We start from the raw sequence: 144,179 nt of genomic DNA, 5'->3' as shown, positions 1-144,179 counted from the left end.
AATCCTTTCCTCCCAGCTCACCCTCTCTAGCCCTCATGCCAAGCCAACTCCAGCACTGCCAACCACCTTCTCGGTTATCCGACCCATGAAGCGTGTGTCAGTTGAGGCTTTTGCCGCCACTTTCTCACCCCTTCATCCCCCTCTGGCTGACTCACACCCTGACACATCCCTTTCCATGCTCCACTCTGCTATATTTGTTACTCTCAATGTTCTTGCCCCTGTCATGAGGATCCACTTGAAGCCCAAAGCCAAGTGCAACTCCTGGTATGACTCAGACCTCTTCACCCTCAAATGCAAGTGCAGGGTGGCTGCGAGGAAATGGCATGTTTCTGGTACATCCTCTGACAAACAGGCCTGCAGCCTGCTCCAAGGGCAATACCGACTCTCTGTCCGCACCAAGAAGACAGCTCACATCCAAGCCCGCGTCTATGCGGCATCTAACAACTCGGCCAAACTCTTTAAAATCTGCAAGGAACTGGCCAATCCTGCTGCAGTCTCTACCTCTCCTTTCCCCTCCCATGCCCTCTGCACGACTCTGGCTTCTCATTTCATCTCTAAAACTCAGGACGTCCTGTCCTCTCTCTCTTCCTCTGCCCCCATTAGCCTACTCCCTGCTCTTCCTCTGGCCCTTCTTCAGCCACCTCTCCTCCTTCCTTCTCTGCCTTTCCCCTGTGCTCTCCAGACAAGGTTTATCGAGAAGTCCGATCTATGAAAGTCTCATCAAATCAGGTTCATCCCTGTTCCTCCAAAACTATCGAGGACCACATTGACTCCCTGCCTCCTGCTCTCCTCGACTTCTGCAACCACTCCTTCACAACTTTAGTCTTCCCGTCCCCCTGAAGCACTCCCTTGTGAACCCTCTTCTTAAGAAACCCTCTGCTGACCCATCCTACCTGGCTAACTATCGCCCAATCTCCATCACTCCTTTCCTGGGCAAACTCTTGCAAAAGCTGGCCATCTCAGAGCTTAATCTTCATACTGAATCTGTTTGTTGTCTTCATGACCATCAGTCTAGCTTCAGAGCTGCCAGAAGCACAGAAACTGCTCTCCTGAACATCTGTGAATACCTGCTCCCCAATCTTGATTCCAACACCCCCTGTGTCCTCATCTTACTTGATCTCTCTTCTGCCTTTGACACGATCAACCATGCCATACTGCTCAACCATCTCTGTGATAACCTGGGTATCACTGGTCAGGCCCTGGTGTGGCTGATTTTTTTCCTCTCTGATCGACCCTCCCTGGTCCAACTTGGGTCCTTCCTCTCCTCTATCTCTATCTCTACCTGTGGTGTTCCCCAGGGGTCTGACCTCTCTCCCTGGCTGTTCAAGCAATACCTGACACTTCTTGTCCAACGCATTGCTGCTCTCTGCCCCAACTTTCAGTGCTATGCGGATGACACTCAGCTCATTTTCAGGCTACCTTCAGCCACGTCTTCTCCTTCTCTCATCTCTGACTTTCTGTCTGCTATCCAGGAGTGGTGTGCCACCAATGATCTCTGCCTTAATGCCAGTAAGACTGAGATTCTCCTCATCGGCACACCTGCTCCCTCCTTTCCTGTTACTCTCTGGCTGGCCTCTCTTGACCCTCTTCCTGCTCCCTCCTGCAAGGCTAAAAACCTTGGGGTCATCTTCAACTCAACACTCTCCTTCTCTCCTCACATCTCTGACGTCTCTAAAAAGTCACACTAACAGCTGCACTTCCTCAGAGGTATTCTTCCTTTTCTCTCCTTCCACCAGAAGCTCACTGTCTCCAGAGCTCTAGTTCTTTCTAGGCTGGACTATTGTAACAGCCTCTTTCTAAATATTCCTGCCTTTACTCTCTGCCCTCCGCAACTCATCCACAACAGGACTGTGTGACTTGTCTTTGGCCTCAAGCCCAGGGATCGTATATCTCCAGGACTGAAATCTCTGCACTGGCTCTCAGTGGCTGCGAGGATTAAGTTCAAAAACCTCTGCATTGTCCACAAGGCAATCTGGGGCCTGGGCCTCAATACCTTCAACTCTCTCTTCCGAAATATCTTCCTTTCAAGCTCTTTGCTCATCCGCCTCCAACTCCCTCAGGGTCAGTTGCTTCTCCAAGCAATGAGGTGGTGGTAAATCTCTCTCTTCGGCTGGGGCCTCCCTCTAGAACAGCCTCCCTGCCCCCCTGAAACTTGAGAACCATCTCCGGTTCCGGAAGCACCTCAAAACCTTCCTCTTTGCTTCTGTTTCTCTCCTCCTCTCCCCCCTGCTGAACTCTTGGCTGAAACTGAAACTGCACTGGTTACCTGGACACCCTCTGATCTCTGGTCCAGGTCCCCTCCCCCACCAGTTGCACACCTGCACTGCCTCCCTGGCAACCCCTGCACTTGGGACTGTTTTCTGTACCCCTACAGTCCCCTACCAGCACTTGACACCTGATGTCTGCACTTACCCCTGCACTTGCCACCATCTGGCTGCACTTTTACTTATTACTTTTATGTATTCTATTTGTTTTTCCCATGTACTGCACTGTCCCCTTCCCCTTAGTCCCCTTCACTGAATGACACCTGACCTAGTAAGATCGCTGTCTCTGTCATCCCTCCGTTCCCCCTCCCTTGCCTCGTCACACCATGAAACACTTGTCTATAGGTGCATTATAAATGCCATATCATATCATATCATATCATATCATTTGTGAATGGCTGGCCAGTGCCTGGCAGAGGGTATGGGGACTAGAGAGCTGAAAGGGTGCATGCTGGCCGTTCCTTGGAGTGCAGTCACTGGGTTAATCAGGATCACTGCAACAGCATGAGACATTGTATGTCACCATCCATAGTAACACATCATGCATACTGCACATATGTTCAAAAAGGCCATCACCCCATTGCTACCTGCACATGTCATCCTGTTGTTATCAAGTCAACCATGTCAGTTCACACCACTGTGCATGGCTGCATCTTCAGTACCACACTCATTATTCCCTTGAGAGGGCAACAGCACATCTCCCAAGGTCAGAAAAAAACAGTCCATCTCGGACAGGGAAAAAAACAACTCATGCCTCTATCTTTGACAAGGGTATGAAAAAAAAGACAAATGTGTCCATCCCGATAAAGGGGACGAAAAAACTAAAAATCAGACTACACTGGTCAGGTTCAAAATAAAAAATAATGTCCATCCTCGACTCAGGGTAAAAGAATGTCCACCATGGAGAAGGGTATGGGGGGGGGGGTACTTGTTCATATCCACATGAGTGGACCAGAAACATCAACAACAAAATAATACAAACGTATCTTAAAACCCTCCATAGGCTCATGGACATCACAATATAAACATATGATTGAACAGGGCTACTCTGGATCTAATATACACCCATTCGACTTCTCTTTTAGCAGGTTATATTCAATTTATATTCAATTTATTTCATACAGTACACTCATAGGGAAGTCCACATTCATGTTTCCAATAACAAGCAATAACATAAACATTGTAACACAGGTATGCAAAGTGCAGTACATTACATGCGTGATACATTTTGATTATAATATAGAGTACTCATTCAAATCTCTATCCTCTATCATTATACAGGGGCTAGCTAAATCTAATAGCCTAATTCAGTAGGCTATTGTAGTAGTGTACATGTAACACTAGTTATATTCCTGGCTTGTTATCAACACATCAGTGTTTCGTCTCTGGAGTTAGTTGAGACGGCATTCATCAGGACGGAAAAGTGTTTTTTGAATCCCCTTAGAGAGGGTTCCTGTGTTCATTATCTGTGGTCTAAATGTAAGCATTTAAAAATTATATTTAAAAGGGTGTATGACTGGATGTATTTATCTATCAATGAATGTTGAAAATTTCTTTTAAATCCCACAATGTGACACGTACCGTGCTGACATGGATGCATGCACCAGCACCCCAAAGATTGTGAGGTCATGACGCATTTCATCCCGAATGGTCTACAAATAATAAACTAAACTAAACAAAGTCTGGATGTACTCTCACTGGTGACACATAAAGTTGCTGGGGCAGTGTCTGTCTCAAGAAAGCTATCTCCTCATGAAGGTGTGTCCTTGTGGCTGACAGTTCATTGTGCAGTGACGCCCTCAGACTCCCCATCTCATGGCGATTGGATCTACAGAATGCCAACATCTCACACAGAAGGGCTTCTATATGTGCCTTGGTATTTGCATTCAGGGACTAGTGCAGACACTTCAGATCAGCCCATCAGCCCTTGATGTTGGCCTCCATGCCCAGTCTCTGGGAACGGCTTGAGGTCTACGTGTTTTGCTGTCTTTGTGCATCCTGGTACACTACTGTAGACATGTTCTTGGCCAGGCGATCCATGCCCTCTGCAATACGACTCAACACATCACCATGCCGGATGGCGGCATGCAACATTTGCTGCTCTCACAGTGTCTCTCCAGTGGGGCCCACAGCCGTGTGATGCAAGTGACCAGGCCCATTGCTGTGGGCCCCTGTTGTTGGCGGCAGGTCTGCCACCCTCCATTGGACATCAACCCCAGAACCTGACAGCAACTCATGGTAGGGAGGTCTTGCAGCCATAACCACAGCGGACATGGGGCTTACCACTGACGGGCCATGTGAAGCCTGCTGCCCTGCCACAGACGCAATGGCTCCATCTGATCTGCCCTTTGGGGCACTCACCTTCTCCCTCAGTAAGTCGTATACCTCTGGTTCTGCATCCGAATCAGCAGAGTCAGAGGCGTCAGAAGAGGCAGGAGCACGACTGATGATCTCCTGTAGCACCTATGCATTTTCATGGTGAAGGACACCACTACCTCCACTGGTGGTCTGCATACCAGTTCATCTTCCTCTTCTTCTTCCTCTGTGTTTGCTGCATCATCACGTGCATATGGACAGAGAACGACATTTTGAGTCATTTGTTTCCTGACAAACATGCACATGTACATCAAAGTGCAGATAGACATAAATTGGCAGGACACTCATACATCTGACATCATGACTTGGCAAACTGTGTGCTGTAAGGCAAGGAAGTGTTGGGGGCAGATCTTTATCTTCGGCTGGGACCTCCTTATGGAACAGCCTCTATGCCTCTCTCAAACTTCAGCAGAACCATCTCTGGTTCCGGAAGCAACTCAAGACCTTCCTCTTCGCTTCTGCTTTCTCTCTTCCTCTCCCCTGCTGATGAAATCGACTGCTCCACGCACTGGTCACCTGGCTACCCTCCGAACTTGGGCCCAGGCTCCTGAATGTCCAGTTGCACTTCACACTGCCGCCCAGCTCACTTAGCACTTGTGGTCTGTATCTGCAACCCTACAGTCTATTCTCTCTGCACTTATGAGCCACCCATTGGCTGCACGTTTTCAGTTACCTGGACCCCCGCCCCTCGGCACTTCTCCCCTTCCACTTCCCTACACTTGTGCAATCTGAATGACACAGGGCCTAGTAAGATCGCTGTTTTGTCCTCGCTATGTTTCCCCCTCCTTGTCTTGTCGCACCTAGAAACACTTGGGTAAAGGCACGTTATAAATGCCATATCATATATCTTATCATTTGCTGACATGCCGCACCCCTCCACCTCTTGACCTGTCCATGCCGTTAGTGGACACATGGACATACAAAAGGGACATACACAATGATTGAATGGTCATGCAACAAGCATTTCATCACATTACCCAGGGACAAGTACTGCACATGGGGCATTGCAATGCTGAAGGCCAGCATATGGCATCAGTTAGCCGGACAAATCCACAGGTACTACCAAGATTGAAATATGACAGATAATACATGATTAAGCATGTGTACTTGATAACCATTTCATGTCAAATCACACATGTAGACTGGTCATCCATTACTCTTCATTGCTACATATGCCGCATTCCTGAGATGGCAAACATTGATGTCAATGCCAAAGTGCTCTCCTGGATGCATTGGGACATGGCCTACATGCATTCCCTCACCATCGGCATCCTCACCATCCACCCAACATGCCAACCACTGCCACATTTTGCCTAAATGTGGCTCTGCACTCTGATCAGGGCAGCACAGTCCATTGCATCATTGTGCACAGCATATTACATGTAAAATTAATGACGTGAAATGTGTTCAGCAATGATGTGTGTGCTGGCCAATTCACAACCCTCTCAGTGAAGGCCTTCCTGTGCTTTGCCAAATTGTGACTATACATATGACCGTTACTGTATGGTGTGTCACATCAATGACGACACAAGGTGTAGCAGCACCCGATGTGTGGATTAACGTGGCTGTGAGTCCCCTGATGTATGCCTAGCACAATTCATGGATATGCATTGTCAAATTACATTGTGTATGATGACAGTGCCATTCACATGACATGGTCATATGAAGTGTCAGGTGAACACTGGAAATGAATTAGTGAATGACAGTCATTGACTGTCTCTTTGTTTGACACTGTCATGTAACGGCCGCTGTCATCTCACCCATTGTGAAGAGGCACTTCACACTGTGTGTGTTTGGGGGTCACTATATTCGTCTTTGCCCTATGTGACCGTACAACTCGGTTGTCCCTCGTGCCAGCTTTATGCCACTTGTACATTCAATAGTGCACTGGGAATGTTGACATATGCATCTCCTACGAGAGTGCCATACTGAACCTACACTCAGTCACATGGATCAATTAGAGAATTATCATTAAATTCTATACTTCACTGTACAAACCCCCCTTGCCACACCACCACAACATGGTATTCACTGGCTGCAGGCCAGCACTGAGTAGAGCGGCACCTGAGTGGACCTAGGTGGTGCTACTTTACCTGTCTGCCTCTGACCACGTCCATGTCCAGGTGCCAGGTCATCTGTGTGCTGAGGCACACAACATCCTCCTGGAGCTGGAGCAGATGTGTCCTCACCATGTCCCCGTCTACATCCATTCCCTTTCCCTTTTGGGATCTTTTCACTCATGATGAAGATGTCATGGATGAATGATGATGCATGGCATGCACACCAATATATTGTTCTGGGCAATATTCTGAAGGGAACAGTCTATGTGATGTCCTCCATAGATGCATTGTCCAGCAAGTCTCCAATGTACCCAAAAGGAAAAATATGCCGTACGCAAAATGCAGAGACACCACAACTACAAAAATGTAATACGCGACACCCAGAAATCTTCCCAAAGGTGAAAAAAGTGGTACGTGATACACAAAGGCACCCCAACTACAAACATTCTGTACGCCATACCGAAAAGCTTCCCAAACGACAAACAAGTGGTACGCGATACACAGTGGCACCCTGAAACAAACAATTGCTTTGGTGACACACTGTAGGCCTCAAAATTGACAAAAATACATGTGCTATGTGAAAAGACAACCCACAAAAATAAAACTGCATACACGTTACATGAAGGAAACAGCTTGCAAAGCACCCCCAAATGCATGTATGCGATATTCGTCCAACTTCATAACTTTGCATGCATAACCAAAGGGCGCATCACACCCCTTAAATATCACTGTCATTGCTGTGAGCCATGCAGGCCCGCTGAGTGCAGCCAATGTCACGCAACCTATGCATTAAGGGCCTTTACTCTGTTTTCAGCTGCCTCCGAAGCTAGACATGGAAGACATCCCTTCTTCTGCCTCTGTGCCAATTCTACTGACTCCTGCTGCCCTGTGCTGGCTCCCACCGTGCCATCTACTGTGGCATGCCCAGAGTTAGTGCCTGCTGCCCACCTGAACTGCATTGGGAGTGCCGGTTGACTTGCCATTGGCTGTCTCCTGTGTCTGGCCCTGTGACCACCTCATCTGCATGTCGGACTCCCACCTCTCCATTCCACCACCATTGCTACACAGCCCATTTCTCATACCTATTTTCCCACCAATGCCTACATCTGGTGTTGCCATGTCTGGGCCATTTTCATCTTCACCAAGAGGAATGCCCAAGGAAGTGAGGGATAGGACTGCCAACTATAACCCCAGAGAAGTTGGCATACTGTTGGATCTGGTCCTGGAGAACTATCATGCCCTCTTCAACCAAGCATTGGAGTCGGGGACTGAAGAATGCAAGTAGATTTGAGTGAACATCACAGATGCCATCAACGTGGAGTGGATGGCAGTCCATTGCCCCAAGAGCATGCAAAAGCGATGGGAAGACCACAAGTACAGGACCCACACCAAGGCATTGCAAGCCCTGGAGGCTGGTGCCACCATGGAGATGCACCATGGGGCTAAGTTGAAGTTTTCCACCAACATGTGTGTTCTGGCGAGGTTCTACCCAGAGCTATATCATCAGATCTGCAATTGGACATGGCATCTTGGTACTGCTGGTGAGAAGTCATGTGGTGAACTGCTCTACAGTGCATGTGTGTTATGCATTGACCTGAATGATTGTAGTTACTCTCTTATGCATGTTATGTAATGTTATGTTATGTTATGTTATGTTATGATATGTTGTGTTATGTTATGTTAATAGAACTTCTAGAGCACACGTACACCCGGAGGCATCTTGGAGCTGAGGAGGCAAGGCAAAACGGAGCGCAGCTAGAAAAGCAAGGTTTTTAATCTCCAACGAAAGGCGAGGTGATCAGAAATGTCACGCAGAGGAATGGGAAGGTCCTTCCCCGATCTCGTGGCAGCGACTGAGAAAGTACAGCCACCCTTACGGGCCATCTTGAACTGAGGTACAACCACCCGCCAGGTGGTTGGAGAGCAAAGGGTACGGGTGGGTTGGTAGGGAGCGAATTTTATTTGCATATATTCTGCTCCAGATTCATGAAAGGCCCTGTGTACTATACACATTGACTTAAACAAGATGTGCTGAGCAACAGCGAGCCAATTAAGTTGTCTCAGTAAGGGAATCATATGGGCTCCAAAAGGTGGGCGGATGATGGACCAAGCTGCAGCGTTTTGAAGCAGCTGCAGCTGACCAATCAGGTAGGCAGGTTGCGCCAGGTAAAGTGAGTTGCAGTAGTCCAGGACGCTCAGGACCAGCCGGTGCCTGACTGGCAGAGGGAATAAAAGGGAGAACTTTCCGGAGAACCCTAAGTTTAAAATGACCTGATTTGCAAACTTCTCTGACATGCTCGTCCATGGTCATAGTGTCCGAGAAGCGCACTCCTAGGTTCCTAACTGATGGAATGGGTATAGGGGGAGGGCCCAGTGAAGGGGGCCAGAAATCAGCCATCCAGAACACATGAGGGGTAGAAGTACCCACAACCAGGACTTCAGTTTTTGGGCCGTTTAGCTTGAGCCAGTTCAGCATCATCCATAATCCCAGTTCCTCCAGAAACTTTTTTAGCCTGTAAACTGTTTCAGGTTTTGTAAGGTCCAGACGTGTCAGTCTAGAAATCTAATTTGAGACCGCAAACACATTTTGGTGGCCGTGGGCCAACCATCTCATGCACGAAACGACAGAATATAGGTTTTCGAGTTTTCCAATGAACGACCATTTTGATGTAACAAGAATCGCCATTTTGTTTTCTAACCATTGCTCATTGCTTTCTCTTCCTATTGCTTCACAGTATTTTTTCCGCTTAGACTGCTCGACTGTGGAACATTGTTGTCTGTATATGAAAAGGACAAGGCTGCAGGGCAGAGAGGATAACAAGAGTTTTGCTGAAACACAAACGTAGGCAGCGCCAGGAAGAATGACCGGCTCCCTCCTTAATGTAGCCTTGAAGCAGAGTCGCAGGGCATTTAATCATTTCACAGCTGCCAGCCAGTCTCGTTATATGGTAGAATATGTTAGAATAATACCGCTAAAGGCTTTAATTATGCTTTTCTAACAGCCCCCCTTTGCTGAGCCCGCTAAGAGCATGTCGGCTCCCAGGACACGAATAGCACCTGATAGATAGCAAGGTCCATCCAGAATGCAACTCCCCCCTGTATGTAGTTTGCTTCCAAGAACAGAAGCGTCGTGTTCTATTCAATAACCGAAAGATGCCTACGCACTCACAAATTGCAAATTGTTTCTAGAATAGATGTTTGAAGGTGTCATAGTGGTCGGAGATGTCCATCATCACACCAAGTTCAAAGAAACCCAATGAAGAGGGGTGTTATACATGTCATAGCTGATGTCATAGCTGTCATAGCTGATTGTTTGATATGCATTTTGTATATATGTAACTGATGTACGTAATTCACTCTCTTGCGTCCCTCGAGGTCTAGAGATACACGTCGCGGGGCGTGAGACCGAGTTGGCCAACTGAGACTTTTGCTTTGCAATAAAACCCTAGCTTTGGGAATACAACCTCGTGTCTGGCGTCTCTATCCTGTGTGGTGACCTGCCTGGTTTCCATAGACGTCAGGGGCCCCTTTCAAGATGGCGCCCAAATAGGGACCCTCCCCCACTTGTTCCTTTGCGTAACGTTGTAATTGAGAAAGGCAGAGAATGGCGAGGACGGGACAATCGAGCCAGGATCAAGCGATGTTTGGGGTGCCCTGTAAAAGTGATGAGAGACTCCTTTGCAGATCTGCACACATCTGATCCCTGATTGACGTGCCTCGCTAGAGAACAAGGAGGCGAGGGTCCCAAAACGAGGCGGAAGCCAAGAAACGCAGACACAACGTCCTTTGGTGCGGCAGTATACAGACGACTTGATTTATCAGGTGAGTCATTCCCCGATTTAAAGCATCCTGATATTGGTTGAGAGTTAACTTTGCAAAATCAAACGCCCTAGGTAAGGTTGATTAACCAAGGGGAAGGTTGAAACATGCCTGGGGTATTGTCCACCTTAGCAGGGTTTTTCTGCTGTGGTAGACAATCTTTGGAAAATGGCCAAATTGTACCACCTGGGGGAAAACCGGCGTATGAGATGTATGTGAAGTATGGAGTGGGTGCGATAATATTCTGTGAGACTTGGCATAGGCAAACCAGAAAGCAACAAGACCATCAGTGGCCGATTAATGGTAGTTTTGAGATGGCAAGGATAGATAACTTGGAAAGGGTATTGATAAGAAAGAAAGCACGTCCTGCAGCATTTGAGACTATTAAAGACTGGAGAAAGGAAGCAATGCTCCGATTTAAAAGCAGAGCAAAGCATGCGCCCAGGCATAAATCAAAAGGTGAGGTAGCGGAAGAAAAAGAAGAGGAGGAGTGGACTGAGAGTCTAAGAAGGGCAGGCAGGCGTGACCAGTTGAATATAGAAAAGATATACCCACAACGAGAATTACACAGAGCAGATGAATTGATAGAAAATATATTGACCCATACAAAACAAGGCCCAAGATCAGAAGTAAGACCAGATACGTCAGTAGCTATTGCCCAGACCCGCCTGTAGCTCAAGCTCCCCCTCCGGTAGCTCAAGCCCTCCCACAGCCACAGACCGCATGCGTAACACTTCCTACTAGCCAACCAGGCCCACAACCGACACTCGCTGTTCCCATTGTCCCATCCGCACCTCCCGCCTTAGACACAGACTCGGTACCGTCCGTTCCTCCCGGGGTTGAAGTTGAAACCACAGGGGCAAGAGGCGGGACTGACCAACGGCAGTGCACGAGGGTAACCCGCAGCGCAATCAGCAAAGAAAGGAAGGTGGAATTGCAGCAACAGGCAGAGATGTATATAGACAGGAATGATGGGACGGCAACATAGGCTTCGATATATGACTTTCGCAGAAGCAACGAAAGACAGGTAGTGTTGAAATGCATGGGTGAATATTTGGTGGAGAGATGGAAACAGCTAATTGGGAAATTACCACCGCAGCGATTGTTAGATTTGAATGCATTAGCACGCTGTAGGGAGAGGGATGGAGAAGTGAGAGAACATGTGTATAGACTTCTTGAGTTTAGAGATGAATTAGATAATGATTATGTCGAAATGTTTACTGCACCTGCCAAAATGTTTACTACACCTACGTACAGGAGTAGGGATATCGGGAGACCTGGGAAGGGGAAAAAGGTGTCGCATAATAAATGGCAGCAGTTACCATCGTCGTGGCAGAAGGAGATGGTGAACGAATTATCGTTGCTAAAACAGGTATGGGCAGACTTGAAGGAATGTCTAATTAGAACACAGGTACTATTGCAGCAAGTAACAGGACATGATAGAGGGCGAGGGAACGCACAAGTAAGGAGTAGTTCGAATATGCATGGGGGAACAGTGGGGCCGAATCATTGTGCATATTGTAAAGAGGAAGGGCATTGGCGAGCGCAGTGCCCGCATCTACAGAATCGAAATGGGTCTGGTCAGAGGAGACAGCATAGAGGACACCCAGGAGCGAATGGACCAAATAGAAATAGTATGCAGCAGCATCATAATAACGGAGGTAATCAAAACCAAGGCCAAAACCAAAATGCCCCAAACCAGAGTCAGGGACAGCAAGATCAACAATATGGAAATCAGAGTGGGGGAAATAGAGGGAAGAGTGGAAATGTTTTCGATACACAGCCAAACACGTATTACAGTAATAGTAATGATTACACATCGGACTATGTGTTATTTCCCCAATGGGACAGCCCAGGACAGGGGTTGGAACCAGTGTCTATTCCCGTGAATCAGAGAAGACCCTACATAGAAATGAGAGTCGGGAATGAGGAACACCGCTTTCTTGTAGCTACAGGAGCACAGAAGTGTTCAATAGACCATCACTTGGCTCCGAATATACCACTGTCAGGGCAAAAGAATATTTCCGTAGGGTTCGCAGGTACACCAGTCATAAACCCAGTGTCCAAACCAGTCCCAGTTACCATAGGACCATTTACCGAACATTGTCCTTTCCTTCTAACAGAAAATTGTGGAGAAAATTTGTTGGGATTAAATTTGTTGAAAAAAACTAGGTTCTGTTATACATTGCACGGCAGACGGAGTGTTTCTAACGATATGGCCACATGATGCCCCTGTGTCAGGATTCATGTCCGAAGCGTTACCAGGGGAACTAAGTAAAGTTCCAACAAGTATATGGCCAATGCATGACAACGATATGGGATGTTTAAAGATAGAGCCAGTAAAGATTATTTTAAAAGAAGATGTTACCCTACCGCGAATACCCCAATAAAAAATTTCGGTTGAAGGTGAGAAAGGATTGAAGAGTATTGTTACTGATTTGGTGAAATTAGGGGTAATAGAGGAAATCACAGGCAGTACATGTAACAGCCCGATCCTTCCGGTTTATAAAAAAGGAGGTAATGAGGTACCATACCGTTTCATAATCTACATGCATTGAATAAGGTAGTTCATCCGCAATTTCCTCTAGTTCCAGACGTCACTACAATATTGACAATGATACCTGTTTCAGCAGAATATTTTAGTGTAATAGATCTGAAGATCGCATTCTTTAGTATTCCAGTGGACAAGGACAGTAGATACTTGTTTGCGTTCACATTAGGAGGACGATCATTTACATATACGCGGATTCCACAAGGTTATATGGAAAGTCCAAGTATTTACAGTAGGGCATTAAAAGAACAACTAGACATGTTGGAATTACCCGTGGGTTGTGTACTTTTGCAATACCTAGACAATTTATTGCTAGCTGCAGACACAGAGGAGATTTGTAAAGAAAGCACTGTATTACTACTGTCACACCTAGCGGCACATGGCCATAAAGCTAGTTTGAAGAAATTTCAGTATAATCGAAAGGAGGTAGCTTATTTGGGCTACCTACTTTTGAAAGGAGGGAGAAGACTAACGCCAGAATGCATAGAAAGTATTTCTTGTATGCCTATTCCAAAGACACAAAAAGGAGTCAGAGCCATAATAGGCATGGCTTCATATTGCCGACAATGGATTGGTAATTTCGCGTTGATTGTGAAACCATTAGTGAATTTTACTAGAAAAGATGCGGTTATGCCTTTGCAGTGGAATGAGGAATGTCAGAGAGCATTTGATGGATTGAAAACTGCATTATGCTCGGCTCCAGTTTTGGGTACGCCGAACTATAAGAACATTTTCAGACTATTTGTGTGTGAAAGTGAAGGATGTGCATTGGCGGTTTTGACACAGGAACAAGGTGGAAGAAATAGGCCGTGCAGCTATTTTTCTTCTGTGTTGGACCCTGTAGCGCGTGCACTACCACGATGTTTGCGATCTGTCGCGGTGGCTGCTGCGTCAGTGAAACAAACGGAAGGGATGGTATTGGGGCGCACTTTAATTCTGATGGTGCCACATGCCATAGACGTTCTATTAAATAGAACACAGACGCAACACCTCACCTCTGCTAGATTGACAAGATATGAGATTACCTTGTTCGTGCCCCATATCCAAATTATGAGGTGTAGCGCTTTGAATCCTGCAGAATTAATGCCATTAACCATAAAAGAAATTTGGAAGAATGAATCACCCCCCCACGATTGCTTAATGGTCACTGAGGAAGAAACCAAGGGGGGAGTTGATTTAAGTGATGTTACACAGAAAGAGCCGGATGGAGAATTATTTTGTGACGGCTCATGTTTTAAATTACCAGATGGCACGACAACTGCCGCATACGCTATCACTACCCTAGAGAGTGTTGTAGAAAGTAAAAGAATCCCCTATGATTCAGCACAAGCCGCGGAAATAATAGCGGTAACCAGAGCCTGCAAGATTTCTGAAAATTTGAATGTGAATATATATACTGATAGTCAGTACACGTTTGGAGTGGTTCATAACTTTGGACGACTCTGGGCTGAGAGAGGGTTTCTGACATCACATGGTGCCAGAATTCAACATGGCCCTTTGATTGTACGATTGTTGTCTGCACTCACGTTTCCAAAGTGCCTAGCAGTAGTGAAATGCGAGGCACATAAAAAAGTAACATGCAAAATAGGAGAGGGAAACGCGTTTGCAGACAGGATTGCGAAACAAACTGCCACTGATTTGAATACCAAGATGATGACGGTTCAGACAGAGGAAGTACCCTGTATGATAGAAGATGGAGTTGCGACTGTCAAAGAAATGCAGGCCGAGGCTACGGCCGATGAAATACAGGGATGGGCAGAGGGATCTGCTGAGTTGGATTTGGAGGGTTGTTGGTTGGACAAGGGAACTAGAAACTGGATGCTGCCAAATTCATATGTGACCGCAATGGTCACAATGGCCCACAGCCCTACGCACATCTGTGCCAAGAAAATGATACAGCACCTTTCTACAGTATGGCAGAATGCAAACATAAAAAAGAATGCAGAGAGGTTGGTGCAGAACTGTATTATGTGTTTACAGCACAATGTAGGAAAGGGAACAGTGACACCAACAGGCAGTTTTGGCCCACCCTCCATGCCGTTTGAGGTAGATCATTTTGATTTCATAGAGATGGAAAGGTGCCAAAACTTAAAATACATCTTGGTGGTAATCTGTGCATTCAGTAAGTGGGTGGAGGCATATCCTTTAAAAGACTGCACAGCGATGACTACGGCAAAAGTAATGTTGAAGGAGTATTTTTCCAGATTTGGCTTGCCCCGTGTCCTATGGTCCGATAATGGACCACATTTTGTGGGAGCAGTGGTGTTACAGATATGTGCAGGTCTCCAGATTGATAAGAGATTCCATAGTTCAAGGCATCCGAGTTCTGCCGGTCTTGTGGAGAGGCACAACAGGATTCTTAAATCAAAGATTAGCAAGATGTGTGCAGGAAGCAAGTTGAGTTGGGTGGATGCATTACCAATAGCACTATTATGCATGCGTACATCTGTACAGGCTAAAACTGGGCTCTCCCCATATGAGATCATAATGGGGAGGCCGGCAAATGTATGGTGCGCACCTCAGCCAAAACGACTCAGTGAGATAGAACATCCTGTGCTTAGTACTTATTGTGGCCTTTTAATGCAGAAATTGCGTTTGATTCATCAGCAGGTGCAGGAGGCATTACCCGTGCGATATACCGGTCCGGGGCACGCGCTGGAGCCAGGAGACTGGGTGCTGCTAAAAAACTTCGAAAGAAAGTCATCATTAGCACCCAGGTGGCACGGGACTTATCAAGTACTCTTAGCGACGCAGACGGCAATACGGGTGGATGGAAGGAAGTCGTGGATCCATGCCACCCATGCCAAAAAGATTCCAACTGCACTGAAAGTCTTGCCTGACACTGATGACCGGAAAGAGACAGCGGTCCCAGAAACGAAAGAAACTGTTGCCAGTGTGCAGCCACCTGATCTGCCAAAATGAGAAGTGTAACTCGAAACAAAGCCTGAGACGATTGCCAAAGGGGGGAAGGGCAAAGAGTGCCCCAACGTTGCCCAGCAGAATCGACATCACTGCTGACCGATGTGAAATCTGCCTTGCAGATACCAGCAAAACCAAATCGTGTACCCCTTTGGCGCCCACCAGCACTTGCCAGCACGCCAAAAACCGGATCTGCATCATTGGCGCGGCGCACACCAGCACCTGCAGTAGCGCCACAGGCTGACTTCAAGCCTGAATCTGAAAGTGCACCGGCACTGTTCACGGATCATACGATACCAGGAGCAAGGCGATACAACCTGCGGCCTCGGAAGACAAAGTGATCCGCAGTCTTTTTCTTTTGGTGTTTATGTCAACCTCTGGTTCAGCTCACTGACGGAGAAGGAACCAGTGGTGTAGAGGAGAGAAGCGTGGGAATTGTGCAAGTCGGGCAATTCAAGACTCGCGGCTCCTCGGTGCGATAATAAAAGTACATGTGTCCGGAACCAGAGCGGACAAGCTGGGCGCACATGGTACTATGACAAGTGAGATAATTGATTAACAGTACATGTGTCCGGTACCAGAGCGGACAAGCTGGGCGCACATGATACTGAGGCGATAACTGATCAAAGGTCCTCTGAGCAGTATAAGAAGGGACAAGTGATCTCTCCTAAAAACGAATAATCGAATCCAGGCTAAAAAGGACAGGCAAAACTAAATTGTGAGAATTCCATTGAACTTATAGACATCAGAGCAAGCGCGACGAAGAGAGATATCCACAACGAACTGTGATAAGGAAGAAGAAGGACGACGAGAAACATGCCGGGACTGGTTCCAGCCTCCTCCTGCACTACATCCGCTGAGAATGAGTCAGTTATAAAGACTATAAATTTAAGAAAAACGCATGGTAAAACAAATTGTATGCTGACACTAACGATAATAATGTGCTTTATGAGTGTGGTAGCACCAATATCGACAGCCCTAATATTATGGTGGGTAGAAACAATGCACCCATTAGAAATGTTTTTACCAATAATGAATATATCCACTACTGAAAGCCCGGTTCAGGTGATCACTTATACCCTACCCCCAATGGAAGAAAAACACAGGGGAGGTTTTGGAAATAACACCTTACTTCTGATAATGAGCATGACACGTGCAATCCTGAAGAAAACAAACGGCTGGGTATGTGCCCATTTACCGCAGCATGCCGGGAAAGGAATAGGGTGGTATGTGCAGCCATTACCATTAAGTTCTGCATGTAGTGCATCTTTAGGTGCAATGTTCTATGGGAAGTGGAATGAGAGTAATACGGGTCAATTAGACAGAACCAACATGAATGAGTTTGAGGAGATAATAATGAAGCCCGTGGGTTGTTCCATTTTCCATAAAGCACAAGTAATAGCCCCAGAGCCCACGAGGAAAAGCACACGAAAGGTAACACGACAAAATAGACAAGATAGATTGTCCCCGCCAGAAAAAACATCTGTGATGACGTTTCGTGTAAGAACAGAAGGGAACAAAGATGTGATTCCCCCATTTTACACAGTGAATTATAGCCCAAGAACTGTCCCTTTTTGCCTAAAAAGAAAGGATCTTTCTCAGTCAGAACATATACTGGTTGTATGAATACAGTGGTACTAAAATGGGAAATAGAACCAGTATACGTAGGTGAACCAGTTTATCTTATATGTGGAGAGAAAGCATACCCTTGGTTGCCCAGAAACTGGGGAGGTACATGTTACCTCGGGCTATTGTTCCCAGGAGTATTCCTCTTGGAAACAGCAGCCATGGCCAAACTATCCAGAACTAGAGTCAAAAGGACTGACGAAGGTGTTTTAATAGCAACTGATGTAGCGTAATCATTAATTCCATTTTTAGGACAGAGAGTGAATATTATTATATTATAGATATATTATATTATAGATATATTATTTAACATGACGTTGGAAGAAAGAGGAATTAGGTTAATGATGCTGCAAAATAGAATGGCTCTCGATGTAATCCTGGTTGATCGTGGGGGAATTTGCAAAATAGTGGGATCAGCATGTTGCGTTTATGTCGATGACTATTCCCCCACGATCTTTGAAGCAATAAAGAAAATGCACGTTCTAAGCTCTGAACTCCCCACGAGAGAAGGGAGCTGGGAAATAGGATTTTGGTTTTGGGGAATACTACGATCTTGGGGATGGAAGCTGATCTCAATACTAGTAGTGGTGTTCGGAATATTCCTAACGTGCTATTGTTGTATACATTGTTTACCGATAGTTTGTGCAGAGGTAACTGAGGGATGTACGGAAAGATGCATGAAAATGATAACAAAGAAAAAACAACTTCATGATCGAACTAGCCCAGACCCAAATGAGATGAGAGTAATGAAAGAGTTGATGGCAATAGATATTAATGAAGATAATGACATCCACGATAGTATGCGAGACTCAGACATAAGTGCTTCAGATTCATCATCACTAGAGGAGGTTTCAATAAATAGATGAGACGTTTGGCATACGGCCAAAGGAGGGTTTGTCAGTCTCAGAAATATAATTTGAGACCGCAAACGCATTTTGGTGGCCGTGGGCCAACCGTCTCATGCACGATTCGACAGAATATAGGTTTTCGAGTTTTCCAATGAACAACCATTTTGATGTAACAAGAATCATCATTTTGTTTTCTAACCATTGCTCATTGCTTTCTGTTCCTATTGCTTCGCAGTATATTTTCTGCTTAGACTGCTCGACTGTGGAACATTGTTGTCTGTATATGAAAAGAACAAGGCCACAGGGCCGAGAGGATAACAAGAGTTTCGCTGAAACACAAACGTAGGCAGCGCCAGGAAGAATGCCCGGCTCCCTCCTTAATGTAGCCTTGAAGCAGAGCCGCAGGGCATTTAATCATTTCACAGCTGCCAGCCAGTCTCGTTATATGGTAGAATATGTTAGAATAATACAGCTAAAGGCTTGAATTATGCTTTTCTAATGGCCCCCCTTTGCTGAGCCCGTTAAGAGCATGTCGGCTCCCAGCACACAAATAGCACCTGATAGATAGCAAGGTCTGGAAAGCAACTCCCCCTTGTATGTAGTTCGCTTCCAAGAACTGAAGCGTTGTGTTCTATTCAATAACCGAAAGATGCCTACGCACTCACAAATTGCAAATTGTTACTAGAATAGATGTTTGAAGGTGTCATAGTGGTCGGAGATGTCCATCATCACACCAAGTACAAAGAAACCCAATGAAGAGGGGTGTTATACATGTCATAGCTGATGTCATAGCTGTCATAGCTGATTGTTTGATATGCATTTTGTATATATGTAACTGATGTACGTAATTCACTCTCTTGCGTCCCTCGAGGTCTAGAGATACACGTCGCGGGGCGTGAGACCGAGTTGGCCAACTGAGACTTTTGCTTTGCAATAAAACCCTAGCTTTGGGAATAGAACCTTGTGTCTGGCGTCTCTATCGTGTGTGGTGACCCGACTTGTTTCCATAGACGTCAGGGTGCCCTAGGGGCCCCTTTCAGACGGACCACTATCTGGGTATTATCAGCGTATGAATAGAAGCGGAACCCATGAGATTCAATAGGAGACAGTAGATATCTTATGTAGATGTTGAGCAGAATAGGGGAAAGCGCCGAGAACTGAGGGACACCACACGAGAGAGAGAGAGACAGGGGCAGAGCAGAAAGGAGGAAGCAAAACTGACTGAGAGCGATTAGTGAGAAAAGCAATGAACCATTTGAGGACTTGGCCAGAAATTCTGGCTTCGGAGAGCCGTGAGATTAGAAGAGAATGATCGACGGTGTAGAATGCAGCCAACAGGTCTAAAAGCAGGACTGCTCCGACACCGCCCTGATCAACAAGATGCATAAGGTCATCCATCACTGAATTAAGAATGGATTTGGTACCTCTGCCAGACCGAAAGCCAGATTGAAAAGAATCAAGAAACTATGTAGATTCCAGAAATGTTGATAGTAATGGCGATACTTGTGCCCCCAAAACCTTCATCAGGAAAGGCAGGAGTGAAATGGGGAGATAGTTGGCCCTCACTTCAGGGTCGAGAGAAGGCTTCTTTAGCAAAGGGATCACTAAAGCATGTTTAAGTGAGTCCAGGATCACTCCTGTGGTGAATGTTTAATTTATCCACAGCAGCATGCTGCCCCCTGACAATGCTTGCTATGTGTGATGTCTGACATCTGGTAATTGGATATGCGCTGGTATGTGCAATGTTTGTAGTTGTATAGTTGAGCCAACCGTGCACATACAATGTCACTTGATGGATAGACATGTTTGGACAGTAAGGGTGCCAGATAACAGTGTTGTACCCATGTGAGGGGCATGCATGATGGACATCATATTGTGTGAACCATTACAAAGTGTGGCAATCCAACCTTAACATATGGGGCCTCATTACGAGTATGGAGGCAGCCATGCCCTTAATAAGGGCATGGCTGCCTCCATACTGGATTCCAGTACCGGGTTCTGTGAATGAGGAATTACCGAGTCATTCCAACCTTGGAGGACCCAGTAATTCTTCATGCACAAAACCAATCCCCATTCCCATATGAGCCCCCATAGGGCTCAATGGGCATGGGGATGGAGCTAACAACGGGCCCGCTAATAACAGGCCCGTTATTAGCTCATTGGTCCCCTCGCGGGACCCCGAAAGGTCATCTGGTTTTACCAGATGTCTGTTCCGGGTCCCGCTAGGGGACCTTGTAATCAGGCATCCCGTAATGAATGGTGCCGGTCCCGTACCGGCACCCTTCATTACGGGAGCGCAAGCCTCATTATGAGCCCCATGGAGGTGACACATGCGTATGGATGTTGATGGTGTCATGTTGTAGAATTGAGCTTTTGAGGACATTGATATGATCAGTCATACGATTGCATGTGTAGTCAGAGTTGACATGTGATCATGCCATGTGTATTTGTTTCGGGCTACAGCATACTCACATGTGCCTCTGAAATGTGTGCATTTATGTGTTGCAAGCTTACAGGCTTTCAGGAATGCACATTGGTGATGTAATTGTGTGGGCAGATGCCTAAGCTTGTGTTCTCATGGGTTTGCTGTGCATAATGCAATCATGAGTGTCTACTGAGATCCACCATTCCACTTGGTGTCTCGCCACCAATGTGTACTCAGCAGTAACCCGGTCCACCTGTGCTTCCATGCATTCCGCGTTTGGGCAACCTACCAGTTGACTTCCTGACAACCCCTGTACCCTTGTGCCATGACTCCCGTGGGAACGCAGGAGTTTGAAGCTGGGTCACCTTGGCATTGCAATTGTGCCATGTCATATTTCTTGGTATGTGTCTCTGGACCGCCGTCTCTGTCCTGTGTTTACATGTCAATGTGTTGTGACTGTGTTCATCATTGACCCTGGAGTGGTCTTTCTTTTTCTATGGGAATTGCATGTGTGTGTGTGTGTGGCTGTTTCTGGTTGACCCATTGTGGCTTTATGGCATTGTGAGTGTTGTGTATGCCACACATGCTTTGACACTGTAGATTGATGTCAGTGTTCTATATCTTCTTTCCCACAGTTGGTGCAGCTGTAGAAGAGGGTGGAAGCGATGCCGTGGAGCATGTTTGCAGGGACCGAGCCACCAGACCAAGGCACAGACCCCAGCCATTCCCCTGTGACAGCTCCTCTTCAGGGAGTGATGTGGCTGAGGGAATGCCTGGACCATCGGGCATGGCTCCTGAGGGTAAATCCCAGGAACTGAAGGAGGCAGGGACTCCTCAGCAGCAGTGGGACATGGTGATGCTACACAGGGGCCCTCCATGGGGGAAGACACCCTGAAGTCATCCAGGTTGATGGAAATGGAGGAGGTGTCCATTGCAGCCCAGCCCATGGTGTCGGGAGGGGGTGTTGAGGAGGGAGTGCATGCTGTAAGCCTGTCCCAGGGGTATGAGGTTGTGCAGGCCACGTTGAATGTGCCTGCACAAAATCCTATGCCTGGGCCATCGGATGCAGCAGTGCCCACCATGCGGGATGACTCCACCCAGACCAGGATCCCATGCCAGCTGATGTATCCATCGGGGTCATGTACTGGTCCTGCTAGCTAGTCCCATGAGGTGTACCGTAGTCATATATGATGATGTAAAGGGTACTCGTAGTATGCGTATGCATCATCACAATGAGCTGTGCCGCCTCATGGCCTTGTTGCCAACAGCAGTGTTCAATGGTGGGCTCTGTGGGCTATTCACTGTTGCAGCATGGCCCCCTGTGCACCAGTCTCATCACCAATGCCCGTCTGGTGGAGCTAATGTCCCTGTTCGAGGTGGAAGTCCATTCAAGGTCATATGAGGTGTACCCTGTGCCTACCCAGGTACTGACACAGCCACAGACAGTGGAGGGTCATCAGGCATCTTGCAGCAGTGCGGGTGCCATAAGCCCTCAACAACAGCCATCAGGTCAGAGGGCATACTGACACAGCTTGCACTCTGCATGGCAGCAGCAGATGGCAACTATGAGGAGGCAGACTGTGACAGGGCATTCCACCTCAAGGAGGCATGTGGCACCTATGAGGTAGGAGGACAATAGGGGGTCCATGCAGGCTTTGTCTTCTGTGTTCAAGCGATACCAGAGGCAGCTGGTAGCAGAGAGGTAGCAGGCAGGGGAGGCTTAAGTGATGGTGGCCAGGGCTGAGGCGGTGCTGTAGCCGGTGCAGGCATGGGCTGCCATCCTGGAGGCAACTTGCAGGACAGCAGAGGAGGGGGAACCACAGATGGTGGCCACCGTGTAAGTCCCCCAGGCTGCAAAGGAGGCCTGTCTGAGGGAGGAGGATGTTGACTGTGTCGCAGCCCTGGTGGAACGGTTGTCAGAGATGAGTGACTAGCCCACTGCCTTTGTAAATCATTTTTTGGATTAAGTTTAATTTGTCACTTTTTATTTTAATGTTCTTCCTTGGACTTTGAAGACATTCCTTCCCTTTTTTCATGTATATAATTCTATTTCAAGAGAGGTTTCCCATCTCTTCATTTTATTAGGATTAGGTTTCACTTGACAATTTGTATTTGTTTTTCTTCCCCAGACTTTGAAGGCATTCCTTCCCTTTTTTATGAATATAGTTAAATTTCAATACAGGTTTTCCATTGCATCATTACAGGCGTTGTGCAGTCTATTTCTCTGTCTATGCATTTGATTTTTTAATGCATCTCTGCATTGTAGGTCATGTGTATTGTGTCCTTACGGTGTGTGTCATGTTGATTCTGTGATGCTTGCTGGTGGTGGCGTGCACATGTGCCTGACATGTTGGGTGTGGCCATCAGACAGCCTGAGGGTGCACTGGATGAATTTCATTTTCCATTCCATGTGCAGCGGCACTGCGTGTTTTGTGTCAGTGTGTCAGTGTGGACGCTTCAGTTGTGTGTGTGAGACACTGTACATACGGGTATGGTTGTGGTGATGTTTGGATGTCTTATGATGTTTTTGTTGATTCTTATTGGGGATGGATTGCCACCTGTTCATGTGTACTTCAATGCGTCTGATATGTTTCCGTTGTGTGTAGTATCTGGTATCATCTGTATCGCCTCATTTGATAACTGGAGGTGGTTTTTCTTTTGCATTGCTTTCCTTTCGCGTCCACTGTTGATCAGGTGTCCGCTTAGTGCATGCTTGGAATTGTGTATGTGCCCACACTCTATTCACTGTAGTGTGTATTTGGCATTGTGGGTGCTGGGGTGGGAAATGCCCTCACTGTGGATGAGATGCCTGAACACTTCACTTGTGCATTTGACGATTCATTGCTGTGTGACAGGGACTTTGACACCCCTACCACCCGGGCTACTTTTGCACTGGCTGTAATGCGCCCAGTCATTCTCTGTGGATATGCCCAATCTATGATTCTGGCTACTTATGTCCTCCACAGGCGTTCACATGCTGTGCTTTGAGGCCCTTGCAATGACACATGGTCAATATGCACATGCCATTTTGCATTGCAGTCACATGTCACATGTACATGGTGTGGCCACAGTGTAGGTGGTGCAACAGTGTGCTGTCCAGTTGAGGTGCTGCAGAAGCGGGTCTGCCAGGGAATGACAGGAGATGCTCCAGTCCTGGATTCAACAACAGTGCTACCAGTTGATTGTGTTGGGGATGGACATGTGGCATGTCTGCTTCATGGTCTAAGCAGACCACAGAGGTTGAGGTAGGTTGAGGCTTCACATTGGACGGGTAGGGAGGTAGACTGTCAGGGTGCTTCCTGGGGTAGTGGCGGAGGTGAGGGGGGCTGGTGGCTGGTCTTGAGATTTGAGGGGGCTGCCTGGGATAGTGACAGAGGTGGGGGGGCTGGTGGGTGGTGTCAGCACTTGGGGGGCTGCAGGGGTATTGGCAGAGTTGATTGGGGCTGGTGGGCGGTGTCAAGACTTGAGGGGGCTTCCTGGGGTATTGGCAGAGGTGAGGGGGGATGTTGGGTGGTGCCATGGCTGCCTGTGGTACTGCCAGAGGTGATGGGGGCTGGTGGGCGATGTCATGGCTGCCTGGGCTATTGGCAGAAGTGATGGGGGCCGGTGAGTGATGTCAGGGCTGTCTGGGCTATAGGCGGATGTGATGGGGGCTGGTGGGTGGTGTCAGGACTTGAGGTGACTGCCTTTTCTATAAATCGGGCCAAGAGTATTGCCCAACACCACATGGCGGCTCCCAACCAAAAAACACACCTACGCTCAATGAATGGTGTCACCGAACTGAAGCTGCCAACAGCACGTCACAGCTCCCTTGCTCCTTTTTTCCCACTCACTACTACTAATTACCCACCTCCCTCCTTGCCTTGCTTATCAGCCAGGGTGACAAGAAACAAGACAGGTGGCAACAGTGCACGAAATAAGAACCTTTAACATAACATAACAGACAAAGAAATCCAAGAGGACCCTGCCAAAGCACAGAGAGGAAGCATTGCAGGCACGCCGCCTCTAGCACAGCCAGACGCAGAGCCGCCAGTGTGGGTTCCACTGGGAGGCATGAGTGCTCCCTAACCCCTCCGAACAAGGGTTTGCCAAAGATCTTCGTGTCAGATCGATAAACAAATCGCGATAGGAATCAGCCTGAGTTGCAGCATTACAGACACACGTCCCTGCTTGATCTCGAGAGCGCATTGATCGCAAGGACGGCGGAATTAAAGTTTTAATTACTCTGCAGTATGCATATTTCACTGCGCTATCTGCTCCGCGCAGCACCGTCCTGTTAGCTAAACTGGCCTTGAAATACAGTTCTCTTCCGGACGCAAAATGGGCGGGAAAAGGAGATAATTTACATCATGAAATGCCGAGGAGCATCTTTGAAAAGGCTATAACGCTTCCTTCAAGAACAGAATGTTTTCAAATGCCCTTCAGTTGCAGTCTTAAAATACTATTTTTAATAGGGCTTTTAGAAGTTTCCGGATGAAGGCCGTTGCTCATAGCCAAGAACTCGGCTTCAATTATACATTTTAACGGGAAAAGCAAAAGCAAGGAAGACTTCCAACAATCCTTTTAGAGTTTGAAACAAGAATAGTGAGAAAACAAGCATTTCTGTTTGGATTCACAGTGGCTACGCCCACCCTTTTAACGACCCGAAGACCTCAAAGAGGCCTGCGGTGGTCCCTTTCTTTTTTGACTTAGTGCAAGCTAGTTTTTGACTCCATACCACACCATGCTCAATTTCGATACTCCTTTCCTCAGAATGCAGTCCTCCAAGCCTTCAACTCCCATCAGCCACAGCCTGCAGCCTGCATAGTCGGTGGGGAAGGATCCTGGGCATTGCAGTCCTCAACATCTGGAGGAGTAGCGAAGGATCCTGGGAGCGGCAGTCCTCAACATCTGGAGGGTCCACATAATTTGTTTTTGATTTAAAAAAAATATATATCTTCTGTGTTCTCTCGCTCAACATCAGTCTGTCCCTCTTGCTCATGTGTGGCGGAGTGTCTGGAACACCACTCCGTTGAAACCAAATTGTCAACATTGTAACCAGTATATTCAATTCCTTACTCATATTGTTACATTATTTCCAAGTTATGAATCTCTTTGCTATTGACCTTCATTTTTCAGTTTTAACTCTGTATTTCTTGACTCGGTTCTCCATTTATTGGAGAATTCCAAAGCCATTCTTCGTCCTCTCACAGAGGTTCACCTCTTTGGACGACTTCAGTTGCTCCAGTTTCTGTATTACTTGATGTAAATCCCTTTGCACCATCATCTCATTGACTTTCCTTGTGTAGAAAAGTTCTGGATTTTCATTTATTTATTTAATTGTTTTTTTATAACGTGTCTATGTACCCGAGTTCGGTTTCTAAGTGCGGATCTGGGATTCAAACCACTCTTGCTCTGCACGAGCGCATTGCCCCTGTGCTATCTTCCATTCACCTCTGTTGCTTCTTTTCTCTTTCTCTGTAATATATCACTTTACCTAGTTTTGACCCATCCTCTACTCTAGGAATATTGATCCATTCTGTCTGAGATTTCCCCTATCCTAATGTGCAGTATCTCAACCTGGTTCTAAATATCCACAGTCATGGCTTCAACTTGCAAGTTAGTCCCAGGATTCTCTCCACACATTAGGTTCAAGTGCTTCTCAAGACTAACAGCACTTCTTAAGTTCAAGTGTTTTCTGGGTTCTCGATAACTCCTGGGTTCACGTTCTTCTCAGGGTTCCCTTAGGTTCAATGGCTTGCGATGACGTCTTAGATTCAACTGGTTTCCACGACTCTGGGCACCTCCTAGGTTCAAGTGTTTCTCAAGCTTTTCAGCACCTCTTACGTCCAAGTGTCTCTTGGTGTAGGTGCTAGTTAGTACCGATGAAATGAAATTGGTCCATAGGCTCTGAGTACCGCTTATGTTCAAATGCCCTGAGGATAGGTTTCACTTCTTATGCCAAAGGTTATCTCAGGGCCGCCATCTTCTTTTTGTTTAATCAGGGTTCACATCACATTCTACATTCAAGTCGCCCTTAGTTTAAGTGCTACTCATTACCTCTAAAATGTTTTATAGTCTCGATTTACACATTTGATCATGACTTCCTAGACAACTACAATTGGTTCATTATATGAATACATGTATGAATAGATGTCATGATTAAAAGACAAGACACAGGAATGAGGCAATGGATAAAAGCAAGCCTACTTTCTTTAAACAAAAAATCAGGTATCACCCTTATTAGTCTTTCAATACAATACAAAGTTTTTGATTGGGCAATTTAAAGCCTTGGAAAGAAAAAGAAAATACAGACTTAGACAGATGACCCCTTCACGTTGGCAGTTTGTCAATGGCAAGATCCTTTGACCCTGGGATCTAACATGGCATGGTTCTGCCCTGGCATCCAGCGGTCCTTTGGACCTTCCTTTTGTGATACTCTTGTTTTCTGCTAAGCCTTTTTGCAGCCGACCTTCTGCGAGCACACATAGAGGCTGGTTGTGACTTGCCCACTAGACAGAAGTGGGTTTTACTGTATTTGGGAGATGTGGCCTGATGATGGATAGCAATCTATCCGAAATGCATTGGCCATGATAGCTGGTCTTCTCTGCCACATCATGGTACTTCGACATGTGTGATTGGACATAAAATGACACCGCATTTGGCTTTTTACCAAGCACACAGGCGTTTGTGGTGGCTTTGTTGCGCCTCTGTTGTGAGCACGCAGCATTGAAGCTAGTTTCCCGTAAACACCTCTTGTAGTCCGTATTGAGCCAACAGTGCCTATTGGGTGGCTGCCGTGCTCCTCACACCTCTATTATTGTCAATGACCATTACAGAACCTTTATCAATTAATTGGGCGGTGCCCACTCCTCCGTCTTGTTTCAGGTTCTGCACATTTCCCTGGACACCTTCCCTATAATAAAGAAGGACCCTTCACAGGCTATTGGGTAGCCCACCTGTCGCATGGAAGGTTGAATGGCAAGTCATTTGGAGTCTGTACAGACGCATTGCTTGAAATTTTGCATTTTAAAGATGTAAGTAACCGGGCACTGGAGGAGCTTATCGAAGGATCTGACTTTTATAATTATAAATGGTTATTTACAATGCGCTTAATACCCAGAGGTTTCAAAGCGCGGACCTGGGTATCAACCCTGTGTTGCTCTGCGTTGTCTTGTTTCCAGGACTCGTGAATCAACCCTGTGTTTCTCCGCGTTGTCTTGTTTCCAGGACTCGAGGATCGAACCCGTGTTGCTCCGCATTGTATTGCTTCCAAGGTGAGCACGTTGCCCCTGAGCTATCCTGCCGGCTCGACCCTCATTTCTTTGTTTGTCCGTTGTGTGTGATTAGGTTTATCCCATCTACGACATGATGCAAAATATTGGCGTCATCAATGTAGACTTTGCCTACTTGTCTCTCTTGATAACTCTTTTCCCTGTAGGATTTGGAATCATGGAGAATTTTGAGAACCATTGTGGAGTGCAGTGCACCTCTCGACTGCACTTTGATGACATTTTCTCTATTTATTTTCTTTTTTTAAATGTATTGTTATTATAGTTTTATATGTAAGCAATTACAAGAGCAGAGCCCTCAACTTGAGAAACCCGATTTAAACAGAAGTACACAAAACTTTATTAACAGCATCGGTCCTGATTCATTGAATATGTTGCACAGTGCAAAGTAATTTCACTGGTGTAAAGTCACTTTGCACGACAAAAAGACACTTTGCAATGTTCCATGCATCAGGGTTTTTGTTGGCAGTGCAAAGTCACGTTGCACCAGTGAAAAGTACTTTGCACCGTGCAAAATATGCCATGAATCAGACCCTAAGTGTCGCATTTTCGAGTGATGAAGAAGGTGGAACAACTTGGCATTAATGGTGCACACGTGTTTTAATGCCTCCTTCATCACTTGCACCGATCTTGCCACACCTAATGATCTGCACGAGGGAGACCCTGGCAGAGATGCTCAGAATTCCTTTGGAACCTGCCATCTTTTGCTCCTGCTTCTACTTGCAGGTTCTAGAGGAATCCATGAAAATGTCTTTCACAAAGAACCTAAATGGCGGGAGCCATCTTACACCTTTGTATTATGCTGAGGAAAAATGCACGCCAATGCGTATTTTATCCACCTGCACAAATGTTGTGTATTCCATTGGAAACCAGCTGCACGCCTCCTGCCATTAGTGCACTGTCACGTTCCCCGGTCGTGGCATTGGCCTGGACGTTGGCCGACCTAGCCAGAGGCCGAGTGGCAGTTGCCATGGCGGCTCAGTCAGCGTCACTGCTGAACTACAAATATGCAATGCACACATGACGTCACCTTGAGCGCGGAACACTGCACATGTTATGTTATGTATGTACTTGTTACGCGCCGAAAGCCCACAGGCATCAGGGCGCGTAATATCCTTGCATGAGCATGCAGCGCAACCAGACCGCAAAGTTCAGAAACTTGCAGCCCGCTATTCTTTTTCTAAACCAACAGCAAACTGGTGTTGGGCCCTTCTCAACAGGGAGCAATCCTGTCTCTGCATCAGTGAGCAGGGTTGCCTTCCTCATTTGTCTCTTCAGACCCCTGGCCTGGTGGATTGTCTCTCGTGGATTCCCCTCTTTGGGTTTGGTTCTGATTTCTTGTCTGCCTGTCCCCCGTTGGGCTTTTGCTGGATGTTTTGACAGACTCTGAAATGCTTTTTGATCTAAAGACTTGGTTTATATCTGCAAGTAAGTTCTTTCCAGAGGAAGTATATCCCAGCCACTATAGACCCACTCTTAGATTGTGTCCTTCGGTTCTACATCCTCATGTTGACTGGTTCCGGCTCCCTGTGAACTTTGATTGTTGCAACCATCTAGGCTTATTCGGCTGGCGGTTATATGGTCCATGGACTTTTGACTTTCTCGGGTAGGAGGTATCGTACCCTTCATAGATTCGTCAACTTCTGCCAAAAGAAGTTGGGGTTCAGATACCCTGTGCACAGTGAACCCTTTTTATCTGTGTCTTTTTATGCAGGGTGGTATTCCTCTCACCTTTTCAGCTGAGCCGTTTGCACCCCTGTTCTGTCTTACCAAAGGAGGCGATACGCTCAGGAGGAAAGTCACCCTCATAACAGCAGACCCCGAAATTGAGGTAGATGAACCTTGCCCGACCCTTACATGTACATGGTGGGAGGCATGTATGATATTTGCCTGACATGAAGAAGACATGCACAGTGTCCTAGGGCACACTGGGTTTGCATGCATGCTTCCACCTTGTTGTGCAAACAGAATTACGAGGCGGGGCCTGCATGCACAGAATCATGCACGGATGCAGTAACCCCATGTATCAGGCCTGGAGGATAGCTCAGGGGCAATGCGCTTGTCTTCGAAGCAAGACAACGCATGGTCTCATGCTTAGAAACTGGTCTCTATTAAGTGTGTTATAAAAGAAAAAATGTAATTTTACAGGGATACCAGAAATGAGGTCCTTAAATAGGAGGAAAACCAGATGAAGCTGATTGCATGTCATTTATTTATTTATTTATTTATTTAGCTTTTGTAGTGCGCGCCAAACCCGTAGGTATCTGGGCACTGGAAAGCCGGTAATACACATTACAGGGTTACCACAGGCAACCATACAAAACAATGGTTTAGCATAGATAATATTACACATATTTACAGACCTAAGATATTTACATATACGTGTTTTCTTTTGTTCATAATCAGTAATATTTGCATGTGCAACTTTATTAACATAAGTAATAAGCAAATGATACAGCGCAGATATATTCACATGAGCAGGTTGTGTAGGATAAGACTGTGATCATGAAAGCACAGAGGCTACACATTGGAGGTGAGGAACCAGGCTTTAAGTGTTCTGCGGAATGAAGGGTGGGACGAGTAAGATCTCATGTGTAGAGATAGGGTGTTCCAGCCTTTGGCTGCCCCAACTGGGAAGCTGGTGTCTCAAGTGAATAAGCCTGTGTATTTGAAAGAGTATTTGCAAATCATTTGCTAGCCAGGACAGTCCTTGTTAACAGTTATCCTGCACTGTGTTTTCCCCCCAACAGAAATGTCCATGGGGTAGATATGGCTGTCCTTATCTCTAGTTTGCATGGGTGAAGTTGGAGACCAGGCAACGTGCGGAAGGCCCCACATGACTAGTTTCTGTTCAAGCCCTAACGTACTTGTGGTCTAAAGGGACTGGAGAGTTTTGAACAGTTTGTAGATTGTATGCATGTAAACCTGTGTACCAATACATATTTGTGCAAGGCTCTAAGTGAGACAGTGGGCCTCATTATGAGTATGGAGGTAGCCATGCCGCTAAAAGCCTCCCCCATACCGGGTACTGGGTACCAGGTCCGGGTCCCAGGAATAGGGAATTACCAGGCCATGCCAACTTTGGCGGGCCCGGTAATTCACCATTTTCGGGACCCGGACCCGGTACATACCCATTCCCATTTGAACCCATATAGGGCTCAATGGGAATGGGGAGGATGCTACCAATGGGCACGTTAATGACGGGCCCATTGTTAGCAACCTGGTCTGCTGCGGGTCCCGCTAAGGACGCCTGGTCTGACCAGACGTCCTTAGCGGGACCCGCGAGCAGACGTCATAATGAGGCGGTAGAGGGATAATGACGCCGGCAGCTCTACCAGCACCGTTATCCCTCTACCGTACTCATTGTAATGAGGCCTAGTGATTGTGCACAATATACAGTGTTTTATACAAAGCTGATTTGAAAAATACAAGGCACCGGTAAGTGCCACAGCTGGCAAGTCATGCCTGATAGAGCTCATGTTTCACTATGTATACAGAATGATAGGATGGGTGAGTGCAATGACAGGGAAGTGAAAAGGGGTGCTGATAAAGTCAATACAGGTAGAAAGGGATAGGGATGGGGAGGGTGCCGACTTGCCTCCGGAAAGGAGGTTCACCTTTATCAGCTCTACCTGGGCAGTCCAAAACATCTCAATCTCATTTTGCAATTGATGCAGAGTAAATCAGCCTGTCTCCTCTTATCTCTCAAAACTCATGACCCCCTCAAACCAGCCCTGAAGACTCCAGCGTTGCACAGGCATTCTCTGGAAGAAAGCATTGACTTCAAATCCCGCTGATTTATGCCTCTGGGTTGTTTGTGTGCGCTTTATAAATGAAATAAATAAATAAATACATACATAAATAAATAAATAAGAAACACTCCAGCGCAAGCAGCTACCTAAGTATTTCACCAATCAAATTAAGAGCCCGTCCCTCACAGTCTTGATCTTCATTTACTGTTACAAAACAATCACCTTGGACTTTAAGGAAAGACCATCTGGCACAACATTCTATTATGGGGGCAACGCCTGCAGGCAGTAATCTGAAGTTTGATGTGATGCGCCTGGACAGTACATTGAAATAGCCCAAACAATGCATTACTTTGAGTGATACAAGGCCTGAACAGGGGCAGGACAGCGTCAGAGACCTGTAACTGAAGGGTTTATGCAACACCCATCTCAGCTATCTTTCTCAAGTATTCAAACATTACTAATTAATTTCACTTTCTTAAAAGGAGGGATCTATCTAGAGGGATCTTTCGAGAGGAACCTATCTAGCAATTGACAGAGAACATCATGGGAGTTTTGCAGACAATTGTTAGACCGCCTTCTCTTGAACATGGCCCCAACATTTTCGGTGTCCCTCCATACTCAATGTGTACATCATGCTACTATCACACAGTGTGAACGCACAGTGCAATGGTAAAACTATTGTCATCGACTTTTGAAATATTGGCCAATGAGATTCACAATTTTCTCCATTACAAGACTCCTTGCCTTGGAAGTTCTCTGTTGAATCTAACACTGATAACAGTAAACCAGGGATCTGCAACCTTTGGCTCTCCTGATGCTTTGGACTATGAATCCCACCAAACCCTATCCAGCATAGTCAATGATGAGGGATCATGGGAGTTACATGATATGATATGATATGGCATTTATAATGCGCCTATACACAGGTCTTACAAGGCACAACGAGGCAAGGGAGCTTACTAGGCCAGGTGTCCTTGAGATTGCACAAGTGCAGGGGAAGGGGGAGGGGAAAGTGCAAGCAGAAAGGGGAGAGGGCAGTGTAGTATATAGGATAGCAGTAAGATAAATAAGACAATGATACTAGTGCGGCCAGCTGGTGGCAAGTGCAAGGGTAAGTGCAGACATCAGGTGTCAATTGCTGGTAGGGGGCTGTAGGGATAAGAAACAATCCACGAGTGCAAGGGTTGCTAGGGGGGCAATTTGCTGTGCAACTGACGTCGAGGGGACCTGGGCCTGAGATCAGAGGGTAGCCAGTTAACCAGTGAAGTTTCAGACAGGTCATAGTCCAAAACATCTGGAGAGCCCCAAGTTGCAGATCCCAGTAGAATATGATAGAGCAGCCCAGGATGACCGGGGCTGCTTACCATCTGCTTATGCTCAGGGCCAGTAAATCGCACGCATCCATCTAGTTTGGCCTAGTCTCACAGATGCGCGGAGATCGCCCGTTTATTTGATCCCAAGTGTATGACCGCGTAAGCTCAAGTGTCTGAGTGCTTGAATGTGTGTGTCTGTGGTTGTCATTAATCTTAGGCCCAACATGAGGTGAGGTGAGGGACCTCGGGTTGATTTGTTTCTTCTTTCCTACGGCTGATAGTCTTAAAAGGAAACTAACACCACCTTTCCACTCTCTCTCCGCTGGGGCACAAGATGGAAACCATGTTGGCCATGTGTAAGGTTCTGTCAAAGCCTAGTGCATGGTGAATTATTGATGCTTATCTGTCCTTCTATATAACTCTTAGTTTTGGCATTAGATTTGTTAGGACATTCGCCTCGGAAAAGTTCAAAGCCATGGGAGCTGGGTGTCGATGATCTCCTCCGCTGAGGTTTTTTTTTTTTTTTAAATGCCTCGGTTTTATTTTGTATTTTGTTACTTTTGTTTTCAGGTCTGCAAACAGTGAAAACAGAGAAACAGTGCTAGACCACACGCTTCTAGGCAATACTCAGTCTGATATTATGCATGCTTAGCGCTGAAATTAGCCTTATAGCCTGGTTGGCGAGGGATGTACCTCAGCCTATGCAATAGCATTTGCGAGGGTCAGGGAATACTTACATGGATACAACTTTGAAGGTTTGTAATGATTGGCTTTTCAGTGCTGTTTTTTATTTCACTTTCTCCAAAGTATCTCACTTTTTAACTACCATAGAACTAAAAAATAAAAAACAAACACATTTTTCATTGAAATGTATGCTATGGCTTAGGCCACCATCTTCAATTCATTTCCTTTGAATTTCAGGCTGGGTTTGTTAGACAACAACTCCCTTTCTACTTGCCTTGCTTGGCACATCAATGTGTGTGTGCCACCTAGAAGGCAAAGGCTGTGCTAACGACGTTAAGAGTTCGACATATCCTCTCTTGTATCATTCGTTGCATAATCCATAGTTGCCTCAGTATTTGGTTATTTGCCTTCCTTTACCTGCTGGGGTCAAAGGTTATGGAGGGCTTGGTGCATCAAGTATCCCCATGGCTTTATTATCAAGAGGATATGCCGCAGCCTGTGCACCAACCCTTTAATATTCAATGATATCGGTCCACATATCAAAGTGTATCTGGATGCATGTCTTTATATCGAAATGTTTTATGAAGAACGCACTCATAACGAAACATTTATAACGAAAAATATAACACAGTTATTTATTTATTTGTTTTTGCAAACTCCCATTTCCCACCTCTAAAAACACACCCCAACCATTTCCCCACAAGATTGAACCATTTACCCCACCCCGAAGTGCATTCTTCATAAAATATTTCATTATAAAAGATTCGATATATGTTCATTCTTTATAACATTATCGTTATAAAGACTGCATACCAGTGTATCCGTTTAGAGCCCCTGGAGATCCAATGCCATATTTTAGTTCCCGCTCCACATAAAGTTTGCCTGTCCTTTTTATTGATATTGATGTTTTATTTTTATCGCTCTCGTACACAAGTGTTTCAGACCGCGACAAGGCAAGGGACGGGAACAGGGGAGAACAAAACAACGATCTTACTAGGCCCAGTGACATTGAGAACCCGCAAGTGCACGGGAGAGGCGGAGGGGAAAAGTGCATGGAAGGGGTGAGAAGTGAAAAGTGTGAAGCAAAGGAGAAACAGATACATAATAAATAAATAAATAAATAAATAAATAAATAAATAAATAAATACAAAAATAAACTGCTGAATAGATTAAATGAATAATAAAGGCAACAAACAGTGGTCTTGCAGCCAGCGATTGGCAAGTGCTATGGTTTAAGGCAGCAGACAGAGTAGGTCTCATAAGTGCAGGAAGAAAAAGGAGAGGGTTGTTTGGGTACAGATACAGACCCCAGTGCAAGGGGTGACCCGAAGGCAATGCAGGAGAATGACAGGGTGAGCAGGTAACTGGGCCCGGAGGACAGAGGGTGGCCAGGTACACGGTGCCAAGAGAGAACAGATCTGCAGGGGAGAGGGGGAGGGGAAAAGTGCATGGAAGGGGTGAGAAGTGAAAAGTGTGAAGCAAAGGAGAAACAGATACATAATAAATAAATAAATAAATAAATAAATAAATAAATAAATACAAAAATAAACTGCTGAATAGATTAAATGAATAATAAAGGCAACAAACAGTGGTCTTGCAGCCAGCGATTGGCAAGTGCTATGGTTTAAGGCAGCAGACAGAGTAGGTCTCATAAGTGCAGGAAGAAAAAGGAGAGGGTTGTTTGGGTACAGATACAGACCCCAGTGCAAGGGGTGACCCGAAGGCAATGCAGGAGAATGACAGGGTGAGCAGGTAACTGGGCCCGGAGGACAGAGGGTGGCCAGGTACACGGTGCCAAGAGAGAACAGATCTGCAGGGGAGAGGGGGAGTGTAGGCAGAAGAAAAGAGGAAGGTCTTGAGGTGCTTCCAGAACCAGAGATGGTTCTCCTCAGGTTTTAGAGTGGCAGGGAGGCTGTTCCAGAGGGAGGCCCCAGCCGAAGACAGAGATCTACCCCCAGCTCATTTCTTTGAAAAATGACTGACCCAAAGGGAGTTAGAGGTAGAGGAGCGAAGAGGTCGAGAGGGGAGGTATTTGCAGAGGGATAGCAGAAGGTATTTTGGACCTAGGCCCCAGAAAGCCTTGTAGACAATGCAGAGGGTTTTGAATTTAATCTTTGCATCCACTGGGAGCCAATGGATGGATTTCAGAGCTGGAGAGAGATGATCCCAGGGCTTGAGGCCAAGGACAAGTCTTGCAGTCCTGTTCTGGATTAGTTGCAGAGGGCAGAGAGTAGAGGCAGGTAGATTTTGAAAGAGGCTGTTACAATAGTCCAAGCTAGAGAGAACCAAAGCTTGGGAGACAGTGAGCTTCTGGGGGAAGGAGAGGAAAGGCAGAGTACCTCTGAGAAGGTGCAGTAAGAAGTTTGACCTTTTAGAGACATCAGAGATGTGGGCAGAGAAGGAAAGTGTGGATGGAAGTGAATTCAATTTGAATTGTTTGTTTTTGTTGGGACATGACAACTTCTTAAGCACTTGCATAGCACATTACATGTCTTGAAACGGGGGATGAAGGCCATTAGCAAGCCGTGTTCCCAAAGCGGTAACCCGGGGTGCAAACAAAAAAGATTTTCCTTCCTACAGCATCCAATGTAGGAAGAAAAATCCTTTTCCATGATGGTCACCATGGAAAGGGAAGTAGGAACTCCGTACGGAGCACCTTCTTCCCTTTCCATGGCGGCCTGTGGGAGGCGAAGATAAGGAGTGGATGCAGTGGCGGCACCCGCCGCCGCCGAAATAAGGTAAGTAGGTAAGGCAGGGGTTAAAAAAACATGGCAGGGAGAGTTGGGGGGGTGGCGGTGGGAAGAGGCAGCTGTCATGCAGCTTGGAACATGGGCTTGTACCAGCAGTTCAAGCATGCGTTCCAAGGCACCTGAGTGGCTGGCTCACCCGCCCAGGGTGCTAATGTAAGATGTGGGCGTGCCCATACATGACAGCCATCTCTGTTTTTTGTGCTATCTCCTGCCTTTCTTATTCAGAAATATCCAACCAAAGGCAAGTTAATGGACACATTTTAGTTGCTTTCTTAAAATGTCCCATTATTGCTGGGTGCTCTAAACCCAAACATTCTTCTAGAGTACTATTTTGCTGTACTTTTAGGTACCTTTGTGAATTCGACTCCCTGATTCTGGAGGATGACCAGCGAACTGTGGCCCAGTCAGCCCTCTACTGTCCTCTTTCCAGGCTATCAGCGTTATGAAAGGAATCCTCTACCGGGCTGGGGGAGCTTTCGTTTGTAAATGGAAGACAGTGTTGTGAGTTATACTTTGCAGATGACCTACACTGAGGTGGTGCTGGTGTTTTGGGATAGTTTGCGCAGAGCGTATTTGAAGTGTTGCTACTTTACACACTCTGTACTGTGCTTGTCAACATGATCCATTCTATTCCCATCTGCAAGCACTTATCCAGTCCTTTGAATTCTGGGCTTTGAGGTCCTGGTTTGTTTTGGAAAAAAAGCGCCATGGATTGTTTTATAATGAGAAAAGGAAAAGTGGACCTGACTTCCAATTGTATCGCCCACCAAACAATGATAACACAGGTGGTCTTGGGATGTAACCCAAGAGGTTATAAAAGGAGCATTACGTTTTGTGATGTGTTTGCATGCATTGTATGTGTATGTGTAGTGCAGCCTTGTTGGGTGTCTAGGCTCTCACCTATGGTCTATGACGATAATAAAGAGAAGCATGTGTGATATGCCCAGCATGGGTTTGAAAAGGGTGAGAATTGCGAAGATGTGCTGTTCAGGATGAGACATCCATCACACTTGAGCGCTGCACCAAAGTGGCATTTTTGACGAGAATGCACCTGTCCACAAGAGCTGACTATGGGACCTGAATCAGGAATGTGCCGTGTCCTGGGGTCCGGAATGCATAGGGTGTGCAGTAATAAAATCGCGGAAAAAAAGTCGTCTATGAAAATGGTGGTTTGACCCAGCAAAGGTGTACCCATTATACCGTTTAAGAGGAGCGGGGTTGCAGGGGTGGCCCTGCTCCTCTTAAATGGTATAATGGGTCCAGGGGTTGTGGGAGTGTCGAAACCACAGCCTTTTTGCAGTGATTTATTGTGTAAACAGCCATTTCTGTCGCAATTGTAACACATGTGACAGGGACTCCAGCCTGGATTCAACCTTTGGTGCTGGTTGATTGTGAGTGAGTAGTTTCACAATGATAGTAATCCGTTTTTGGCCTGCTTTATGCACTCTTTTGGAGTGGTGTGAGTGTTTTTTTCAAATTATAATATTTTTTTTTCTTCTCTCTCATCGAATTGCATTATTTATTTATTTAACCATTTATGTATTTATATGTTTTGGTGAGCACTGTGTGCTAATCTGGTGTCTGTCTACAGGGCTGGACTGGGAACTAAAAAAGGCCCTGGAAAAATTTACTGGGGACCAAAAGAGGCCCTGGAAATAAAGTTCAAAGTGGCCCCATATGACACATTTTCAGCAAGCCCAATGCTTTTCCTATGATAAAATTTGAAAATACCACAGAAAAGAGGCCCAGGGTACAGAGGCCCACCGGGAAATCGCCAGAGTTCCCTATAGGCCAGTCCACCCCTGTCTGTCTAGTGTTTGTTTTGGCTTCTGAGGCCGTTTTTCTGGTCTGGGCTGCATCTTAAGGGTGCAGTTTGTGGGGTGTTGTCCTTTGTTTGTGTCTGGCCTTTTCCCAGTCCCACCCTCCACACTTGCAATTGGTTGGAAAAGTCAGGTGTGTTTGTGTGTGTTTGTCGCTTGGTTTCAGCAGCCATTTTCCATTTGCTTTGTGAGAGCCATGTGGAAGGATGTGGCAGGGACTCCAGTCTGGATTCAACCAGCGCCAACTGTAACACAGCTCAAACTAGCTCAACATGAGTCCGCCCAATCCACCAAAATCCGCCGAAAATGAGTTCTCGCGCCCGCTTCCCTGCCTGCCCGCCCGCCCTACCTCCCATATCCCCCTTCATCAACCCACCCTGCCCTCCACCACATCCCCTTCCCTTCCCCTATCCAAACATCAAGCCAGAGGAGCACAATGGCGAGCCAAGCATCCTAAAACCACTCCTCTTCCCATCCCCTCCTCCCACACGCCTACTATCATCATACCCGCTCCCCCCACCCCCGACCAACGGCCAGTATAACCTCCCAAGCACTGCAATGCCCGCTACCATCCACCCCCCACTACCCTCATTATCTCCCACCATTATCCGCCCACGAGCCCACTCTTTCCCCTACCTAAAAATTGCACGCCTCGCCTGGCAAGAACAGTAGCCACTTCCCTTTCCCCCTCCAGCCCCCCTACCCTCTCTCATATTCCAACCAAAACAAAAACACTGAAGAGGAAATGTACTTGGTCTCCCTCAATCTCTCAGTACTCATCGCAACTCCTGTCTAGACCCACCTCCTCATCCTCCCAATCTCAATCATCACCAACCTCCCCCCTGCCTTACCCTACCTGAAACCCCTCTCCCTCGAATTCTCACTGACCTCAACCGAATCTCCTAACCCCTCACACCCCCCCCCCTCAAATCCTCCGACCCAAATCCAGTGTACAGCACATGTTGCTGCAGGAATAGGAAAGAAGACACTTGATTTACAGGAAGGTCTAAACGTATAACATATCAGCAACCGTCTCCTAACCCAGTGCTTGGGAGGTTCACACATCATGTGAAATAGATGGAACCAGTGAACTGGATGGAACATGTGAAGATAACGTATGTGGATGGAGAAAGGATAATGTGGGTAGAACGAATGAAAGGAGCAGTGCATAAAATGGTTGGAGTGCATAAAATGGTTGGAGTGCATGGAACAGACTTGAGTGCATGGAATGGATTGACTTACATGGAATTGGTTTGGAGTGCATGGAACGGCGTGACTTACATGGAATTGGTTTGGAGTGCCTGGAACGTTTGAGATGCGCAGCAGAGGACGCAGACGTCGAACACGTTAAGTGATCACATCATCCCCATCTTCAATTTGGCTGAAATTGCTCTTACTGAAGCACAAACATCAGTTCTGAGTAAAGGCTTATCATATGTACCCACCCAAAAAACAGATTGGTACCGCACCGAACTTGACATCAGAAAATTCTTCCGATCCGTACGGCTCAAGGTCTACTTTCAGGATGAGGAAATATCAGAAACGGAGGTAGATTCAGGTTTACATGTCCCTTCCTCTTTCTGCCCCACAGATAATCAAATGCCACCTGAGATTCTGGCATTTGAGAAATGTATTATGAGTGATCTTCACAAATTCAAAAACAAAAAACAACACCAACAACACAATATGACGAAAGAAGAGAACAATGCTCTTTTGGAACTTTCCAAAAATAGAGCCATAGTGATAAAACCTGCGGACAAGGGAGGCGGCATTGTACTTATGACCTCCCTTCAATACAAAAATATGGTACATGTACTCTTATCTGATAATCAAAGTTATAATAAAATCAAACAGGACCCCAGCAAAAGTATTTTGGCCGAAATTACAGAAATGTCCATATATGCCAGAGATCGTAGTTGGATCACCTCTAAAGAATTTGATTTCTTAACTACCAATCAAGGTCGGATCCCATCCATTTACGCTCTACCCAAAATACATAAAAACTTGAACAATCCAACTGGACGACCCATTGTCTCAGGGTGTGGTTCAGTGTTAGAACCCATCTGTAAATTCATAGATGTTTTTCTGAAACCCTTGAGCATAAAAACTGAAACATATTTGAGAGATACAACTCAAACCATCCAAACTTTTGAGGGAATTGATTAATAAGATAGTAGTTCTCACCTTTTAGTGACCTTAGACATCTGTTCACTGTACACCAGTATCCCTCAGGAACTGGCTACAGAGTGTATACACAGGTACCTGACCAACTCTGATGTCCAAACAAGAGTGCCAGCAAACTTCATTGTAGAATTACTTACACTTGCTCTATCCAAAAACTATTTCGAATTTGATGGACAGTTTTATTTCCAATGTGAAGGGACAGCAATGGGGGCTAGTTTTGCGCCCAGTTTGGCCATATTATTCATGGCAGATTTCGAAAAAACTAATATTCTATCTGCAAAGAATCCCTATAGAGACCACATCAAAATTTGGAAAAGATACATAGACGACATTCTCTGTATCTGGAAAGGGTCCAAACCAGATCTGAATAATTTCTTGGAATGGCTCAACAAGGTTGACCAAAACATTCAATTCACTATGGAGTGCAATGATTCCGAGATCAGCTTCCTTGACCTCAAAATTCAAGCCAACAATGGTTCCTTGAAATGTAATTTATTCCGCAAGCCCAGCGATAGAAATACCCTTTTGCATTTCAATAGTGACCATCCTAGGCACATCAGGGAAAATTTACCCTTCGGTCAATACCTGCGAATAAGAAGGAATTGTACCGAACTTCAAGATTTCTATGCCCATGCCAATGAACTTGATCATAGATTGACCGAGAGAGGGTATCCACATCATGTAATATCCAGATCAAGGAAAAGAGCTAGATTCTCTAACAGGGACACACTTCTGCTGGATAAAAATGCCAATAGAAATGAGGAACCAAGAACGACCTGTGTTATTACACATGGCGCCCACACACCATTGATTCGAAAGTCCATAACTAAACACTGGACTATGGCAAAACTGTGCCTCCCCAATGAGCCCTTACCACGCTTCGCATACAAGCGGGGCAAAAATCTGAGAGACCAGTCGGTGCATTCCAAATTCTCAAACCCTGCCCCGAGACTGGGATTGTGGAACTTGAGAACACCTGTAGGACAATTCCCATGTGGAAATTGTACATCATGCAAGTTTACCAAAAAGATCAAAGAATTTACGATCGAGGATAGACACTGGAATTTAAGAAGCATGACAAACTGTAAAACCAAAAATGCCATCTACATTATACAATGCCCATGTGGCTTGAGATATGTCGGACAAACAGAAAGACCAGTCCACATCCGGATCTGCGAACATCGTTCTCGAATAAGGTGTAAACATGAGAGTGCTCCCTTGGTTAAACATTATCTTGCATACAGACACACAGCAGACGACATTTTATGGTGGGTGGTAGACACCATTACATCTTCCACAAACCTTAAAATGAGTCTATTACAGAAAGAGGCCCAATGGATTTATAGAATTAATTCATTCCACCATGGCCTTAATGAAGAATATATTTGCCCTACCTGAATTGATTATTTCCAATTGGACTTCCAATTATGACTTATAGACTCTTGAGTCATGATGTATTCTTTTTATGTCCAGTGCGCCCCATACACCTCCATTATTGCCTTATCCGACCGGTTTATTCCTAAACTTAATCCTTCCTGTCATGGTTTTTTGACTTCTGTGCTACGTGGTTGCTTCTATGTTCAGTGCGCCACCGTCTCTTTAACTTTTCATCTCGGCATCCCTTGCCGCACGCAACAGGCTACTCCTGCTGGGTTCCACATCTCCCTATCACTCTGAGCATCGGTTGTAATCACTGAGCCAGCTTACAACAGAGCGAGGAACGTTCCATTACATCGATGGACTGGTCCCACTTTGTAACTAATAGTACGGGCCGGTCCCACCGGACGTAGCATCCCTCCTCACTGTTTCCTTTCTTTTCCTTCTTCCTCTACCATTCCATTCTATGTTAATCTTGCCATTAACCACAAGGTTAACACATGGAAGGCACACACAGTAACTCACCCCCAGCTGTCTAGCGAATTGGTAGCTCCCAAGCACTCGGCATTCTGGGTCAGCAACAAAACCCACGGTTTCCATGACAAACTGGACGCCTCGCACGCAGCGCACAAGCAGACGCGACCAACCCGCTCCTCTCCCTTACCCTCTGCATTGTTCTTTGATGCGGTGAGTATCTACACCCTAGCACATCCAGATGCTCCTGCTCGCATTTAGTAATTACCAGTAACTAACGTTCTTTTAACATTTTTCCTTTTTGTACTTCCCAGTGTTATACCAACCCGCATTTCTCAAGACGGCTCCAACGACGAGCACTCTCACAAACAGCGACTTCTGCACTACATGAACGCCATGGGTCCACAGTAAACTGCTGGCTCCATTACTATAACGTTAAGGTATAGACCACTTAGGAATCACCTAGGAATCACTTAGGAATCTATCCGTCTCCCCCCTCCTTTTTTCCTTGCAATTTTGCATGTTTTTTCAAATTGTTTGCACCACTCTAAATTTTTCTCAGTAACAACGGTGGATCTTTTTCACCTTCTCCCTTTCAGAGTGCCAAAACATTGCTCCTGAAATCGGGTCCCTACTCGAAGACTCTAACCTTGCAGACGCAGGTTGTAAAGGAATCTGCCACCGCCAAACCCCATAGGCTGAAATCTCTGCACTGCCCTGTGTTCTATACAGGGGGAGTACAGTGCAGCAAGAATCCTTTCACCTTTTGGTTTTAAAAGTATCATCAGTACCATTATCCCACAATGTTCTATAAAAATAGGAATTCCTGTTTACATATTTGGGCCTATAGTATCCATTTATTGGATTGTGTTTTGTCACATATCTGCCTTACTTCTTTTACACTTAAAAACCTTTACTGTGTTTCTTGTTTTTGGACTCTTTACAGATCCAATTGCCCTGAGGAAGGCTCTTCAATCAATGCCAACATTAATGGCCACAAGCCGAAACGTGCCCTTAGCACAGCCCATGTATTTTTGATTGTAAAACTGGGGATCTGTGTATGCATTATCTATCTACAGTTTAAAAACTGACACGTAGGCAGCTTTATTCAAAACATGATCAAATGCTGATCATGAGTACATACAAAGGATAGGTACCTTTGTCCACAAGAAAGTTTGATTCAGTATTTCAAACATTGATTTTAATTGTGCATTTTGTTTGCTTTAATATGAAAGTATTTTTTTCCTTTGTTTCTTTATCCTTTACTGCATTTATATCTTGAATTATCCTGTTTGTAAACATTAACCATTCAAGTGGTCACTCTTTCGTTTTCCCTTTGTTTAAGTTTTTGTCTGAATATCTTATGTGTGTATTTTCATGGCACTGTTCAGAACCATTACTCTTTACTTAAATTCAATGTATAATGAAAACATTTTAAACTTCCTTTTTTTTGTTTACATTAATAAACAATATGTATGACTAAATATATACATGTAGTTTGCCCTAATTGTTCACTCTGGAAGTTTCGTATTTTTTTCTGACTTCTCAAGAAGCAGAACATTCATTGTTTGGGAAAATTAATATATTAACGTAGACCATAAATTGTTTGGTCTTATGATAGTGAGAGTTACAACCCCGTGTTTATTTTTTGTGTTGCCCCAAACTCTCACTGAACACGCAGGGGGCTTCCCCTTTTTTGTAAAATATGGAACGTTTGAGAGAGCATTGAAAAGAACGGTTTTGAGTGTTTGAAACGGTTGTATGCATGGAACAGTCGGAGTACATGGAATGGATGGACCACATGAAACTATTGGAGTGGGCTCAATCTCAAGCACATAAGGTAAAGCACCATATCACATCTCCACGCTTACTCTCTTCTTTACACCACCACTCAACTAGAACACAGCGATACTATGCCACCATTCGGTATAGCTGTTCTCATACCATCATCTGCCTCATACTCCCCATCACCCTAACTAAACACTGCTGGTTACACACCATCCAGCCTAGGCGTTCTCCTCAGGCCTAACGCAGCCAGAATCGGTCTGGATAACAACCTGCCCAAACGAACACATACTCTTGAGCGCTCAACCACCACACCTACCGCTAAGAAGCAGCTATCACACAAATATGCCACACTGGCTGCACACATATCCAGGGCTCACACGCACCTTTGACTCTCTCTATTATCTCTACTGACTTGAACTTCGGTTCCCGAGGGCGTTCCACCTACCAGCGCCTTGAGACCATACCAATGGTACATAAGGCGCTATATAAATGCAAAGTAACATAACATAACATAACATGGAACCATAGAGAGGGCGCTAGAGAGTCACCCAAGATGGCGGCTCCCTAAAGAGCTCCCTGCAGCTCCTTAATTAATCCTCATTCATCGCAGCTTCTGTGGTGACAAATCGCTTCACACTCTCGACGGGCTGGAACCTGCAGGTCGAGGAACATTTTGAGCCCACCCCACCTTAATCGGCCGTGGATCTGCCAAGATATGGCACCCGCTCCTCTTGAATTGCCTGCGGCTGTTCGGCGGGGGAGGGGCGGCGCCAAGGCCTGGGCCGACACCCGCAGCGAGAAGCCCGCGATCTACAACGGCCTGGCTAATCGCACCTGACCGCCACAAGAAGCGGGTAGACGTGTGCCCTAGCGGCGCTATCAAAGACAAGGCAGTCTCCGTCCCCGCAGCGGCCTGGTGTTGGCCGGAGGGGCCGGTCTGGCCTCGGGCGGCTTGTGGATGCTGCAGCCAGGTAGGAGAATGGAAGCGCGCGTGGCCTGAGTACCAGTGCAGAGTGCACAATCTCACAGCAAGGAATACCCCAAAATAATCCCGTATCTCGCGGAACCACACCGCAACTCTTACACGATTAATAACCACAACGGCCTAAACAAAGGCACCGTATCCGTCCCACGAGAGCGCAATTCCCAGCACAACTCCGACCCAGTGAAGAATTGCAGAAGAGAACGCCACGAGACACCCTAATCTGTCTTTTCCGACCTATGTCGTTGCCGGAATAACCCCCAGCACCCACCCTCCTGTTATCTGGGTTCAGTAGAAGGGCCATGCGAATGCCCGGTTTCCGTCTGTCAACCTTCCTTAAGAACAATCCAGAGGCGACATTACAGCAAGATTCAGCAATCAAAGACTCACTTGGCCACAATCTTCCTGATCCCCCCCACTCAGCCCCGGCGACAACGTGGAGTCGAACAGCTGCTTCTTTGTGGTGAATCCGAGGTACGCCGCGGAATCAGCAGGGCCAGTATCAGTGGTGATATGGCCCTAACCAGGCGTCGGGTCGGCCTTGGCGCCCGGAACCATACGACCCCCCTTGAACCAACTGTTGAGGTGAAAACACAGCACCAGTAGTGGTACCACACGCAGCCCAGCGGTGTGAACTTGCGGGCCCCTCGGGCTGCCCCATTAGCATCCTTATAGTGTGCCATGACTGACACCAACAATAGCAACCATTGGAACCGCCCCTCACCATACGCTTACTGTGATCCGATCCGAAAGCAACAATGGGGAAAGTTGACAAGTCTCAAAAAAAGCTGAACTTTGAAGCCAGCTCCTCCAACAAATCCCTACCACACAGCAGATCTGCATCACCAACACCTGATACGGCCCCAACAGAATCAGACGCCACAAGTCTCGACATAAGGAAGATCTTGATGGATCTGAAAAGTGGTATTGGTGGACTGGAAGTAAACTGGACAATCTGGCTTCCAAGGTAGACCAAATCCAACATTGCTTGGACAAACACGCAGATATGCTAGATGACGTCGAGCAGCGAGTGTCCGACCTCGATGACAGCGCAGTAGCCCTGAATTCTAGAGTCTCTACCCTTGAAACCCAAATGAAAGCAGTCTGCGCCAAAAATGAAGACTTGGAAGGGCGCTCTCAAAGAAATAACATCAGAATCCTCGGGGTAAGAGAACAAAAACTTCGGACCAAAATCGAAGATCACGTAGAACAAATGTGCATCGAACAGTTTGGAAAGGAGACTTTCTCTCAGATGTTTGTTGTTGAAAGAGCACACAGGATCACAAACACAAGACCAATCCCAGGCGCGACCCCTTGGCCAATCATCGGGAAGTTATTAAATTACAAGGACCGTGACGCAATACTTAAAGTGGCCAGAGAGAAAGAGAAATTACAGTATGATGGTGATCCAATCCAAATCTTTCCCAAATTCTCCCCAACAGACCAGACACAACGGCGTTCATTCATGGCTGTCAAGCGCAGCCTCCAGGAGAACCAGATTCCTTATTCCATGCTCTTCCCGGCGAAACTCTGTATTCAGTACAAAGGGAAAGTCCAATTCTTCAATTCACCCAAAGAAGCTAACGAATACATGGACAGCGCTGGATGTAGACCCATGCCCAATATCCCGAGACCGCGACGTGAAAACCAAGTGAAACAACACCCACCGTAACCATTGAGAGCCACAACACATCGAGATGGTTTTACTCCACCATCTGACCTACACCCGGCACGCAGCACAGAAACAAACTCCTGACTGACCGGGAGCCTTTCCCCCACTTGGAGGGCCACTAGCGCCCCAAGCACTGCAATGTTTACAGTTATGTTCAACGGGGTGGGTGCATCATGGGCCAGTTGGGAGTTGCCCATGAAAGGGAGGGAAGTTAGCTTTTCAACGACGTCCGTGAAGTCGCCATCAATTGATCATCCACACAGAACAACAAGCACACATAAGAAGGCTATGAAGTTGCATCCACACTTGGCTTGTTGCCCACATGCTTCTATCCGCCAGTCACAGTCAAACACTCCGAACACGGCCGCGTGCTGTCTTTCATTCAGGTGCCAGTGACACAGCATAAAATCGCCACCTGGAACATACGCAGTGACAACCATCCGGCAAAAACCAGGAGAATACTCCAATATCTTCGCAGACACAAAATTAACATCGCAATTCTACAAGAGACCCATCTCCTTCCAACTTCGGAACAACACCGGACCAAGTCCTGGGGATGCCATAGATACTTCTCATCCTATTCAGCCTACGCAAGAGGAGTAGCAATCCTAATCGATAAAAAAGCTTAATTCAGCCTAATTGAATCAAGAGGGGACTCTGAGGGGAGAGCCTTACTAGTGAGGGGGTTGCTGTCCGGAAAGGAGGTGGTGATGGTGAACTCATATGCTCCGAACACCGACGGCCCAAGTAATTTCAACTGGGTGATGACTCAACTTGGAAAAATCAATGCTGCAACCATCATCTGGGGAGCAGACCTTAACACAACACTAGATCCCAGGCTCGATAAATCTCAGATCACTGGAACGAACCCCTCTAAGGCGTGCCTCCAAGTAAGAGAAATCTGCCAAACATTTGAGTTATCCGATATGTGGAGGCAATACAACCAAGACGCAAGGGAATACACCTTCCATTCAGCTGTCCATAACACCAGTTCACGGATTGTCTATATCCTGGCCTCCACACACGGCCCATTCAAGTGGGGAGCAAGCCATATACTGCCACAAACCTTCTCTGACCACTCTATGGTGACTCTTGAAGTCTCGCTCTCCGGCACCGTGTCACCTGGCCTCAAGTGGAGGTTCAAACCAGGTTCACTGGCAGATATTGTGTTTGCAGAAGAGCTAAGCCAAGAATTAACAGCAGTTCTAGAAATCAACCAAGATTCAGTAAACGCAGCTGGAACTGTATGGGAAACACTGAAATGCTACATACGTGGGGTCTGCATAGCAAAGGAGTGTGGCATGCTAAAATTAATACGTAGAGAGCTAACCTCCAGTGAACAGCGCTTGAAGGATCTAGAGCGCAAACACATCATTACCCAAAAGCCTCACGTCCTAGGAGCATTAAAAAAAGAACTAATAGTGTTCAAGGAAACAGCAGAACGTGAACTGAAATTCTTGGGGCATAAAAGCCAGATCCATCAATATGGTGAAGGGCAAAAACCAGATGCATTACTTGCTCGTCTATTAAAAATCGACAAGAGTCCTCCCAGAGTGGAGTGGATTAGAGACACACAGGGTTAATCACACTATATGGAGGAAGGAATACCCAACTCATTTCGTGACTTTTATCAGAACCTATACAACTCCAAAGGCAGCATAAGCCCAGACAGAATACAGGACTTTCTAAACGACACCGAAGTGTACTGGGTGGAAAGCCAGCAAAGAGATCCTTTGAACGCACCAATAACACTAGAAGAAATCCAAGCAGCTATCAAGTCTCTCCCAAACACGAAAGCGCCATGCCCCGATGGACTCACTGGAGAATTCTATAAAGCCCACACAGACATTGTGGCCCCTCTCCTCCTCCGCGTTTACGAAGAATCATTAGAGCGAGGGTGCCTCCCCCCAACACTGCGTGAGGCCAATGTTATAGTCCTTCATAAAGCTGGTAAACCACCAGAAGATTGCGCGTCCTATTGACCGATTTCGCTAATTAATCTGGATAATAAGATTTTAGTGAAGATTCTCGCATCACGCCTACTCCCTTTAATGCCAGCTCTAGTAATCGGTGACCAGGCCGGATTAATTCCGGGGCGCAGTACTACATATGGCATTAGAAGGCTTTTTGGGGCCATAGAAGCCCTCGATCCAACTGAACAGGCAATATCGGCATTACTCGACGCAGAGAAAGCGTTTGATTCTGTGGAATGGCCCTTCATTATTGTGACACTCACACACATGGGCTTGGGTAAATTCTTCATAAGGCTAGTGTCTCTGTTATATAATGACCCGAGATCATATATCACCATTGGAAATACTAGATCTGCATGTATCAAGCTGGAGCGGGGAACCTGGCAAGGGTGTCCACTCTCGGCTCTCATTTTCGACCTGGTAATGGAACCTCTTGCCTCGCGGCTGAGAGCCAATCATATACACAGAGATCTCAAATTAATAGTTTCCCTTTATGCCGACGACGTGATGCTATTCGTGAGTGACCCACAAACCAACTTTAACCCAATAATACGTGAGGTGATTAAATTACGCCGAGTGTCCAGCCTTAAGACAAATCACACGAAATCTGTAATATTCCCGCTGACACCAGGCACCACCGTGTTCTCGGACGACCACAGTTTTTAAATGGGAGAACTCAAGGGTCCGCTACTTAGGCATCTGTATGTCCCTCAAACATAATGATATATACAGGGACAACTTTGCAATAACGCTGAACACACTACAGGAACGCGTTCACAGATGGAAATCGCTTCCACTAACGCTATGGGGCAGAGCATCACTGATTAAAATGGTCATTCTCCCCAAACTCCTTTATTTATTCACAAACGTGCCACTGCTCCTTCCCAAGTGCTTCTTTCAAAAGGTAAAGAGTCTCATACTAGACCTGTTGTGGGCAGGGAAACCGGCTCGAGTGGCGTACATCACGTTGACACTGCCAACTTCTGGTGGGGGCCTAGCACTCCCAGACGTTGAGAAATACTATTGGGCTGCCCAAGCGCAATTCTTAAGCCACTGGTACACATCTCAGTTCGTCCGCCCACATGCTCAGGTGGAACGGGCCCTTGCATCCCCTAATCAGTTAAGAGCCATCATAATCAGCCATATTCCAGTACCTCACAACACACTTAACAAGGTCTTGTCCACGTATGCGATCTGGAGAAAGATTGCCCGCAAATATAAAATAGAAACAAGATTTTCCCCACTGTTGCCAATCAAATTTATTCCGGGCATACCCCTCACGAACGAGAAAGTATTCCTTACCTGGGTTGATAAAATCAAAATACAGTCCTTCGATGACCTATTCCCAGAGGGCACCTTTCTTACCCCACAGATGGCCAAAGACCGAGGAGGGAACACTGCTTTAGACATTTTCTTATACTTTAGGTTACGACACACTCTACGCAAGCTATTCCCTTCATTTCCCAACCAGCCCCCAACATGGGACCTACTACACGGGGTAATCCAAGCTCAGGGAGAAGGTAGGCTAGTATCGAATTTGTATAAAACTCTCATTACCGATAGAGTGAAACTCGACCCCCGGGTGAAACAAAAATGGGAAATTGCCATCCAAGAAACAATATCTGAAGAAGACTGGTCCTATGTTCTTCAACAGACCAAATAAGTCGCACTGAATACCCGCTATAAACTAATCCGCTTCAACTTTGTGCACCAAACCTATTATACACCAGTCAAAAAACGCAGACATCACCCTAAACTATCAGCTCGTTGCGAAAGATGCAACGCCGCAGACGCAGATTTCTTCCACCTAGCCTGGAGCTGCCCCGGGGTGTTTCGCTTTTGGGCCGCCGTTCTACAAATAATAGCAGACATTATCGAGGAATCAGTGACTCCACTCCCACTGGGGGACCTTATTGGGTTGACCAGATACTTACAACCAGCAACACGCAAGCTGGCATCTCTCCTTATAGTACTGGCTCAGAGGAGAATCGCCATGTCTTGGGGGCGAGGCCCACTATCTACAATTGAAGCATTGAAAAGAGACGTTCTATACTGTCATGACCTGGACAGCGAATTCATAAAGACACTACCTTTCCATGCTCGCCCCTGCGACATATGGGGGCCTTATGTATTATACCTGCTAAATAGCACCGAATCTTCGGACTCAGATACCTCAGAAGCCTAAACATAGAGGTGGGGATTCCTGAACTTGGCAACACCGCTCTAGAACATTTGCTAGCGTTAAGGCTGTGTATCAGTTGTGTGTCAGACTAAATCGGCAGCAGGGGAGGGGGGATGTTTGTTTGGGGATGTTTTTGAGTCAGTATTGTTCTTGGACCCACATGTTTGGTGCGTTTGCATTTGATTCAGTTGTAAATAGAGACAAAAATAAAGTTTAAAAAAAATAACATGGAACAGTGCATAGTGGACACAGCCTTCTTTAAGAAGAATATGGTCTATGTGGAGCTTGTCTCACTTCTGTAATTATTTCCAGTACATTTGAGAACTAAGTCTCATACTAGCCAAAAAACCTAAACTAGCTTCTGCTGTACGATTCCATTAGAGACAAGGGGGGTCATTCCGACCCTGGCGGTAGGGGTTTAAGGCACTGGTAAGGATGCCAGTGCCGTTAACCCCCTACCGCCACATTCCGAGGTCCCTTAGCGGGTACCACCAGGAACGGCTGGTCTGACCAGCCGTCCTTAGCGGGACCCGTTAAGGGACCATGGAGCTAATAACAGGCCTGGTAAGTCCCCATTCAGAGACACCGTACCCTGGTTTGGAGGCAGCCATGGTGCTAATACTCGGAATGACCCCCATAGTCAAATAAGCATAAACATTCCTCCTGATTCACCAGTCTTAAATCCAATCAAAATAGTCAAAGCACACCTCAAGCATTGTTCAACAAGTTCATTAACCAATAAACGAGGCTGTAGCTCTTGATGGCATCATCACGTGTTGCTCTAAAGTACATACACAATATTAGGAAAGCGTTTGGGAGCCCCTCTTCTGAGAATGCACACGAGTCAAATAGCCTGGTCCATGGACTTACTTCCACCCATCTTCAACCACGGTTTAGCTCACTGCACCCTTCACAGAGGAGAAAAAGCCATTAGCATATCAGTCTGGTCCCACCCACTAGGGCAGTCCAGCACCAAAATGCTATGGCAATTCTCCTCACACGTGTTTCGTCGTTTTTGGGCCTCCTCAGTGAGTTGAAACCGAGCCTCTCGAAGCAGTGAGCAAGGGGCCCACCCATAGAATAGGTTATTTGTTTGTATTTGTTCTAGGAAGAGGGACTCCCAGACCTTTTTGTATACATTTTTGCACAACCTATTTGTTACATAGCAATTGCTCATACTGAAAAGGTTCTACTTAGAAAGGAGTGGGCAGAAAAACAAGCATAATATGTACTACATTTTGTCTGTATTTTAATGCAAGCTCTAGGAATTCGATGACAATTTCATTGTCTCAACATTGATGAGCGACATTAAAAACAGAGGTTTCCTCTGCCATCTTTATTGTGGATACATTTTTTGGGTTGTAGGGGTGGTGTTATGGGTAGTGTGGGTTTGTGGCACAGCTTTTCCCTGTGGAAAGGGGAGAGACAGCACTAAAGGGGAAGAGGTTGAGTTCACCCTAAAATAAGTCAGTGTGAAGAACATGAAGGAAGATAATTTCTCAGCTATAAGAGGTGCATTTTTTTTTTGCATGGACAGATGATGTTCTGGGCTGTAGACTCCATTGAAATATATCCTGGCAGCGAGGGGCACGGGCATCCTGGAGCTGCTGGCATCTTCTGCGTGCACCAACTAGGTCTTGTGGAAGTTGAAGTTAATCGGTTAGGCTTACCTACGCCTGGAGTCTCTTGGTTGATTATATTATGTTAGAATGGTTGTATTAATACTGTGCACACTGCTGCTATTTGCATGGTCTCCAGGGGCCAATCAACACAGGCCAATATAATCGAGCACGACATTGAACATGAATATTGATTTCTCTCTGGAATATTAACATAACGAAAACAGCATTGATCAAATAACCTGCCTGCTCCCCAAGTGAGTCTGCCTGGAAACACATTGGCAGAGAGACAGCCGCAGTTAAAAGGTGCAATTATTTACTAACTGTGCTGTCTGCAATCCATTGCAAATTAGCCTGGTGCACAGGGTGGTGAACAGCGCAAACTACCCTTGATGTACGGCCTGAATACTTCTGTAACTGTAATGAATAGTCAAGGGTGCCTAATTAGTGAATGGGTGGGGATAAAGGAGGGAAAGCACACACACACGTGGGGGGGGGGAGCATGCTATATTCATGGGAGCAGGACATCTTGTACATTACTGACACTCTAGCAAAGTGCAGGAGATCGGCTATGTCTCTCTGTGAAGTTTGCCAACTGGCCTAAACAGCTCCATCGGTTCGAATGTGGGGAGACCAGGCTTGAGCGTCGGGGAGCCCGGAGGATGGCTGCAGAAGAAGGGCTGCGGGCAAGTTACTACATAGGCCCTCATTCTATCTCTGCCGGTAAGCATGCCGACACCGTTGTTTCCGGACCAGCAAAGTACATGTCTGCGGTTGGGTGCTGTTCCGCCCGCCTGGTATGCCCTGGCGGGCGGAACGGCACACGCCCGCAGACTTTTGTGGAAACAGCGGCACCTTAATTACACAGTGCCAGTGTTTCCCGCGGCCCCCATTGCCATTGAGTCCTACGGGACGTAAATGGGAATGGGGATTAACAATGAGCGCCGCCTGACTTACCGGAATGCCGGTGCTGTAATGGCCCAGTATTTCCAGCAAGTCAGGCGGCGGTAATTCACTGCAGGTCCTCCGGCGACCTTCCTGTTTTTTACCAGCACGTTACCGCCAGACCTGTAATGAGGGCCATAGTGATTTCTACAATAGGCAAGATATGAAATCCACTGGTCGAAGTGAGTGGGAACAGTCGGGAGTGCTGTTTCTGAGTGCCATACTGCAAAGGAGTTGAAAACTCGTTGACACCCTTGCAGCTCCTTTGCCACCACCACAATTGAAACCTCATGCAGTAACTTCATTATTTCACCCAGGACAGCATTACCTCCAGTTGACCACTCAGGTCAATTTCATCCTGGATTTCCCGGATTCCCGTGCATCCGAAAAATGTAAAGCACTTCTGATCGATGGCTGTTCCTCTATAACAAATAAGAGCAAGAGCTTTGATCTCCTGGAAACTCTACAGCGAAATGGCACGTTTATTACCAAGGCCCAGTTCTCAGAAGAAACCATTCCCATACTGATCCAGAGTTAATTCTACTCGTACTGCTCCAATCGAAAGTCCAAATGTTAGAAAGACCTTTTGGTTATTGTAAATAACAGATAATAGATTTGCATCTGAAACCATTTAGCGGCCTTTCCTTGGTTTTTGTAAAACCTTATTTGTGCATTGCAATTCTCCTAATTGTTCTGCTTCTTTTATTCTTAGTTATTCACCCCCCTCCTCTGATCCATCATTTCCGACAATCTAGCTGATGTCATAGACTTCCAATTTGCCCATCTGGCCTTGATTGATATCAACACTTGGTTCGCTGGTGCAACTCTTCCAAGTATAAAAAGCTGTCTTCCAAATGGGGGCCCTCTCAATTCCATTATACTAATACATGGTGCTAGTGGTAGCCACTGCACCGATGGACGTAATTTAGGAGTTGCCAGGGGTTGCAACTGCGAACCCTGAGTTCTCCTTTGCTACCCCTGTAGTCTCCCTTGCAACACGATTTTTATTTTGTATTGAGGCTCACGGGCTGTGGCTGGCCTCTTTGTTTCTGGAGTGGCTGGTTTTCTCATAGCAATAGCCGGTAAGATAGCTCAGTGGGTTGAGTGTTGGTTGCTACAATGTGTGTGTGATCTGCAGATTGCAGGGTCAACTCCCTGCAAGGTCAACGCCTCCTTTTATCCTGGTGAGGTTGATAAATGAGTACCAACACAGGTCGGGTGACATTGTATGTATACTTTTACTATATGAAGCGCTTAAGCGTAAGCGCTGTATAATAACACATCGTTATCATTTGACCTTGGACGTCTGCTGGCATTCACAGTGATTTGGTAATATGGGCCTATACACACTGATATTAGAAATACATATGGTGATCCATTCTTGTATGAAATGTATATCACGTTACAGTGATATCGTAACCATATTTTTCGTAGTGTACTTAGGAACAATGCTATGTAATGCCACTTCCTGTTTTGTGGAGGGCAGAAAGGTTCTGTTCCATCGCTTCCCATGATGTCACTTTGGGGGTGGGGTCAAATGACATCACTTCCTGTGATGTCATCAGAGGTCAAGGATTGTGTGATATCACTTCCACTACCCTTGGCATTTTGGTGAAATGACGGCCGTGACTGCACCAAACCTAGATTGATAATTCCAATGAGAAAAACCGACACTGCAACTTCCCTATCCTCGGAAAAATCACAAGTAGAGACCGAAGAAATGTTTGTCCACCCTCTCTAGCAGCTCAGCGGCCCATGCCCACCCACAGCAACATTAATGAGGCATTACAACCTTGGGCAAGGGTTTTACTTTACAGAAAACTTGCCTGACATCATAGATCCCCCCCGACCCTTCAAAAGAAAAGTAATCTAAACCCAGGACTTGCCAGCACAACACCTAGCTCGCAAAAGTCCACAGTACTGCAAGAGCCAAACACAAGCCATCCACCACTCTCATCTCACTATCCACTAATCAATGATAATCTCATGAAGGAGGACGTTCGCAACATCGGATCCCAGAGGCACCCAGCACCACAAAAGCCCTATAGCAGCAACTTCATGACTTACATCCGACTTCCATTAAGTCAATTTCAATCCCAGTCTGCAGATTTAACTTGCCCGGGCTTCTTTCTCTGCAAACAAAATTAAGCAAAAAAAAAAAAAGATTTAGCAGGAAATGCAACACACATCTGAATATCAATATTCTAATTGTGCATTACCGTGTTCATCTCTCTCATGCTTTCTCACAGAACTGACACTCGGCACGTCCCTCCCTCCTCTTTTCACAAACAATCTTACTAACTGAATTACTGCCTGGAATGTTCCACGTAATAACCTCCTAGCTTTCATTTCAAGCAGTTTATGTATTTATTTATTTATTTATTTATCCGTGTGTTTATTTATTTATTTGTTTATTTATTTATTGTATAAGCTTATCAACAACCACCATTAAGCCTGACCCTTGGAAACATCTATTGCTGCGGCAATATTCTGCATTATTTCCAGCAGCATTTCCATGCATTGGAAATAATGTTTCGGGAGTCTTCCCTGCAGTCCCTGTAACATGACTATTCTTGTTCATGTTGATAACACGGCTGACACCCTGATGTTTTAGGTCCATGTTTTTGAAGGTGCTCTTGCAAAGCAGCATCAGGCGTACTTTGAAAGGGTATGTGTGATTACATGCAGCTGCACTGGTCACCTGGCCACCTTCGGATCTATGGCCCAGGTCCCCTCCCCTGCCAGCTGTACACCTGCACTGCCTTCCTGGCATCCCCCGCACTTGGGGACTGTTTCTGTATCCCTACAAGTCCCACTACCAGCACTTGACACCTGTTGTCTGCACTTACCCTTGCACTTGCCACCTGCTGGCCGTACTTTTACTTATTGCTATTTATCCCATTTACTGCACTGTTCCCTCTCCCCCTCACTTTCCCACTTCCCCGTACCATGCACTTGCGCGATCTGAATGACACCTGGCCTAGTAGGATCGTTGTCTGTCTTCCCTCTATTCCCCCTCCCTTTCCTCATTGCGATTTGAAACACTTGTGTATAGGTGTGTTACCAATGCCATATCATATCATATCATAATAAATGAGCACAATTTGACATGTGCCATGCAATACCCTACTAGAGAAGGCGAAGGTGACGGCAGGTGCTGATCATGTTTGGATGTGGGGGGTATGGTCATATGTGATGAAGGTACCAGGACTGCGGGCACTGAGCAGACGTCTGGGAGTGCTTGTGGCCCACAATATCAGAACTGGGACAACACAAAGCTGAGCGAATCAGAGACCTGCATCTACAATGCTTCTCAAGGCTTCGTACTCTGAGCCTGCCCTCCCATGAGCCCAGTGCCTCTGTCCTACAGAGAGCACGTCCTTCTTTGCTTTCCACTGTTATGTCTCACCTGAACTTGTTCCGGTGCCGCTTCTGCTGAATCTATGAACCTGATAGGCCAACATGTCTCGTCGTACAAGATGACGCTGTACAGCCGTTACGAGTAGGGCAGTATTCCGGTGGTAAATCTGCCGGAATACCGACCAACGGAATTACTGTTACCGTAATTTAGTCTGGCGGAATTACCGACGGATTACAAGTGGCGGTGGCGGGGTTAATCCCCATTTTTTGAGAGTACATTGCAATCAATGGGCTGTTTTAGCCAGAATTACCACCGGCAGAATAACTCTGTAAATCCCCCGCTCCAGGGCCATACTCGTAGTACGGCAGAGCGGGAAAAGTGGCAGCAATTCCGTCACCGCCAATTTCTGCTCGCACCGCCATTCTTGTAATGAGCCCCAATGCGTGTTATAAGTTGGAGTTTTGATTTGTGATAATTTTATATGTGAATAACTCCATTTTTGTTAAGGTGTTTTGCATACTTCCCTGGGACTGCCTGACTGGCTGGCAAGCTCAGACTGGCCTCAATGTAATTGCATGCACATTGCATGCAAATTGCTGAGTGCCTTGGTGATACAGCGAGTCCGCCCATTGAAAGTGAAAGATCCTGTTATGTCCTGTATCGATGAAGAGTGGCCATGATTAGGGCCATTCTCGCTAAACCTACAAGCTGGGTGTTTGACAGCCAAGGTCAGAAATAGCTGAAGGTCAGAGAGCCCAAAGCAAAGAGCAGAACATGTGACAGATAGAACCAGAGGGCTCAGCAGCAAGATGCACTTACATAGTCCTGCTGTTTCTCTTTGGACCTGAAAGAGTTTTTGGTCCTGATCTTGACTTTGGAAAACATGACAACTCAGAGAAGAACAGCAATGAGGAAGGTAACATCCCAGAGGTTGAGAATCCCAATAGCCTGCACCCCAAGCACTTTAAAACATTTTCCCTGCAATGTTTTCCTTGTTCTCACTTCTGTCACCAAACAATGTCACTAAACGAGTTACAGTCACTGGATATTTGCTATCCATACCTCAGACTTGTTCTCGCCAACCAGCACTTTCTCTTTTACATCCCAAAAATGTAGCACACCCAGTACAGCCTCTTAACTTACTCCTCTCCAGATGCCTATGTCGTGCTACATGCAACTGGTATTTTTTCTCGTTCATGTATTTATTTATTTATTGTGCATTTGTAAGGTGCTTACACATCAAGTAAATTGTTTTGCAGACCCCCACATGGAAACCGGGAGGCAACATGGGAATGGAAATCAAATAAAACAATGAAAGATAGAAGCGGACCTAGTAGGCCTTGTGAGCATTCAGAACATGCAAGTGGAGAGAGAGAGAGAGAGAGAGAGAGAAAGAGAGAGAGAGAGAGAGAGAGAGAGAGAGAGAGAGAGAGAGAGAGAGAGAGATCCTTTTAGGGGATCCAATATTTGTGCACAACCAGTGCTGACACCTGATCGAACATAGCCCTGGGGCTAGAGGTGAGAGACGCCAGGCGGCACAAGGAGTGTACGCCTATAGAACTTGGGGCGGCTTCTTATGTTCACACAGGCATAACAACCTGCACAAATGCCGGGGAGACGGGACAAGACAGCTGGGGACTTCCGGTCCCTGACATTTAACAATTGTATGCCGTTGTTGGCCCCGGCATTGAATCGGGCAGGGTACCATGGGTCCGAGTAGGGGTGATCCAGACCCACGCCACACTCAACCAGGAGGAAGACTGCGCTTCTATCCACACAGATCAGGGGAGAAAGCAACCACGGGCAGTGAGGCACTTCCTGATGGACTGGCCTCCTCGTTGACCCATTAAACTGTGTCTTAACTGAAGAGTATGGCAAAGGAAAATAGATTCGCTCTCCAGAGGTGTATAACGCCTGCTGGCCCTCCTTATGGTTTTCTTTGGAAAAGTGGGATACCGAGGGATGGGTATGAACATTCTCCCCACTCTGTAAATGAACATCACTACTAGTGGCTACTTACTTATGTACCAGCCCCCTGCTCGGGCCACTCCCGAGACCCTGTGGTGAACTAGTGCCACCCATGGCAGTTGACAGGGTTACACCATGGTTAAGGACAAGCCCAAGGAAACCTCTACTCAGACTAAAATGGAATAGTATACATCTGGTGTTGTTGGCACCCCCACTGCCCAGGCCAAGCCAGGAGAAATCAACAGAGGCAGTATCTCTCGTAAAGATGTGATGGTGGCCATTTTGGGCTCCCGGTCATCCATGGAGGAAAAAATGGACGGCCTCAGTTGAGAGGAGTCGTTTCTGAGATATGACCTACATAAACTGTCCTCCCGAATGGGGAAAGCTGAACACCGCATATCCGACACTGAAGACTCTGTGAAAGCCCTGGAGCACCAAATGTCAACAGAAGTGCAATGGTTCAGAATCGCAGAAAGCAGGGTGGATGAAGGAGAGGCTAGGTCTTGGTGGAACAATGTTCGTATTTTGGGGCCTCCCTGAAAAATCTGAGAGTCTGAGCATGGAGCTTTTCCTTGGACAATGACTTACAGACCTTGTGGCACCTAAGAAATGTTCCAATTTCTTCTCCATGGAAAGGGCCCACCGGATGCCGTCAGGACGACCTGTCCACGGAGTCACTCCCCGCACAGTGATCGCAAAACAACTTCATTAATGGGACAGTGATTCGCTACTCCAGGTGGCCCACAAAATGGGGCCCAATTACTTACACCGGAGCAAAAATCACATTCTTTCCCGACTACAAAAGAGTAGCACAATTTGCCAGGCAATCCTACGACCCATTAAAAAAGAAAGTTACAGTCCCTCAGTGTAAAATATGGTCTGTTTTTTCATGCCCAGCTTAAAATATACCATAAGGGGACTGCAAACCACTTCAAAGATCCCTGTGAGGCATGCCATGGATCAAACAACATTTGGAAGGTGACTGGGGGCCTGTTGCAGCAGAGCAGGTTATAACCCTCAACCACGTGCTCCGAGACCCCAGTGTTCTCCAACCTGTCGGCCTTTGAACAACCAGGAAATTAATCTGTTGGTGATAGAGGGGGACAATGGAGCTACTCAAGACAAAGAATGAAGGGATGACAATTGCTATTAGCCAGAGGCTGGTACCACATGCACTTTAACTCTCATTTCCCGGGCTCCCTCTGTGCGGCCACAGCAATGGTACGGCTGAGACGGTGAGGCAGGCAAACCGCCTTGCCCCTTATAGTTTCTGTTCTTGTTCACCCTTATTTGTTTCCCTATGTTCCTTCTGTTGTAGTGGTAGCGCAAAGGTTGGAACTACCAGGAATGTTTTGGTGACAGGTACTTCGGGTTGGGGCAAAGTATGGGGTCAGGGGAGTTTGGGGAGTTCTACTTTCAGTTCGTTTGGTTTGGGTCATCACACAGGTATTAACTTCCACCAATATAAGAGCCATGTGGCATTTGGGAGTAGAGTGGATCATGCAGTCTGCACATAACCCACTTCAGTGGACATGGCCGGAGACGGGGTGAGACCCCTTAAACTACTTACTTGGACAGTCAATGGATTAGGGTTCGGAGTTAAGAGATGAATAGTTACACAGCTCTTAAACAGACACTTCCCCCGGCATAGCCCTCCTCACCAAAATGCATCTGGCCGGGTCAACCTGTACACTCTTTTGCAGGACAAATTACAGAGCTGCACTGCATGCTGGGTTTTCCATGGGGGGCAGAGGGGTTTTAGTCTGACTTCACAAATGTCTCCCCCTCAGATTGCTGGGCGTTCAACAAGATCCAACAGGTAGGTTTCTCTTGATGACTTGTGAGGTGTGGAACACCTCAGTTTGCATACTGGCAGTGTGTGCCCCTCCACCACCCTAAAGCGGACCTATTCACTGACATTCAAACCGCACTTGTATATCATCTGACAGACCTAAGGGTTCTTGGTGGTGACTTTAACGACATCATGGACATGGCCTTGGATCGCACACACCTACAAAGCAGGAACCCTGATACCTCAACAAAACTGGCTGAATTAATCTTGGCCTTGGGTCTCTGTGATGACTGGGGAAACTTCCACCCGCATGAATGTTGATATTTGTTTCACTCTGGAGCTCATTCCTCCCTCTCACGACTTGATTACTTTTTCTTCCCATAACAAGACGTATATAAGGTGTCGGCTGCATATTACCTAGTTCCTGGTATCTCGGATCATTCACAGCTCATGATTGAAGTTCTCACCAATCGAGCCACTTCGACCCCGTACTGGCATTTGAACGGTTGCTATTTGGCGTTCACAGACTTTGAAGTCTGCATCCAGTCAAAAACCACCGAAGACGTTGTGGGAAGCCTACAAGACGGTCCTCTGGGGGGAAATTATCTCCTTGATCTCGGCAAAGAAAAAAGCCCACATCCGGCGAGTAACAGTAGCTGAGGGTGAAGCCAACAGACGGGAGTAGGGGCATTTGTTCTCGGGCTCCCCGGAGGCGCATCAGTCTCTCCTCACAGCTAGGGAGATGCTGTGTAATGTTTCCATGGACAATGCCAAGCATGTCCACTAGGAGATACGAAGCTGTATTAAGAATCCGTTGATAAAGCCAGGAAGATGTTGACGCGGCTCGAAAAGAGGGATGAAGGGCATAGACAAGTCTGCGAGCTGAGAACCAACCAAGGAGGGTTCGTGAGGACCAACCAGGAGATTGCAGAGGCATTTCCTGACTGTTTTGCAGAGCTCTACAAGAGCGCAGACCTATCACAAGACAATATGATACTTAATGTCCTGACGCTCCCCCGTCTGTCGGAGACCCAACAGCTGCAGCTGGAGCCGAAGTAACAGAGACAAACTTACCTACCATTGCCCAGCTATACTCAGGTGAAACACTGGGCCCTAACGGACTCCCGGTGGAGACACGGAAAAGGATCGGTGTAACGGTGGTTACTCCGTTGCACAATATGTTCAATCATTGCAGAAAGTGGGGCGTTCTTCCCCTCAGTCCTATGGCAGGCCAATATAGTGGTTCTCTCAAGTCATCCAAACCGCCAGAGCTTTATGGGTCCTCTAGGCTGAACTCATTGATCAATGGAGAAGCAAAGATACTCTTGCAAACTGTTTGCTGCCAGTAATCGTATCACTGGTTCACCCAACCAATGGAGATTTCTACTGGACAAGTCAACGCGCATTAAGATTTGCCGGCTGCACTTACTTCTCGGGTGAGCTTCCGTTGTTAGGAATTATTTCTCTTTACTGCACCTTTCCTTCCATTTTCATTGACCCCCAAACGTTTTGCTTTTATTTGCTTTTATTTTTGATCCTGACCTGTACATTGTTCAGTGCAATGAAGCCTTCAGCTTCACTACACTGTCCTTTGCTCATGGGGAAACTGACATGTCCTTCAGGCTGTCAGTACTGGGAAACATTGTTTCCCTCAGTCTTACAACTTTCTTACTACATTTAGTAACTTGTTATCACTTGCGGTAACTTTTATCATTGTGCAATGCACCTTACAATGCAGTACAATGTGGTACACGTTTTGTTTTTTTTCCTAGACTAACACTCAAGGGATTTTTGGTTACTTTAGGTGTGCTAAATAGACAAGCTGGTGGCAGCGGTGACTTTTTACCATTTGTTGGTTCTTTTCGTTTTAGCCTTACTATGCTTACCGTGTTTGGCTACTAACTATGGCTAGTGTCCAAACATGGCTCTGCCATATATTTTTTCACTCGTCCTTTGGCCATCTTGTTCTTTAGCATTCTTCCTGGCCTGTGAGGCCAGGAAAATCCTCAAATGGACTTCCAGTGCCTGGGAAAGCAGAGGCTTTTGGTGGGCTACTGGAGTGCTATGTGTGTTTGCTGGCATGATGTGGACTGGGACTGTCTGGTCCCAATCCACAAACTGGTTTCAGTGTGTCTGAATGGTATGCATGAGTGTTCCCGCCAGCGGTCCTGATTGGACCACTGCTGGGCTGTGTGTGTGTGGCTAGTCCTGCTATTGGCTAGTGGGAGTCCCAGCTAATACCTGGCTTTTAGGATAAGAAGAGGACCCCTGCACACACTCTTGAGAGTTCTTCGAGTAACCTGAAGACTCCAGTCCAGCTGTGAGACCCATGAAGAGACCAGAGACCCGATTGAAGGAGGCCTGGTAACCAACTTCTGATGCTATCCCGATGGAGCCCTGTCTTGCTATTGATCTTTAGCAGTCCTCCGAGGGAGCTGCAACACTTGGAGTGGAGGGAACATCCATTCCTGATGTCTGCTCGGTAGCTTCCAAAGAAGAGTGTTTGGAAGTGTCTCAGGACCATCCTGTGGCTGACCAGCTCTGAGTTTGAGCTACCGGTATGCAAACGTCTCCGTTTCTAGTTGAGGCTTGGAACTTGGGAGATGCTCGGCTATTCCTACAAGAATTACCTAGTGTCAAGGGGACCTGAGATAGGATGGAAAGTCTGATGGCGGTAAGTGAGACCCTTTGGGTCACCGTGCTGTGATCACCATCTGAAGCAGCTTACCTGTGTCGAGTCCAATACCGAGAGGGGTCCTGCATCATGTTTTTCTGCATTCTTCATCTGAGAGTTCTTGCACCAGTGAATAACACCGACCAGAGAGCAGCTCAAACCTGCGACCGCTGCAAAAAATGGACAGAGGCAAATGGTGGGAAAAGCAACCTTGGACCTTCTTCCATTGACCTGCCAGGTCCTGGGAAGAATTGGAGTATGGGGAGAGGGGTAACTTACAGAGGTTCTGACCTGCCCCTAAACTCCCTTTAAAAGTGTTCCTAACTTTTATACATCTTTTACGATACTTTGGTTTTACCATAGCTTGCTGGCGCAAGTATTCCAAAAATGGGGGACACGTCTATTAGTTAAAATACACTGGGCCTCATTACGAGTTTGGAGGTAGCCATGCCATTTTTACTGGCATAGCTACCCCCAAACTCGTGTCCGGGTCGGGGTCCCGAAAAATCGGAATTACCGGGCCATTCCGACCTTTGCAGGCCCGGTAATTCCCATTCGCGGGACCCAGACCCGGTAGTCCCGATCCCCATTTGAGCCCCCATAGGGCTCAATGGGAATGGGGAGCATGGTAACAACAGTCCCATTCATAACGGGACTGCTGCTACCATCCTGGTCTGCTCGCGGGAGCCGGTATGCCTGCCTGGTCAGACCACACGTGCAGTCCGGCACCCCCGAGCAGAACTCGTAATGAGGCGGTGAGGCAATAACGTCCTCTAACCCTTGGAACTGTCACAGGACCCTAGAGACCCTACCTTCATTTGTTCCTGCATCACAAACTGTGTCGGAACTTTCCTGAACTTTTGGGCATAAGGCCCAAGACAATTTAGGGAAGGACGTTTGAAGTTAGTGTTCATTCTCTGTGGACCTGTAGTACATAAACCAATCTGCATTTTCTTTTACAGGAATTTGATTTCTGTTATGCCCTACTCTAGTGGCTTTATATATGTAATCTAGTATTAGTGTTGTGAGATACTTCTACATGTTAGAAGTCATTTTTCATAGTGATATTTGGACATAAAACAGGGAGTACAACGGACATCAACAGACGTCTCACAGCATAATCTCGAAGCATCATATGAAAAAACATCCTTATATAGCAGAATCTCATCATAAATGACGTCATATTACGTGCCAAACTAAGAAAACCTACTTGGGATTGTGATAGGTCTACGGGGAACATCTAGGTATACTTTCTGTGGGGGAATGGATTGTGATTGGGTATTGTCATGAATCGTGGCATCAAGCATGGCATCAAACACAGTAATACTCATGGCCTAAGGTCCTCTTATCACTCATTCAGAGAAAAAAAAAGATAAACGGCAACGTACGCTCTCTGAACTCATCGCAACTTGCAAATGCCCCGCAGCGGGTCTTCGTTACTGGACATTCCCGTATGCTAGAGCGTTGGAGGTTGCCTTGGAGACCATGGCGTCCTCCCCATGCAACACGTCACTCGTTGTGACTTGATCGGGTCACGTGATATGTAGCATCTAAACCCCTTTTACTTTTGCTGCAGTGCTTCAGATTCGTACCACAGTGGCTAACCCCTGTGTTCTTTTGTGAATTGTGCTTTGCTTCTGAAACCTTACTTCGTCCCAGGATTTCGCTCTCGTCTGATGCTCATTGCTCTCTGAAACCGCTAGTTGCCGACTCTGCATTGTACCTCGACTCTTCTTGCCTTACGATTCTACTTTGTGTGACTTCTCATGTATATGACCAGTGCTTAAAGTGGGCCGGGCCCTGCTGGGGCTGGGCCCCGGCAGTCTCCAAAAAGTGGGACTGAGCCGGGGACCTGCCAGGGCCCCCGTCCTACCACAACATTGGCGGGATGCATTATCTCGTTGCGGCTGCAGCTGCGACGGGAGATGCGCCTGCAATGAAGTCAGGCAAGCTGACAGAAGTGGCAGCCAGCCACAGCGACGCTGTGACTGGCTGCCACTTCCGTCAGTTATATTAACTGCATCTGGTGACCCCTCGCGCGAGAGGTCACCAGAGGCAGTTACTGTGCCTTTGTTTCCCCAGGTCGCCGAGGCATCTTTAACCCTCGGCGAACCTGGGGATTCCTCAACATTTTTCGAGGTTTATAAAAGATGGCTTTGAAAGTACACATTTCAAGCCATCTTTTATAAAGCTTTGTCGACGACAATTTTGTCCGTAGTAAAAGCTTTATAAAAGATGGCTTGAATTGTGTACTTTCAAAGCCATCTTTTATAAACCTGAAATGTTTAAAAAAGATGGCCTGAAAACTAGGCAAACCGTAGGGTATGCACACAAATATATATACATGTTATATGTTACATATTTCTGTTTAGAAAAGATGGCTTGCATAGTACACAAACCATAGTAAGGTAGACACACAAATATATAACATTTATATATATTTGTGTGCATACCCTACGATTTGCGTACTTAAGCCACGCCCCCAAATGAGCACCCCCCCCTCGATTTCTCACCCCACTTAAAGCCCTCTATATGACCCGGACTGTACCAAGGATATTCCTCGCCTCACGTTTTGGAAATTATTTGTCTGCCAGTTGCCGACCACGTTTTGTTTGGACCTCTGAAACTTCGCTACTTTGGAACTCTTACATGCCCGGAATAGAGACTTCCGATTCTGCATTTGGATTATTGACTCTAGGCATCTGCGTGCCGTCAAGTACCAGTGGCCTGTGAGGACTAGCGGCTTGTGCCACCTTAGACCTAGGCATCCTCGTGCCGGCGGGTAGGGGTTCTTGCTCTGCATTATGGTAGTGGACCGTTTTGCTTCTGAAGTAAATAGGACATTCAGAATTGTGCTCTCTCACATCTTTGAATCACGGTAAACTGCATTCATTGTTAATCTTTTCCTTGTCTTCTGCTTCCTTTGCCATTCGTTACCCCATCCTTATCATACTATGCTTATTATTAGGGCTGACCTTGTCTCTATCTGAAGACCTTAGGCATAGTAAGCCGTACAACGGAGACTACCTTCAGGTTGGTTCCGTTTGACATTGCTTCACAGGCATTGGTTGTATTTATTAAGTGTGTACACCTACTCCTGTACAGGTGTTTACAGATCACCAGAATCTCTTGGCACTACAGTCCGTGAAATGCACCACGGCCCGTCATGCCCATTGGCATGAGTTTTTTCCATGAACCATTTTGTTATCGCCTATCGGCCAGGCTCCCTCCATTCCGAGGCTGATGCATTATCACATATTCATGTTTCTCCTGCTCAACACTCAGCAGAGGAGATGCTCTTACTTCCGCATCAGGTTGTTTGCGGGTGTGCTTTACAACCTTCCAGTCAGCCCTCCAATGGTGCCACGACAATAAGGTCGTTGCACGCTCGGGTCAAAAGAAAACTATCGATCTGCTAAAACGTTGGTGCTGGTGGCCAACTTTGACTAAGGACATCATGACATACCTGGCTTCTTGTGCAGTTTGTGCACAGAGCAAATGCTCTCGTACCAAGCCGATGGGTCTTCTCCATCCGTTACCCATACAAGAGACCAATGGACCATGATCTTGATGGATTTAATTGTGGAACTCCGTTATACAAGGTTATGAAACAGTGTGGGTGGTCATAGATTACTTTATGAAGAGGGCATTGTTCATTCCTTGCTGCAGATTGCCCACAGCCCTTGTCTTGGCTTATCTGTTTCTGCGAAATGTCTTAAGGTGTTTTGGATTGCCAAATGTTATCATCGCTGACAGTGTGTCCCAGTTTACCTCTCATTTCTGGAGGGCCCTTACTGGGTCTCTAGGTATCGACAACAGATATTCTAGTGCATGCCAACCTCCAGACGGATGGCCAGATGGAAAGGTTGAACGCAACTTTAGAACAATAACTTTGTTGTCTCCTCCTCCAGTACCAGGACTCTTGGCTATCTGTACTGATGATGGAAGAATTTGCCTACAATAATTCCCTTCATTCTTCCCTGGGTTCATCTCAATTTTTTGCATTGTATGGCCATCACCCACGTGATCTTCCCCTCCATCCCATGCCTTCAAAAGTCAGTCCGGAAGCTTTTGCTTGTGTTCGGGATTTGACTAGAGAGTACAACAACATTAGGCAGCATCTTCTGGTTGCGCAGGCTAGTACTAAAGCAGCTGCTGACACCCATCAATCTCCTGCCCCGAATTACCAAGTGGGCATGATGGTGTGGTTGTCAACTCAGCATTTATGAATGCCAGGATGGAAGACACTTTTGCCTCGTTTCATCAGGCCATATCTTGTCATGGAGCTCATCAACCCTTTGCTGGTTTGTTTAGATCTCCCTGTCCAGTGGAAAATCCACCCGGTGTTTCATGTTTCCCTTGTGAAACCCTTCCTCGCTTCTACGCGTTTGGTTGTGCAACCCCATCCGGGATCCGTTCTGGGGTCTGATGAATATGAGGTCAATGGGATTCTGGACACCAAAGTCTGCAGCGGGGTGCACCTCTATCTCGTGGATTGGAAGGGTTTCGTTCAGGAAGATTAGACCTGGGAGCCCGCAGGAAATGTACATGATCTGAAACTTTTGTCTCAGTTTTGGTCCTCCCAGAGGGTGGGGGCTTCTTTGGGGGAGGATGCTGTCATGAATCATGTCATCAAGCATGCATCAAACACAGTAATACTCGCAGCGTAAGTTCCTCTTATCGCTTATTCAGAGCAAAGATGAACAGTAACTTACACTCTCTGAACTCTTCAAAGGTCATATTCTGTGCTCCAGATCGCACCTTGCAAATGCCCTGCAGCAGGTCTTTGTTGCTCGACATTCCCATATGTTAGAGCTTTGGAGGTTGCCTTGAAGACGATGGCATCCTCTTCACGCAACTCGTCACTCGGTGGAACTCGATCGGGTCACGTGACATGTAGCATTGAAACCCCTTTCACTTTTGCCATGGTGCTTCTGATTCGGACTACAGTAGCTAACCCATGCGTTCCTTTTTGAATTGTGCTTTGTTTCTGAAACCTTGCTTCATCCCTGGATTTCCCTCTCATCTGTCCCTCATTACTCACTGAAACCGCTAGTTGCAGACTCTGCATTGTACCTCGACTCTTGTTGCATTACTATTCTACTTCGTTTGCCTCCTCATGTGCATGACCCGGACTGTACCAAGGATATTCCTCTCCTCACGTTTTGGAAATGCTTTGCCTACCAGTTGCCGGCCACGTTTTGTTTGGACCTCTGAAACCTCGCTACTTTGGAACTCTTACACGCACGGACTAGAGACTTCCGATTGTGCATTTGGATTGTTGACTCTAGGTGTCCACGTGCCGTCGGGTACGGGTGGCCCGTGGGGATTAGAGACTGGTGCTACCTTAGACATAGGCGTCCTCGTGACAGCGGGATAGGGGTTCTTGATCTGGATTATGGTAGTGGACCCTTTTGCTTCTGAATTAAAAAGAACATTCAGGCTTGTGCTCTCTCACATCTTTGAATCACGGTAAGTGGCGTTCATTGTTATTCTTTTCCTTGTCTTCTGCTTCCTTTGCCATTCGTTACCCCATCCTTATCATACTATGCTTATTTTTAGGGCTGACCTTGTCTCTATCTGAAGACCTTAGGCATAGTAAGCCGTAGAATGGAGACTACCTTCAGGTTATTTCCGTTTGACATTGCTTCATAGGCATTGATTGTATTTATTAAATGTGCTTACACTGTTCTTCTTTGTTTACCTGCAGCCTGCGGTCGTCGTCTGGTGTTCCATCTTTCAGTTAATAGACCCATTTGTGTGTATGTAATTTGCTCACTCATAGGGGTACATTATCAGGAAGAATTTGTTGGCTACTCTACATGCTCAACAGCCAAGAGTGGGCGGTTTATGACAGGTATCTATTGTCAGGTGGACAACTTGTGCCCACCCCCTGTGCAAGTCATTCTAAATATTTGTTAGATACACAACACACCATTAGCTCTCAAACTATAGGGCTCTTCAGTACATGGCCATCTATAATAGGTTGGCACACTTGTACTCTTCTGGAATATTTGACTCGCTAGCAGCACATAAGCCAGTACCCCAGGTGCTTGTGGGTGGACTTGACCATGCCTCCCCACCCAATTAGCCCACCATCCATCATCACTCATGCTATCTGCCATACAAATTGTCTTTGAACTGAGCCTTGCAAATTCTCACTGCTCATGAGAATAGAAAGGAGTGCAAGTACGTTTGTATCTTCAAGTCTCGATGCAGCTTGCCCATTTTCTATTTCTATCCATCCCACGTGATAGAAGACCGCGTTTGAGCTCCTTTTTTTCACATTTAATGATATTAGATGAATAAAACTTGGCACTCTTAGTGTTTCCGTCGTTCTTTGTATCTCCTTGAATAGATAAGCACTTCTTGTCTGCCACAACCCTTGACACTGGACCAGACAGCCTTCTCGATCCTTCCATGATTTTCAGCTGCTTTTCTCTACTGCAATACACTTTCAGCCCTTCTCATTCACGGGTCCTGGCTTACTCAAGTTGCGACATCGAATAACCAGAATCTATACATGTATATATATATTTTGGCGGCGTCGCCTGCAATCTATTCACTACCTATAGTCAGGCTTCATGATTACTTAGTCTACTTGAGTTGCAGCATCTGTACAGTTATAAAGCGACTTATATTTTCATCAGTGTTCATTGTACATGCAATTTTCATTCCACACATAAACTGTTACTCAATTCCTTATTTTGTCATCAGGTTCCATAACGTCTAAGCATTTTCTTCTTTGAACATTTGGCTCAGTGTGTCACTCACATTTCTTGTGATGTCACCATCCTCTTTCATTAACCGCTTCACACTTCTCAGGGTCCTCCCCTAAGAGGCTGTCAGCTCTCTGGGGGTACATTTTATAGGGTCTTCCCAATTAATACCTTGTTTCGAAGACCTTTTGCGGTATCAGGATCATTATGGGGTTGTGCATGTCGCAATTTATGGCTTCAAACATATATGCAGATTAGGGGCAGAATTTCCATTAGAGGCATTTGGCTCCTTCTCTACACTCTACCCTCTGGTTGATTCATTAACCATTCTCCCATCAGTCTTCACATCTAGACATCCTCATCTGAAAAAGTGCTTCTTTGGAGTCCATATCTTCATTACTCCTTTCAGAGAGCCTGCTGATTTTACATTGTCATCAACACTCCAGGTCATGTGGCTACTTAGATCCATCGTCCCACATACTTCTTATTGTTTCTCAGATACAGGAATGTTGTAAGCCCTGAGGACAGAAGGGCTGGGAAGTGGCTGTTGAGCTGTGGCGGCGTCTCAAGAGAGCCAACTGGATTGATTTTTCTATTTGTTTGGAGCCTCACGTGGATTATAACACTAAATGTCCCCTGCAGCGTCGGTTTGCACTAATTTGCATCTTTTCTGCATACCTGGAGCTAAAGGCCAAGTGAGTCGGTGAAAAGGACGCCGACTGCCTAGAGGTTTCTTTTTTTTTTTTTTTCTTTCACGAAGGCACGTGACACTCGGCCGTGCTCAAAGTCACTCCCACAGCGCCCTTGCGGAATAAGCCCTGAGGACAGAAGGGCTGGGAAGTGGCTATTGAGCTGTTTGGCGGCTTTGGCGCGTGGAGGGTGCATCGCCAAGAGGAAAATAAAGACTGGGAGAGTCTAAGGAGTGGAAGGAGGTCCTTGGAGCCCCGGACTATCCCCGACTTCTTTTTGCTCCCCGGCTTCTCGGCGACTTTAACTTTCATCATGCGCGACTACTCGAAGCCTGCCTCCTTCGCGAAGACTCGTGCTCAACGAAAGCTGGAATCGGCTTCGCTCAGTCACCCGGATGTTCAGCGCGTGCTGCCTGTTACATTGATAGACTTGTCCGCGGCCGCTGTGCCGCCTTCACTCCAAGTAAGTGGAAACATGTCCTGTAAATTAAACACGGAAGCCCAAGAGTTTGTCAATCCTGCCGAGTTAAATATGAACATTGCGAACTCTATAACTCTAGCGGGTTTTGCTAAAGAGACGGGCGGGTCGTGCCTCTTGGAAACGCCATCTGTGAACTGTGTGACTGCGGTCTCAAGGGCGGCCGTGAAGCTTGTTGCATGAAAGTACAAAATAACATTATGCCTACTGCTTCCCTGCCTGGTATGATAATTCCCCTGAGTGAGCTAGCATGGCGTGCGTTGAACGCGCGTTATATACCAGCAACGAATAATGCTGCTTGGAGTATGCTTTTGATCGGTGCTGATGCAACCCACGTCGATATCACTCCAACAACTTGCCCCAATGGGGTTATGGGCGAGAGTGGAGAGGGTAATCTGGGGTCCCCTCGTGCCCGATTCTTTAGTACTCTCGAGTATCTGGGTCCCTCCCCCCTGCATAATTTGGATACAGTGCCTATACTTGTTGATGAAAATAATGTCTTTTTTCCTACATTGGATGCTAATGAGGTGGGTGGTAGTCCTGCACAGGACATAGGCAAACCTTTGCAGACCTCACTAATTAGCATGGGAAATGCTCTGTACCACAATGAAAATCGACATAAATCTCTGGACATTGTCAATAAACTGCTTACTGATCTGACGCAGTTAAATAAAGAAAGAACGCACAAAGCATCAAACAGCACTCTACCTGAGGAAATGGGCATATGTAATGAGACCCTCAAAACCACCAAATCCTTTGGCACTAAAAAACAACATAGCCAAAGCCCCCGCACAAGGCGCGTCTCCAAACGTAGGAGAGTGGATTTGAGTATTTCACCTAGTATTAGATGCTCCCAGATAAAGAAAAGCAAAACGTCATGTAACACGTCAAAATCCATCCCTGACGGTTTACATGATGATATGAATTTAAATGAAGAGGCGGAGGGTGGCTCTAGTTCAGTGCTTGATTCTTCATCGGATCTGTCCATTTCAAACTCTTCTCTAATGGAACGTCCATTTCCCAAAATTCGACGAGTGCCTCACCGTAGAAGACGCCGAGAACGGCAGGAAGCGCCCCAGGTTAAGGCAATTGGCCATGAGCAAAATATGAAAGACTTGCAAGCAATCATAATATCATCGATGACACTGGCTACTGCCCCCTTTTTGAAGATGTATGAACAGCTGAACGACACAATGAAAGATCTTTTTCTCCTGGCTGCAACAATTAACTTGAAACTCCTGAAAATGGAAAATGCACATAGCTCGTACAAAGAGTCATTGCGGGAGACCCAAAAGAGAACTGAGTTAGCCCCCGACTCTTTAGTTGAATCCAATAAAAATGTCTATCTTGATAAGAAACTTTTGGCAGAGGTGGCTAAAGAAGCATTAAATCTTTTTCAAAAAAGAAATGAAAGTCACTTTGACGCGAAGCAAGACTCTGCAAGGTGTTTTTCGGGAGCTTCAACTACCTATGCATTTGCCCCGAGCAGTTGTGCTCACTTAACTATAACCAAAAATGCTCTGGATACTCCATGCGTTCCAAGTAATAACATGGAACCAACTAACGCTCCATGTCAAAGTGATGTTTCAGTTTGTAAGCCTGCACTCAAAGAAAATGTGAGGCTACTGGAGAGCGATTTGCCTGACGTGATTTTTGACAAAGAAGTGCTTACTAGTGAACCCGTACAAGTTCTCATCTCACATTCCAACGAAAAGGCGTTGACTACGTTATTTGATGACATCCTTACTGCAAGCCAAGCCGCTGGCAATCTGGCTCTCTTAGATCCACAAACTGCGTCTACCTCCAATCTGGGAGCGCAAATCCAATCGGTTAGTGACGACTCTACACAGATACCCCTTGCTGTTGACCCTATGGATTCAACTCTTTATGACATATTCAAAAAGCCTGTGATCAATCAAGGGCCATTGAAGGGCAAAAACGCCGGAAAGGGCAATTGCAATAAAAAACCGAAAAATCAATCCACAAAAAAAAAAAAACGTGGAAATGACTCACGCAAGTTCTTAAGAAACATCAAAACCATTAATGTGACGGTTAATAGAACTTTTGTAAAAGGTACAAGTCGCGACACAAATGCTTGCCCAAAAGACGCTACAACGGGGCTAGATGAAGCCCTAGAATCCCAATCAGGTCTTAGTTGTGTATCCGAAGAGCTACTGAACTTGTCAACTTATGAGGAAGTCAACGACCAGGATCTGAGCCTCCCTGATGCGGCGCCCATCATCGACTGTCTACCTGCTCTGACCATGCCAAGACATGTCTTGGTTGATCTACCTAAAGAGGTGTGTGCACCAAACATGGCTCCTGATGCGACAAATAACGTTGATTTCCAACCTGTTCCGATTATGCTAAGACAGGTTATGGTGGGACAACTTAAAGAGGTGTGTGTTCCTCATACGGCCCCAAAACATCATCAACCACTGGTATTGCCCGTTACGACTGCACCGGCTGTGAAAGGTTTTACGACTGATGCCACAGCTGGGAAAGTCACCACGAGCGAAGGACAAAGTCAAATCCAGTGCAACAAAGCACAAAGAAGCTGTCAAGTCCTCTATCCCTTTACTTTAACTCAAGCTGACGCTCCAAAATCCTTGTCAACCTTCATAACACTGGACCAGAAACGCATGAAATTGGTAACCCTCGCCTTAAACACAGATGGCCAACGAAATGCTCCTGCGACTCAAAAGAAGGCAGATAGTCTTAATGAGTCCCAAGCTGTGGCCCCTTCAAAATCCGATGTGCTGGAACAGATGCGTTCCGAGCGCACAGGTGGTGCTCTGCTGTGCCACAGTTTTGATACCTCTACAACCAACAAGCCAAAGGCAGTAAATAGCAAGAGCACCCTGAAATCAAAAGATAAACAAGCCAGAAGCATTGTTCAGAAACCACAGGGTCGATATCAAGTTCTCCTGGAACGGATAGATTCCTCGGATGATTTACTCTTAAATCGCCACAATGTGTTATGGCTATGTCATCTTGTGCCTAGCCTTAGAGCTATTGAATCGGGAGATTTGAAAACAGTTGAATTTTTTGATGAAAACAAAAATGATGCGGTCATACTCCATCTACAATCAAAACTTATAGTAGATATCCTGATGGAAGCAGGCCCGGTGTTGATGTCTTTGGGTTTCAACATATCTGTAGTAGTTAAACACCCTGTGTCTGGGCTTCTGGAAAATGACTTGAGCTGTGTGCCTGTTAATGAAGCTAAACAATCAAATGCTCATGTCATTACCAGCGCACAACTGCAAATAGCGCAGTCACAAATGTGCAGCTCACAAGATGATTCGACGGATAAAATATCTATGAGTCATCCCATAAGGATAACAATTCAAGGGGCTGTAAGGCTCCCAATCTCTAGTGATGACACTGAGGAAGTTGTGAATTCAGCCGTACCAGATAATGATTGGTCCTGATTAGCCGGCACCTTAAATTGCGAAGCTGACAAATAATGCCAAGCCAAGGGGAACCGGCAGACCTGCACAATAGGATCCTGGAACACGAGGGGATTTACCCATCTGTTCAATACTCCCTGGGCTACTGATCTGGACCTCATTTGCTTGCAGGAAACATGGCTTAATGAGATCCCCATCTTCGAAGGCTTTGAAATTGCGTTCAATCCGGCCATCAAACAGTCTAAGGGCAGACCTATGGCTGGTCTCTTAGTGGCGGCAAAGATAGTGTCAGGCCTCAGGATTGTTGAATCTTTCAATCCATCTCCTTTTATACAAGTAGTGGTGATCAGTCTTTATGTGGGAAGGAACGCTTTTGCACCTAAATTATACATCATAAACCTATATTGGAACCATTCGGCTGTTGGCTCAGAGACCTTTATTGATCAGGTTACCTCAACAATTGACGACCTAACAGAGAAGGAGAACATGATCAAGCTTATCGTCTGCAGTGACCTTAACATTGATTGTATCACGCATCTAAATCTACCTGGCGCCAAAAAATCATTCAATACCCACCAAGAGAAGATAGTAAATCAATGGTGCACGGAATTGGACCTACGTGGGTTAACTATGTTAAACGGCCAAACAGTTGGTGATATACCTGCTCGACCTACTTGGCGTAGAGGTGACCAGAGTTCGACGCTTAATTATATGTTTGTCTCCGGAAATCTACACATGAGGGCAACTCGTCTGGAGATCACCAATATGATCCATAGTGACCATGATATGGTGACTCTAGGTCTTCATAATTTTATGGAGTGCGAGACCAGCCGTGGCCGCATGCAGTGAGAACTGGAGCATCCAGAATACGGCTACATCTTGAAACTGAAGAGGTTACTCATATCACCAAGGGATTTAAAAATTCTGAGTCACCGGAATACTCTCATCTGCTATCTCAATTCAAAGAACGGAAAAGTAAACTAAAACATGCAGTCTTCTCACCCAAACATAGATTTGACTTGGAAATTCTTCAACATAAAAGAGCCTTACGTTGTGACTTAAGAAATGCCCACGGACAAAATCACCCAAATATCAACAACGTAAAAAGAGCAATGAGACAAGCATACAAGAACTGGCTCAAATCTCATAAAGCGATTATGGTACAAAACGATGCAGAGCTGATGCTGTCCAAAATGACGAGTAACAATGGAAGAGACTATTGGAGACTAATAAACACCACTTTAGCTCCACAGCACGCACTCCAAGCAAATTTGGTCTCAGAAGTTGAGTGGACGTCCTTCTATACTGAGCTTTTCTGCAAAGATGCGACAACTTCAGAATGGGTCGGTCCCTCTTTTACTCATTGGGATATCGTATTCCCTAGAGATGACATCCTTCAAATCATTAAAAAGCTGCAAGATTCCAGAGCTCCGGGCCCGGATGGTCTGACCAATTTCTCTATCAAACAACAACCAGATGAATGGTCAGACTTCTCTACAATACTATTCCAAAGGATTGTGCAAGGTTGTAGTACACCTAAATCGTGGAAATCTGTGGTGATTGTTCCAATTTTTAAGAAGGGTGACAGACGTAATCCCAAAAACTACAGACCAATTGCGCTGCTGGCCGTGTTGGAAAAAATCTATGCCACCCTCCTGCAACAAAAACTACTAAATTGGTCCACTAACTCCAACCGGGTGGATCCGAGACAAACTGAGTTTGTGAAGGGGGTCGGTTGTGGAGTGAACCTGCTGCTGATAAACCTGCTGAAGATGGAAGCTCATCGCTCGACATCCAAAGTATATTTGGCTTTAATTGATTTATCCCACGTGTTCGACAGTATCAACAGAGATTTGCTTTGGGGAAAACTGGGTGCCTGGAACTGTCCTCCTAGCCTATTGGCGGCTATACGTGAGCTGCACACTAATACCACAATCAAAATCAGATTAGATCTCAAAGGCTCACTATCGGCTCCTATCAATACACACATAAGAGTGAAACAAGGGTGTCCTCTTGCAGCTTCCATTTTTAATCTGTTCATATCGGATATTAAAGAGATCTTTACCGATATAGCAACCTTTCCACCAAAAATCAATGGTACACATATTGACTATCTTGTGTACGCTGACGACCTTATTCTTATGGACTTTACACCGATAGGGTTGCATCGTAAACTCACCACTCTTGAAAAATATCTAGTGGCCAATGGTTTGTTAATAAATAAACAAAAATGTGAGATCTTGGTCCTTGAAAAACTTGCGGGCAATAATGGGAAGGTGAACAATTTAACTGGTTTCTTGATAAAGAACCAATTAGGATTGTGAAGAACACTTCGTAAATAGGCATGAAAATTAACGCCAACCGAAATGATACTCCTTGGGTTGAAGCGACCAAAAACAAATGCCGCCAGTTGGCGTGTCAGGCCTCCCTGATTAACAGAAAATTTGGGAAGTTCTCTTTGAAACCTACTGTAACCTTTTTTCAACAAAAAGTGGTGCCTGCACTTATATATGGTGGTGAAAATGCCTTTGGCTGTGATTACGAGTTGTGAAACACATTAGAAAACATCTTTTGGTCCAAAGTGTTATGTTTACCAAAGGGTACGCCAACAATTTGTATAAGATTTGAACTTTCCTATATCTCGATACAAGCTTGTGTTGCTTGGAACCTACTAAGTTTGTTTAGGAAAACGAGGCAAAAAGATCCGTTGCCACAAATCTGCATAATACAGCCACTGGGAAACGATACATCTGAAACAATGCTATCCAATGGAACAGATTATGTCTCGAAGTCCTAGTAATGTACGACATTTCTATACAGACCCTGATGGACAATCCAGACCAGGCCAAAAAGAAGATGTGGAGAGTGGACTGGATCAGAACATGTACTGCAAGATCGGAATCGAAAACAATGAAGGATGTCACAGTGGAAACTAGAGTATATGGGCAGCTGCAAAACTACCTTACTTGTTTTCCCGACCAACATAGCAGGGCTTTGTATATGCACTTTAGGCTGAACATTCTGGCAACCAAGGAATGTTTAAGTTTTTGGGCACAACATGCCGACCTGGATTCAAAGTGCCGCTTTTGCCAGTCTGAAATCGAGACTTTAAAACACTTGACGATGTCATGTTCTGGGTTTGTTCAGCAAAGATCTATCATTTTTGGTTCAATAACCGCTAAATACCAAACCTTGACAAAGAACGATTGGTGGAGAGCCTTATTCGACGGCTCTAATCGACCTGTCTTATACGCTCTAGTGGCATTTATTCGTGTGATAAAGGACGCGCTGAATGATGTGCCTATAAATCAAAGCCTAATGAAAGTTAAACTCCAAAGTGATGTAATTTATGCATGTGTGATTTCGAACCTGTGTACCTAAACGAAATTGAACTGATCGGAGGGCGAAGACTTGGAATGTATGGATTGTGGAAAAAAATTGATATGTGTTGTATTTGTCTTCTTTTTAAAGGTTTGTATAAACCAATAAAAATATTTTTTAAAAGAAATGTTGTTCCCTCAGGTGCTAGAATGCTTGCTTCTATATATTTTCTGATTTCTTCATCTGTCAGCTCCTTGGGTCTAAACCCAGACTCAACATCAGTCATGATCTTCATTCCTACAGCTTTCTTTGCTGTCTTCTTACACTGCACAATTGTTTTCCTGATCATACAGAATCCAAACATGATCATCACCAGTGGTGCTCCAAATAACTTGAAAATATTTGTCATCCATTGTGGAACCCATGAGAAGATCGATGTAAACCAGCCGTCATCTGCAATATCTTCTGTCTCAACATCCATCTTGATGTGCAAGTTTGTTATCAATGTTATGTCCATTGTAAAGGTCCCATTCTCGTCATCTTGAGAAGGTCTGAATGTGCAACATGATTCCCTGATTTTGGCACAAACACCTCCATCCATTGTCATAATCATGTCCAGGACATACCTATTCTGGAGAGTCATCAGTCTTATGGCTCTCAATTCTTCCTTGATTGCGTTGAATCCCTTTATGGTAGTGTTGACCGCTTGCAGGAGCTTCAAGCGCGTGATTAGCAACCACTTTGCATTCGCCATCGTCTGGATCCCTGGCATGGAGATAGTCTTGAATACTGCAGCAGTCTGGTTGAACAACCTGAGATTATATGGAATTGAATCAAAGGCTTCTATTGACTTTGCTGAAAAGTAATTATCCTTTCTTGTCCGACTGGCACATCCAAATGATCTCCTCTTGCTTATGTGTGCATCTACTTTTGGAAAATCTCCAATGTTTAGGTAACTCTTTCGAAACACCAATACTGGAACATGAATAAGTACTATGGAACACAGCTCTCCCCAGGCTTTGGGCAACTTCATATAAACTCTGGATCCGCAGGCCCAGCAGTGGTCCATTAATACTACTGTTCCGTTCTTCATTCCTGGTACATCAAAAATTCGACCACAATGCTGATTAATTCCAACCTTTCTCATGCCTTTGTTTCTGAAACACAAGGATGCACTAGCTAGAGGTACTATCTGCAAAGATCCTCCTTTATCATAAACCCATGTCAGCAATTTCACAATTTTCAGCCAATGATGCTTGCATTCATTCTCTGCATGCCACACAATTGCTTCAGTCACCCGGTTAGTGCCAATGCATTGCATACAATCAGGTCTTCAGCCCATATTTCCGGAGTCGGCACTGTTCCCTTGATTTGCAGCTGACCTCTCACCTTGCATCTTCGTATTTCTTTGTGATTCTTTCCTTGACAATTGAGCATTTTGTTTTGTTTTCTTCTCTTCTGATTCGTGCTGCATTTATTCCAGGCTGTTCATATCTTATCACTTGATTCCTTTTCTCTGATTTCTCTCTTGTCTTTAAATCTTGCACATAGTCATCTTCTCTTGGAGATATATTCGCAGTCACCCTACAGCAAGGATGCTGTTCGAACCTGGAACTGACCTCTCGTCTGGCAGAGTGCAAGGTGCGTCAGGCAATGAGCTTTTTGGACTGCTATGTCTATAGCTATGAATATCTTAGAAGCACCCATAGCATTAGGTATGAGAGCACAAACTTAGTAACTCTCCTTGGATGTTCTTTCTCCTACCTTTTTCATGTGCTTTAGTTTAGTTTCTTTATTTATAGAGTGCACCGAGCCCATAGGCAACTGGGCGCTAAACTTACATGTTACTGTAGTACAGACATTTGTAGAGAAAAACCACATTCAATACAGTATTTACAGACATCAATGAGATAATCAAAGAGATAGCACATATTTAAAATATATGAGCAGAAGAAAGAAAGGGAGAAAAGAGCATTTACAACGTACAGGTGTGTGCGTGGCGATCTATGTTGGACAGGCAAGGCGTTAGATATGGTATCTTGCTCTTGGAGCCATGATTTGGTCTTTTTCCGTAATAGGTGGAAGGAAGGTTCCTCTCTTAGTGCAGGGGGGAGGGCATTCTATTTTCTGGCTGCAAGGACAGGGAAGCTAGCTCCTCCTGCACATTGTAGCCTAAATCTGGGTATGTTGACGCTGTGCCTTAAGGTAGATCTGGTGGGCCGTGATGATGTGTGGCGAGAAATGGTTTTGACCAGGTAGATGGGTGCCTGGTTGGAGAGGCATTTGTGCGTGAGCAACCGAGTTTTTTAGGAAATTCTTTGGTTGATGTTGAGCCATTTTAATGATAGTCTGGTTTCAGAGATGTGTTGATTTCTTGGGAGGTTCAACGCTGCTCAGATGGCATTATTTTGCAGAACTTGCATTTTATTGATGTTTTGTTGTGAGGTGCCCAGGTATAGTGCATTACAGTAGTCAAGCTTAGAGAACACTAAGGCTCTGGCTATTGTGATGCATTTCCCTGAGGATAGGTAGGGTTGCCCCGCTGTGATAAGCTTGCAAGTATAGGCGGATAAAAAGGCCAGTGCATTGGTTTGTCTGGTCAGGTTTAGTGCAGAGTCAATGTAGATTCCTAGTGTTTTCACCACATTAGCAACTTTAATGATCTTGCCATCAATGTTCTTTCACCTACAGCGGAGCAGGAGCTCCATCTGGGCACTGCAGGAGCAGTGTTCAGCCCAGGAGGAAAGAGCCTCTCTCCAGAATAATTCTGGTAAGCAGACTGCCACTCTGCACCCTTTTTATATAGCCGCTCTAAAAATCATATGAGCAGCTCCAATTTCTGAGGTGCGTGTATCCTGCACACCTGAATCCATTTTAATTTGCAAAATGCTGCCTAATTTGCATTCCGCCGCCTGCAGGCCAAATCCACCATTAAGCTATCTCGTCCTTGGGATTACCTCCCTGTTGCCAAGGACGAGATAGCTCATCCTTTCAGGCACTCTGTTTTGTGCGATCCCTGCAAAGCAGGGATCGCACAAAACTGTAATCCAACCCCCGGGCTATGTGAGGGGGAGGTCCCCCATCACTGCCCGGGGGTTGGATTACCTTCAATTTCACGTCGGCCTGCGTGATGCACGCTGATGTGAAATTGAAAGTAAATTCACTGCAGCAGCCATTTTCAGCTGCCGTGGTGAAGAGAGAAGGTAAGAGCCCCTCTCCCTCTGCCTCGATCTCCGGCTGTATTTCAAGCCGGAAATCGAGGCAGGTATCGCTAGAAAGGGGAGATTCTCCCCTTTCCAGCGATACCTTGTGTGACAGCATTTCTGCCCGCGGATCGGGCACAGAGCTCGATCCGCGGGCAGCAATGCGCACTACACCACCAGGGATCCTTTTTGGGAGTGGGGGAGCGGGGGGAGCAGGGGGAGGAGGGCTGCTTACTAGGTAAGCAGCCTCCTCTCCCCCAAGCCCCCAAAGCATGGCACCACGGCTGTAGAGACCCCTGGGGCAGTGATAATCTGCCCCCAGGGGTGATAAAAAAAATATATATATTTCGAAGGGAGGTGGGAGGGGGTTTGGGGCCCTGGGGCCCACTAGACCACCACAGATTTGAGTAAAAATGGTGTCATTGGAAAGGAGAGATTCTCCCCTTTCCAAAGACACCATTTCTGAAACATTGCTGCTCAAGGATCGGCGCAGAGTGCTCGATCTGTGACCAGCAATCCCACTGGATCACCAGGGATAAGTTTGTGAGGGGGGGCTGCTTACAGTAAGCAGCCCTCTGCCACCCCAGCCCCCAAAGCATGGGGGCACATATATAATAAACCCTGGGGGCAGATGGCTGATCATCTGCCCCCTTAGGGGGCAAAAAAAAAACGAAATTTGAAGGGAGGTGGGAGGGGGTTTGGGGCCCTGGTGCCCACTAGACCACCACGGATTTGAGTAAAATGTTTTAGGGGGGGTGTACCTCATGCAGCCGTTTGTAGGAGGCCCAGGGAGGCCTGCATGAGGTGCCCCCGCCACCCATTTGGGGTGAGGGGGGAGAAGGCCCCCAAAAATGGTGGGACAAGCCCCCCCAGTGGGTGGGGCAGTAAGGTTTGGGCACCCCAGGGCTAGATTGGCATATCAATGTGCCTCTCTGCACCAGGGGGAGTTGGGTTACCAAAGGAAAAAAGTGAAAATGGTGGAACGCTTTTTAGGGGGGGGGCGGTGGGGCACCCCAAAGGGTCGGGGAATTTTCTAATGGGATGAGGCGTTGACCCCCACCACCTGCAATGGAGTGGGTGCCATGTCATGCAGCCCTCCCTGGGACCAGATATCTGCTCCTAGGAACGGACGCCTGAGCCCAGGGAGGAGTGCAGGACAGCCCCCCCTTATCTGCCCCTGGGGAGGGTCACATGAGATGGGCCGCCCCTCCAATTGGGGTGGGGGTGGAGCGGTGCACCCCCCTTCACATTAGAAAATTCCACAGCGGTGTAGGGGGCCCCTGCGCCCCCACTAAAAGGCAGCCTGCCATTTTTAAATATTGTCTTTGTTTACTATCTCTGCCTTGGCGTATAGGGGCACATTGGTGTGCCAATCTGGCGCCGGGGTGCCCAAACCTTACTGCCCCACCCACTGGGGTCCTGTCCCACCATTTCTGGGGACCCTATCCCCCCCTCCCCAAATGGAGGGGGGGTGTACCTCACGCAGCTGTTTGTAGGAGGCCCAGGGAGGCCTGCATGAGGTGCCCCCACCACCCATTTGGGGTGAGAGGGGAGAGGGCCCCCAAAAATGGTGGGTCAGGCCCGCCAGTGGTTGGGGCAGTAAGATTTGTGCACCCCAGCACCAGAATGGCACATCAATGTGCCTTTCTGCACCAAGGGGAGTTGGGTTACCAAAGGAAAAAAGTGAAAATGTTGGAACGCTTTTTAGGGGGGCTGTGGGGCACCCCAAAGGGTCTGGGAATTTTCAAATGGGATGGGGCGTTGACCCCCTCGACCCCTCAGCCGCAATGGAGTGGGTGCCATGTCATGCAGTCCTCCCTGGGACCAGATATCTGCTCCTAGGAACGGACCCCTGAGCACAGGGAGGGATGCAGGACAGCCCCCACTTATCTGCCGCTGGGGAGGGCTACATGAGATGGGCCGCCCCTCCAATTTGGCCATGTGTGGATTCCCACGGGTGTCCTCTTTTGGGAAAAGCATGGGGTTCCCTGTTTTTCTTGCTGGCTTCGACACCCTGGGCCTAAATCTGTAGGTTGCCCACATGAACAAAATGGGCAGTGGCGAAAGGCTTGGGGTTCCCAGTCGGTTACCCTTTTCCTTTTGCACCCCCTGTAGGTGCACCCACACATGTGAGGTACAGTTTTCATCGGGACACGTGTGGGGACGCGGGAAGGGAGGCCATGTGTTGTTGGTGGTGTGTTTCGGTGGGTGGCCAGAGCGAAATGTCTGAGAATTGTCTTCATTTCCAGCCAATTTCAGAGACATTTCCCTGTGTCCACTCAGCAAAACACGTCGCTAACAACAGACGTCATACCTTCTCACATTCCCACAGGTGTCCCGACGATAAAGGTACCTCACATGTGGTGGTGCACCTACCGGGGGCGCAAAAGGGAAAGGGTAACCTGCTGGTAACCCCAAACCTTTCGCCACAGCACAATTTGTTCATGTGGGCAAACAAAAGATTTGGGCCTAGGGTGTCGAAGCCAGCAAAGAAAACAGGGAACCCCATGCATTTCCCAAAAGAGGACACCCGTGGGAATGCACAGAGGTCTGACTTACGCGAAGCGGCCCAGAATGTGTTACCCAGAACCCCAGACAAAGTGAACATTGTGTTTTTTCCCCACCAAATATCACACATTGTCAGGGATTGTGGCTAATAAAAACTGGGGCAATTTGTGCAAGGCAGACCTCTGTGGATTCCCACCGGTGTCCTCTTTTGGGAAATGCATGGGGTTCCCTGTTTCCCTAGCTGGCTTCGGAACCCTAGGCCCAAATCTGTAGGTTGCCCACATGAACAAAATGGGCAGTGGCGAAAGCCTTGGGGTTCCCAGTGGGTTAGCCTTTTCCTTTTGCGACCCCGGTAGGTTCACCCACACATGTGAGGTACCGTTTTCATCGGGACATGTATGGGAACGCAGCAAGGTAGGCCATGTGTTGTTGGGGGTGTGTTTCGATGGGTGAGTGGAGCGAAATGTGCGGAAAATGCATTTTTTCCCCCACATTTCGGACTTTGCGGGGGTGTCTGGGTAATATATTCTGGGCCAATTTGCGCAAATCATACCTCTGCTGATTTCCACGGGTGTCCTCTTTTCGGAAATGCATGGGGTTCCCTGTTTTCCTTGGTGGCTTGGACACCCGAGGCCCATATCTGTATGGTGTGCCGGTTGGCAGAGAGTCTGAAATTCTGGTCTGAAAACAGACTTGGTGTTACTTGTGTCTTAGGCTTTCCCCTTGGCGCCCAGGTAGCTGTACCCACACATGTGAGGTGCCGTTTTCATCGGGACACCTGCGGGAACACGGGACGGTAGGCCATGTGTTGTTGGGGGCGTGTTTCAATGGGTGAGCCGAGCGAAATTTGCGGAAAATGCATTTTTTCCCCACATTTCGGACTTTGCGGGGGTGTCTGGGTAATAAATTCTGGGCCGATTTGCGCAAATCATACCTCTGTGGATTCCCACAGGTGTCCTCTTTTCGGAAATGCATGGGGTTCCCTGTTTTCCTTGCTGGCTTGGACACCCGAGGCCCATATCTGAATTGTGTGCCGGTTGGCAGAGAGTGTGAAATTCTGGTCTGAAAACAGACTTGGGGTTACTTGTGTTTTAGGCTTTCCCCTTGGCGCCCAGGTCGGTGCACCCACACATGTGGGGTACCATTTTCATCAGGACACCTGTGAGAACGCGGGACGGTAGGCCATGTGTTGTGTTTGTGTGGTTTTCATAACGTTTTGACCCATTTGCTGGTGCCCTTTGTCACACTTCCCTTACATTTCCCAAATGTGACCTACATTTAGTCGCTGCTTTAGGCACCATACACTTTTGTAACCTGCACAAGTCACCTACCCTTGAAAAGGTCTGCCTGTGCTCTTTCAAAAAATGTATGCTTGCCGTTCCTCACCACATTGGTTTTCCCGATTTACACATGCTAAGTGCGTCTGTTCAGGCCGTGAGCGTAAAACTCCTGTGTACCATGGCTCAGTGTTTGGCTTGTGGTATTGCTTCTTTTGTAAGACACTACAAAAAATATGTGCTTTCCTAACTGCAAGAGTCGGGGGAATGTAGCGGAGCATTGCTTTTCTCAAAATTCATAGAAGCCATTGCCGTACCAAGCCAACCATGTCCAACACATACCTTTTTTTTTCTGTCCTTTTCCCGCTTTTCCCCCAATCTATGGCATTTTCCCCTATCTAGTTGTTGCCTGACTTACGCAAATCACCCCTTCCTAAACTTGGAATTTTGTGTACTTTTCAGAAATATATGCCATTCTGTCCTCCAATTCGGCTTTCTCTACCCTTTTCTTACATTCCGTCCATGCATGTCCAATTGGCAAACATGGGCAAAATTGCCTACCTCTCACAAAACAGTTGATAACCACATCAAAATAATTTTTTTTCGTTTCCACTCAAACTGTTCTTAAAAGCCAGGAAATTGGAGAATTCAGCACAGCAAACCATTTGTTCCTATCTCTTACAAGAAAAAAAAAACACAGACTTCTTTGTACTTCATTTTATTGGAATTCTTTGAAAAAAAACACATTTTCCCTCTGTTTGCTTATTTTCTCTCACCCCCCTAAAGCAACCTAGGATTCCTGTGTCGCGTTACAACCGCCTACATGTGGGAAAAAAAGGAGCCAACTAGGGCTGAGATATCTCATGTAACAAAAAAGTTAAAAGGCATTAAATGGCCACATACCGAAATCACCAAAAAAGGCCTTGTCACTGGGGGGAAAAACCCATGGCAATTAAAGGGTTAAGCACCACGAGGAGTGCTCCTTTCAAGATGGTGGACCGAAACTTGCTTGACTCGCACCCACACCCAACCAAGCCTATGCCCAGCTGCCTGGAATCGGATGGGCTACTGGAGGCTTCATCTTGGCCCATCGGGCGCCGGCAAGCGTAAGCCAGCCCACATCACCAAGGCCCAGGAAAAAAGGCTGCTTCATGTCCTCAGCCTGTCACCAGCCGTCGCCTCTCACCAGATTCGCTGCCCAATTGCCACCGCACAGCAGACAGGGTAACCTCACCCTGCCACATCCTGCACTGCCATCTCCTAATACCACCTTTGTAGCGTACCTCTCCTACACAGCATTCGCTGCGTTCATAACCCGCACTCTACAATCTATGCGCCCACGAGTACCCTGGACATTTACACCCCCCCCAATTAACCGGCACAAACGTAAGTTATGCGCTTACAACGCTTTCTTCGCTTTTTCTTTACGTAGTGCATAGTCACTGCCACGACCCATCAACATTGCTGGTGCTCCCCTACAGCCCCTGGCCTCGCAGGCAGAAAACAGCCCAATATACTATTTGACCCAGCTCACGGCAGAGTTATACACATACGCCGACTCCCCACAAGCCAATTACTGTGATCCGCCGATTGTCCCGTACGCACTGTGAACGTGCCTTTTGACTCATTATTAGATGTACCCCATGTGATCTCATGTTTATATTGAAAGCCTGCTAACTGCCTATTGCAAGCCTGTTAGTACTAGGTGCTCCATGCATCTTATTTGAGCCGGATACCTAATTGTTGCCAGTCACTAGCATACTGCTGTTTGCTGTACCCAGCACCTTGCAAGTGATGTATGTATGCAATCTCATGTTTCTATTGAATGCTTGCCTACTGCCTATTGCAAGCCTGTTAGTACAACCTGCTCCATGCATCTTATCTGAGCCTGATACGCAATTGTTGCCAGTCACTAGCATAGTGCTGTTTGCTGTACCCGGCACCTTGTAAGTGATGTATGTATGCGATCTCATGTTTCTATTGAAAGCTTGCCTACTGCCTATTGCGAGCCTGTTAGTACTACCTGCTCCATGCATCTTATTTTGAGCCTGACACATGTTTGTTGGCAATCACTAACATACTACTGTTTGCTGTACTTGGCACATTACTGTGAGCCCTCAACCACCTACTGTTAACCTAACTGCTCTACCTGACTCCTGCTTTCTATCATCTCCCTGATATCTGATTGTGGCTAGCCACGGTACTTCTGTACCTTACTGTAAGTTCGGTAACCACCCACTGCTAGCCTACTACTGTGCCCCTCACTGTGAGCTCACTAACGACCCAGGGCTAGCACACTGGCTCCACTTGTTTTATGTATCCTATTGTGAGCCTGATACTTGACCACCACTAGCGGTTCTACTGGCACTTCAATGTGAGTTTGTTCACTGACCACCGCCAGCCTACTCCTTTCCATCTGACATATGCAGTTTATTTGAGTCAGCCCCATGATTATTGATAGTGTACCTATCTAGAGCCTGCCACTCCACTATTGTTAGACCACGACAGGCTGAAGTCCCATCTACCTTCCCTATACCACCACTCCTGACCTTCAGTCTCATAAAAACCTCTAAGGGACTCACAATAGAGATCTCTAGGACAGCCCTATACAACATTCGAATCATGGCCCCCAATACCTGCATGGTTATGTGCACGCCCCTGGACACTATACCTCAGCCCCTTGCACCACAGCTATGAGAAACCTCAAACTGCATGCTAGACTTCCTAAACTGTATGAACCTCTAACTAGATCCCTTCCACCTACAAACAAGAAAACTAATCTTTGTGATAGTGGTGTTCCTAACTCCACCAATAGATCCCCCCACCCAGCTGCATTATGCAATCTGCCCACGCCGTCAGGTATAGCCCCGACATCACATCTGGCCCTGAATACCCACATTGCATATACTAACAAAGCCCCAGATGATCACTATATTAAAGGAGCTTTACTCAATGTGAGATCCCTCATAGCGCATGCCATTGATATATCTGAACTAATCACAGAAAATGATCTGGATTTCCTAGCCATCTCTGAGTCCTGGCTGCATAATGCCGCTGGACCAACGCTCACGCTTGCCATCCCAGAAGGATATACGATCTCCAGACGAGATAGGGAGGACTCCCGTGGCGGAGGAATTGCCATTATTGCTAAAGAAAACCTCTCTATCAGACTAATCCCGCATCAAACTATTAATTCCTGTGAAATCCTCTCTGCCAAAGTACCTTTAAAGAATTCCCAATCACTCACCATGCACGTAATCTATAGACCTCCTGGTCCCTTAGGCTCATTTGAGGAGGATCTGAATAATATTCTCGCCAACAACCTCAAGCCTACCTGTTATACTTGAGCTAAAACATGTCGCTGGTGCGCAGTGTATTCTGGGGGCACTCAGAGCCATAATGGATATTTACTCCATGCCGCAGTGAAAAGCTGTACTTACTTTGCTTAGAGCTGAATTTACTTTGCTGAAGAAAACATGCTTTCCAAACCTGGTATGCAGTCAAGGACATTCTGCTGGGAAAGCTGGCTTTGTTATGTCTTGTTATGAGTTATGGGACTGTTTTCCGTGGCGTTTGTTCTTAGGAGAGGGAAGCGCTTTGCTCCTTGAGGTTACTGTCGGTTGACCCAGCTGGCAACCAATGGTTGCCCATCAATGCACAAGTGCATTGCCAGAAGGTTCGAGAAATTACCACCCCTTTTTGAGGTGTGCATATATGCAGAACCCCTCAACGGTCATACGGGACAAGTACAAAGACCTCAGTCGGAAGGGGGACGCCTTTGTCCGGCATACCTGTGGGCTGTTGTGCTCTCGGCCTGGCTGTCATCGGGGTCTTCCAGCCACTTCTGGCGAGATGAGGGATTCAGTTAAGCCCACGGTGATGTATTTTCTTTGGAATTCTCTGTCTTTTCTGTGATTTATTTCTGTGTTATCACTTGTTGCTTCCAAGCTTTGAATAAATAGCCGTATAAGTGCTCATTATTTTCTAAGCGTGCATGTGGTTGTAAGTCATTGCGTCGTCTACCTGCATTTAAAGTATTGGCTCTGCAATTGCGCTGGTGATTAATGACTGTCCGTGCACTCTGGGCGAGCAATACACCTACCTCCCAACTTTATTTGCTAGGCGACTTTAATTTAGGTCTCAATGACCCAGCAGATAAACATGCCCAGGAAATTGCCAACTCCCTGGAAACCCTGGGACTGACTATCTCAAAAAGTAAACAAGCCCACCGACATCAAGGGTAGAACTTTGGACTGGGTAGCGACTATAACTGCACAGCGACTGTTACCTCCATCGTCCCCCAACCATGGACTGATCACTCGCTTGTATCCATCATACTATCAACCACTAGACCTCAACCACTGGGCTCACAAACAATGCCACCTTGTCTGACCAGAAACAAAACAAACTATCACTGTAGACAATGTGCTACCTAATATTCTTCCAACTTTAAATGCCTTGCCAAACATCCTTGACCCAAGTACCCTAGTACAGGAATACAATAATATCATGTTGACCACTCTAGACAAAATTGCCCCACTTAAACAGAGACAGAGCAAAAATAAAGCACACCTCAACAAGTGGTTTACGCCTAAACTAAAGGACTTACATACTCTGAAAAGAAAGTGTGAAAACACCTGGAGACTCTGCCCTTCTAGCAGGAACAAAAACAAGCTATCCTCAATCTCAACGCAATACAAAAATGAAATATATCTGCCAAAAAGAAATTCTTACTATGAACGCATAGCCAATTCTAACTCAAGTATGAAAGAACTATTTTCCATACTAAAAGAATTGGAGTTGGCCATCCTTACACCTGATGTATGCATTAAAAATAAAACCTGGTGTTCTTAGATTCAACAAGCCCTAACTAGCAAAATAAGCACTCTACAAAACAAAATAAAAACCAAAAAAAATGATCTGAAAATACAAAACAAAATAAAAACCAAAAAAGATGATCTGAAACTAGCACAGCCGACTAACTCCATGCCACCTAATGGCACAACACTGGCACAAAATAACAGCTTCCGTTTTACTAAATTATCTGTTCTAGAGGTAGAAAAAATCATTCTATCACTTAAACCTTCGAAATGCAAGGGTGATGTCTGCCCAGAACACATTATAAAAGATGCAGCCAGAGAACTCTCCCCATTCATATCTAAAATTATTAATAGCTCATTCTCCACTGGAATTGTCCCAGCCAACCTCAAACAATCCTGGGTACTCCCACTTCTTAAAAAGCAAACACTATATCCTCTCATCGCTACTTACTACCGTCCTATCATGACGGTACCATTTCTCCTAAAAATCCTTGACAAAGCTGCATACTTGGAGATCCAAAAATACCTTGAGCTCCATAATCTCCTGGAGGTTAGACAATCAGGCTTCCGACCGTTACGCGGGACAGAAACGGCCCTGATAGACTTAAAAACCCAAATCGATGAGCTGAGAGACAGTGGGAAGACTGCCTTTATCCTATTACGAGTCCTCTCAGCGGCATTCGACCTGGTGGATCACAAAGTCCTCTGCAGGCACCTGGACTCGGCAGCCCACTTCTCCGCCGAAGCGGTTAGGTGGATTGAATCTTTCCTGGGCGACAGAACAATAAGAGTCTTCTCCCCGTCTGCAGAGGCTGACCCGTCCCGATCACCTGTGGGTTCCCTCAGGGCTCCTGCATGTCGCCTACCCTCTACAACATATTCCCCAAGCCTCTGTTTGACGATTTGGACCTTCTGGTTATCACCTACACTAACTATGCAGATGATAGACAGATTCTTTCACGCTTTCTGGGGATCATGACAAGGACGTGGCGCTGGTGAACAGAATCTAGCTCATCATTCAGGCATGGATGGCCACTCACGGCCTCTGCCTAAATGATGATAAGACAGAGTTGATAATTGTGGGTACCCTTGCTAATATCATCAAACTAGGTCCTGCTTACACCTCATTCATCATTTATGGCAACAATATCAAAGTCTCTAAGGAAGTAAAAACCTTAGGATTCTATTTGGATGCAACCATGTCCTTCAATAGACAAGTGAAAACCCTGGCCTCAACTACAGCATAAACATGCAAATTGATCAGAGCGGGCAAGCCTTTCTTGTCAAACGACAACTGCATTATTCTGGCCAGAGCACTAATCTTATCAAGACTAGATTATTGTAATGCCCTCTACTGCGGCACTAACAAAACTAACATCCATAAACTCCAAATCTTACAAAATAATGCTCTCAGAGCCGCATTAGACTTCAACAAAAGACCACATATGACCTCCATTAGACGCCAACACAAATGGCTCTCCACACAAGACAAGATACAGCTAAAAATTGCCTCCTTAACTACAAAGCATTACACAATGCTGCCCCTATCTACCTAATTGACAAACTGTTGAGAAGATCCTCCACCAGGCCCACCAGAACCATCAATGCCAACTGTCTCGTGGGACCCAGATTCAAATTCACTAAGATTGGTGGTAATAGCTTCCCGGTGAAGGCTGCTAAACTCTGGAACTCCTTTCCTCACGAGTTAAGAGCTGACCAACCCTACCATCATTTCAGAAAGAGCTACATCGCCTTTCTTAACCAAACGGCAGTACTGACTAAAACGTGACTACTGCATAACTGTCTATAACTGATCATTCTACTTGTCTGCCTTTGTAAATATGTTATTTTATTTCTTCTCAAACTAACTTTGATTGTAAACCACTGTATCTACTTGGAAAATTCACCTACCTTTATGTCCTCTGTATGTACTATTATGCTACTGTGATTCTCATTATGTAACTTGTAAGCTTTGCATATTCTCCTTGCTGCGCCCTGCTACCTCTGGGTCTGGTGTGCATTAGAAATTCAATAAACAAACAAACAAACAAACATAAACAATGTTGAATGAGATAAATGATGCGTCCACATTTTTCATATTGGCTGGCAAGCCTAGAAGGAGCAGCTCTATCTTGTCATCATTAAGACAGAGCCCATGCTTCGCCATCTGAGCTTGTATGATGAGATAAATGTTGTTGATGGTCCCGCTGTCTAAAGCATAATCCCCAGTAATTGGGATGAGTATCTGGATGTCGCCTGCATAATTGGTGTAGGTAACACCCAGATAGTCAAGCTTCTCAAATAGGGGCTTGATGAAAACATTATAGAGAGTGGGGTACACACAATAACCTTGGGGCACTCCAAAAGTGACGGGGGCTGGTATAGCAGATGCAGAGGGTGAGAAGACCCTCATGGATCTGTTGTTGGGGAAGGATTCAATCCAAGCATCTGCTTTTTCTGAAACTTTGCGCAGCTGATGAGAGGTGTTTAAATAGAATTTTATGGTTCACCAAATCAAAAGCTGCTGATAGGTCTAATAGGAGAAGCAGGCTAACTGGCCTGGTCTTTCATGGCCTGAATTTGGGTCCTGAAGTTGATAAGGGCTGTTTCAGTTCTTTGTCTGGGTCTAAAACCAGATTGCCTCAGTCCTAGTAAGTTATTTGATTCAAGGGGTTGTTGTATCTGCAAGTATGCAGCTCGGTCTAGTATTTTTAATAGGAATGGGACCGTTGTAATGAGCCTGTAATTAGCTGGGTAATTAGGATCCAGTGAAGTTTTTTTTAAAAAAGTGTGAGTACCCAGGAATCTTTCAAGTTATTAGGTACTGTGCTAGATTTGAAAGAGACATTAATGACTGAAGTGAGAAAGGGAGCTAATTCTTAAGTGGCTTCCTTGACAAGGGAGGCAGGGCATGCGTCACCCTGACAATTAGATGGTTTAAGATACAAGATAATGGTTTCAACCTCTTTGATGGAGATTGGTGAGATGTTGAATTGAGGTTGTATGCTATTGGTTGATGAATTAGATTTGGGCGTGTGGTCTGTATTAGAAATAAGGGATTTCTTCATTGCTATTTTATTTTGTAGCATGGTGATTTTGTCTTGGGAAGCATTCTGTGTATCGGTACACCATTGGGTGTCTTTGATACACGTGTCGGGGGCAGGGGCTGGAAATTCTAACTCCTTCAGAATGTTGAAGAGTTATTTTGTGTTGGACTCAGCTTTGCACATACAGTCATTACAATGATCTTGTTTAGCTTGGATTATGGCTATTTTGTAGTTGAAGGAGGTTGCTGCAAAGTTGACTTGGTTTTTGGAAGAGGGATTGTTTGTCCATAGGGTTTCCAATGATCTTTTGGTTTTTCTAAGTGCCTTAAGATGGGGGGTGTACCAAGTGTTGAGGTGGGTGCGTGGTTTGGCTTTGCGTAGTTTCATGGGTGCCAGACTGTTAATTGCCTTCAGAATTGTATGTTTATATAACTCAACTAAGGCTGCAGGGTCATCAGTGGTCGTGGTGGGATTGATAATTGACTGCAATAGTGGGATGAGCTTGTCTAAGGTGAGCTTTCATTTGTTCCTAGTCATCATGGCTGGTGCTTGAGGGATTTGGGGAGTGGGTGAGGCAGTTTCTATGATGTTGAACCTGATGAGATGATGGTCAGTACAAGCGCACAGAGAGTTGGTCCAGATGTCAATATTGCAATTAACGTCGGCAATCCAATCTAGGATTCAGCCCTTATTATGGGTGGGAGCACTAATGCAGTGAGAGAACCCTAGTTCAGTCATAGTGTCCTTGAGGGCACAGGCTTTCTGGTCATTAGGGTCATGTAAGCCTAGGTTAAAATCCCCAAGGATGATAACTTGTGACTTGTTTTTACTGTTGGAGGATAGTAGCTGTGCAATATTGTTTTCAAAGGTATTGGTTGGGCCTGGTGGGCGATAAACAAGGTGCATGGTGATGCCTAAGGATGTCTAATGTATTAAGGCTATACCTTTAAAGGTACCTCCTCCTTTGGAAATATTGGCATCTCTTCAAGGATAATCGAATAGTTATCCGGAATGGCAAGGGCAAGAGAGGGGCCTGAGGCTGTGTGCAGCCAGGTTTCTGTGATCGCAATGAAATCAAGGTCATGTGATGTTATGAGATCTGCAATGTCTAGGGCGAGAGTCTTTGGCAATCTGGCATTAATGAGAGCAGCATTTAGGGGTGATGAGAGGTTATTTTGTTTTCTGTTGGAGAGTCTTGCTTTGGTTTTAAGAGTGTTGTGAGCTGAAGGGTTGGTTGTGATAGTTGCTGTGGTGGTGCTCTGAGTAATAGGGTTAGAGTGTTGTCATTTGGATCTAGAGCTTAATGTATAGTTTCTGTAGAGGGTAGAGCGTGGTTGAGTACCGTATTCATTTGGAATACATATTAGCTGTGGTGGGCTATTGGTGGTAACAGGGTGGTCAGTGGATCATGTTGTGGATGTATTGTTGATCTGAACGGCTTTGGGGAGATGCCGATCTATACATTTGATGTGAGAATCCTATTAGCGTTATCCTTTGGGGCAATACAGATGCATAATATAAAAAAGGTGGTAGAAAACTAGATGGTGATATAAAGACAAATGATGGGAAGTTGGATGATTATGATAGTCGAACGGTATGCACACTTGGGTAGATGAGTGAATACATGAATTGCTGGATGAGTAGTATAGTCATGGTAAGTAGTGGTATAAGCAAATTTAAATAAGTCAGCCAGCTAAGTGGGCTGGTTAGAACGTGGTGGTATACCTTCATGGCTGAGATGGCTAGGGTAACCCCGGTTGTCGAGGGGAATACAATACAGGTAGGACACTCAGTATTCATAATTAAGGCACATAGGGACGCTGTCGTAAGAAGCACACAGTGCATATCAGTAATACATGTGCTATGTTGCAAGATTACAAAGATAGTTGCTGAAGCTGACTAAACAGGCATAATATGGGCAAATGCAACTTAGTGACACAGGTTTAGGCAGCAGAACAATGACTAAGCAATCACAATGTAAGCAAATTCCAATACCTTTTTCAACATACACTAGGTTGGCAAAAAGGTAAAACGTGACTTTTGGGAGTTTGTAATGGTGATGGTGCGTAAAGTTAGTAGTGCGATTCACGGCTAGCTTTTGTGCATACAGTATACAGTATATAATGGAGATAGAGGCTGTTGTAGTGTCTCCGGCTGAACAAAGGCCACGTATCCAGTCAAAATCAGGTAGTGGAGTGACTGTGGCCACTTGCGATGGGCTCCAGGTCTGGTTTTGTTGCGCAGGGAGGCGAAGCTAATAGGAAAGAGTAGCACTCACCACAGCATTAGGACAGAGCGGCATGCGGCTCACGCTGGCAAACAAGGCCTTTTTTCACTGGCCTTCTTCGTATGGTCAGCTTCTTTCCGCCTGCTGGCGGATGTGGGCAGAGAAAATAAGGATTAGTTGCTTAGCAACTACACGCATCCCCGCTGTGAGGCCGTATTGCGCTGGCCATTTTGGAGCCACGCACGGCTACTGGAACAGCTGATCTTGGTGGGCGCCCATTCAAATGGAGCATATCGTGCTAACAGGGCTTGGTATGTATCAATGCTGGTTATAGTGAAGCTCACCAGGCATTAGGCTGCTCAGAGGTCGTTGCGGATCGGTGCTTGCCAGATTGCTCTCGTGATGCTGTATGATGGTTCAATCTGAGCGCTCCGCATACGTTGAGTGTTGCAACTGTAGAGCGGGGGAGAAGGGCTGCTGCCAACCCTCTCCAACTCCGAGGGTTGTAGCAAATGGGCTAGGGATGGGCAAACAAGGCCTTGTTCACTGGTCTTCTTATGGCTTGCTTCCTTCCGCCTGCCGGAGGATGTGGGCAGAGAAAATAAGGATTAGTTGCTTGGCAACTACACACACCCTCGCTGTGAGGCTGTATTGCGCTGGCCATTTTGGAGCCAGGCATGGCTACTTGAACAGCTTACCTTGGTGCGCGCCAATTCAAATGGAGCATATCGTGCTATCTGGATCTGGACTTTGTATATATCAATGCTGGTTTTAGTGAAGCTCACCAGGCATTATGCTGCTCAGAGGTCATTGTGGATCGCTGCTGACCGGATAGCTCTCGTGATGCTGTATTATGGGGTCAATCTGAGCGCTCTGCATACGTTGAGGTGCTGCAGCTGTAGAGAGGGGGAGAAGGGCTCCAGCCCTCTCTTACTCCGAGGGGTGTAGAAAATGGGCTAGGGATGGACAAACACGGCCTTTATCTCTGGCCTTCTTCGTATGGCCTGCTTACTTCTGCCTCCCGGCAGATGTGGACAGATAAAATAAGTATTAGTTGCTTAGCAACTACACGTAGCCTTGCTGTGAGGCCATATTGCGCTGGCCATTTTGGAGCCAGGTATGGCTACTGGAACAGCTAATCTTGGTGTGCACCAATTCAAATGGAGCATATAGTGCAATCAGGGCTTGGTATATTTCAATGCCGGTTATAGTGAAGCTCACCAGGCATTATGCTGCTCAGAAGTCGTTTTGGATTGCTACTTGCTGGATCGCTCTTGTGATGCTGTATGATGGGGTCAATCTGAGCGCTCCGCATACGTTGAGGTGCTCCAGCTGTAGGAGGGGAGGGGCTCCAGCCCTCTCCAACTCCGATGGATGTAGCAAATGATAGCGAATGTAGCAAATGTGTTGATACCACATGTATTACCCAAGTGTGCTGTACTGTAAAGACATCTTTTTTAATTCATAATCATCTTCCCTTGTGCTTCTCCTATGTCTTCCTCTTGCAAAGTGAGTGCCTTCATAATACTAAAGAAGCATACAAGTATTGTTTTTTCCTATAGGGGAGACCATAGGAACATTTGATTTAACAACAGTCAATCCTACACGAGCTACTGGTGTGGGGGAAATCACAAATGTTCTTGGCCTCTCAGTAATAGGAAATTCTGTGTGAGTCACTGGAGTGGGAAGAATCAAAGGGACTTCTGTTTTTCTTGGACTAATGAAAAAACAGTATGGATAAAAAAAACAGGAAGACAACGATGAATGCTGATCATGCATATATTATACACCAATACATTAATCCCCACCATTTACGATTCTCTGAACGTCGTTTGACTTGCTCACTTTCAAAAACTGTACCATCTTCAACGTTCCTCATTATGACTGTGTACTATTTAAAAGAAGGAAAAAAAAACGTTTTAATCAGGCAATTCTGGCATATCAGGTAGCTTCAGCATTTGTTCAACTATTGCCAAAAGTAGCCTCCTTATCGCAGGGACATTTTTAGGATCATGCAGAAAAGTAGCTTTGTTGACACTACACCAAACAAGAGCAGGATAAGCTCTAAGAATAAATATGAAAACAGCGATAAGGATCCTATGGGCATTGTCATTTGACAAAAGCATAGAGTCAACCAAACAATTGCGTTGTATGAAAAAAATCAACATATTTTTCACACTTCCAATCTCTTATCAGGTGGCGTCGCCCAAACATATCTGAAACATGTCAACATTTTTCTAAAGTTCTTTTTTCAAAAGATCTCTTCGGCTCAAGAACTGAGTTTGCACTCCTGCTTTAATATCTATAAAGAGTGTCCAGGGTGAGCCACAGTCAAAATGCACACTTGCATTTATTTAATCAGAAATCTTAGTGTCCTTCCTCTTCATTGATTGGGTCTGCACATGCTGAACTTCTTCTCCTTGTCTTGCTTCCAAAGTCTCCAAGCGTTGAAATTTGTCTGTTTGACTTGCTTCCAAATCGATCGTTGGGGGTGTGTCAGCCTCACCAGCATATTGCTTTATGTCATTCAAATGGATACAAGCACGTCTCACTTTGACTTTCATTGCTGAAGGAGTAACGCTCTCCACTAAATACGGTCCACTAAACCGTGGCCAATGCCACTTTCTGGTAAAATTCTGTATTAGAATTGCATCTCCAATAAAAAGTCTAGGTACAGGTAGTATTTCTGAAATTCCGGTTGCTGAATGGTCTTCATCTGTGTCCTGAGACTGACCCCCCTGGTGCTTGAGTTGATCTGAAATGACAGAGATACTAGTGGTCATACATGTCAAATACGCACATAACTCATTTCCTAATGTTTCTTCAGTTTTCTGGGCATCACTTCTGCTCCTGGTTGGAGGAGACAAAGGAGTTCTCATTTGCATCCATGTCACTAACCTGTGGGGTGTGAGGTTGTGATCTGACCCAGGCTGATTCCTTAATGTATAAGGCTAGTGGTAGGCAATATAGCCATCCCTTCTTCATTTTCAATTTAAGTTTAGCAATCCTCTCTTTAAGAATGCCGTTTAATCTCTCACATACACCGTTCGCTTGCTGGTGATACGTAGAAGAAAACATGTGCTTAAGATTCAATAATAGACTAATCTGTTCAAATACTTCATAAACAAAATGGGGCCCATTATCTGATCTCAGCACCTCACACACTCCCTATATTGTGCCCAGCAGGGTCAGACCTGTCGGGCACGGTGGCTCCAGCAACAAGCCCTCTAGTGTCATGAGCATGGGTCATGCCCCTAGATTAGCCTCTAAGAATTCGTGGACCACGGCTTATCATGCTTGGTCTGTAACAAGGAAAAAAACATGTTTAGGCTATATGGCAAAAGACACTTCCTCATTACCTAAGATGGCGGCCTAGTGGTTCTATGGGAAGTGATAGTTATGGTCTAGTGCTTCACACTCGCTGCATATATAAGCCCCTCCCCGCACCTGCTCCGCGCTTCGTGTCGTCTGTTTCGCAGTGTATGCTTAACGAGGTGTCAGTTCCAGTCACAGTTTTCCTCAGCCCATTCTGGAAATCTCCTTACCGTAGTTCCATAGTTTCCTCTGAAGTTAGCCGTGTACTTCCCAGTCATTTCCACAGTATTCCATGGTGTTCGGTTTTAGTCAGCATTCTCGGAGGTTGCCTTCACGTCTCCCTCAGCACTGTTGCCGCGCTCATTCCTGTCAGCGGAATATTTTCGTTGAATCTCCCTCAGCAGTTTGAAGCACATTGTCTTGTCAACCAACATTCATCGCAAGTATTGGCTGTTAATGTTGTTTGCGCACTTGTTTTAGCGTGCATTTCTAGTCAGCTGAGTTACCTTGTTTTGTGGCAGCTGTTGTTCCCCTGTCAGTCAGCCTTTTTACACACGCTATGTAGTACTGCAATTCAGTGACAAAGTTTTGAGTCGTCATATATTGGGTGTTACAATTTCTTCCAGTCAGCAGAACTAACTAGGGTCATATTGTTAGCGGTTGGAAGTTTTCTCCACTAGTTAGCATACACCACATTACGCATAAAGCTAGAGTTTTATGTAAAAAAGGACAATACAGTTTCTCAGCAGTTAACATTTTTCTGGCCATTTGTTCACACGCACATATAGTCGTTCCTCAATTGTTGGTTTTGAGAAGACTAGGTGTTTCATGCATGTCAATTGTTAATGGAATGGCTTTAATTGTGCTATTCTTGCCAGGGATAGTTTCTAACACCTACCCTGTCCTAATTATCTCTCCCTCTCATATCACGCACATTAGCGGTGTTTACTCCCTTCAGAAAATTACATTTCATCTCCATTCTTCAGAACAAGCGCCCCTGCGTAGAAGCAGGATGGAGAGCTCACCAACAAATAACAACAGGTAATGACCCCTGAAGAGTTAGAGAGCTAATTCCTGAATTGGTGCATTAGACTAGCATATTAAGGATTGCTGAATGTTTCTTTTTAGATAACCAAACTACACAGATTAACAACGCACACTAAGAATAGTACAACCAGATCTTCCAGAGAAGTGCTCCCGCAGAGTTTATGAGGTAAGCGTTACAGAACGCGAAGCCGTGCTGAAAAATACTCTGTCTGAGCATTCATGGAAAATACAGAGATGGATCAGTTGACTCAACTTTTGGGGGAATTATGAGCTGAAGTCCACGCAGCTCAGTCTGAGACCAATGCCCTTAGAAGAGAGCTGTTGGTGAACAAGCATCGAACTGAAGAATTGGCTCGTCAGCTGTTACAGGCTCAAGCAGGTCAGGTACCGCTACCATTAAATAATTCCCAGGCTTCTGCATCTACGGCGCCCCAGGCTCCAGTCCAAGTGGTCATTCCTGGAAACGTTCCGTTAGCTCCTCCTGAGCGCTTCACCGGAGATCCAAAGAAATTTGCTGTGTTCTTAAATCAATGCAGATTACATTTTTTGTGCAGACCTGGAGTGTTCCCCACAGACCAATCAAAGGTGGCTTTCGTGCTATCTTATTTGGGTGGCTATGCGGCAGATTGGTCCATACCTCTTGTAAATAGGGATGATCCTGTGTTGCAAAACTTCCAGGATTTCCAGAAAGAATTGGAAAGACTTTTTGCTCGACACACTCAAGGGCAGGCGTTGGATGGCGAGTTGCTGTCATTGAAGCAAGGCAATCAAGAATTGCTGGCCTATGTGGCCACCTTTAATAGGTTGGTGGCAGAAACCAATTGGCCTACGGAAAAAAGAACAACTTTATTTTATCAAGATCTGCGCAGTGAATTAAAGGACGTTTTGGCACAAGTGGTGAACCCACCGGAGGATATCAATGACTTCATTGATTTAACTATTCAGTTAGACCACAGGTTACAAGATCGTAGGACTGATCATGCTCGCCAAGACAATTGAGCGTATGTGGCTCGCCCAAGAGAATCAATTGCAAGATCAGGACCAGAAACTCACTCTGAACCCATGCAGTTGGGGGGAATTCGAGGCCCGATTTCTCAGACGGAGAGAGAGAGAAGACGTCAACAAAAGTTATGTCTATACTGTGGTAAGGCGGGTCACTTTTTAAAGGACTGTCCAGTGAAACCGGCACGAAAACCTTTGGGAGGAGTGAGTCAAGACCAGAAGGACCAGAATTTGGAAAACTCCAGTGCCCGGAAAGTTTAGAGGTCAGCTTGTCGAGCGTGGATAAGGTTTCAGTGACCTCCCACTTTGTATTTCCAATCATCCTATTTAGTCATGATTTTCCCACAATAAGGCATAAGTTGACTGCTTATATTGATTGTGGGGCTATTGGCAATTATATGGATCTTCACCTGGCTAGCAAATTGGGATTTCCTTTAACGGATAAGTTAAAGGCTGAAAATGTATCCGGGGTCGACGGCACTCCATTAGTGTCAGGTCCGGTTACACAATGCATTAACAACCTTATTATGCTCTGCCAGGATGGACACAGAGAGAGGGTCTCTTTTGACCTGATTCGAGCTCCCCAGTTCCAGATTATCTTGGGAATACCGTGGTTGGAAAAGCATAACACATTGATCAATTGGCGAACTAGAACTTTGGCCTTTGCTCCTGACTGCCAGAACTCCTGCAATTCTACGGAAGGTTCAGTGGAGATAATGCAACAGGAGGGGTCTACGGAAAACACTTTAGGTCTTATAGGCTCTTTGCCCCATGAATACCGGAAATTCCAAGATGTATTCCAAGAGGAAAAACAAGCCGAAGTACTGCCCCCTCACACACCTTACGATTGTCAAATTGATTTAATTCCTGGATCCCAGCTTCCGTGCATTCGAATTTATGCTTTGACAGAAAAGGAAGATGTCCATTTGAAAACTTATTTGGATCAATATCTGGCTAATGGATTTATCAGACCATCTAAATCCCCAGCAGCATCACCCCTATTTTTTGTCCCCAAAAAAGAAGGAGAATTGAGAACATGTATAGACTACCAAGCTCTAAATCAAATCACTGTAAAGAATTGCTACCCTCTTCCACTCATTTCTACATTGTTGGACCAAGTAAAACAGGCGCAAATTTTCACTAAGTTAGACCTCAGAGGTGCATATCATCTAATTCGCATAAAAGAGGGAGATGAGTGGAAAACTGCATTTCGAACCAGATACGGGCTTTTTGAATACATGGTGATGCCTTTCGGGCTGTGCAATGCTCCAGCGGCCTTTCAATCCTTTATGAATGACATTTTCAGAGATATGTTGGATATTTGTGTGGTGGTCTATGTGGATGACATTCTAATCTTTTCTGATGACCCTTTGGAACATGTCAAGCATGTGACTGCTGTTCTCCAACGACTCAAGGAAAACTCCCTGTATGTTAAACTGGAAAAATGTCACTTCAACGTTCCAGAAGTTGAGTTCTTGGGGTTCATTTTGTCAGCACAAGGAGTCAAGATGGACAACCGAAAAGTTGATGCAATTCTCACCTGGCCTGCACCCAAGTCTGTTAAAGGAATTCAAAGTTTTCTAGGGTTTGCAAATTTTTATCGACGGTTTGTGTCTGATTTCTCACGATTAGTTCATCCCATTACGTCCTTACTCAAGAAGAACAAAACATTTGATTGGACTACAGAGGCAGATGAGACTTTAAAAAAATTAAAGGAAAGATTAACCGCAGCCCCTGTCCTCCAGCACCCCCGGACGGATTTTCCATTTGTGGTGGAAACAGATGCTTCTAATGTGGCCATGGGAGCAGTGTTATCACAGCGCAATCCGGACTCCCACGAATTGCATCCAGTGGCCTTTTGGTCAAAAAAATTCTCCTCTACAGAGCTCAACTATACAATCACTGATAAGGAATTGTTGGCCATCAAGTGTGCCCTTAAGGAATGGAGACATCACCTACTTGGGGCAAGACATACTGTTACCATTTTTACAGATCACAGCCACCTGCAGTATCCCCGCTTGGCTAAGGAACAATCCTCCCGTCAACTACGTTGGGCCCTCTTTTTTGCCGAATATGACTTCGTCATCACATTCAGGCCGGGGGTGCGAAAAGGAAAGGCAGATGCCCTATCTCTTATTGGAAAAGGTGAAGAAGCTTATGTGCCTCCCATTCCTGTGGAAATTATTTCTGGGGAAAGGGTGCTTGGAGTTGTGGGTTCAACAGATTCGTCTTGGGAGAAACTGAGAGAGGAAGTCAAAATCAGCATGAACCCTGATGAACTGCAGAAATGGAAAGCAAAGGGTGAAAACTTCAGTGTTCTGGATGGTTTGCCATTCTATCGGAATCGCCTGTATCTGCCCACGCCTAGGCTGCAAGTTCAAGTAATTTCCAACTATCATGGAGCCTTGCTGGAGGGTCATCCTGGAATTACCAAAACCATGGAGAAGGTGAAAAGATCTTATTGGTGGCCCACATGGCGAAGAGATGTAGTTCAATTCTTGAACACTTGCAGAAATTGTGCTCAAAACAAGAATCAAAAGAGTAAACCTGCTGGCCTTCTTCAACCGCTGAGCGTGCCACCTGCGCCCTGGCATACTCTCTCTATGGACTTCATCACAGATCTACCCAAGTGCGATGGGTATGATACCATATTGGTGGTGGTGGACCTTTTTTCAAAGATGGCGCACTTTGTAGCATTGAAGGGTTTACCTACAGCCTCGGTTCTGGCTAAAACCTTTTTGGAGAATGTAGTAAGGCGACATGGTTTTCCGTCAATAGTAGTTTCTGATCGAGGAAGCCAGTTTGTTTCTAAATTCTGGAAAAAATGCTGCGAACTAGCCAAGGTGGAGGTTTGCTTGTCCACCAGTCATCATCCACAAACGGACGGACAAACCGAGAGAACTAATCAAACCTTGGAACAGTACCTCCGATGTATGTTGCATCAGTCTGAAGACACCTGGTTTAATGTCTTGTGGGTAGCTGAATATGCCTACAATAACTCTGTACACGCCTCCACAGGTTTGAGTCCATTTTTTACCTTACATGGCCAGCACCCTCGGACGTCTGCCTATGATCCTCCTGAATCCTTAGAAATGCCAGCTGTGAAAACTCTGCACGAAAAAATTGCCACCGCCCTGGTCAAGGCACGAGAGCATTTGTTTGCTGCCAAAGAGGCCCAGAAGAAATTTGCTGATCTAAAAAGAAAAAACAATCAAGATTACAAGGTTGGAATTTTAGCGTGGCTGTCTACCAAAAACTTAACATTGAAGGGGTCACGAAAATTCCTTCCAAGATTTCTGGGACCATTTACAATCGAAAAAGTGATTAATCCAGTGGCCATGAAATTGACACTTCCCAAGAACTTGAAAATCCATCCAGTGTTTCACGTTTCCTTGTTGAAACCAGTCAGCCCGAATACCAGAATTCAATAAGCACCAGCCCCAGTGGAAGTTGAGACGGATCAGCCAGAGTATGAAGTCACGGCTATTCTGGACTCCAAGGTGGTGCGCAAGAAGTTGTTCTATTTGGTGGACTGGAAGGGGTATGGTCCTCAGGATAGAACATGGGAACCCCAAGAGAACATTCATGCGCCTAGATTGCTGAGAGCCTTTCATAGAAATAATCCGTGCAAGGCTACAAAGGGGGATTCTGGCTTAGGAGGTGTTTTGGGGGGGAATACTGTCATGAGCATGGGTCATGCCCCTAGATTAGCCTCTAAGGATTTGTGGACCACGGCTTATCATGATTGGTCTGTAACAAGGAAAAAAGCATGTTTAGGCTATATGGCAAAAGACACTTCCTCATTACTTAAGATGGCGGCCTAGTGGTTCTATGGGAAGTGATAGTTATGGTCTAGTGCTTCACACTCGCTGCATATATAAGCCCCTCCCCGCACCTGCTCCGCGCTTCGCATTGTCTGCTTCGCAGTGTACGCTTACCGCGGTGTCAGTTCCAGTCACAGTTTTCCTCAGCCCATTCTGGAAATATCCTTACCGTAGTTCCATAGTTTCCTCTGAAGTTAGCCGTGTACTTCCCAGTCATTTCCACAGTATTCCATGGTGTTCGGTTTTAGTCAGCATTCTCAGAGGTTGCCTTCACGTCTGCCTCAGCACTGTTGCCGCGCTCATTCCTGTCAGCGGAATATTTTCGTTGAATCTCCCTCAGCAGTTTGAAGCTCGTTGTCTTGTCAACCAACATTCATCGCAAGTATTGGCTGTTTATGTTGTTTGCGCACTTGTTTTAGTGTGCATTTCCAGTTAGCTGAGTTACCTTGTTTTGTGGCAGCTGTTGTTCCCCTGTCAGTCAGCCTTTTTACACACGCTATGTAGTACTGCAATTCAGTGACAAAGTTTTGAGTCGTCATATATTGGGTGTTACAATTTCTTCCAGTCAGCAGAACTAACTAGGGTTATATTGTTAGCGGTTGGAAGTTTTCTCCACTAGTTAGCATACACCACATTACGCATAAAGCTAGAGTTTTATGTAAAAAAGGACAATACAGTTTCTCAGCAGTTAACATTGTTCTGGCCATTTGTTCACACGCACATATAGTCGTTCCTCAATTGTTGGTTTTGAGAAGACTAGGTGTTTCATGCATGTCAATTGTTAATGGAATGGCTTTAATTGTGCTATTCTTGCCAGGGATAGTTTCTAACACCTACCCTGTCCTAATTATCTCTCCCTCTCATATCACGCACATTATCGGTCCTTACTCCCTTCAGAAAATTACATTTCATCTCCATTCTTCAGAACAAGCGCCCCTGCGTAGAAGCAGGATGGAGAGCTCACCAACAAATAACAACAGGTAATGACCCCTGAAGAGTTAGAGAGCTAATTCCTGAATTGGTACATTAGACTAGCATATTAAGGGTTGCTGAATGTTTCTTCTTAGATTACCAGACTACACAGATCAACAACGCACACTAAGAATAGTACAACCAGATTTTCCAGAGAAGTGCTCCCGCAGAGTTTATGAGGTAAGCGTTACATCTAGTATGCCGGTCCAGAAACAATGGTGCCGGTAAGCTTACCAGCACCGTTGTTTCTGGACTGGCTTACTTGTAATGAGCCCCATTAACTCTCTGTACATCTATAGAATCTTCTCCAAATACATGTTCTTCACGTATAATGACAGTGTCAGTCAAACTGAACACTGGAGTAGTTGGTACACCCAACACAAATGTGGCATCAGCTTGGCCTCACATAGTCCTCCTGATAATAGGAGGGTACTGATAGAGGCTATACACCACAATCACCACACTTCACACAGCATGAGCTTCAATATTCCAGCGATGGTCAACATGGCAGCAGCAGTCCTATCATGGCAAAACACACTAGGCAACTCCATCATCCTGGTCAAGTCTTTCCTGTGTTTTTTGTAGGAATATGGGGAATTTTAATGATAACAGCAGGGAAGTAAATACTCAGAGTATCGCTACATGATCAATTACTTATATGGAAATTGGACCTTTCTGGGAGGAAATCTATCAACAAAGAGCCAAATATAGTTGATGTCTTTATGCCGCAAAATATACAAACAAGGCGCAAGTACAACATTCTATCCAACCTGGACACCTTCGAACGGCCTCAATATCAGCCCAACATTTGGTGTTGGCATCACTATAGTGGCTCTAAGATAACATTAAAGATATGGTCCAGGGCAGTTCCCTGAAAATGACAAGGCGTGACACAAAAATTCAAAAACTGCTGGGTCTAGCAAACACCAAAAATATAAGGAAGATGGGAAAGCCCTTCGATATCAAAGTTATCAATTTGGACAGTGATAGTCCAAATATAGTGACAGGTATGAGTGCAGATTTTGGAGAAGAAGCACTTACCTTGATGCTGAACAGTTCTTCGCCTCTTATTGAGTGTCTGTTGGGGTCCTGTGCTTCATCAATTCTACTTGAGCCACCAACTGCTAGCTCTAATCATAAAGAAGGAGCAACAAGTTACCTGGACAAAACATCTTCAAAATCTAGTTTGATTACCACATAGACCAAGAAAGCTAGCGAGAAGGAAGTAATGCCAACAGTAAAAAACAAAAATAAACATGACAGCCCCGAATCAAAATAGAAGGAGATCCTCACTTAGGTTTCTGAAGGCTTTGCAGTACCCCAACAAAGATTAGGGAGGCAGGTAACTCAAAGACAACCTTCTTCGATGAAGCCAAATTACTGTTTGACCTTCCATTGCAAAACAGGAAGGTTCAGGAGCCTGAAGAACTGCAAAACATAATGTTATAAAATGTATTTAACCGGCCAATATTACCCACATAAAAGGTGACTTGGTCATGAATAGGAGCAAGTTCCTGGAAACATTCCAAGCTATACCATCATTATGGGCTCTTCACACATGCAATATAGATTATGTGGAATTTTGTGTCCAGGGTTGCAATTGCTTGGTTTGTCACTTTTATTACAATCTGTTGGCCAGGTTTGTTTCGGAGGAACATATGGCTCTAAGATCTTCAGGGTCAGACATACACCTGTTAAATAACCGTGAAGTAGTAAATAACTTCCTATCAGTTCCTTCTTCAGACCATTCATAGGTAATTCCAACCAGCAGCGAACGACGATCGACGATCAGAAGGAACCTGCCATACAGCGATCCAGATAGGAAACACAACTATGGATTAAAACAATAAGTCTGGCCAGGATTGATCATGGCTGGAGGCAGCACTGAAGATGTTTGCAAGCTCTAGACCGGCCCAAAAGCAGGTTTAACCAGCACAGTCTATCATTCATTTTATGGAATGTTTGTAGTTATAGCAACTGTTTTGTGGACAAACCTGTCCTAATAATACAGGAGACCATGGCTACTTGTCATTTTGACTTAGGGGCGTTTCATACTTTCACTAAGCTGGCCAAAAGAGGTCAGATGGGTCATCCCTCTGGAGGGTTTGCCATTGATATTGACTTACGAGTGAAGGCCAAGCATGGAGATAATTGAGTGTACGCAGGAAGGTATACTGGTGGTAAACTTCTTTTTTGAAACACTGAACCTCAACATTCTTCTCATTGATTTATAGTGGAATCCCATTAGGTCCTCATGCCTAGCCCTGCAAGCAGCTACAACATTGTTTCCTGCATTCCTGCATAGCTGACCTAATTACTAATTGGTTACAACAGTGTCACTTCCACAACATTATCATAGGTGGTGCCTTCAACACAAACTGTGCTAAGGGGGCTAGACTACATGATAAACAAGCAGTTCCCATGGGGATGTCATCGGGAAGCAATGCATGCGGTTTTCCCCTGGGTTGATTCATGCAAAATTGGGGCTTCCACCGGTCCCACCCAATGGGTAGTTTAAAGGAAGGGGAGGTTTTAGCATGGAGTAGAGGAATCTCTTCTTCTTGGATTGATCATATTTACATTTCACAAAAACAAAACCCTCTGTGCAATGCCTTGTTCATTCAGAATCTAGGTTTCAGTGATCACTCAATTTTGCAAATTGATTTAGATCTGTTAATTCACTTGCACACCCGTTCCCCATCTCTGGATATGTTCTCCATAGATTGGGGGAAGGGTCTTACAGTAAATTGGAACCCAAGAACATGTCAAAGTTTATTAGAACATTTTAAAAAAGGTCATGGGTTTAATGGAGGGAAAAGGGAGAGAATAGTCTCAATCTTTTTACGGTTGACCAATTCAATACCACAGTATATCAGTATTTAAAATTGCTAAAAGATAAGGGCAAAATGTTGAGCTTCAAAAAAACATACCACATCTTCCATATAAGAGTAACTGGACCAAGGAGCTTAAGAGAAGGCGTGCAAGAGATGTAATTAACGAACACTTGCCACCGAAAGCTTTCAGGCACAGAAAGAACTTACCCTTGTAGCGCTATAAAAACTATGTAAAAACTTTAAAGATTGAATTGCACATTAAAGACAATCAAACTATCCTTGAGAAACTAAAAAACTGCAATGCTACCGAATTCTGGACTGCCAAGGGCAGCAAACTGGGTCTGACCAAATTGACCATGGTATGTACGATTTCAGAAGATAGCGGGTTAATTTACTACACAAACAAATACACTAATCCTCAAAGAATGGTCTTGGAGGGTAAATGACTGACGGGGTACTTGGTTCCAGGAGATTGCCCTTGGATGGAGGATGATCTCCTATTTTTTTTTTTTTTTTTTATAATTTCAGCTCGATAAACCTGTGTGTAAACAGACAGGTCTCCGTGCTTTTATTACATTTCATCTGTTGGAGTAGAAAAGGCACTATACCAGTCAGTCACTCTTCCTAGTAGTTAAGACTAAACTTAAGGTAATCCTTTAGTTTTCATGTAGTTTCAAGGAATCTAGAAAGTTCACTACCCCATATGTCAGTTTGACGTTATGTCCAGATGCTGCATATTGCCACCAATGGTGGTTGTTTGAGGTCACGGGGGTAAAACCACTTAAATGTTGTGTCCTCCGTTCAACCAACGCCGTACACCCCGACAGTAGATGTTCTGTAGTTTCGATCTCAAGCTTGCAAAATCGACAGAGGTTGTCGGTCATTTCTCTCATGTGACGACATGCTTGCATTGCTTTAGTCGGAAGGGCGTTCAACCGAAGTCTCAGGAACTGAGCACGATGATGTCTAGATGGACATTTGGTCAAGTATCGACTAGGAACATTTAATTTGTGAACTACTAGATCAGATTTCAGCGTAGTTGGCATTAACGCACGTTGATCATAATTCTCGATCCAACTCCATTGCTCAAATTTCTTTTTGGCCCATTGAGGACGTAGCATCAGATCTTCTTGCGAGATGCTTGCTCGAGTCAATAGTTTGGCCAACAATTGTCTCCATTCTTGTAGAAGTCCAGATGGTGATTGGTCAGGGTTTACTTCGAAAAGATTGTACGCAGGGGCCCTTGGGGTCAGGTTCATTTTACGCAAGGTCATTAGTGACTTCCACATGACATGTGTGTACAAGGGGATTAGTGACAGCTCGTAGTTTAGTTGGATCATTGAAATGTAAGATGGAAGTTTCAACACACGACGCCAAAATAGGCCCTCTAGCTTCTGCCAAATCTTCGCGTCAAGGTTCCACCTAGCCTCAGAACCAAAAGTGATTACTGGAACCACTTTTTGGAGGTAGAACATTAGAATTGGTTTTAGGCTAAATTTACCAAATGAGTTATAGATTTTGCTTGCTTGAATACTCAGTTGGGTCATCTTATTGAGAAGATCCGATTTCCAATGCTGTTCGTTTATTGAAGAATTAAACATAATTCCTAAATATTTTATGGAGTTTGTGGTGTTCAAGGGGATCCCATTTATGTACCACTTGAATTGCTTTTGCTTTTTTGAGCCAGCCGCTCCGATGGTCATTATTTTGGTTTTTCCAGAGTTCAGATGTAGATCGTTCAAATCCAAGTACTCTTGTAACTTGTTTAAGAGTCTTTGCAACCCGATCTCAGTTGAATCTATCAAAACAACATCGTCTGCATACACAACGCATTGAATTTGTGTGTCATTAATTTTCGGAGCGAAGGAACGTGCTGACGATAAGTGTTTGGGGAGATCGGAAATAAACAGTTTGAAAAGTTCCGCCGCTAATGGACACCCCTGTTTTACACCTTTATTGGTGCATACAGGTTTTGACAATTCGCCCTGGGTGTTCAGCCGCACTCTAATTGAGGTATCAGAATGTAACGCAATTATTGGAGCGGTCAGCTCTTGGGGACAGTTCCAGGCAAACAACTTCTTCCATAGCAGGTCACGATTTACATTGTCAAACGCTCCTCGTAAGTCAATAAAGGCAATATGGATTTTTTTCTTTGCTTTTAAGGTTTCTAGTTTTAGGATGTTTAAGATCATGAGGTTTACCTCGACTCCGACTCCTTTTGTAAATCCTGTTTGACGAATGTCGATGATTTGGTTTCTCGTAGCCCAGTTTGACAATTTTAGACGTAGGAAAGAAGCAAAAATTTTACCAATCGTGTCCAAAAGAGCTATTGGACGATAGTTGTCTGGGTCCGCCCTACTGCCTTTTTTGTGTATCGGCACTACAATAGCGTTTTGCCAAGATTTCGGAATCACCATTTTATTGGACAATTGCAGAAAGAGCGTCTCGATGAAGACTGCCCATTCAGGAGCGTTTCTTTTTAGCATCACGTTTGAAATCATGTCAGGACCTGTTGCATTAGAATTTTTTAGTCCATGTATAGCTTCTTCTATGTCAGTTGACGTGATTTGTAGGTCCCAGTTTGGCACAGAACCACGTGGAATTGATATTGGTTCCATTGTTGATTTACAGGACATGTTTGAAAAATGTGCTTCCCACGTTGCAGCGTCGATTTCATGTGTTATTAAAGAATGGCATTGCTGGTTTCCTGAATTTAGTATTTTCCAAGTCTCATAGGTGTTTAGTGTAATTAGATGTTTCATGAGTGATTCCGCTCTGTCTTGATCAATTATTGTTTTCTGAGATCGAAGCCAATTACGATATGTTTGCCTTCTCAAACGGATTGCCACTTTTATGGGCTTTCCACCACAGGTCGGGAGAGGGGACCTTTTCAAAGCTCTAATATCTCTGTGCATCTGTTTCTTTGCATCTGTAATGAGCATGGTGGTGTAATGTTTATGAGAATTATTTGCAGCTTTGTGACTAGTTTTAGATGATCGAAAATTTGATAGCAATGGCACATAATCGACCGTCAAAGACTTGCTTGAGTTTTCTAGTTGTTTAGTCAAAGAATTGACTTGGGAGCCATTTATTCGTATTCGGTTTCCTCCTGTATTTACTGTCAAAGGAATTGAGTAGTTATTTGTTTGTTTTGACCATTCACACCTACATGAGAATCGGAGAAGATCGTGGTCGCTGTATTTCATTTCACAAATTTCAAGGGAAGGATCATTTTCAAACAAGTTTTGGGAAACCCAATAGTAGTCGATGATTGATCGTGATTTGTTGTTGGCCCAGGTATGACGGGGCGGTTGATCACCTTTCACCCTTCCATTTACCATTTGGCAGCCACGAATATTCAAGGCACTTCTCCACATATGACTTCTCACTGGTTCATCGTCGTTGGATATAGGTGTAAATGTCTTTGAAGGTTGTTCTAGCTTGAACCAAGAGCAGTTCAGGTCTCCACTGAATATGATGGAGAGATTTGTATATGTTAGTTGAGCATTGTCGATTTGAGTAATGACAGAGTTTACAAATTTCTTGCTACTAATTTGTGTCGGATTCCAGTATCCGTTTAAAATGAGAAGATGTTTCCTCGTCTGAATATTAATATCTGCGGTCTGTAGAATGACGCCTTGGACGAAGGGGTTCGGGCAGAAGGACTCAGTTATGGACCACCATGGAGTAATTTTTATCAACATTAGTAGGCCAGAGGATGGTCTGCCTGTGGGATTCTTTATGGCCGGATTCAAAAGCGTTACATATCCATCACATGAGGGTACTTCACTCAACCAAGTCTCCTGTAGACTGATGACGAAGGGCGTGTCTGTTTCTGCCCAGGCATTATTAAAAAGATGATTAAAACCTCTTGTGTTCCAAGATAGGAAGACGCACTGGATTTCGTTTGGGATCTGTGTTTGCTAGTATCTCGAGTCAGCGAAGTTTGGTGTGTTGTCCAAGCGTTTGAAGTGGGAAAAGGACTTGTTGTTTCTGTCGCGAGTGTTGCTACCCATTTGCATGGATGAACGTTTCATGGTGCGTCTTTCGTCTTGTTTTAACAAAGAATTGCAAGAGTTGGATTTGGGTCCTCTGCTTAAGTTGACATCATTGAATTCGAGGGAGATGTCAAAACCAAATACTAGCAATTCGTCCGCGGCTTTCATAATAGTGTTTCTTACTGAAGATGAAATAATGTGTAATAGTACTTGGTCGCAACATTTTTCTGTGGGATACTCAACAATTTTGATGTCATCAGAGACAATAGTACGAAGTGATGGAATACATTTGAAAAGTTTCATTACATTATGACGATTCAGATTTAGATCATCGTCGTCAACGTGAAGGTTTTGCAGTCGTATTTTACAAGCTGACTGATTAAGTTGCTCACTTGGATCCATGTAGTCACGAGTAGGATGACGAATAAAGTTCTTTTTCTGAAACGATGTTTGTTTCGGGTTTAACTTTGAAGTAAGGAGAAGACTGTTTTCTTCGTGTCTCCTTGAACTTTTCTTTGTGAGTTGCGTGGAAGGTAATGCGCGGTTTCCCTTTGACGCATCATCTTCGTACGATCGTTGTCGATTGTCACTGACCAGCACACGATCATCAGTTTGTTTTCCCGTTGAGTTTTCTTCCAATTCGTCTGAGTAAGTTGAAAGGTCACAAAGGTCAGTGATGGACTCATTCAGCTTGCTCATTTCGGCGTCAGCTCGAAAACGTTTTTTTGACGGAGGTTGAGGACCACGTTTTGTAGACGACACGATGTGAGGTCTTTCAGTGAGTGGGTGATTGTCTTCTTTGGTTATCACCGTGTCGCTGGACAAACCTAGATCGTTTTTTTGAGTTATATTTCTGATGTATTTCCTTTTCGTTGTATTCGTTGGGGAAGGTCGTGGTTTTGTTGCATTCTGAGGGCGTTTGCTTGGTGGCGCAACTTCCAAATTTTTGTCGTTTCTTAAAGAAGATTTGGGATTTGATGCCGGCCTCAGTGAGATAGATTTAGCAGCTCCATCAAAAATTCCAAATGAGGTCAATTTTAAAGGTAGATTTGAGATCACATTTGTGGGTCCTTGGATGTCAGTTGTGGCCTCGTCGGATACTGCGGGTGGCAAGTCCTTTGAATTTGAACAAATTTTATTGCACGAATTTTGCTCTACGTCTTGTTTTGCTGGTGAATCTGCATTATGGGAAGAGTCCTGTATTGGTTCTCCACTTGGATTTTTGCAGTGAGTATCAAGTTGCACGTTATTTTTTTTGACAGTTTCCGATTTGAGATGACAACAGCTTGGTAACGAGCTTAAATTGGTTGAGAAATCATAATGACGCATCCACTTTACAGCGTCTAATAGACCTTCAGTTAAGGTGTCGTTTTGACAGTGGTGTCTGGCGGCAAGGTCGCTTAACCTTTCTTGCCATCTGATCGTGTTATCAGCCTCTCGTAAAAGTTGGTTTTGAAGGAAAGTTGTTGTTTCTTCAAACTTGTCCATCTTTTCCTTTAGGCTGACAATTAAGGAGGATTGATCTTTTATAGTTTCATGTAAGGATTCATACATCTTTGAGAAGGGGAGCAAGGCAGTGCTAGAAGCAGCTAAAACGTTATTATAAATCTGTATTGCCGCAGCAGAAGAGAGACTTGGTTTCGCTTGAGTATCCTTGGATTCATCTCTACTTTGCTGTGAGCAATTTAGTGAGGCCCAGTGTGCTTCACGATTTCGCGTGGTATTCTTTTCCCCTGTTTCACCAATCTCATCTTCCGATTGCTCATGTTCAGTATTTGATTTGTTTGCCACTTTTGATTTAGAGGTTCTATGCCGAGATGAAACTGCTGTAGTATTTTGACCTTTCTGCGCCGTACTCACTTGGTGCGGCGCTTTTCCCGTGTCCATTGAATCCGAGGTGTGTTTCGCAGTTTTAAACAATAAAGGAGAAACATTTGAGTTGTTTGTAATGTCCTTCATTAGAGTACTTCTACGGGGCGACTCCAGCCCTGTATGCTCTATTAAGGAAGACTGCTTCATTCCCGCCAGTTTGTGGGACATATGTTGTAATGTTAAGGCGTGCATTTCTGGGACGATTTGGCGGGAATATGTTGGTCGATTTGTTCTGGTGGACATTGGGTGCTGCGTTATTGTAGGCACGCACTCATGAGACATAAGATCCATGATCTTCGAGTGTCTTGCCGCAGGGCCGGTGTTAGCTACGCATTCTGACGATATCAATGAGGGCCCTGTTTGTGCGTCAGCTAACAATTGATGAATGTTGCCTTGGCAAACATTTGAAGCAGCTTGACATTCATGTTGGGAATCATGGTTGGAAGTGTTTGGCTCTTCAGTTTGGGATGCCTCCAATATCTCTGCATCCGTAACTTCAAGCGGCGAGTAAAAGATATCAGCAGATTCTGGTTGAAATGGTAAACAGGGGCTCACACCCACAGCCTGACTCGTCGCAGGGAGCGGCTCGGCAGCAGTGACTGATAGACCTTCCATGTTCGTGTGTTTAAGTTGCTGCTCTTCACTTGCAATAAACAGAGTTGGAGTTGGGGTTGAATCACAAGATCGCGTACTATCAGACGCAATCGTTTTTAGAGTGTTGTCGGCTAACGGAGGAACAACAATGGCTGGCTGGCAGTCTGTAAAACTTGTTGATGTCATGTGTTTATCTGATTCACCTGTTGAATTGTCATTATTAGTAACGATGGTGTATAGCTCATTGGACTCGCCGAGAACTTGAGATGGTAAAAGCGACAGCGTTTCATTGACAGTCGCTTCGCTACACACAGGCAGTACATCCGAGACCAACTCAGGCACTAGCTCAGTTGGCATATTGAGCTCGAGAGTCAAGTCGGTGGCGCACTTATTTTTGCAGAGCACAGCGCTTACCTTGAGTAGCGGTGGTGTTGTGGGTTTATCTGGTTTAAGGGCGACCCATGGATTTTGCATTCTCCGTTGATGCAAGGTTTTCCGCCTTGTTGCAGGACCGTCGTGGGTGGATTCCGCTGTTGTTGCAGTCATGTCAGGTCAGGTCCGCTCAACTAACGCGGACTGACGCAGACTGACTCACTCCCGACTCCGCGCGCGCTCCGCGCTCTCCTTCCTGTTTTGAAGGCAGGGACGTTAAAGTGGCAGTGCACACAGTCTCGAGAAAAAAAAAAAAAAAAGGAAAGCTGAATCAAGGAAGAACGTTGCTGCAGCTCCTCTCGCACAGAAAAAAAGTAGGGACTGACGCAGACTGACTCACTCCCGATCTCCTATGGGGCATTTCCAAGGTCAAGGTATCCAGAGTGCCAGGACCAGATGGACTGTCATCAATGTTAAAAGGTGACCAACAGGCATGGGTGGGCTCCTTGGGACACTGTTTTCTTCAATTTCTGTCACACATCATTTTCCCCCTGCAAAGCATGAATCATTCATTATCCCAATCAACAAAAAGGGTTCCGTTAACGACAGGGTCGGACTGGGAAAAGAAATAGACCTGAAGACCCAAAAAAAAGTGTCCCAACCCTCGCCTCAAAAAAGTGGGCCACACCTCGCCTCAAAAAAGTGTCCCACCCCTTGCCTCAAAAAAGTGGCCCGCCCCTCGCCTCATTTCCCTTGACCTCGGATGACATCACCAGAAGTGATGTCATTTGACCCTACCCCAAAGTGATACCCCGGCAAGCAATGAAACACGACCTTTCATTGTTAAATATCATTGTTCCTAAGTACATACGAAAAATATGGTTATGATTTCACTAATGTGATATACATTTCATACAAGAATGGATCACCATATATATCATTAATATCTGTGTGTATAGATCCATATTGTCAAATTACTGTGAATGCAAGCAGATGTCCAGGGCCAAATGATAATGCTATTGTATACCACTTACGATTAAGCTCTTTTGTATAGAACACATATGCATACATTATCACGCAGCCTGTGTTGGTACTCATTTATAGACCTAAGAAGGATTAAAGGCTGAGATGGCCTTGCAGGGATTTGAACCTGCAGATCACACACACATTGCAGCAGTGAGCGCTCAACCCACTGAGATATCATATCGGCTATAGTAAAATGAGCAATTATTCTGTAGTGGATAACATTAAACTGGTAACTGAGATTTAACAGCAGGCCAGTTAAGTTCATCTGCAGGTCTGGTGCAAAGTTGGTGGCATGTCAAAGCCTGCATGCATCTACTTTCAGACTTCAGAGGTTGGCAAAATAGGGAAAGCAGCGCACTCACAGGACATCCCATAATCTGAGCACTTGTTAACTCATACATGCAAACCAAAATCCTGAACAGCACGCCAGTGAGATGGGAAAGATAGACACATTACAACAAAGCATTCATTGTGGCACAATGAAGTCAATGGCCACTTGATGTGCTAGGGTCAAATATTTGTACACTGTGCAGAAGCTTTTCAGCACAAGGATTTTGTCAAGTGACCAAGGACACTGAGATGGATGTCTTGTGATGATCGTAACAGAGACAACGGCAGAAAAAAAAACATGCTATTACTGCAACTTGCAAAAGGCAAAATACGTAGTCCGAAATGGATGCTTATTCTACTCTAAAATTGGTTGTTTATCATTCATATCACTAATACATATTTATCACTAATACAACAGCACTGCAACTCTAGGGGGCACTGTGTGACAGCACGGTGACAGCCGCAGGCCTGGCAGCAGCCCCGGCCCCTCAATTTTGCATGCTGCAGCAGCATGTGAATGATGCATGCATCATAATTAATGATGCACACATCATGCAAGCAAATAAATCATCAAAGCAAGGTAACATGTGTTACCTTGCTTTGATGAATTATGCCGTTGCAGTTTTTTTAAAAATCAAAAATATATATTTCTTTTCTTAACATTTATTTTCTTGCCAATTTATTTTTTTCCCTAGCCGGCCCAGGCATGGCCAAAAACCGGCCCCCAATCCCTAGGGACGATTTCGGCCAGGCCACGTCCCGAAAGACAGAGGGGCCAATCCAACCCTTATTAACAATCCTAATCGATATGGCACATTGAACTCCTGGCTGCAGCAAGTAAAACATTTTCTACCCTATTACTGAGAGACTTGAATCGCTCTCTGGATCATCTTGGGGTGATAAACCATTTCCAGGTGGGTCTGAGATTCGGCATGGGCACTGCATTTCATGGCACCAGCATGGCTCATCTCTTTGTGGCAGTCAAAAAGGGGTCAGTTGGTATGGTCTATATGGCCTCGCTCGACATGAGCAGTGCCTTCGACTGATTACATAGAATACTACTTTGGAACAAACTGTTGGAGTTGTCAATTACCCTGAAGACGGTCCAACTGTTGGCTAGTATTCAAAACATAACTACTGTTAAGATCAGGCTAAATAAGCAGGGTAGTGTGTCAGGAACAGTACAGACTTCTGTGTGTCTGAGACAAAAGTGGTTCTTGCCACCTATGATATGATATGATATGATATTTTATTTATATTGCGCTCATACACAGGTGTTTCAGAGCGTGACAAGGAGAAGGGAGGGGAACAAGGGAGAAACAAAAACAATGGTCTTACCAGGCTCAGTGACATTGAGAACTTGCAAGTGCATGGGGAAGGGAAAAAGGGGGCAAAGTGCATGGAATGGGGGAGACTTTGGAAAGTGTGGAGCATAGGAGAGAGCTGAATAAATAATAAGTCAAATAAATAAATAAGAGTGATAACAGTGATAGTGCAGCTGGTAAGCGGCAAAGTGCTAGGTTAGTCAGATAGGGTGTATCTGATAAGTGCAGAAGAGGAGTGGGTGGTGGACTGTATGGGTACAGATACAGACCCCATTGCAAGGGGTGGCCCGGAGGCAGTGCAGGGGGGTGGCAGGGTGAGCAGGTACCTGGGCCCGAAGGACAGAGGGTGGCCAGGTGAACAGTGCGAGAGAGAAAACAGATCAGCAGGGGAGATGAGGGGCAAATGCAGCGGCATAGAGGAATGTCTTGAGGAGGTTCCAGAACCGAAGATGGTTCTCCTCAAGTTTCAAGGTGGCAGGGAGGCAGTTCCAACGGGAGGCCCCAGCCAAAGACAGAGATCTACCCCCAGCTTGTTTCTTTGAAAAATGACTGACCCTGTGGGAGTTAGATGTAGAGGATCAAAGGGCTCCAGAAGAGAAGTATTTACGGAGGGGTAGTTGAAGGTATTTTGGACCCAGGTCCCAGAAAGCCTTGTAGACAATTCAGAGGGTTTTAAATGTAATCCTTACATCCACTGGGAGCCAATGAAGGGATTTCAGAGCTGGAGAGATACGATCCCAGGGCTTGAGGCCAAGGACAAGTCTTGCAGTCCTGTTCTGGATTAGATGTAAAGGGTGGAGAGTTGAGGCAGGTAGATTTAGAAAGAGGCTGTTACAGTAGTCCAACCTATAGAGAATCAGGGGCAGGAGGAGGGCCAAGGGAGGCTGGCCACAGAGTGAGGGGAAAGGATGGGGGAGGTGTACCAATGAGGAGGATCTCAGTCTTGTTGGCATTTAAACAAATATCATTGACGGCACAGCAATTTTGAATGGCGATTAGGTAGTAAGAGATGATGGAAGGAGAGGAGGTGGCTGAAGGAAGCCTGCAAGTGAGTTGGGTGTCATCAGCATAGCACTGGAAATTTGAGCAGAAAATGGAAATGCAGTAGGCGAGAGTTGCCGGATAGTGGTTGAAAAGCCAGGGAGAGAGGTTAGACCCATGGGGAACACCACAGGTAGAGAGGGAGATAGAAGACAGAAAGGACCCAAGTTGTACCTGGGAGGGTGGATCAAAGAGGAAAGAAGTCAGCCAGGCCAGAGCCTGATCGGTGATACCTAGGTTGTCACAGAGGTGATTGCGCGTGGTGGTATGGTTGACTTGTAAAAAGCAGAGGCAAGATCAAGTAGGATGAGGACAGAAGGAATGTTAGAGTCAAGGTTGGAGAGCAGGTCTTCACGGATGTTCAGGAGAGCAGTTTCCGTGCTTCTGGCAACCCTGAAGCCAGATTGGTGGTCATGGAGAGAGCCAACATAGTCAGAACGAAGGTTAAGCTGTGAGAGGGCAAGCTTTTCCAGGAGCTTAACCAAAAAGGGAGTAATGGAAATTGGGCGATAGTTAGGCGGACAAGAAGGATCAGCTGTGGGTTTCTTGAGGAGAGGATGCACAAGGGAGTGCTTCAGAGGGGAGGGAAAAGATCCAGGGGCAAAGGAGGGGTTGCAGAAATTGGCCTTGGGCCGGAGTGAGGGTATTGATGTGGACCTTAATGGTTTTAGAGGATGGACCTGTTTTGAAGAAGCTTTCATAGATCGGACTTGTCTAGCGACCTCCTCAGGGGAAAAAAGAGGAAAGGAGGAGAAAGAGGGAGGGTGGTAGCTGAAGGTGGGTCATCAAGCAGAGAAGGAGAGGGGAGAGGAGCATGAGTGGAGGAGAGTGTGGACACGATGTCTTGGGTTTTAGAGATAAAGTGTGAGGCAATGGCATTGCAGAGTCTGGGAGGCGAGAGGAGGGGTGGATACTGCAACAGGTTTGGCCAGCTCCTTGCAGATTTTAAAGAGTTCAGCCGAGTTGTTAGATGCCGAGACACAGGCTTGAATGTGGACTCGCTTCTTGGTGCATACAGAGAGTCAGTATTGCCTTTGGAGCAGGCGGCAGGCCAGTTTGTCAGAGGATGAGCAAGAAGCCCTCCATTTCCTCTTGGCCACCATACACTTACGTTTAAGTGTAGCTTGGTTAGAGTCATACCAAGAATTGCACTTGACTTTGGACATCAAACGGATCCTCATGACAGGGGCAAGAGCATCAAGAGTAGCAGAAATAAAGGAGTCAAAGATTGTCATTTTTTCAACCAAAAACATAAATTCATGAATTGGAAGGTGGGAGATCAAAAATTTAAAAAAGATTCTTCCTGCATTATTTGGGGTATAACCTCTCAAATATCATAACTGGTGATTTTCTAAGCAACAAATAGTCGCACAGAGTCCATTGTGAAATTTCAAAGCTGATGACTAGCTTGTTAGTATGATGTCATTTGTATCTAAGTTCAATTTTTGGAAACCCTGCAGCAATCTAAAATGTGTTTCCAGCTTCCTCAAAACTGTTCTGAATCTGAAAGTTGGGGAGCTGGTGGCTAATTAAATCAGATATCAGGGTAGAGCATTTCACATCCCTAACTATTATATTGTTTGTATAAATGGCTAAAAACACAATTCACACGTTCAATATCTGTCCGAAACAGGAACAACGTATGGCAGGAGTAGAGGAATCTAAACATATTCATGTTATTATGTTTATGTGTAAAATGAAGAAAGTTGTCACTTAGGACTTTTTCAGTGTAAAATTGCATATGTAAACAAATGTCATGCAGGTGAGTTTATCCATGTTTTGCATCATTTCAAACATAGAACTCCAAGGGCCTATTGATAGAGGGGATTAGACCTTGGAGGAGAAGAGAAATGCAAAGGTGCAATGAAATTTCAGTGCTCCTGATCTCAATGTTTCCGGCGTTGGATTTTGGGGTTAAAAAGAGGCTGCACTAGCCAGTATTACGAAAAGCGTCTCGAGGGCCGTGGGTACCTGTTCATCCAATCAATGGTCTCGGAGAAGCTGCCAGACTGTCTGAAGATCCACTGGTGATTGAATGATGTGAAGAATCGGTCCAACTTCCGCCCGAAGTGAGCACCTGGTTGGAGGTGAACCAGCTTCCAAAGCCACAGGTGCACTCTGCCCTGATTTATGTGGCATCAGGACAGTGAGAGCACTGACAAGGGAGGCGTTTCTTGTCTTGAGTAGTTCAATCTCTCCAGAAGAAGCTGGATCCAGATGACTCCCAGGTAAATGATGCAAATTGGAGGGCTGACAAGTCCACAGGGCTAAGTACCAAGGCAGGGCAGGGGACAAGGCAAGGAGACCAAAGGCAAGTGGAACCCAAGGATCAGAGAACAAGTACCAACCACAGTAAGGGAACCAGAGAGAGAGTGGGAACCACCCTAAGGCAGGGAAGAAAAACAGGGAAACTAGGAGGGACACCCTTACCAGGAGCAGGTGAACGGGAGCCAAAATAAAGTAAGGCCAAGCAAGGAACCAGGAGGGTAGGAAGCTGGAAACAGGCCTGGAATCCGAGGTACTGAGTTCAAGGAATACCTGCAAGGACACTATCTGGTAACAAACTGCATTGAGACTAGGGGTGTACCGAACTTTGCTTCGAGTAAGTATTTGGCCGAATTCCGGCTTAAAAAAAGCTATTTGGCTCCGGCCGAATAGTTTCTTGCTATTCGGCTTTTGCTGAATACTTTGACATTCTCATTTGAATACAATGCAACATGAACTCAGAAAGGCGAGTATAGAGTTCAGTTTGCAAAACCGAATAGAATTAGACCAGACAAATTGCTGTCACACAGCTGAAAAATATCTTGTATTGTAATCTGCTCTTTAGGGAATGTTTTGTTACAGATTCTTAGACCAAAAAGATGCTCATCTTTTATACTTAGCCTGTAACAATACAGGAACATCTTTTCTTTTGGCGAATGTATATATGTAATGTGCACTTTTTTCAGTTGGAAAAAACAAACTGAAAGAAATGTGCATAGATACTTTCAGTTCCTGTCATGTCACTTCCCATTGCATACATCATAGCCCCCCCTTTTCTTAATTTAAGGTCTTGAGTCCCGAGGTTAACATTATCTGATATTTTGTCAGGAAATTATAATTGCATGTGTTTGTGTATTGGCGAGAAAGAGGGGCTAGGATAAGTGACACGTGAGCAGCATTTGTTTGGGTAGGGTGATTACTTGTGAGATGGAGTTCACACATTTCAGATTTCCTCTTGACTTGTGTCCTGCATGAGCCGACATGAACCTTCGAAACTCGACCACATTGAGTTTGCAACTGGATAGAGAATGCAATATGTCTGATTCACAAAGGCAGTCCTTTTGCATTTGTGAAGCCTCCTACTTTAACTGGCACAGAGAATGCAACAATCTTCATTACATTTGGTCCCTTCATTTTGGTTAAATCTGCTTTATTTCTGGCTTTTATACTTTAAATAAACATTCTACATTAATTACAACGAATAGAAATAAAAGTATAGCATGCATTTAAAATGGTGCTTTATTTGTTTTTTTAATAAGTGTTTTTTTAAAGTTTTGAACAAAATGTATTAAATAAAGCAACTATTTGGCGTCATATTCAGCTTCGGGCGAATAGTTGACAAACTATTCGGTATTCGGCTGAATACTAAATATGCTTTTTGGTCCAGACCTAGTCGAGACACATTTTTTTTCAAGTGGCCCAACCCTTAATAAAGGGCATCCTACATCTGGGACGAATGGAACGCAAGCCGTGCTGTCCCCAGGTGCTGGCTTGCCCAAAGTGAGGCTTGGACAGCAAGTCCTCATCAGCCCGAACGCCCTGTGCACCGCACATGTGCGGAGGGTGAAACACAGATGCCTGTGCATGAGCAGGCCAGCACGAATGGGAAACCCAGAAGCTCCTGGGGTCGTAGAAAGCCAAGGACCCCCCAAATGAAAGCACGGATAAATCCGCTAGGACGGGGCAAGCCAAAAGTGACATGATGGACTCAGACCCCAAGCAAGTAGCGTGACACTATGCCCCCTTCCAGAAAAACCCAGGGTCTCAGGTTTTCAAGGATAGCTTAGAAAAAGGTTGTGAACAAGGCGGGGTGCATGCATATTACAGCGTGGTTCCCAAGTGCAATCACAAGCAGGGTAACCTTTCCAGTCCACCAAGAACTGGAGCACACCCCAACGTATTTGCGAGTCACAAATCTCCTGAACCTCAAAATTGTGGACCCCCTGCACTTGAATGGAGGCAGGACGATGGCAGCAGCACCCAAAGACGTCAGCCACAAAAGGTTTCAGAAGAGAGATACGGAATACTGGGTGAACCCGCCAGGATTGTGGCAACTGCAAATGAAAGGCCAGAGAGGACAGGTGATTAGTAATCTGGAAAGGCCCATAATATTGGGGTGCCAGCTTAGTGGGTAGATTGCGCACCAGCAGGTTCTTGGATGAGAGCCAAACCAAATCCCCACTTGAAAATCTGGTTCAGGGTTCCGGCCTTTATCAACCTGCCTTTTCATGCGCTCAGGTGCCTCTGCCAGTGTACTGCATGCCAATTCCTGTTGCTTCTGGATGGTGATGACCAACTGATCGGCAGACGAGACAGCACCTGGCTGTACAGGACGAAAAGGAACCAGCTTAGGATGTGTTCTGGCCGAACAGTAGAACGGACTGACTCCAATGGCGGTGTGGGCAGTGTTGTTATAGGAAGCCTCAGCCAGGTCTAGATGCTTTTTCCAGTTGGATTGAGTGGCATTAGCATTGCACCGTAGGTAGTGTTCCAAGGTCCGGTTTGTTCTTTCTGTCTGACCATTGGTGTGCGGGTGGTAACCTGAGCTCAGAGCGTTGTGAATACCGAGATGACTACACAATTGACACCAGAAGGAGGAGAGGAACTGGGATCCACAATCGGAAATGATCTTCTCCGGTAACCCATGTAACCGGTAGATGTCATGCAAAAATGCCAAGGCCATCTGGGATGAAGTAGGTATCCTGAGAAACGGGATGAAATGCGCTGTCTTGGAGAACCAATCCACTACTACTTATGCAGGTGTAACCCTCCGATGGTGGAAGTTCAACAATAAAATCGGTGGCGATAGTGTGCCATGTGTAGGGCGGAGATTCAATGGGATGTAGCAATCTCAGAGGCCTCCTTCTCGAGGTGTCTTGGTATGGGCGCAAACAGGACAGCTCTCCACATATTGTTTTATTCCTTTGGCCCAACCCGGCCACCAAAACTGTCTGGATACCAGTTCCTGGGTAGCTTTGATGCCACGATGACCACCAACTTGTGAATCTTGGAATCCGTGGAGGATGTTAGCACAAATAGAACTTGTGGGATGCACAATCTGTTCAGAAAGAAGAGTAAACCATAGCGTTCCGTGATCTGTGGCCATTTCAGAAGATCCATATGACCTGGGTCTGTGTCACGCCCTCTCACACAACCCATCTCTCACTTCCCCCCTTACACCTGTCTCTCTCATCAGGCGCTTCTCCCCGTCGTATCCTCCATTCACATCAGCGGGGGAAGCACGGCAGGCAGGATACCATGTTGGGCGGACCCGCCTCTTTTCGCCCTTTTCCGCGTTGGCGGTTGCCATGACGCCTCCTGCACAGCCGGCGACGCCAGGATACCAGGAAGTACTGGCAGCCCCAATCGCTGGTCGCGTTGCGCCCCACGTAACGTGCGCGAACGGTCACGTGATGCGTCATGTGACACCGCTCGCCGCTTCAAAAGAAGCCCGCAAACAAGACACTTTGCTTCACAGCTACTTCTACCGAGGACTGCCAGGTGTTACCTTTTGCTTCTTGTTACTCTCCTTGCCTCGACCTTGGAACGCTTCACTTGGACCTGCTCTTGGATTACCCTTGGACTCTGGCGTGCTCTCTGATCTCCCGGACATCTGACACCTGTTTGTACTCTGGACTTGCTTTTTGGATTACCCTTCTGTTTCTGCAAATCTCGGATTGCTTCAAGTTTTGCCACGGATCCAGTCTTGCTCCACCAGGTGCTTTCAGGAGTGCCAACTACATCATCTCAGCCTGCTGTGGGTTCCCCTGCTGTCTGCCTAGGTTTCTTACCTATACTCCACCCCTTTTAGGTAAGATGGTGTCACTGCATCTTGTTTGCTCCTTCTGCCAATTGCCAATCGCCTTTTGGGTGTTTCATTGATTATAACCCTTTGCCTTACAGCACTCAGGGGTCCTTCCGGCGTTCCCGGTACCAGGCTGACGACGACACTCCCACCTGTGGCCTCAAAGATTGCTAGGGCAGTATTTTACATTCTGCTCAAGCGGTACTTGGGGACGGAGGCATTACATAACTGCACGACCATCAAGTCGGACCCATCAAGTTAGAACAGTCTGCTAGAGTATCTTGGTAAATATTCTGGAGATGAGAAGAAAGCATGAGTAGAAAATGCTTGGAAGAAATCAGTGGCGTATTTAAACAAGTGTTCTTGTCTTCTTTCTCCAGGGAACGAGACAGGGCATCGGCCTTCAGGTTCAATGCACTGGGAACATACATGATATGAAAATCGTAATGAGAAAAGAAGATAGCCCATCGGGCTTGACGAGCAGTGCGACACTGTAAAGACCGCAAGACTTGTAAATTGTGATGATCCGTATGTACTTCCATGGGGAAGCGTACCCCAAGCACACAGTCTTTATGGCCAGAAGTTCCCTCTCAATAACGGCATAATTCTGTTAACTGGAAGAGAGTTTTCAGGAGAAGTAAGCCAGATATTCATCGCCAGATACAGGATCTTTCTGTAGGAGGACCGCGCCAACAGCGAAGTTAGAAGCGCCAACCTCTATGATGTTTGGCATCTTGTCATTGGGATGATGCAAAATAGGGGCCGTACTGAACGCCATTTTCAAGGAGTCAAAAAGCTGAGGAAGCCTGTGGATCCCAAAGGAATGGCACTTTATTGCTGGTCAAACGAGTTAACCAGGCCGTCACCTGTGAAAATCGGGGAATAAAGCGTCGATAAAAATTGGCAAATCCCAAGAAACACTGGAGAGACTTCAGATCATGGGGTTGTTTCCGGTCCCAAATGGCTTGAACCTTATTAGAATCCATGTGTATGCCTGCACTGCTGATCGCATAGCCCAAAAACTCAATTTTTTCCCGGTGAAAGGAACATTTCTCGGCTTTGGCGAACAGCTGGTTCTGCGACAAACGTTGAAGCACCTCACAGACGTGTGTAATATGTTCTTCCTGAGTGTTGGAAAAAATGAGGATATCACAGAATATGTTGTCCATAAATCGTTGGAAGATGGCCGGGGCATTACATTAACCAGTTGCCATTACCCTGTATTCATAATGCCCAAATGGAGTCTTAAAGGCCGTCTTCCGCTTTAACGCCTTCTTTTATCCGAACAAGATGATAGGCTCCACGCAGATCTAACTTGGTGAAGAATTGGGCTGATCGAAGCAACTCCATGATGTTCCGAATCAAAGGAATGGGGTACCTGTCCTTTGGTGTAATATCATCCAGCTGACGGTAATTGATACATGGGCATAAGGTGCCCTCATTCTTTTTAACACAAAACAGAGGGAAGCCTGCAGGGGATTTGGAGGGCACAATGTATCCTTTCTTGACACAGTCAGCCAAGTAGTCCTGTAGAACTTGTCTTTCATATTGGATCAAAGCATATACTTTCCTGTGAGGGATCACAGCACCAGGAACCAAGTCAATAGAGCAATCAAAAGATCTGTGACGTGGTAAAGGTATGTTTCCAGGCTCAGAAAACACAGTCTGGAAATCAGCATACACCTGCGGGATTTGTGACAAGGAACACAGACCAGGAAAGCCCTTACCGAGTGCGAGAGGTGTTGTAGTTGTGGAGTCCTGGGACATGCTGGGCAAACAACAATCCCAAAGTCAAAGGGCGGAAGTAAACACCAGAGTACGGGTCTCCCAATTGATAGCAGGGTTGTGTCGCAAAAGCCAAGGTAACCCCAAAACCACCTGGTATGAGGGTGACTTGATTACATTGAGAGTGATCCGTTCCCCATGTCCCTCTATATGGAGAAGCAAACCCACGGTATGCAGACGTAAGGGACCCGAGTATAGAGGTGTACCATCAATGACCTTCACAGGCAGAGCATTTCTTCTGGAGTACAGTGGTAACCCATTGTTTTTGCGGCAAATACTTCATTGATGTAATTTCCAGAAGCCCCACAATCCAATAGACCATGGACCTCTATAGTTTTATCAAGCCAAATCAGCTTAATCTTCAAAACCATCAAGACAGCTGGTTGCATGGGCTGAAACACAGGACTGGAGCTGGAAAGGACTGCAAGCATGGATGGACCTGTCGTAGCCTTTCCTGTACACGACAGGTCCTCTAGATTCCCCCCTTCTTGGGAGGACGCAGGGGACAGTTACCCAATTAATGACAGGCAGCCCCACAGCATAAGCACAAATGCCAACTTCTCCTGCGTTTCTTTTCGTCTTCTGACAAAGGACCCCTTACAGCACCCAATTGCATAGGTTCTGGTCTAGGATCCAAAGACACAGGCATTCCGTTTGGTATGCTTGGTAGTCTGGTATACATCCTCCCAACCCACCGTCTCTCTCCTGTTCATTCGGCCAATCTCTGGTCAATCCGCAACACCTGTTCAATGAGTCGTTGGAGGGTTTCGGGCTCAGGAATGTGTACCAACTCGTCCTTGTATTCCTCCCTTAACCCCCGACAAAACAAGGTTTTCTGAGTAATTTCTGGCCATTGAGAATCAGTTGCCAGTTGACGAAAATGACCAATATAGGCAATTATATTGCTGTTTGCTTGTTGGATGTCCATTAGTTGATTCTGTGCTGTAGAGGCCAAATTGGGAGACTGAAAGACTTCCAGGAATGCCTTTTCAAAGGCCACAAAGTCCTTGAGTATAGGACTGTTGGTGACAACCAAAGGTGTTGCCCAAGCAAGAGCATTTCCGGAGAGATTTCCTAAGATATAACCGATCTTGGCCTTATTGTTGTTAAAATAGGTGGATCTGTACTGTTGAGGAAATGTATCCTACAATGGTTACAAAATTCACCCACGTGTCTGGGATCACCATCAAACTTGATTGGTGCTGTGTGAGCCATGGAGCCGTCGGCCTGAGGAGCGGCTCCAATACTTTGTGTCACCATCTGACGTAACGCTACATTCTCCTGGTGTAGCGCGGTCATCTTGGCACAAAGGGCTTGTACCTCATTCCGAAGGTCTTGGGTCTCCTCCATCTCGGAATCTGAAGGCAGGCATCTCAATCTATTAAGAAGAGTGTCTCAAGGGTGCTGGATACCTGTTCGTTCAGTCGATGGTCTCGGAGAAGCTGCCAGACTGTCTGAAGATCCACTGGTAATTGAATGACACTGAGAACCGGTCCGACTCCCACTCAAAGTGAGCACCAGGTTGGAAGTGAACCAGCTCCCAACACCACGGGTACGCTCTCCCCTGATTTACGTTACGTCAGGACAGTGCGAGCACTGACAGGGGTGGCATTTCTTGTCTTGAGTAGTTCAATCTCTCCAGAAGCAGCTGGATCCAGATGACTGTAGAATCCCAGGCAAATTATGCAGATTGGAGGGCCGACAAGTCCACAGGGGAGAGTACCAAGGAAGGGCAGGGAGACAAGGCAAGGGGAACTCAAGGATCAGAGAGCAAGTACCAATCACAGTAAGGGAACCTGAGAGAGAGCGGGAACCACCCTAAGGCAGGGAAGGAAACCAGGGAAACAAGGAGGACCCCCTCCTCAGGAGCAGATGAACGGGAAGCAGGGTGCCAAAATACAGGAAGGCCAAGGAAGGAACCAGGAGGGTAGGAAGCTGGAAACAGGCCAGGAATTAGAGGAACAGAGTTCAAGGAATACCAGCAAGGACACGATCTGGTAACAAACCTCATTGAGACGTGGTTTGTTCAAGTGCCCCAACCCTTAATAAAGGGCATCCAACAGCTATGAGGCTTGGAACGCAAGCTGTGCTGTCTCCAGGTACTGGTTTGCCCAAAACGAGGCTTGGACAGCAAGTCCGCGTCAGCCCAGCGCCCTGTGTACCGCGCATGTGCGGAAGGCGAGACATGGCCGCCCGCACATGCACAGCCCAGTGCGAACAGGAAAGATGGAAGCTCCCGGGGATGTAGAAAGCCAAGGATCCCCCCAAAAAAAGCACGTATAGATCCTCCAGGATGGGGCATGCCGAAAGTGACATGATGGCCTCACACCCCAGGCAAGTGGCGTGACATCCAGACGAGGGGAGCTGCTAAACATCTTAAAAGATGCTTGCCATAAGACCATCTTGGTAAATCCTGAGATAACTGCCTCAATATTATCTGGGCCTAAAAATTTTACAGGATTTACTATGCCTGGGAAGACAGCAATTGAGGAAGACAAAAGAAGCTGGGATTTTTGCAAGTAGAGCAGGAACAGAGGGATGAATGCTGGGAGCTGTCTTTGACTGACGTCCCTGACCAGGTCTCTGTGAAGTAGGAATATGGTTCTAACACTCAGAAGTATTCTTGAAAGTCTGTGTGATTTCAAAATTACTAGCATTTTTAAGTGCGTAGGGAAACTAAAATTTGCAAGTGCTGCTGCATATGAAATTGCTTTGAAAAACAAAACTGTGGAGTTGTTTTAAAACAAAACCCTTGTCAAGAATTGCTCATGCCCTACTAATGTGTCCATTTGATATAAAGAGGTTTGTGGGACAAGATAATTGAATTGTTTGTTTTACCTGTGTTCCATGTACCTGAGACATTAACTGTGGATGAGTGTGTGTGTGATGGAAACCCATCACCACCCGAATGCTTCGTAAATGCACAGGGTGTAATCAGTCCTGCTCCCAGCAGAGATCTGCAACATTTGGTTCTCCATATGCTTTCTGATACAACTCCCATCAGCCCTAGCAAGTAAAGTCAATGGTGAGGGATCATGGGATTCATAGTCCATCTGGAGAGCCACATGATGAAGACCCTTTGGGGAACGTTGTCTAAGCCAACTTAATACGCAATCACACTACTCCACAAGGTGACAGTCAAGTGGATATTAAAATTGAAAGCAGTTTCCTTGGTGCACAAAGGATTACTTTGCTATGCTGATTGATGTTGTGATGTAATAATTCGGCCAATCAGAAGCTTAAGGTAGGGTCCCCAAAATGGTCTTGTTTATCATCTTGCCAGATACAAAATGACAGAATGAAGATATTTTAATTCAGACGGCTGATCCCTATGTAAGTTGTTGGCTTTTTTTATGAGACTTTGAGAAGAACCAGATAAAGTTACACAAATCTATTTTTTTTTTAAACTCTTCTTTTAAGGATTCATGATCCTATAACATTGGCTCAGGATTGGAAAATATCCACCCAAAGCCCTCATAGAGAAACCTAAACTTACACAGAGCAAGGCAGTAGACAGGATTTTGAAAACACGGCTGAGAATTTTGTAACATCTGTCATCTGGTGTTCTCCTGTACTAGACTCAGTGATATCTCTTAATCAAAAGAATGTTTGAAATACTACAACATCAAACAAGTGCTATACGGCAGAGTTAAAAAACTAAAAATAAAACAAAAAAACGAGAACAGGTGGTGTTTTCATTATCCTCCCAACGACATAATCAAGCTTGCCAGAACCTCTAGACCCTATAGAAATCACTTTTCAAAATAAACAAACAATGTTATCAAGAAAGATTTGAGCAAGGTTCCTCAATGATAAAGGAACCTACAGAAATCCTCAAGGAACTTGAAAATTGCACCGAATCATGCATTATGCAAACATATTTTCCACTATTTTAAAAACAAAGTCGTGAATATTGTGAGGGTCTATTTTTATTTTATGTATTATTTAAAAATGTATAAAGCGTTGAAAGGGTGCAAGCATCGGGGCGCGTAAATATAAAACACAAAGTGCGAGTAAGAGACTGACACACGCGTGGCATGTTGATTGGCAAAGACATTTATTAATGAATAAAAAACAAGGGGCAGGTGGAGGAACACCTAACTGACCCTATCTCCAAGACGGGTTTCCCTGCCTCAACAGAACTAGCTAATGAAACTGTAGATGTCAGAATGTCCAAAGAAAAGTTGCCATCCTTTCTCCAAATCTTAACCTATCCTTCACAAGCTAAACTTAAGAAAAGTGGAAATGTCTCTTGGCTGTCGACACCCATCCCAGCATTGTAGTTCAAAACAAAAGATACAAGAAGGTGTAGAAAAGTGAACCTTCCACAAGACTCAAGGTATTGATTCTCTTTCCCCTGAGTTTTTTCCGCTTTATCCAACTTTCTGAGTGTCTTTAATGTTCACGATCAGTCCTTATCTTCACTTGGCAAACCTGACTCCCAGGCCCTGCCGCATGCAAGAATGGCTTGGATGCCTTAACTAAGCCTCTTGAGTGTCTCAGTACCTTTCTGGGCAGACCCAGCTTTCAGGTGCTGTGGTGGTTAAGTATAGTCTGGTTCTCTCTCCCCAAGCTGTGATGAGGGTCCCCGACCATTTCTCTTAATTTCTGTTGGTCCCAGACCCTGTTCTCAGTACCCCTCCTCTTGGCCCGCTCTCATGCCAAGTAAGGTACTCAACGTTCTTGGATTCACAATTCTCTCTTCGTCCTTACTTCCACCCACAGCCTTGGTGTACTGTCCTGTCTTTGGTGTACATAAACTTTGTAGTCATCTAGTTCGTTGTTTGGGGTGTATGTCCCCAACCTGAGTCCCATTGCCCCTTCACTTATTCATTTAAAATGTTCTCTTTGTTAATTCTCTCTCTGATCCACAGCCCTGGCCTGTGACTGCCTCTTCTATATATAAATGGTGTTTCCCTCTGTATTACTGGTAGGGGTATAACGTCTTGGTATGGGTCCCAGACCCTCTTCACTTGGTAGTTTACAACATACTGTTTATCCAGTTTCCCTTCAATCCACACCCTTGGTTTCCTCTCCTGACAGGGTCTATGGGTGTCATTTCAATCTGTAAAGTTTATTTTCCCCTTTGTTGCTGGTTGGGGTGTGCCGTGCTGATATGGGTCCCAGACCCTCTTCACTAGGTCTCTCTGATCCGGTGAGTTTTCCTTCCGTTCTTTGCTATGGCCCCATTGTGCTCGCTGGGCTTTTAAGTGGCTTCTCCTGTGCTCCATGACCTTCCCTGGAATTCCATGCGTCTTCCCTGCAGCTTGCTGGAAATTTTGTTGCACTTCGGTCCCAAGTGGATGTCTTCTTTCTCCTCTGATTTCTCTATTGTGGTTCACTGAAAGTGTGCTTCCCCCCTGGACAAAATCTGTCTATCTGCACTGTGAGTTTGTGCAGCTGTTGCCATGCTCTCAGACCATGCGGCGCTGTGAGTGAAGATGACAGTGTTCTCTTCCCTCATTATGTTTGAACGACAGCTGACCAATCAGATTACTAGAAAGACTAGAGTGTGTGCCTTTGTTTTTGTTAGCAATGCTAATTACTTGTGGCCTCTTCTTTGTCTCAGCAGTTCTTGTCTGAGATATACTACAAAGACATATAGGAATGGTAGGCATTGTGAAATTGGAGGGGCTTTGATGGAAGGTGGGAGGGTCAAAGCGATACTACATTCTACTGAGATAGTCACTACTCTCCATGGGTTCTTACCACTTCATGAGATCTTCCCACTGAGTACCAACCCCAGGGGACTATCTGGTGGTGTCCCCACCTCCCTGGCCACATGGAAAGCAGCTCCACATCTAAACCAGTGACGATATCTCAGGATTTGTCACATACCCTTTCCCTTATGATATCAGTTATTTCCTCTCCCTAAAGGGAAGTGGGAGAGGAAGTCCACATTCCCCCGTTCTTTGCCCTTGCAATGTTCCACGCTATGACAGTATGTTTGTAATTCAAGGAACCATTGCATGATCCAGGGATTGATGCCTTCCCTAAGGTTGAGCCATACTAACGGGGAATTACCATTGACTAGTGTAAATTTTCTTCCTGTGAGATAGTATCCCAGATGTTGCACTGCTCATTTGATCGCTACAGCATCCAGCTCTAGGATATCATCATTTCTCTTTATAGGAAACAGTTTTCTGCTGATAAACAGTAGCAGATGTTCTGTTCAATCATTGACCAGAGACAACACCGCACGTAGACCTACCTTAAAGGCGACTATTTGTAGGCCGATCTCTTTGTTAACATTGGCCACTTTAAGAATGTACACAGGATTGTTTTCAGGAAATCAAAGGAAACCTGATCTTCTTTTCCCCATTTGATTTTTTGTGGCTTGGCACTTCTCAACTTATCAGTCAAACAGGAAGTCATTGAGGCAAAATTGGGTATGGATCTTCTATAATATACTACAAGTCCTAAAAAGGCCCTTAAGTTTCTCCTTGTTTAACATGTAGGGGTGACCTTGAATGCATTTTTTTTCCATTTGTTACTGGACCATATCGTTGCCCAAAGAAGCTTAGATATTTAACTACCGACTGGGTCAGGTGACACTTGTTTGAGTTGGCAGTTAGTCCGGCACCACGCAGGGCTCTAACTATCTGATATAGATGCAAGATATGTTCTCTCCACGTCTTGCTGTGTATGCCTATGTCGTCTAAATAGGCCCCACAGAAATTTGAGTAGGGTTATAAGATTTGGTCCATCAAACTTTGAAGGTTGCCAGTGCTCGGTGAAGCCCAAAGGGCAGAACCTTAAAGCGAAACAACCCTCTATGGGTGGAGATGAATGTTTTTTCGTTATCATCAGGGTTCAGAGGGACCTGCGACTAACCCTTAGTCCGATAAATCATGGAGATAAACTTGGTGTGTCCAGTCGATCAATAAGGTTATCAGTTCTTGGCATAGGAAAATTATTGAACTGAGACACTGCATTTAATTTACAAAAGTCAATACAAAACCACATTGATTGATCAGGTTTCGCTACAAGGACTATTGGGGAGGACCATGGACTCTGGTATGGTGCTATGATAGCCTCAGCCAGGATCTTCTCCACCACCTGAATAATTATTTCCCTTTGAGTTTCTGTGATACGGTAGGGTGTTAGGTCCATGACTTCTCCTAAGGGAGTGTTAATATGAGTATACACACTTTTTACTCTCCCCAGATCATGTCGAAACACATCTGGAAATTGGATAAGGAGATTCTGAATATCCTGTTGTTGGATAGGAGGGTCATTACAGACTAGATTTAAAGTATCACCTTCTTCAGTTAACAAACTAGCCACTACCACAAATGTTGACTCTATTGGGTCTTGTTCCCACTCCTTAAGGAGGAAGATGTCGTACACTTGAACTTTTAGCCGTCAGTCTGGTTCTGCAACCAGGTAATTACATGTTCCAGTCATCTTTAGGATCTTATAGGGACAATACCAATGGGACAACATTTTGTTATCTGACGTGGGGAGTAGAACAAGGACCTTTTGCAATACTGAAAAAGAATGAGGGGATACTTTTGTATCATAATAACTCTTCTGTTTTTCTTGGGCCTTAGCAAGCTTGGAGTTTACTATATCTCTTACCAGCACCATGAGCTCTTTGATTCGTTACAAATGTGAGATAATGGCAAAATAGCTTCCTCCCTCTATTCCAACATCCCTCTAATCATGCCTAGTATGTCTCTGGGATCTCTCCCAAAGTGTGAATATCCCAGAAGAAATTTGCGGGGCTTTTCTTATCACAAATAAGGCCCAGCGCACCATCATGTCCCAATTCCTTTTTTCTGCCTCAACCAACTAATTTAGAATCCTTTTTAAGGTTTGGTTAAATTGTTTTATAAGGCCATCAGTCTGTGGGTGATAAACAGACATTCTAAGGATCTTAATTTGAAAGACGTTCTTCACCTCAGCCATGACTTTACTCAAAAAATGTGTGCCTTGGCTGGTAAGGATTTCTTTGGGAAAGCCAACCTGTAACAAGAAAGTGATTAGATGTTTCAATATTTGTTCGGTGGTATTGCTTCGTATGGAGAAAGCCTCAGGATTGCGGGTAGCATAATCCAAGATGACTAATATATACTGGTTCCCCAGTTTGGAAGGCTCCAAGGGACCTATTATGTCCAACACTATTCTTGAAAATGGCACCTCTATAAAAGATAAGTGTTGAAGGGAACTGGCAATGAGTTTTTGAGGGATATGTCTTCTGGCATAAAGGGCATGCAGTGGCATAGTTCTTAATGTCGGAAAAAATACCCCACCAAAGGAACCTATCAACAACTTCACTTTGGGTCTTAGATGTTCCAAGATTTCCAGCAGTGAGATGGGCATGGGCAATCTCAAAAACCACCCTCTGATGACTCTTGGAGATTATTATTTGGGAATGCACCACTTTACAGCAGTCCATGTTTTGTGATAAATAAAATAGACCCTCCTTTGCTCTTATCTCCTCTTCTTATATTATCTTAAGGAAGGCCTGAGGCATGATTGGATTGTTCCTTTTTGCAAAACCAAGTTCTGGCATGGTTTCTGTTTCCCTTTTGTCAACTTGGGACTCAGGCGGTTTGGTACTGGTAGATGGTAGTTTATCTGCCTCTCCAAACCCTTTGGTATCTCTGTCCGTTTCATGATCTTGGTCACAAACTTCCTCTCTATTGGGGAACACTGCTCTCTCCAAGATACCTTGGGCTACCTTATCCCCTACCTTGATTGTGTAAGAGAGCTTTCTGTTGTTTTGAATTAAACTGTTTACATCTCCTCTATAGTCGAGGCCTACTACTCCTGCTAACACATCCAATCCATATCTCCATGATAACCCAGACTTAGATGTTAGTCAGATGCACGTGCCTTCTGGTGGAGTTAGTAGAAGGCCAGTTGGAATTATCTGTCTTTCCCTGCACTCTTTGTTCAATTCTTAGCAACTACAAAGGTCAAATCCAACAGACTCTAGGGTAACCACAGTTGGAACCTAGGCTTTAGTTGAGAGTCCAATACATTTTAGGGCCCCCTGATATGTAATAATCAGATCTGATCGCACTCTGACTACATATATGAGGTTGGGGGAGTAAGAGACAGGCACAAATGTGGCATGTTGATGGGCAAATACTTTTATTAATAACAAAAGCAGAGGTTGGAGGAAAACCTAACTGGCCTTATCTCTAAGAGGGGGTTCCCTGCCTCAACAAACCTAGCAAATAAAAATAAAATTGTTGTTGTCAAGTAAAGTTACTGTCCTCTGTCAACAAATCCTAACCTATCCCTCACTAGTTAAACTTAAAAAAAAGGTGAAAAGGGAAAATGTCTCTTGGATGTCAACCTGCATCTTAGCTTTTTAGTTCAAAACACAAGATCCAAAAAGGTGTAGAAATGTAAACATAAGTTCCACAAGACTCACTGCATTAAAACCCTTTCCACAGAGGCTTTCCAGCTTTATTCAACTTGTTTCAGTGTCTTTAATGTTCCAAATCAGCAAACCTGACTGCCAGGCCCTGCTGCAAGGGAAAATGGCTTGGATGCCTTAGCCATGCTTCTTGAGGGTGCCAGAACGTTTGTGGGCAGAACAGGCTTCTAGGTGTCTCCTGGCAAGTAGGGTACTCAATTTTCTTGGATTCACAGTTCTCTCTCTCCATCCTTACTTCAACCCACAGCCTTGGTGTACTCTCCTGCCAAGGACTCTGAATGTCACTGGTGTACATAAACTTTGTATTCCTCTGGATTATAGTTGTGGGGTACTTCTCCCAACCTGGGTTCCAGGCCCCCTTCACTTGGCCTTTCTAAAGGATCTCTATGTTCAGTCTCTGTGTCTCTTGACCCACAGCCTTGGTGTACTCTTCTCCCAAGTACTGTGACTGTCATATGTATATAGAAAGTGTGTGTCCCCCTTTATTACTGGTCAGGGTATATCTTTTTGGTTGCACACCCCCTTCACTTGATTGTTCACAACATACTCATTTTCTAGTTTCTCTTCGTTCCACAACCTTGGTTTACTCTCCTACCAGGGTCTGCGGGTGTCATTTGAATCTGTAAAGCTTCTATCCCCCATTGTTACTGTTTGGGGTGTGTCAGGGGTTTTGACCCATGTTCGAGTTATTATGCTGCAACATTTGGAGCTGTGGGCTCAGAAAATCCAAGATGGCCAAAAAAGCCCACATTGCACCAGAATCCAGGAAAACTGCGCAGTTTTTGCGCACACCAAAATGGTCGCCTGACCTACCACCCACCAGTGCGAGCGTGAAGGGCCAGAAGTGCCATGAGTGAAACGTGGTGCCAAAGGAAAAAACAGCAGTGCCTGTTAGCTCAAAAAGTGCTCTGAAATCACCTTTGTTTCTCTGAAATGCAAGATAAAAATGTCTATTTTAAACATTGCAAGATATTCAAAAATCTCACTAAACACCAGCAGACATTTGGCAGAATGTAGTCTTGTGTGCATACAAAATCTGGGAAGATGAAGAGCCCAAAACAATGTTTATGACAAAACTGGCTGAGCTGTGGATGTCAGCAGCTTAACTGAAATTGGATTTAAAACCACTAAAATCGAAATGTTTAAAATAAATGAGTGACCTACTTTGAGAGTCACATAGGTTGCAACTGTTTAAATGTCATAGTTTTGAATTTAGAATCAGCGTTCCAGCTGCATGTGTAGAAATTGTAAGTTTGATTTGAATGAAGAAAAACTGGGAACAAAAGTGACATTTGGCTGAAGCCTGGCTTGAAGAGATTGAATTCTGCCCGGCAACTACCCCCGACAGGAGTTGAAACTTGCACAGCCTCTGCATTCGCAGGCCTGGCTGCCTTCTGCTGTTCCCACCAAAAGGAGATTACACCTCTCTGATTGAATCAGGGGAGGAGCACCTGGGAGCAGGGAAAAAGAACAATGAGCCTTACTTGGCTCAGGCAAATGTTAAATTAGGGGGGGTCGTAAATGGCTTCCTCTTGGGAGAAACTGGGAGGAGCAGTGCCTCTGTGAGCAACTTGAGTTGGAGGAAGTGGACAAACCAGAAATTCCACCATATGCTTTGGGAAACCACACCCCTCTGGGCCAGAGCATAATTTTAAAAAAAGGTGGATAATTCATAGTACGGACTTGTCAAAATTATAGAATTAATATCATTATTCTTGTGATTTTTCTGTGCATATTTTAAGAGGTGTTAGGATACTGTGGTATGTTCTGGGGGGTAGTAGCGGAAAATAAGGTATTACTCCGAATGTCTGTATGTTAAAAATCTGACACTTTATCATCTGATGCCCATATTCCTTGTGCATGTATGTGTAAATTCTGGAAAAGTTTAGAGGTTGTGTTCTTGATGAAAAGGGCAGAATTCTGTCATAAGTGGACACGCCATCTTTCAAAGACAGGGATCGGATTGTTTGGTGCCACAGAAAATATGTTAACTGGACTTATCATATTAGAAAAATGGTACATAGATAAATATGTATTTGGATCAAAAATAGATTTGTGTACAAATTGACAAGGGGAGTGTTCTTTCTGTATGCCATAAAATTGATGTATGATTACACCCCATTCCTTCCCCCAATCAAGGGAGAGAGGAGAGCTTGGCCAATGAGAGGCAGGCTTAGTTATGCCCACGCACACACCCATTTTCAAAACACATAAAAAGAGACTGCTTTGGACAGGCAAGAGACTCACTTTCCATTTTCTTGCGAAGCATTTTGCTGGACGACTTCAAGACCCAGAACTCAACTCCAGAACTTAGAATCCAGACTTCAGAACTTGTAGCATTGAGGCCTGAACCACCAGCTAAATCCTTTTCCAGCAGGCCTCAAAATCTTTTGAAAATTATTCAAATGGGCTGAGCTGTTTGATACTACCTAGAACCCTGTGCAGGTTCCCAGAAAGCAGTGCTGTATCCAGAATCCACTTGATCCAGACCAGCAGAACCAGAGACCCAGACCAGATCGCTGTGAGCAGAACCGGTACTAAAGACCGTCCGTGGCGAGAGAACCAGCCAACCTGACCAGACCTTGACGGCCTATTTCAAATTTATAGTGTGAGTACTCAGCTAGAACTGTGCAGAACCCATCTCTTAGTTTAAAATAATCTGATTCAAAACATTTGAACCTGTCCAGAACTGCATCATAGGAATTGTGTGTTAATTCTGTCATTTCAAAGCTATAAAAGTGTCATTTTGTCATTCTGAAGTTTACGTTCATTTCGAAAAACTATCTCCACAAAATCGTTCGTATCTCTGGGACCGCGTGTGGTAGGAACGAGATTTAACTTTCATTTGAAAGCTAAGATTATAAGCTTTCCAACATAGTTTTTCCATAAACGCGCTCAACGCATTCGGAAAAATTGCAGCGAATTGAAAAATTAGCTCCTGTCAAAATAGCCGCTTTTGCTTGAACTGCTAAAATTCGTTTTCAACCTGCTAATCCCTCATTGAGCATCGCAAGTGTGACTTGAATTAATCTTAAATAGCTATCACCTACCGTGAACCTCCAATAGGGAATTAAAAGCATTTTTTGAATATTTTACTTCATTGCCACCACATTTAAAAGGATTTGCCTGCTTTAAAATCATACCTGTTTTCCTCTAAGCTCGCTGGGGGGAACTGGAACTTTGTATTGCATTTTGTTTGTGTTCCTGAAAATTGTGTGCTCTTCTTCCATCTCCTTCTATTGCCTAGGGGGGGAGTGAATTGCCACAAGGGGAAAAGTGAACATATTATCTCTTGTGAAACCCTATCAGTTTACTTCTGTACTGAATTTATTCATCATTGCATTTCCTTGAAACTGTCACGACTCGCTCCCTTCGCTCCCGTTCCCACCACTTGGGGGTATGATTTGGGGTTTATTCCCTACTGGACCTTTCCTCCGAACCTTATGCTACAGTGCTGTGATGAATTGGGAGCGCTAAATCCCTATTTTCCAAGCTACTTCCCTTCCGGATCCATTCCAGGTTTTTGACAGCCAGCATGCTTCTTTAACCAAATGACTATGCTTCCCAGAATGCCTGGCCCACTGCTCCACCTCCACCCTTGCAGGACAAGGTTGGGTGGAGGATAGGTAACAGCTGTGGCTGCAGGTGCAGCAATCAGCACACCTGAGGCGTGTGCTCGTTAAGCAGCTTTAAAAGCCTCAGTCTTACTTCAGTCCAGCGCTGGTCATCGTTTGCAGTGTTCCTGTTGTGACTAGTCCCTTGTTCCTTGTTCCTTGCCTTTGTACCTAGTTCCTAGTTCCTGTCTTCTTGTTCCTCCGCCCTGAATCTCGGATTCATGCGCTAATTGATTTCTGCTCCCTTGATTCCCTTTTTGTCTTCCTCTGTTTGCAGGCAGCACTTCTCAGTGCTTTCCCCTTTTAGATGCAGCCCAGTTTGTCTGTGTTCTATATTTCTTTGACTCTGTCCTTTGCTGCTGTAAACCCGTATGCCTTAGCCTTCCTCTTAGATTAGCTTCCTGTCTTTTCCTTGGAGGGGTAGGGAGAAGTTTGCATTGGTTATTTCGTTTTTCCCTGCTCCTGATCCTTACTTTCTATTGGGATCCATTCCATGTTTTCCATTGCACTTCTGCATTTATTTCCCATTTGATTATTAGGTGTGGTGTGCGGTTGTAGCTAGCTCCTGTGTGAATGCTTATGTTTTCCTCACTAATTTGTAATCACTATTCCAACTTAGGTATTTAGTTTTCCTCCCATTGCTGTTCTAGCCTTTCTGGGTCCTAGTTTCATCAACAGGATTCGTGGGCTAGCTGACATTCAAGAGGTTTATCTCGTCCTCGTGAGTACAGTTCTTTAGTTCCCTTATTTAATACCATCAAGAGTGTTAGTTCACAGATCCTGTCATTGCTTGCCCTCCACGTGGGTTTAGCGCTGTCAGTACCTGTAACAGCAATTGGGGGTAAGGCGCTTGCCGACTTTCCTCGCGGTCAGGTGCTTACCCCACATCCCTTTTCATATATTGGTTTTGTTGGCACACTCTATTTGCACTCCTGGGTTCTAGCATACATGAGTCGTCGTTCCTATGTGCACGTAGTTTAATTCGAAGCTATTCACTGTGTGACTCAGTGCACATTTCCCTTGCCATATTCGCTGCCTTTGTACTCGCCTGACTAATCCTGACAGAAACCCTAAAAGCATTCTCAGTTGCCTTTTCCTTCCTTTATCAACTCCTAAGTCATTAAATAAGCGTACAATTGTAATATTATCCATTGTTGATCACCGTCATATTCTTAAGTGTGATATCAAATATTAATTTATTATAAAAGTGTGATATCTATATATTGTTTAATTTTTCCAATAAATCTTTTAAATTGCAAAACAAACCTACTTCTTGGCTCAGTGAGGTCAGGGGGATTCAAAGAGAGGGGTGTTATATAAGGGTTTATCATCGAGAGTATAACTTGTCATAAAAATATATAAATAAGGGCTTCCCTTGGGCATCCCAGGCGAGGCACTGACTTAGTGGGATTGCTGAATTGAAGTCACTTAACAGGTGTGCCATGCTGATATGGGTTCCAGACTCCATTCACTAGATCACTCTGCCCCCAGTGAGTATTCCTCCTGTACATCGCTCTGGCCCCCTTATACTCTCTGGGTCACCCCAACATGGGAACAGACACCCTTGTTAGGGTGACCAGATTTTTCAACAAAAAAAAACCCGGACATGCCATAGACATAAAAGTAGGACTAACACAAATTAAAAAAAATATATATATAGTCCTACTTCTATATCGCTGGCCTGTTGCGGGGCTGGGTGGGCGCGGAGGGGGTGTGCTCACATGCACACCCCTCTTATTGGAGGAAAGTGGCCGGGGAGGTCAAGGGAGAGGAAATGCGCATTTAAAGTTGCGCCGGGACCCGATTTCGGGATTTCGAAATCGGGTCCCGGCACAATCAGGGACCTTGGGCACCCACCCTTGCAAACCCCGGACGGGGTTTGCAAAATGAAAAAACTCCCGGGACAGGGGATGATTTCCCCGGACTGTCCGGGGAAAACACGGACGTCTGGTCACCCTAACCCTTGTAACTGTAGGGTCTTGGCCATCACCCTCCAGTTGTTTGCAAGTCTCCCAGGAGCTTTGGTCACATCTCCTGTGCACCGGGCCCTTCTCTGGACTTCCGTGCACCTTCACGGCAGCTTGCCAGCAGTTTTGTTGCACTTTGGACACCGGCAGATATATGCCTTCTCCGTCGTATGCTCCGGTAATAGCGGTGCCGGTGATAGGAGCAAATCTTTGCCAGTAGGGGTCTGAACACCTGGCAAGTCAGGCCTGCCAGTACCCCTAGCGACAATCTCAGAGTGTGACGGTGTGAAAAAAATGCTGGATCCGGTGTAACCGGCATTTTTTCCGGACTGGCACACTCGTAATGAGAGCCACGGTGCCATTTGCGCATGGAGATATAACTTTGTTGGCTAGTTGCCAGATATCCAACGATCTCCATCATGTCTCGAATGGTGTGAAATATTTTACCAACGGCCAACTCATGAAGCAGTTCACGCTTAAATAATGGTGCACGCCACGTGTAAAGCAGTTGCCAGTGCTGACTATTGAGATGGGGCAAGTTAAGATGCAAGTTGGGAAAACGCTGTCTTTTTTGCATGGAAAACTAAACTAGTGCGGCAACTTCCCCCCGGCCATCAGTTCAGGTCCAATAAAGTCCTCCCGCTGAAATACCACGCTGGCCGAAATTCAGCAGCAAATAAACACTGCCGTCCTCGCTAATTTGAAACAACACGGGCCCGAGGCTTCGAGCTGCGGGAGATGTATTCCGATGGCCGCTTTCATCGCCCTCTCAGCCAGTCCATCTCCAGGCCTGAAAGCTGCGAAAGGCCATTTGTTCGCGTGTGGTTGTATTTTTTTTTTTTAGTTCTTCAAATTAAACGCTGCAGAGTTCGCAGTAGACTGTGGCAGCCAGAGGAATAAGTCACATATCCTCATCATCTATTTAAGGGACAACGTGATTGGCTACCGCGGTGCCAGAACAACAGGGGACGAAATTCCATGTGTAATTGGAAGATGCTGTGTTTTTTTTTAATTATTTATTTTTTAAAATCCAGTTTCATCTATGCCAGTTATTGCTGGCATGACCCTCCTCACACTCCATGCAGCCAATTAGTGATAACACTGATGAGGAAGGACCTTTCAGTCTTGTCACTTTCTTTAATACAATTATTCCTAAGGATCTGGCCAGAGGCTGCGTGTCAGGTGTACGTATTCCGTCTTCCATTTTGCAATCGTTTAACTGTATTGTTTTACTGGTTTAACTAGCTGTGAATCTGTGAAATGCAGATGTGTATTATCTGGCAACATAATGATACATGTGGCCATGTTGGACCGCTAGGCAGCACATTCATTGTCCTCTATAACACCTTTTTGAGTGCTGTAATTATAATGGTAATTGGTTATTTATAATGTGCTTAATACCCAGAGGTTTCTAAGTGCTGACCCTGTGATCGAACCTGTGTTGCTCCGCATCCTCTTGTTTCTTGGGTGAGCGTGTAGCCCCTGAGCTATCCTCCCGAGACCGCTCCACCGGGAGACATGCAGACTCAGTAGTTATTCCACATGTTGGAGTGTCACTGGCAGGGTCGGATTGGCCCCTCGGCCTTTCGGCCAATGGCCGACCAAAATCGTCCCTGGGGAGTGGGGGCCGGTTTTGGCCATTTTTTCCACTTTTTTTTCTTTTTTTTCAAAAAAGCCTTTCATCCTTCTTAGGTCGATAAATGAGTACCAACAGAGGTTGGGTGATATTGTATGCATATTTGTTCTATAAAAAAGAGCTTAAGCATTTGGCCTTGGACGTCTGCTTGGATTCACAGTAATTTGACAATATGGATCTATACACACAGATATTAATGATATATATGGTGAGCCATTCTTGTATGAAATGTATATCACATTAGTGAAATCATAACCATATTTTTCGTAGTGTACTTAGGAACAATGATATTTGATGCTACTTCCTGTTTTGTCAAGGGGTGAAAGGTCGTGTTTCATTGCTTGCCGGGGTATCACTTTGGGGTGGGGTCAAAGATGTCATCAGAGGTCAAGGGTCGTAAGGCGAGGGGTGGGGCACTTGATTGAAGCAAGGGGTGGGCCACTTTTTTTTGGACGACTGGGCCTATTTCTTGTCCCAGTCCGACCCTGCCTACTGGACTACCCAAGGGGCAAGTGATTGCACTGCATGTAGTGGTTCTGCATGCATTAATTCCTGGTGCCTCTTTTGACTGGGGTGGCCCAAGTGTGGGCACTGACTTATAATTCCGCGTCGGTAGGACAGCCTCATTATCGCGTTTGTGTGGAAGTTATTACATCCCAAAAAAAGCACATTTTTTTTAATAATTAGATGGCAGATAAGACAGGCTGAATTTCCAAATATTCCCTATTCTGCCACTAACACCAAACTGAGGTTCCAAAGGTTAAGCCCATGTACAAGAAGAAAAGAGCAAGAAAGTCTGCCCAGCATTAACATTTATGTCATACTTGGGAGTTCCATTGTGTGGTGTAAACGTGGTGGTAATTACTGTACCACCAAATTCCAAGTTTGACAATGCTAGAGGGAAAGCTTCCACTTTTAAGCCTACAAGTGTCAGAGTTACAGCACACAATTCCCACCCGTTTAAATCGGGAAGAAATTCCCATGGAGTCC

The sequence above is a fragment of the Ambystoma mexicanum genome, chromosome 14 (assembly GCF_040938575.1).
Source record: "Ambystoma mexicanum isolate Mex_15411 chromosome 14, UKY_AmexF1_1, whole genome shotgun sequence".
NCBI lineage: Eukaryota > Metazoa > Chordata > Amphibia > Caudata > Ambystomatidae > Ambystoma > Ambystoma mexicanum.
Note: the sequence above shows the minus strand (reverse complement) of the source record.